Source organism: Lepisosteus platostomus, chromosome 5 (assembly GCF_059453375.1).
Source record: "Lepisosteus platostomus isolate fLepPlt1 chromosome 5, fLepPlt1.hap1, whole genome shotgun sequence".
Lineage (NCBI taxonomy): Eukaryota > Metazoa > Chordata > Actinopteri > Semionotiformes > Lepisosteidae > Lepisosteus > Lepisosteus platostomus.
This window is the reverse complement of record NC_142615.1, coordinates 9,983,374-10,127,552: the sequence shown is the minus strand read 5'-3', so window position 1 is coordinate 10,127,552 and position 144,179 is coordinate 9,983,374. Positions and strand designations below refer to the sequence as shown.

At 43.7% G+C, this 144,179-nt stretch overlaps 1 protein-coding gene, 17 non-coding genes and 1 pseudogene across 18 annotated transcripts; 12 read left to right on the top strand and 7 right to left on the bottom strand.

Moving 5' to 3' along the window:
* Positions 1–3,066: 3,066 nt before the first annotated feature.
* trnal-caa (transfer RNA leucine (anticodon CAA)) lies at positions 3,067–3,179 on the top strand. Its single transcript has 2 exons — positions 3,067–3,104; positions 3,134–3,179. It is a non-coding gene; the product is annotated as a tRNA-Leu (tRNA).
* A 38,309-nt stretch (positions 3,180–41,488) lies between these two features.
* trnae-uuc (transfer RNA glutamic acid (anticodon UUC)) lies at positions 41,489–41,560 on the top strand. Its single transcript has one exon. It is a non-coding gene; the product is annotated as a tRNA-Glu (tRNA).
* A 7,739-nt stretch (positions 41,561–49,299) lies between these two features.
* On the top strand, positions 49,300–49,355 carry LOC148663283 (U7 small nuclear RNA). Its single transcript, XR_015938938.1, has one exon. It is a non-coding gene; the product is annotated as a U7 small nuclear RNA (small nuclear RNA).
* A 279-nt stretch (positions 49,356–49,634) lies between these two features.
* LOC148663282 (histone H4-like) lies at positions 49,635–49,946 on the bottom strand. Its single transcript, XM_088633034.1, has one exon. It carries the CDS (start codon positions 49,944–49,946, stop codon positions 49,635–49,637), a length of 312 nt encoding a protein of 103 aa, XP_088489160.1.
* Positions 49,947–50,699: 753 nt separating this feature from the next.
* trnay-gua (transfer RNA tyrosine (anticodon GUA)) lies at positions 50,700–50,787 on the top strand. The gene is given in 2 exon segments: positions 50,700–50,736; positions 50,752–50,787. It is a non-coding gene; the product is annotated as a tRNA-Tyr (tRNA).
* Positions 50,788–54,446: 3,659 nt separating this feature from the next.
* Positions 54,447–54,528, top strand: trnal-uag (transfer RNA leucine (anticodon UAG)). Its single transcript has one exon. It is a non-coding gene; the product is annotated as a tRNA-Leu (tRNA).
* A 15,312-nt stretch (positions 54,529–69,840) lies between these two features.
* On the top strand, positions 69,841–69,912 carry trnap-agg (transfer RNA proline (anticodon AGG)). The gene has a single exon. It is a non-coding gene; the product is annotated as a tRNA-Pro (tRNA).
* A 2,116-nt stretch (positions 69,913–72,028) lies between these two features.
* On the top strand, positions 72,029–72,100 carry trnap-agg (transfer RNA proline (anticodon AGG)). Its single transcript has one exon. It is a non-coding gene; the product is annotated as a tRNA-Pro (tRNA).
* A 2,116-nt stretch (positions 72,101–74,216) lies between these two features.
* On the top strand, positions 74,217–74,288 carry trnap-agg (transfer RNA proline (anticodon AGG)). Its single transcript has one exon. It is a non-coding gene; the product is annotated as a tRNA-Pro (tRNA).
* Positions 74,289–76,404: 2,116 nt separating this feature from the next.
* Positions 76,405–76,476, top strand: trnap-agg (transfer RNA proline (anticodon AGG)). The gene has a single exon. It is a non-coding gene; the product is annotated as a tRNA-Pro (tRNA).
* A 2,116-nt stretch (positions 76,477–78,592) lies between these two features.
* On the top strand, positions 78,593–78,664 carry trnap-agg (transfer RNA proline (anticodon AGG)). The gene has a single exon. It is a non-coding gene; the product is annotated as a tRNA-Pro (tRNA).
* A 2,116-nt stretch (positions 78,665–80,780) lies between these two features.
* On the top strand, positions 80,781–80,852 carry trnap-agg (transfer RNA proline (anticodon AGG)). Its single transcript has one exon. It is a non-coding gene; the product is annotated as a tRNA-Pro (tRNA).
* A 4,369-nt stretch (positions 80,853–85,221) lies between these two features.
* On the bottom strand, positions 85,222–85,340 carry LOC148663273 (5S ribosomal RNA; annotated as a pseudogene).
* Positions 85,341–86,278: 938 nt separating this feature from the next.
* On the top strand, positions 86,279–86,443 carry LOC148663272 (U1 spliceosomal RNA). Its single transcript, XR_015937845.1, has one exon. It is a non-coding gene; the product is annotated as a U1 spliceosomal RNA (small nuclear RNA).
* Positions 86,444–100,589: 14,146 nt separating this feature from the next.
* trnar-ucu (transfer RNA arginine (anticodon UCU)) lies at positions 100,590–100,682 on the bottom strand. The gene is made up of 2 exons: positions 100,646–100,682; positions 100,590–100,625 (listed from the first exon to the last, which is right to left on the bottom strand). It is a non-coding gene; the product is annotated as a tRNA-Arg (tRNA).
* A 19,570-nt stretch (positions 100,683–120,252) lies between these two features.
* trnai-uau (transfer RNA isoleucine (anticodon UAU)) lies at positions 120,253–120,346 on the bottom strand. The gene is made up of 2 exons: positions 120,309–120,346; positions 120,253–120,288 (listed from the first exon to the last, which is right to left on the bottom strand). It is a non-coding gene; the product is annotated as a tRNA-Ile (tRNA).
* A 4,237-nt stretch (positions 120,347–124,583) lies between these two features.
* trnat-cgu (transfer RNA threonine (anticodon CGU)) lies at positions 124,584–124,655 on the bottom strand. Its single transcript has one exon. It is a non-coding gene; the product is annotated as a tRNA-Thr (tRNA).
* A 3,002-nt stretch (positions 124,656–127,657) lies between these two features.
* trnak-uuu (transfer RNA lysine (anticodon UUU)) lies at positions 127,658–127,730 on the bottom strand. The gene has a single exon. It is a non-coding gene; the product is annotated as a tRNA-Lys (tRNA).
* Positions 127,731–128,819: 1,089 nt separating this feature from the next.
* Positions 128,820–128,891, bottom strand: trnaa-cgc (transfer RNA alanine (anticodon CGC)). The gene has a single exon. It is a non-coding gene; the product is annotated as a tRNA-Ala (tRNA).
* Positions 128,892–144,179: the final 15,288 nt, after the last annotated feature.

The following is a 144,179-nucleotide window of genomic DNA, read 5'->3' as shown; positions in this document are numbered from 1 at the left end:
TATCATTTGCTTTGTCTTTTAACGCAAGCGGTCCGGATCCAAGCCCATGTTCGGACGGTTGTGTTTCTCTTGTACTCATCAAATGTCATTGTTTTGTCCGTCAGTTCTTTCTCGAGTTGTACCATGGATATTTTATACCATCAATACTTTTCATGCTCTTTTGCATTTTTCTTCACATACGGAAAAGAACTCAAGGCGTTCTTGTCACTGTGCTACACAGTACAGGACACGCAGTGAGGAATTCGCTAACATAAGAGATACTCACATAAAGTGCTTTTACTGACCATATTACAAATCACAGGAAGTAAGGTCTTAAAACATTGGGCAGTAGTGGGATTTAAACCCACACCCCTGAGAGAGTGGAGCCTAAAATCCAGCATATTAGACCATTCAGCCACACTACCTCTGGCCCCCTCTCCTTTCCTCACGTTGCTGAGTATAGGTGCCTTCATGAAATTGAGCCAGGTTTGAATCCCAGCCAATGCATCTCCAAATCTTTTCAATTGAATCTGTGATCCTGTAGCACATCCTCTGAAACCAGCAATCGAAATTGGAAACATCTTCTTCAACACTGAAAAGCTCAATTAGGACGAAGCAGTTGTACACAGGACAGCAGTACCATATGTGTTCTTGATTGATTCAGACTCGTTCTCAGTGGTTCTTGCACACCAAAAATCTTAAAAGCTAAATGAGGCCCCATCTCACTCTCCCTTTCTGTGGTGCAGCCACTGAGAAAGTATTCATGCAGGCTGATTTAAGATGTTTTCTTTTGATAAGGGACAGCTCTTAAACGGAGATGCACTTAGCTAAGCCTAACTATCATGATCAATGGTCATCCATTGGCGCCTATCTGTCTAGGGAGTGCCGAATGGACATCTGGACTGTATTCCTAAGTGTCAGGAGTAAGTGACTCATATCTCACCTTGATCAACCAATCAGGGATTGGCAGGGCATGGTAACACCACGTGGGTCTCCAATGCCCGCCAAACTCTCAACCAATCAGCACACATCTGTGTCTTGGTCAAAAAGGGAGCGCAAGCTCAGATCGGGGCTCTCCTTGGCCATTTCCGCGCATCCTCAGAGACAATCACGTGACAACTGCTGTTGTCTGCACTGGGACTTGGACTTTGTTCTAAGCGCGAGGCCGAGGATCCCGTACGTACTCAGAATTCTACCAACGTGAATGCTCTGCTTGATCAACGGCAGCCTACAGTTGGACCCTCGTCAACAACCTGAATAGCTTATTCAGAAGCAGCGCTGGTCCGGGAACGAACCAGCTTCTTCCCGGGCAAAAGAGTGACTTGTGAGGACTAGCCGTCACACTGCATAGAGTGCATAGTGCATAGAGACTTTCTACCAGCCAGCCGGACTGCTGGTAGATCCCCTCGGAGCAACGACTGCCCTGCGCGCCCGTCCAACTCCGAGCTGCACCTCGACTGGTTGGCCGGTAGCCAGAGGACGCCGGGACAACGCCCATTGGACAACCGCTGGAACCGAGGCTGCAACAGAGCCTGTCAGCTGGTTTGGTGTTCGTGCCGGGAAATTTCAAATCCATACACAGTGGATAAGTAAACCCCATGTTCTACATTGCGTCTCGAGAATTCAATTGTACCTCAACACAAGTTGTTATCAATTTAATTCATGAGTATTGCATTTACTTCCGAGTTTAGAGTAACAGTGGGGAATAACACTGATTAGCGATTTGGTAACCAAACGATATATATTGACATATATTCTCTGTTGTCTATCTCTTTGTGTTTGCATCTCTTCGAGATTATATACCTTGTATATTGATAACCCTCACAGTAAGGTCTGCCGCTTGTATCCAGGCAGACTGGTATATGTTTGGTGCACAATTTATATTAATCACTGTATCTCGTGTATTGAACCCGTGTGTGTGCGTTGTTAGTTGTTCTGACGATTGATTTTCTAAAAGCCACAACGAACCACCTCGTGATTACTGCTACAATGAATAATTGTCTCAGTAAACCCATCAAACCTCTACACAGCTAAGGAAGAGTAGCTCGGAAATTACCCAACTCAATAAGCGAGAGCGTTGGTTGCTCTTGCTCTTAATGCAAGGAGCTGTTTTTTATTTCGCATTAATCATTATTAACCAGAAACAGCTGCACAACTGGTCGCATTTGTGATTATGTCACTTCTCTGCTTCAGCAAGGTCAATAAAAGACTCTGAAAGTAGTAGAGAAAAACTGAATTAAAATCATATTAGCAATTCTGAGTGATATCTGCATACAGGCAATCCAATAAGAACGTTGAAATCTTTGAATATCATCTCTCTATATATTGCGCTGCTTTTTACTGGGAGTAAAACTATTGGATTGAAGGGTTAAAATGTATTGTTGTTATTTGGAGAAATCAATGAACTCGTGATTTTATATGTTTTAAAAGACGGTCATGCGCACAGAAAAAAGACAGTGCTGATTATTTTTCTGGAGACGGAGCACTGATGACCTATCCGAGCCAATTGATAAAGCCCACCCAGTGGATACTCTAGCAGAACGTGGAAGAACGTTCACCATTGTAACCAAGGCAACCACAGGAACAACATCAAGAAGCACAATCAATTCCCCATTTAAATCTTTCGTGTAAGTTATGCCATGTGAAAGCATGAAGTTAATCCCCTGATCTCTTTTGAACATGGACAAGGTATTTTTGATGGAGCGCTATGAGCAAAGATTTAATAAGCTACTCCTACCGATGATTCAGCTTAAAGATACGTAACGCTACGTAAAGCTGAAAGCGCCAAAGAGCATTTCCATTGAGAAAAAAAATCTTTCTTGATGTTAAACATAGAGAGCCTGCCTTTTAGAAGTTCTCCCTCTAAACACCTTGTGCAGCCTCCCGACAGACTAACAAAAAGCGCCTTTTCACCAACTCAATTTATAATACGCCCCTCAAAACTCACAACCGAATAACAATCCATCCGTATATTTGATTTCCAAGATCCGTTCAAGGCAACTTGGCTCTTCGCAAGCAAATAATTTCAGGGAAGAAACTCAGTTTAGTCAACTACTGGTGCATTCAGCACACCACTTGCTCTCGCTTGTCAGGGTGGCCGAGTGGTCTAAGGCGCCAGACTCAAAGACATGTGTCTTTCCAGCTGGCTTGGGTGTTCTGGTCTCCCAATGGAGGCGTGGGTTCAAATCCCACTCCTGACAGCTTCTGTTTTTACCTCTCTTGAATTGTTCCAGTGCTAGCTGACAGTGAATGACTGAAATATAAAAGCAGCAGAAGAAAGCAAGCAACTCAGTGCATTTTGTGAGTATTCTGCACTGTTAAAATGCACAGGTTTTCATACTTTTTGGAATTCGTAGCTCAAAAATGACTCCTGTTTCATTTTCTATTCACCAACTCAATTTGCATTCCACCCCTCACACCTCACAACAGAATAACAAACGGCTTCATGTGCCACAGCATTCCCCTGTAGATTCGGTTTGCACTATGAATTACACAACCCCGAATGAAATATTTTAGTGTTGGCTCAAATGTGAGGAATTTCATGAACCCTCAAAAAGGAACGCTTGCAGAAAATGCCAGCAATTCAAAGCGTGTAGGCAGCATGAACAGACCAATTCTGCAATTTCTTTAATCGCGGGCGGTGCTTTCCGAGTCGATGGCTCTGCATTAGAAATGAGAAGTGCTGAACTCTAAACACGTTCTTGCCATTACTGCTACTCCTTCGTCCTCGAAAAAAGAAAAGACAGGCATGTTTTGAGTCTCAAAATGATCTTCTGGATCCACAAGAAACATGTAAATTTGATTGATTCCGCAGTATTTTGGATGTACTGTACTTATAACTTCCATCGAAGAGAGATTTCATCAGTTGCATGAAATTGAAACTTTCGACTTTTTGTCTGGTATTGAAAATATGTTTAAAAAAACCATAAACAATTTTCTAACAAACAACTCGTGAATTATTGCCAGGATCTATATTTAGCGTTCGGTAGTGATAACACTGCTGATATTGATTGAGCTGAAATCTATGATGTATTGACAGCCTTATCTGAAGCGAGAAGTCCTAGAAAGCCATCTATGAAGTTTTAGGATTCATACCAAGAAATGCCTTTTGTTTCCCACCCCAACTGCTGCTTTTGCATTACACATTATGTGAACATTACCAGTTTTGGTAGCTTCTGGGCACGATTTTCCTAAACTGAAACTTATTACAAAATTCTTTAAGATGAACCATGTCCAAAAATTGTAAATCAGGACTAATTTTAATATCAAATGAAATTACTACAGAAGAAAAGGTTTAACTGAAATATGAATAAGACTATGCAAGCCTAAAAAGTAGAACAATTCAATTTATATAACTTATTTTTTTATTTTTTGAGAGATGGGCTCACACACCGGAAGACACTAACGTTTCTCTTTGTTAGAGTATGTGAATAACAGTTTAACCCAAAATGTTTGCAATTGTGATTCTGTTAAAATTCAATAAATCGTCTATCAATAGTAAGAAATTATTAAGAAAGTAAGAAATTGTTTTATTTCATAAACTATAAGACAATGAAGAGAGTTTACTTCACTTTTGTTCTTTTGACTTAAGCGTTCAAGATCCAAACCCATCTGTGGACGGTTGTGTTTCTTGAATCTCTTGAAATCATCAAAAGTCGTTGTTTTGTACTTCAGTTTTTTCTCGAGTTGTACCATGGATATTTTATGTGATCAATACTTTACATGCTTTTTTGCATTTTCCTTCACATACAGAAAAAGTTCAAGGTGTTCATGTCACTGTGCTGCACATTTACGCTGGACCACCTGTAACAGTACAGGACACACAGTGAGGAATTCGTGCAGCTTTCAGCTCAATGCCATGTCCAGAGGGAGGACTCGCTCGCTGAATGATCTCTCAGGAAATCCTGGGTGAGATTCAAAAGGTAAACCTGGCTCTCTATGAACATGAGCAAAGAGTTCTCACTCAACAGAAGATTGTGATGTGAGTACAGTAATATAAAACACCTGAAGATGCCAGGGATTGAACCCCGGACCTGTGGAGCAGTAAGTGACTTGTAACACTGACATAAGAGATACTTACATAAAGTGCTTTTACTGACCATATTACAAATCACAGGAAGTAAGGTCTTAAAACATTGGGCAGTAGTGGGATTTAAACCCACGCCCCTGAGAGAGTGGAGCCTAAAATCCAGCATATTAGACAATTCAGCCACACTACCTCTGGCCCCTTCTCCTTTCCTCTCGTTGCTGAGTATAGGTGCCTTCATGCAATTGAGCCAGGTTTGAATCCCAGCCAATGCATCTCCAAATCTTTTCAAATGAATCTGTGATCTTGTAGCACATCCTCTGAAACCAGCAATCAAAATTGGAAAAGTCTTCTTCAACACTGAAAAGCTCAATTAGGATGAAGCAGTTGTACGCAGGACAGCAGTACCGTATGTGTTCTTGATTGATTCAGACTCGTTCTCAGTGGTTCTTGCTCACCAAATATCTTAAAAGCTGAGGAAGAACGCTACGAAAAATACTAATCAAAATACAAAATAATAATCATTATTAACCAGAAACAGCAGAAAAACTGATCACAATTGTGATTATGTCGCTTCTCTGCTTCAGCAAGGTCAATAAAGGACTCTCTGAAAGTAGTAAAGCACTAAAGCACTGCAAAACTGAATTCAAAATCATATTAGGAATTCTGAGTGGTGCCTGCTTACATGCAATCCAATACAGATGTTGTCTTTAAATAAGAATTCCCTATGTTTCCCTGCCTTTTCCCTGGAGTGAAACTATTGGATTGAAGGAATTCTTATGACAGGTTTACAAGGTGCTGTTGATATTTGGATAAATCTATGAACTCGTGATTTTTATATACTTTAAATAACGGCCATACGCACAGAATAAAATTACTGATGATTTTTCCTGAGACGAAGCACAGCTTATCTTTCCAAGACAGCTGATAAAGGCAAGCCAGTGGATACTCTAGCAGAACATGGAAAAACATTCACCTTTGTAACCAATCAGGTATGCTTTGTGATTGCTTGAAGTGAAACCCACAATCTCTTTTGAACTTAGACAAGTTATTTCTGATGGAGCGCTATGCGGAAAGACTTAATCAGCTCTACCCCTGAGGATGACTCGACTTGAAAATGCAGAACATTAACGTTTCACAGATAAAAGGAGCACAACCGACATTAAAATTGAGGGCGCACTGTGATTTGCACTGACTCAAAATTGATCTTGGTAGACAAACTTCCCTGCTGAAGGTGGAACAAGAATTTGTGTTGAGAAGAAGAAACACTTTTTTCTCCCTGCTTTGATGTTAAGCTGATAAAGTAGCTTTTAACACATTGCTCCACTTGGCGGTTGTAACACAAAAACTCTTAGCAGCAGTGGGATATAAACACACACCTCCAACGAGACTGGAGCCTTAATCCAGCACCTTAGACCACTAACCACTGTGTCCTGTCTCTTTGTCTCATTACTTGCCCAGAGGAAGCCGGGTGGCTTTTGCTCTTGTCCGACAGTGGCGTTATGACCGTGGAACCGACTGCACCTGCTTTTTCTGAGATGCTTCCCCTCTCATGGTGAGATCTCGAATTCTTAAACACCTCTGGATAAAGTTCTTCTGTGGAGCAGGCTACAGACCTCTGCGTACAGCACCCTTGATGTCGTTTTATTTCTATAGCAGCACCCATCCGGAATTTTTTTTTGTTTTACTTTTTATTTGAACAACAAAATAGATTCAATATAAACAAGAGCACATATAACGTATTAATAGACTCGTGAGGGGCACATAAATAATACAATTAGACTTTATGGAAAAAAAGATTAAACAAAGTAAATAAAAACAAGGTCCACACAGCTTTCATGTTCCTACATTTCGAAAGAATATCCATTTACGTCTATTTAGAACTATTCAAACGTAGAACTCTTTGCTGATTTAGGTGGTATATTTCCTCAATTACAGGACAGCACAAACAGTTCTTAATGCAGAAATGGAAGCCTGTCTAAATTTTCCTTTCTGTTAAAGACATTTTGGGAAGCACTTTTTTTGGGACACTGATTTTTCTCCTTTGGGGAGCTAATGAAGACTATAGGGTCTGGCACAGTGGTAGTGTAGCTGATTCTAGCTCAGAAAGTTGTGAGTTCAAATTAGGTTGGGGTCAGTTAAGAGTTCTTTACCATCTGCTGGTGCTGAACCCAGACTTCTCACCATGTAGTTGAGTTCTTCTCAGCATCTCCAAAACATAATTTCCAACTTTAGAGACAGCTACAGATGCAGCCATTCAAAATGGGTGAGGTATTTTGCGGCATACCGTGACACGCCCACCGGGGTATCACGCAGTTCACGTGTGTCACGTGACTAACTATCCGGCGTCGCCTTGTAAAACCGCCAGGGGGGGCTTAACCTCTCATGTACAGCATTTGAGCCTTTAATTTTGAACTGTGTATTACAGCATGTTAATCATCAGTCATTAAAATGTTGGTATATTTTATGAAAGCAAGATTGCTCAGTTGGACAAAAGTACACAACCTACCTTTATCAGAAATATTTATGCATCAAAGCCTTTACTGAAGATATTACTAATAGTATTAATAATGGATGACTTTGGACAAGCTGTATACTCAAAGTATAATTTCTTTAGCACATTTGCCATACTTTGTCAGGCATTTTGTTTTACTTCAACGGGCATAAAAACTTCCTTGCTTTTAACAGGGCGTTTCATAATTTCTAACTACGAAAATGATTTAAAATGCGACACCTATCATTCAACTAGAGCTTAAAATATCACAAGGATCCTCAAGAGCACAGCAAAGAGTGTATTAAAAGACACTTGTATTTATCAACGCTTTCCTTTCCGTATACCAGATTTTATGGAACCACTTCAGAGGGGTGTTCCAGGAATCGGCACTTTAAAGAAAAAAATACACACCAGTATTCCATTTCTCCCTAAACATTGTAAGCTTCGAAGTCTTTAACTAACGTGATACCGGAGTCAACAAGCATACTTTTAGAATTTGATTAAAAGGGAATATAATATGGAATCGCGTATCTCATGAATTTAATAACGGTATGATTATATCCGTGTACTGCGGCAGGGCTGTTTCGCCTGCCTGTTCGTGCAAGCTGTCTTGTAGCCTACTGGTCTAGGTGTGTGACTACCCACTGGCAGGTTGTGTGTTCCAATCCAGCTGGTGCTGGACTTTTCATTTTTATTTATTTATTTATTTTTTAATCGCGTAACATAAACATATTACCGTATGCAAACTGTACTGTATACAGTATGTATATGTATATTTAATGTCTTAACTGTGCCCGTTTAATTATTGAATATTCATATCTAATTTTACCACTGAAGGGAAATCTTAGTAGCTGAGCATAAAAAATAGGAGCATACTGTAACGCGTGTGAAGGCCATAAACGATATTAATTTTGGAACATAAACATACAGTATATGGCTGGTCTCGGTACTTTAAAGAAAAAAATACACACCAGTATTCCATTTCTCCCTAAACATTGTAAGCTTCGAAGTCTTTAACTAACGTGATACCAGAGTCAACAAGCATACTTTTAGAATTACTTTTGAGCAACTAATAAGAAGCGAGAAACGGTATGCGTTTTAGTTTCGTTTTGTGCTGGGACCCGTGGATTGATTAGAGATATCAAGTACATACAAGTCATTTTTTAAATGTTGTAGTTCGTCTTGAAAAAATGTTACGAGTACATCATCTATCAACAATTACACAGGTTCTGTTTCCATATTGCGGATTTTGGTTACGTAATATTATTTTCTAGATTTCACGTTGTGAATATGATGGGATGTCTGATGGGATGTTTCTAAAAATCCATCCTCTGTAAAACGTCTTCTCTAGTTGTCCTGCATATGTATTCGCTAATGAAGCTGTGTGTTATGAGCCTGGATCTCTACATTTCTGTATGAACCAGCTTAGAGGGCTAAAGACAGCTTGTGTTTAAATTGAGTGTAAGGCAATTTATGCTTCTAAAGTCATGGTCAGCATTTATTTTTGTACTGTGCTGTAAACTTGTTCTGTACCAAGTCACATTATTTTATAGCGTTTTTATAGCGTTATCAAATCTGGTGGCGCTGTGTGTACTGTAGTTACCTGTAGTTTCCTGACTCCCATGTCACATGGTCTGTGATTGAAACCTGTAAAACTGGTTTAATTCGTCACAGCCAGCACTATTCAGGTGTGAGGGTCTTCTGCTCAGAATGAAACGCTAAAATGTTTGTGTATATTCTAATGGTAGTGGGGGCAGGGTATGTGGGAACAGGTTTGGTTGAAATTGCATTGGAGATCTATGTTCTTCACACCTGAAACATTTTCTCTGAAAGCATTTTCTTCGCAGTTTAACCGATCTTGTTACAGCATGTTACAGTTTACTATTATTAACCATATTAATTTTAAGTTCTGAATGTAAAATCTTGTAAAAATATATTTTCATTGTTCAAATATACATTAAGTCTGACTATCATATAATAAGTTAAATACAAAACTAAAGAAAAAATAGGGTTAAATATAATTCAAAATATTTTGCTAACAATGTTAACTGTTTATGAATAATAAAATGTATTAACTAAGGAGTAGGATGGCACAGTTGTTAGTATGTTTTTTGTTTTGTTTCTTTTTCATAAATACAACAGTAGTACCTGATGTCTCAGTGGCTTTCAAAATTAAATTATGCATGCAAACCTGTGAACTAGAAAGATAACTAAGATATCCATCCATTATATTCCATAATATCCATGAAATATATGGCGCTAAAATATGTGTGACGCAGTGGTGGCCTGACACGGAGAGGTGCCCTGGCAGCTGTATGATGCAGTGGTGGCCTGGCACGGTGAGGTGCGCTTGCAGCTATGACACGCAGTGGTGGCCTGGCACGGTGAGGTGCGCTTGCAGCTATGTGACGCAGTGGTGGCCTGGCACGGTGAGGTGCGCTGGCAGCTGTGTGATGCAGTGGTGGTCGGGTATGTAGAGGTGCGCTGGCAGCTGTGTGGTGTGACGCTGTGGTGGCCTGGCACGGTGAGGTGCGCTGGCAGCTGTGTGATGCAGTGGTGGCCGGGCACGGTGAGTTGCGCTGGCAGCTGTGTGGTTTGATGCAGCTGGTGGCATGGCACGGTGAGGTGCGCTGGCATCTGTGTGATGCAGTGGTGGCCTGGCACGGTGAGGTGCGCTGGCAGCTGTGTGATGCAGTGGTGGTCGGGTATGTAGAGGTGCACTGGCAGCTGTGTGGTGTGAGGCTGTGGTGGCCTGGCACGGTGAGGTGCGCTGGCAGCTGTGTGATGCAGTGGTGGCCTGGCACGGTGAGGTGCGCTGGCAGCTGGGTGATGCAGTGGTGGCCTGGCACGGTGAGGTGCGCTGGCAGCAGTGTGGTGTGACGCAGTGGTGGAAATGTTCACCATGTTTCACCATGCTGAAAATGTTTGTACCAGACTTTTTTGAGGCCTGTTTAATTGTGTCTGAAGTCTGATGTTGTAAATTTTGTTGTTAAAAAGATCCATGAAAATGTCACTACTAAAGTTAGCTGGTACTGTTGGTATTGTAAGTGGCAAGTAGAGCTCATATTTTAGATTTTGTGTAGTTGCTAGCGTTGAACTGTGTGTTGGATGCACATGAATATATTAATTATATGCCAGCGCACCTCACCATGCCAGGCCACCAGTGCGTCACAACACACAGCTGTCAGTGCACCTCTACATACTCGACCACCACTGCATCACACAGCTGCCAGCGCACCTCACCGTGCCAGGCCACCACTGCGTCACACCACACAGCTGCCAGCGCACTTCACCATGCCAGGCCACCACTGCGTCACACCACACAGCTGCCAGCGCACCTCACCGTGCCAGGCCACCACTGCATCACACAGCTGCCAGCGCACCTCACCGTGCCAGGCCACCACTGCGTCACAACACACAGCTGCCAGTGCACCTCTACATACCCGACCACCACTGCATCACACAGCTGCCAGTGCACCTCACCGTGCCAGGCCACCACTGCGTAACACCACATAGCTGCAAGCGCACCTCACCGTGCCAGGCCACCACTGCATCATACAGCTGCCAGGGCACCTCACCGTGTCAGGCCACCACTGCGTAACACCACATAGCTGCCAGCGCACCTCACCATGCCAGGCCATCACTGAGTCAGAGATTAAATAAAACCTCACTCGCACCAAACAAATTTATATTTCTAAATATCACAACATGATCGAATTTAAGTCATTTTAATAACAATGAATAGTCACCTATGTGTTACAATATAAACATTTATATTGATTTAAATCGCGTTTTGATTTAAATCGCAAACGCAGGTTTAAATATATGTGTTTTTTGATTCACAATCAGACAAATGCAACATAAATTGATATCTTTGTCTTCTAAGTATCTTAATAAACTTTCAGCATAGCATTCTCCCCGTTTAGATTTATTTTTCTTGGGATCCTGGGATCAAACATGGAAAGATTAGATTGTAATCGTTTTTTTTAAAAATACATTTTAGAAAAGTGTAATCTATACTAAAAAGCTGTACACCACCTGCTATAAAGATACATATTGTAATACTTTCGGGTTCGGATAGGACAGACACAAGAACTCAGACTTGCAGAGTTAAAGCGAGTTAAAGCCTTGATTTTATATATCACCTTTAAAAGTGGCATCTCAAAGCAAAGTAAATACCCAACACTGATTGTACCCATCTGTCATGCTAATAAAGCAGCTTGAATTGAATTGAGAGGGGGGGGGGGGTATATTTGCTTTGTGTATAAAGTACATTGTGAATGTTTTCACAGCCTTCACTTTGTCGTTTTTATGCCATTTTTTGACCACGCACGAATATTCCTATGTCCGTATCTTCGCAAGGGAATCAGTGTGAATTTTAATACTAATTAAATGACCGCGGGCACTTTCCACCCCCTCTACATTCTCAGAGTAGAACAGACCAACCTTCTAATGAAAGACAGTCCACCCCCCACGGACAGGAAAAGTGCCCACAGGCACTTAAACTTAATATAGTCAGTAACAGTAAACAGTAACATGGTCAGAAGGAGCACGTACAAACGTTTCCGAAATAACCACATGTAAGACTCTGATGCTTAAAATGTTTAGGGAGAAAGTGGAATACTGGTGTGTATTTTTTCTTTAAACTACCAATACCAGCCATATACAGTCTGTAATGTAGGGATTTCTATATGTCTTTATTTAGTGGTTACATTAGTGACAAAGGCTAAGCTTTTAGCTTCAGTAACGTGTACATATCTCCCCTTTTTATAAAACGACTTGGTTGAAAACTGTTCCAGAGCCACTGTTGTTTCATCAGTGAAAAGTACATCATGAAATGCCTCTCCCTGTTCAATCCACTGGAAAAAAGAAAAGGAGCATAAAGCTTCTGATGGTCATAAACGATATTCATTTAGGAGCAGCATCAGAGGTATGTTTTTAACTGCACTGCATTGGAGAGAATACCATAGTGTGTTTTTTTTTTACTCCCTGGCGGAAACTGGCTTCCAGAAGAATCAGTATGGCTCAGAGATTAAATAAAACTTCACAGACATTAACGAAGAGCATAACGCGTGTACTGTATACACTGCAAGTACAACCCCCCTCTCTGCAGGAGTGCTGGCTGTGACGAATTGAACCGGTTTCATGGGTATTTTCAAAGTAGGAGGCGAGATTTCCAGCGAAAGACACCTCCCCCCCCTCAAAAACCCAGTAAGTACAGTACTTACTAGTTAAAGGCTAGGCTCCCGACTACGGCGAAAGGAACCCTTCTTTCATTAGAAGACAATGAACATATTTTAGCCCTGAATTAATTAATAGCAAACAAGGTTTACATAAAAGACATTTTTCCAAGAAAGTTTAGCCTTCGTCACTAATGAAACCACTAAATAAAGACATAAATATAAAAATCTTAAGATTTTTAAAATACATGACTTTGCTAAAATTTATTTGAAAATAAAAACAATTACAACCGCCAGGGGAGAGAGAGAACAGGGGAGGGATGTTGGTTTTGCATAAGGGGCGGGGCTATGGAAATTAGGTCTGTTTGGGAATGTGTAGTTACATGTTCTGGCTGTTTGTGAATTATCGTTGTTGAGTATGGAGTGTTGAGGTATTGATTTTGTGTAATGCTTTATGTTGAAAATTGAGGTGGATTTTGTTTATGATAAACAGGATAAACTGGGATGGGAGGAAGGTTTGGTTTTGCATAAGGGGCGGGATTATGATAATTGGAGGACTTTGCGAGAGTAAAATGGTTTGATTATTTGATTTTGTATTGTGGTTGTTATCTATGTTTTTGGTTGGTATTATGTTTATATGGTTGTTTTTGTTGGTTGGTTGTTATTATGGTTATTAATAATACGATCTATAGTTGAAATCTGAGCCTAAATAAAAAGAAAAAGCAAGTGATTAGGTTTATGAGCAATCTAATTACTTATTCGTTTAAAACGCTATATAAAATAAAGTTTATTATTAATTTGCTGGACAGAGCGGTGAACATTATTATGCATAAGACAAAGATAACGATCCTGATCAGTTTAGAAATCTGTGTACGCTGTAAGGTTTTTACTTCTTAAACTTTTAAAATACACGTTTTGAATAGAAAGAAATCCTCTTCCTGGTACAGTATGTATAGCAAACCAGCACGTCTTTTTTCTCCAATCAGAGGGGTGTCAGCCAATCACCATTCTGAAGCCCTACCATAATCTCTGGTATGGGGAGACCCCAGAATTCTGTCCCATAGTTTAGACAGATGATAGATACTTTTATTGATCCCGTGAGTGAAATAAAGTAAATCATTTTCATTTTAGGAAATTATTAAACGCTCGGTTAAAAGCAAAGGAGATTGTCTGTTATAGTGGACATAAAAACAAGAGTTCGCTGGCATTATATCCTGGAAGACACAGACCGGCGCCAGACCGGTAAATGCTTGATGAACTAGGGATTGGACAGTTTCCAAGTACTTGTACAATCGATGGAAATGTTCAAATAAATGTGCAAAAGAAATAAACAAAATAATCATTTATTTCTTTATCATATTGGGTAGCTAATGTCCTCTCTTTGCTAGTTAGTGGCTGTGTTTCTGCGTTGGGTAGCAACGGGTGACTGTTCTCAGGCGGAAGATGTAAACAGCTTAATGTTCGTGTTAAATATTTTTTTTAAATTCAATTAAACGGGCACAGTTAAGACATTAAATATACATATACATACTATATACAGTACAGTTTGCATACGGTAATATGTTTATGTTACGCGATTAAAAAATAAATAAATAAAAATGAGAAGTCCAGCACCAGCTGGATTCGAACACACAAATTGCCAGTTGGTGGTCACACACCTAGACCAGTAGGCTACAAGACAGCTCACATGAACAGGCAGGCGAAACAGCCCTACACAGCCCTGCCGCAGTACACGGATATAATCATAACATTATTAAATTCTTGAGATACGCGATCCCATATTATATTCCCTTTTAATCAAATTCTAAAAGTATGCTTGTTGACTCCGGTATCACGTTAGTTAAAGACTTCGAAGCTTACAATGTTTAGGGAGAAATGGAATACTGGTGTGTATTTTTTTCTTTAAAGTACCAAGACCAGCTATATACTGTATGTTTATGTTCCAAAATTAATATCGTTTATGGCCTTCACACGCATTACAGTATGCTCCTATTCTTTTTATGCTCAGCTACTAAGATTTCCCTTCAGTGGTAAAATTCAATATCTACAACGGGCACAGTAAAGACGTTTACAGTAAGTCTTTCTACGACAGACCAACGGACCACGAGTGCCCCTGTCGGTCAACCAATCACGTACCGCGGTATTTTGCGTCATCGCGCGTCACGATGCACGACGCCGTAGCCAATTACCTCCGGTACGTGTCTGTACCGCGCACTTTGAATGGCTGCATCTGTACATCAGACAATGAAAGTTTGAGACCACTTTATTATTACAGGTTCTAGCAAACCTGAAAGCTAAGGCGTTTCAGGTCACTTTTTTAATTAAAAAATTAAGCTTTTTTAATTGTGTATGAAATTCACTCCCATGGGCTCTGAAAGGGGAAATATACTGTTGGGATCCTCGCAAGTGGGGTGTCTCTTCTTGTGCTGAAGCACAGTCATACCTGACTTGTCCGGAATTACCCAAGACAGACTTTATCTAGAAGCAACGGCACCACTCCAAGTAGAATGAGAGAGAAACACAGCACGACACGGGGAGTCAAGAGGCTCCCACAATTCACCTTTCCTCACATTACTGATTTCTTCACTAACATTCTGACCGTTTTACAATCACAATGACCGTTTCACATTAAATAAGTTTTTAAACCATCAATATTTAAGAAAAAAAATAGTACTTTTTTTTCCAATTCTTGAAAAAAAAAACATTAAATGCCTTGATTGCATAAAGTTTCACAGACAGAAGCAGCACGCCAGCACAACCAACATTAAAATGGAGGGCACACTACGATTTGCATTGACTCAAAAGTGATCTCGGCAGACGTTATTTCCTGCATAACGCAAAAGGTGGCAAACCGCATTTAGTTTGAGTGGACGCAAGAAAGTTTTTCTTTTCTGCCTTGATGTCAAGCTGACAAAGTATCTTTAAACACTTTGCTTAGTTTCTCGAGAGACTGCCAAAAAGCAGCTCCCTCCCTTTTGAAGTCAGTTGGAAGGGGTCTCAACAGAAGCACCTAACAAGGTGAGATTCAAACCCAAGCCCCTGAAGGGGCTGGAGCCTTAATCCAGCATTTTTCACTATTTAGCCACAGTTACCACTGTACTGTGTCTCTTTGTCACATTACTTGCTTAGAGAAAGCCAGGTGGCTTTCGCTCTTCTGGTCCGACTTAGTAGCATTACGACTGTGTAACGAACTGCACCTGCTTTTTTTGAGATGCTGCCATTCTCGTAGTGAGATCTCGACTTCTTTAACACCTCTGGATATAGTTCTTCTATGAAACAGACTTCACATCTCTGCGTACAGCGCCCTTGATGTCATTTTATTTTTACAGCAGCCGCATCCGGAAAGTTGTGTCTTTTACGTTTTATTTGAACAACAAAACTACATACAATACAAACAAGAGCACATATAACGTATAAAGAAAATCGTCAGTGGCACATGCTATAATACAATTACACTTTATGAAAAACGATTACACAAGGTAAATAAAGATAATATCCGCACAGCTTGTTCTTACATTTCGAATGAGTCCGTAAATACCCCTTTACGTCTATTTTGAACTGTTCAAACGGACTCTTCCCAGACCATTTCACTTTATACCACTTTCCTAAACGAGGATGCATCTCCTGTTTTAGAACTATTTTGGGTGGTATGGCTTATACAACACACCACAGTATTCTAATGGTGGACTGCAGATCTGTGCTATAGTTCAGTCGAATTCGAAGGATCCAGCAATCGTCCTGGATTGGACTGGGATTCTGAAATGTCTCTTGCAAAAGTATTCGGGTTTGCTTGAACCTTTGATAAAAAAAGTGATCTGATCTGAAACTACCCAGCTTACAGTCTCTGAGGTAGTTGTCACTAAAGTCGGACGTGATGTGGCACACATGTGCCGTGTGCCTTTACTTTTGTAAAAAACTGGTATCGGGAAAAGTTTCTTAATATTTCTTTTGATTAGCATGCAAGAAAATGTGATCATTACCTATGGAATTTCCCGCCAGCGTGGAGTTTGAATTCACAACCTTGAGACTCAGTGTTCAAAAGTCACAGAAGAGGTCAGCCTGGTCTTCAGTTTGCCAACCATAAGCTCCGGCAGTGCTCCTCTCTAAAGCAGATTGTTCGGATCGGTTATGTGGGACGGCACTTCGATACTAAGATCGTTTGCAGCACACGCATGGTTTCCCCCTTCACACAAAAAACATAGACGAAGGAAGCTCTCTTGTCTTGGGCTGCTGACTCCCGGATTTAAAGCGCTCTGGGTGCCAGCTAAGTCTCTAACAAGCACACTATAAAGACAGGAATGACACTTTGCTCACCTCACGCATGGAATGGCGAGGCTACTTGTTCCAATATTATCTAGTCTCACCTCATATGGTGCCGATTCCTGGTTTTCATTTAAGAAAGAGCACTGCAAACACCGTAAACAGTGCAAAACGTGTGATGAAAGAAGTCTTTTCCCCCCTTTGTCTAAAGCAGAACACAGCGGAGTCATGCCGATGGTTGTGAGATCAAGATTTCAGTGGAGCACTGTCGTCTACGTCTTTAGCTACATGAGTTGGACATCCTCTTGTACACGGAAAGCAGATTGAGATCCTCTGACATGAAAAGTGCCAGATAAAAGCCATTTCTCATCCTTTCTCTGGTGGAGCTATCGCATGTAAATGAGGCAACTTGCAAGGCGAGCAGGCTCGGTGCACACCGAATGCAGATGTCTCAGAGCAGTTGAGACGTGTCCAAGTGGCTGTCAAAGGACAGCACTTTGCCGGCGCCTTGGCTTAGTTGGCTAAAGCGCCTGTCTAGTAAACAGGAGATCCTGGGTCCGATTCCCAGCGGTGCCTTTCTTCCTGTCTTACTGTACAGAATTTATCCTTACGAGCAAATCCCATGCCTTTTAATTCAGGTGAATGCAAATGTTCGTTTCCGTTCTGAAACAACTTGTTTTGAAAGAAATCTATACAGCTTGCGAAAGATGAAACACAAATCTTGCTTATCAGTGAAGAAGAGGTACTCCCAGCAGGCCAGCTAATACCAGCAAAGGTTTTTTTTCACCCTAACCCAGAGAATGGAGAAAAGTGAGGTGCCTGTGGCTCTGCAGTGTAATCAGTTCGCGAGTTCGGCAGTTAGCGGAAAGAGTGGTAAATGGAGCTCGCCCCAGCCCGTCCTTATTGTTTTAAAGAGGGTAAAAAATTACCTTTGCCGCCATTACTACCAGCTTTAAAAGACTGCCATGGGCACAGAAAAAAACACACTACAGATGACTTTTCTGGAACCGAAGCAGAGATTCCTTTACGAACCAACTGATAAAGCTCAGCCAGTGAATACTGTTAACAGAATGTGAAAGCACGATCAACTTTGTAACTGCAACCACAGGAAAAACAGCAAGAAGCAGACTCCATTCCCCATTTAAATCTGTCGTACGAGGCATGCTTTTTGAACGCATGAAGTAAATCCCATGATCGCTTTTGAACTTGGACAAAGTACTTCCAAAGGAGCGCTATGCGCAAAGATTTAACAAGCTCAGCCCCCGCCAACGATTCGGTGTGAAGAAGCAGAACATTCTAGTTTCACAGACAGAAGCAGCACGCCAGCACAAACAACATTAAAATGGAGGGCACACTACGATTTGCATTGACACAAAGGTGATCTGGGCAGACGTCGTTCCCTGCATAACGCAAAAAGTGGCAAAGCGCTTTTGGGTTGAGAGGACGCAAGAAGGTTTTTGTTTTGTGCCTTGATGTCAAGCTGAGAAAGTATCTTTAAACACTTTGCTTAGTTTCTCGAGAGACTGCCAAAAAGCAGCTCCCTCCCTTTCTTCTGAAGTCAGCCGGAAAGGGTCTCAACAGAAGCACCTGGCAGCGGTGGGATTCGATCCCATGCCCCCGCAGAAACTGGAGCCTTATTCCAGCACCTTAGAACGCTCGGCCACGCTACCCACTGTGCGTTGTCTCTTTGTCTCATTACTTGCCCGGAGGAAGCCGGGTGGGTTTTGCTCGTCGCCCGACTTAGTGGTGTTATGACCGTGGAACCGACTGCACCTGCTTTTTCTGAGATGCTTCCCCTCTCATGGCGAGATCTCGACTTCTTTAACACCTCTGGATAAAGATCTTCTGTGGAGCAGGTTTCAGACCTCTGCGTACAGCACCCTTGATGTCAATTTATTTTTACAGCAGCCGCATCCTGAAAGTTGTGTCTTTTACGTTTTATTTGAACAACAAAACTACATAAAATACAAACAAGAGCACATATAACGTATCAAGAAAATCGTCAGGGGCACATGCTATAATACAATTACACTTTATGAAAAACGATTACACAAGGTAAATAAAGATAAGGTCCGCACAGCTTGTTCTTACATTTCGAAAGAGTCCGTAAATACCCCTTTACGTCTATTTTGAACTGTTCAAACGTAGGACTCTTCCCAGACCATTTCACTTTATACCACATTCCTGAACGAGGATGCATCTCCTGTTTTAGAACTATTTTCGGCGGTATGGCTTATACAACACACCCACAGTATTCTAATGGTGGACTGCAGATCTGTGCTATAGTTCAGTCGAATTCGAAGGATCCAGCAATCGTCCTGGATTGGACTGGTATTCTGAAATGTCTCTTGCAAAAGTATTTGGGTTTGCTTGAACCTTTGATAAAAAAAGGGATCTGATCTGAAACTACCCAGCTTACAATCTCTGAGGTAGTTGTCACTAAACTTGGATGTGATGTGGCACACATGTGCCATGTGCCTTTACTTTTGTAAAAAACTGGTATCGGGAAAAGATTCTTAATATTTCTTTTGATTAGCATGCAAGAAAATGTGATCATTACCTATGGAATTTCCCGCTAGCGTGGAGCTTGAATTCACAATCTTGAGATTCAGTGTTCAAGAGTCACAGAAGAGGTCGGCCTGGTCTTCAGTTTGCCAACCATAAGCTCCGGCAGTGCTCCTCTGTAAAGCAGATTGTTCGGATCGATTATGTGGGACAGCACTTCGAAACTAAGATCGTTTGCAGCACACGCATGGTTTCCCCCTTCACGCAAAAAACATAGACGAAGGAAGCTCTCTTGTCTTGGGCTGCTGACTCCCGGATTTAAAGCGCTCTGGGTGCCAGCTAAGTCTCTAACAAGCACACTATAAAGACAGGAATTACACTTTGCTCACATCACGCATGGAATGGCGAGGCTACTTGTTCCAATTGTAGTGTGCTCTCTGAAGGCACCAGTTCTGTTGGGTTTGGGCATTTACTGGGACAATTATTAATTGTAGCAGTAAATCACAAAATGATTCTTTTGATGGCCTTAGAATCCAACCATGCGATATAACTCAAACAACGCACACACACAGGTACTAATAAAAGAGGATACATTTATTAATACATAGAATATGCGTAAATGAACTTGGTTATAACTTCTACATTAGATACTCAAAACAAGTACATAACTCTTAGGAATTAAATTGATATCAACTGGTTGGGATAACAATTGAATTCTCGAGCAGTTATGCAGTGAAGTTGAATACTCATCCAATCTCTGGGGATTCAGATCTCCTGCGGGCACAAAGAAACAGTTGAAGGCTGTTGCTGTCCAATCCGCGCTCTCTGGCTCAGTGCCAGGCTGTGATGTGCGGCTTGCGACGGTGCGCTGCTGATGCTCACTGACCGGCTAGTTAGTGTTGGCTTTAACTAGCAAAGTTTGCGCACAGGAGAAAAGATGACTGTGGGTCCCAGCAAGTCAGGAAGAGGACCGGTTCGTTCCTGATGAAGAGCTAGTTCTGAATAGTGATTCAGCTGTCCACAGTTCTGACCTGTTCACGAGGCCTGCTGCTATGCTAACCTCGGGTAGATCCTCTGGTTACTTTCTGGCAACCTCCGCTCTAGACTCTTAGAACAAAGGAAAGTTCTGGCACTCGGACACACTGGCCGTTCCGTGGTTGTCCGGGCTGAGTCTCAGGATGGTCAGGAGGCGCGCTGCGAGAATGTCCTGCCTTTGGGAGCTTTCTGCTCCTGGGCTGTCCTGCCCTGGAATTCTCCTTTGAATCCCTTTAGAAAAGTCCACAGAATTCTCCACTACAGGCTCTCTGTGTTGCTTGTTTTTACCTGGAGGAACTTCAGCTCGTTCATTGGCTGAAAGTTCCATGGGCATCAGAGTCCCACGTGGGTTACTCGGCCCTACCAGTCCCTGATTGGTTGATCAAGGTCAGATATGAGTCACTTACTCCTTACACTTAGGAATGCAGTCCAGATGTCCATCTGGCACTCCCTAGACAGATAGGCACCAATGGATGACCATTGATCATGATAGCCAGGCTTAGCTAAGTGTATCCCCCTTTTTGGGAGCTGTCCCTTATCAAAAGAAAACATCTTTAAATCAGCCTGCATGAATAGTTTCTCTGTGGCTGCACCACAGAGATGAACAGAGAGATGAGGCCTCATTTGGGAAAGCACAGAAACACTTAATTCTGTCTTATTAACAAGCATTGCTGCTACATATCCCCCCTTTTTGAAGGTCACGAGGTCCTGAGGCATTGTTGCCTTCAAAACAAAACAGAGTTAAGTGATGTCCCTTGCCATTAGAACATTAACCTTAAATGTCCACATTACTCCTCGAGAATTCATACCGGAACCAGCATTGGATACAAACAGGATGAATAACATCTGGAGTATGTATAAACACGGTAGGAGACATCGTCTCAGTCTAGGCATTACACATCAGGAAGTTCACTGTCAATATCTGATACCTCTGTAGTAGATATTTGGGGAGAAGTCACTTCCTTTCTTTTGATATGCTACCTTTGACTCATTCGTGCTACCCGGAGTACATCTTGATGTGAGTGTACAGCATTCAGAGTACATCCAGTCATGATCCAGCTACCCGGCAGTAGTGTTACAATAACAACAGTTCCTGTTCCCAGCCCCCCGATAAACCACAACACCTGTGTTAGGTATCTGCTAGGGTGGTTTGGAGGTTTGTTCCATTAAAGCAAACTAAATACCTGTACCTCTTCAGGGCATACTGTTTCTTGGATTTCCATCCAATTCAATAGTGTGGCACCTGAAGGCATCCACGACCTCAAGTTTGGTCTTATATTGTCTGGTTCTAGACCGTACAGTGTTAAGTTCAAGCTGTACTATGGCCTTCTCGGGAACTTGCAGGAAAACTGTTTGATTAGGTAGCTGCATTGCGGTAGCTGTATCATGCCTGTCACAAGTCATAGTGACAGTTAAATGTGGTGTGCTGACCAGCAATTTACTTCCCACCTGCTCTTCATGGGGTTCATTAACCTCCCTCTGCCCATTAGTAGCTTTACACCCTTCATTGGTGAATTGATTAGACACAGCCAATGGATAGCCATATCCATCTCAAGATTTGGAACCGACTTCAATCTTGGTTTGCCTTCTGGGTGAGCTATGAACGATGGGGTGAATGTCACATACTCCTCTACTGAGAAGAGTGGAATCAAGTGGGTTTGGGAATTGTGCCATGGTTAGATTGGCTACAGTGGCACTAAGCTCCCTTAACAGGTCTTGTGTCAACATTCTGGCCTGTTGCACACAAGCATAAACCCACTGTATAACACTGGCAATCATGTCCACTGGTTGGGGGATAAGGTTTAACCCTGTTGCATAGGAAGTTGCCTGTAGGATTTTTCCTAAGCTTTCCAACTTTTGCTGCTGTTGATACAGTCTGTCACTACCCTCTGGCATCTCTGACACCTGCTTTCTTGGGGCAGTCAGGGGGAGAGTGCCAGTAGCACACAAATCTACCAGAAAAAGCAAACGTGCAACAGTGGCGGCAGCAATCAGTCCTCCCAAAAGTATTTTCGGGTGGCTGATCCCAGTCATCTCCTTCTGAGTGACTGTTGCCTTTCTAAGCTGGCGCAGTGTGTACATGGTGTCTTTCTCAGTATGCCCTGTGGCATCTTGGGCACCACCATCCTGGAAATCTGGGGAGATCTGACGCAGCGGCTGATGCTGCTCCTCCGTTTCCAGCGCATCTGCTTTTTCGATTTGTTCATGCCTGTGCTCTAGGAACCCTGCAGGGGGCGGTGTAGCGGTGGAGCATGCCTGACCCTCGGCTGAGTGGTCATCTGGAGCACCTGAGTGATCTGGGATTGTTACCCCATTCTCACTGTTCCGGTCCACCCTGCACACCTCCTGATTGAGGAATCCCTCTATCGGCATGTTTACAGTCGTTCGCTGGGGGTAGGTGTAGGACACCTGTTTACTCCCCCCTTCCCTCGCTAGGGGTTCAGGGAGCTGCCCCAGCACTGGGATAGCTAGTTCACAGTCTTTGAACTCACTATCACTCACCAGGCCCATGTCAGTGCGGGCGGGGATTCTGACACCCCTCTTTGCGATGTCCTGCACTGGCAGGCGGGTGGCTTGACCATCCAGCTCCAGTCTGGGTGAACCACTGTTGGTCAGACTCAGACTGACAGACTGAGCTGGTGGCTGTGAGAAAACCGTGTCGGCTTTCATTCCCTGTCCCTTCCTGGGGACTGGGTTTGTTGGCAACCCTGCCGTTGAGGCAGGAACAATCAGGTCAGTCTCACTCACTACCTGGTAGTTGTGAGAAATAATGTTACCTGACTGCAGGTTCCCTGGGTCACAGCAGAGGGAATCGGCATCTGGGATCAGGTGTGTCCACAGCGCAGTAGTCTCAGCGTCCAGCTGGACCTCCTGTCTAACCTGTGAATGTTGCACCAGGGACACCTGGCGGTGGCCCTGCGACAGCTGCTCAAGCAGATCGTTACTAATAGAGGACCTCTTAGGGCTAAGGGTGAGGGCTACATCACCAACCTGCTCTCCTGCCATCTGGATCCCTTCCACCACTGCAGGGTGGTGGTCCTGACCCCTCTTGGGTGCCAGGATGCACAGGGAAAGCTCCTTTTCATCACCAGGTGGGGAGATCAGCTCCTCTTAAGGGATGTAAAAGGGGTGTGCTTTACCTGGTGGATCAGGCGGCTGCTCGGAGCACCGCTCCTGTGGCAGGGAGGCTGCTGGGACCTCGGACAGGACACGACTTCCCTGTATATTCGGGGAACAAGAAAATATTTTTATTTCTTGTCCAGAGGAAACAGAAGGAATCTCCGCATTGGCTTCTGTGTTCGGTGGGCACTGTGTGAGCACAGTCTGCCTCTTGGCCCCCCTTTCCTTCTGTACAGAAGGCTTAGGAGCCTTGACCTGTTTCCACACTTTGCCTTTCTGGTGATCCATCAACAGTTCCTCTCTGAGTCGCATGCCCTTTTCTTTTTCAACCTGTTTGAGCTTGCTGTGTGACATCAAACACCTTTCAACCTCAGTGTCAATCAGTGTCTCACTGGGTAAGACATCTCCCATGGCAGCCTTGAGGTAAAAGCTTCTTGCTTTTCCTCTGTGTTTTACTGCCTGCTCTGTGACTTCAGGGGTGGAGTCAGCACTCGCTTGGGAGTGGCTGACCTCATCCAGGCAGGAACCCTTCCGCTCAATCAGATAGACTGAGGGAGGGAGAGGGGGCGGGTCTCCACCTCCTACAGTGGAGAGTATTAGCTCATTCACGCTTCCGGCAGCCTTGGGGAGCGGTTGTCCCTGTCCTAATAAAGTTTGTTCAAGCCTGGCCAGGCGGGCGGCTACTGATTCCTTTTGTTCAGCCTTTTCTAGCCCTTTCCCTCCCCCGGTGTTCTCATGGCACTTAGAACGCTGGGTGCGGTCCTGTGTGCCTGCATTGGAACTTGTCCCACACTGGAGGAGGACAAACAAACTGCACGGAGGAGCACAAGGCAAGTCTTCACAAGACAAAAACCTCCAGTGTGTTTTCAGAGTGCTGTGTACTGGAGGTTTTTGTCTTGTGAAGACTTGCCTTGTGCTCCTCCAGTGCAGGACAAGCCAACACAAGGGAGCACATTCGCCAACATCCAGGCACGCAATGCGATTTGGAAAGAAGCTCGTTTCCAATGAGTTGCACACGAACAATCCTTCAGTCCCGCTCAGGGGACACGGAGCCCCCGCCACACAGCTTCAAGTAGTGAGTCAGACGCCACTGCTTTCACTTACGGCCACACCACCCTGAACACGCCCGATCTTGTCTGATCCACCACTGGTTTTTCGTATAACTATGCATATATTCATTTCTTACTGATTTCATTCATTGAGCACGGATGCGATAGAGGTACAGCCATTCACTATTTGACATGTCTGCCCTGGTCCAGAACCAAGCAATCAGAAAACAGGTGAATCTGTCTTGAGAATTAGCATACAGTACCGAGGCCCCCATGACCAAATAAAGGCTAACCTCGATAATCAGCCTAAATAATGCAGACTGCAGTGTAGCAGCAATGTTTGTTAATAAGACAGAATTAAGTGTTGCTGTGCTTTCCCAAATGAGGCCCCATCTGAGACTCAACCCGGACCACCACGGAACGGCCAGTGTGTCCGAGTGCCAGAACTTTCATCTGTTCTAAGAGTCTAGAGCGGAGGTTGCCAGAGAGTAACCAGAGGATCCACCTGAGGTTAGCATCAGCAGCAAGCCTCGTGAACAGGTCAGAACTGTGGACAGCTGAATCACTATTCAGAACTAGCGCTTCATCAGGAACGAACCGGTCTTCTTCCTCACCTGCTGGGACCTACACTCATCTTTTCTCCTGTGCACAAACTTTGCTAGTTAAAGCCAACACTAACTAGCCGGTCAGTGAGCATCAGCAGCGCACCGTCGCAAGCCACACAGCACAGCCTGGCACGGAGCCAGAGAGCCCGCAGGAGATCTGCATCCCCAGAGATTGGATGAGCATTCAACTTCACTGCATCACAGCTCGAGAATTCAATTGTTATTCCAACCAGTTGATATCAATTTAATTCCTAAGAGTTATGTACTTGTTTTGAGTATCTAATGTAGAAGTTATAACCAAGTTCATTTACGAAACGGTCTAAATGAATGATATACTGAACATATGTCCTCTTGATATATGTAACTCTTCGTAACTGATTGAATATATACCTTTTGTATTCTGATAACCCTCTCGATAAGATCTGTTAGGTTTACATGCATATTTTATGTATTAATAAATATTTCCTCATGTATTAGTACCTGTGTGTATGCGTTGTTTGAGTTATATCGCATGGTTGGATTCTAAGGCCATTAAAATAATCATTTTATGATTTACTGCTACAATTAATAATTGTCCTAGTAAATGCCCAAACCCTACAGAACTGGTGCCTCGTGAGAGCACACTACAACTGTATTATTATTATTATTATTTTTATTATTGAGAGACAGGCTCACTGTTCCTCAGGGTGGGACAGGAGATGACACACTGTATTATTATTATTGAGAGACAGGCTCACTGTATGTATTTTTATTACTGAGAGAGAGGTTCACTGTCTGTTCCTAATGCTGGGAAAGGAGATCACACACTGCATTATTATTATTGAGAGACAAGCTCACTGTTCCTCAGGCTGGGACAGGAGATGACACACTGTATTATTATTATTATTGAGAGACAGGCTCACTGTTCCTCAGGCTGGGACAGGAGATGACACACTGTATTATTATTATTGAGAGACAGGCTCACTGTTCCTCAGGCTGGGGCAGTAGATCACACTGTATTATTATTATTGAGAGTCTGGCTCACTGTTCCCCAGGCTGGGAGAGGAGGTCACACACTGTATTATTATTATTGAGAGACAGGCTAACTGTCTGTTCCTCAGGCTGGGACAGGAGATCACACACTGTATTTTTATTATTGAGAGACAGGCTCACTGTTCCTCAGGCTGGGACAGGAGATCACACTGTATTATTATTATTGAGAGACAAGCTCACTGTTCCTCTGGCTGGGAGAGGAGGTCACACACTGTATTATTATTATTGAGAGACAGGCTCACTGTCTGTTCCTCAGGCTAGGACAGGAAGTCACACACTGTATTATTATTATTGCGAGAAAGGCTCACTGTCTGTTCCTCAGGCTGGGACAGGAGATCACACACTGTATTATTATTATCGAGAGACCTGCTCTTTCCTGACTGTTCCTTAGGCTGGGACAGGAGATCATAATCTGCTTTATTATTATTGAGAGACTGGCTCACTCCTGTCTGTTCCCTAGGTTGGGACAGGAGATCACACACTGTATTATTATTGAGAGACGGGCTCACTCTTGTCTGTTCCTCAGGCTGGGACAGTGGATCACATACTATATTATTATAACTGAGAGACAGGCTCACTTTCTATTCCCCAGACTGGGACAGAAGATCACACACTGTATTATTATTGAGAGACAAGCTCACTGTCTGTTCCTCATGCTGGGACAGGAGATCACACAGTTTATTAATATTATTGTTGAGAGACATGCTCACTGTCTATTCCTCTGGCGGGGGCAGGAAATGACACACTGTATTATTAGTATTGAGAGACAGGCTCAGTGTTCCCCAGGCTGGGACAGGAGATCACACACTGTATTATTATTATTGAGATACAGGCTCACTGTCTGTTCCTCTGGCTGGGACTTGAGATCACACACTGTTCTATTATTATTGAGAGACAGGATCACTGTCTGTTCCTCAGGCTGGGACAGGAAATGACACACTGTATTATTATTATTGAGAGACAGGCTCGCTGTCTGCTCCTCAGGCTGGGACAGGAGATCACACACTGTATTATTATTATTGAGAGACAGGCTCGCTGTCTGCTCCTCAGGCTGGGACAGGAGATCACACACTGTATTATTATTATTGAGAGACAGGCTCACTGTCTGTTCCTCAGGCTAGGACAGGAAGTCACACACTGTATTATTATTATTGAGAGACTGGCTCACTCCTGTCTGTTCCTCAGGCTGGGACAGGAGATCACACACCGTATATGTTACGGATTCGGTAAGAGAAACCGAAACCAGTGAGAGAACCCACTTGCAGGAGCTGACAAAGCCTAGCCATGATCCAAAGAAAGCCACAGTCCAAGGAACGAACCGAGAGTCCAGGGGAAGCCAGAGATCCAAAAGGGAACGAGTTACCGAAGCCAAAGCGTGATCCGAAATCGAAGACAATAGAGCAATCCGATAGTCCAGGGGTAGCCAGAGATCCAAAACAGAGCGTGAGTAACGAAGCCAAGCCGTGATCCGAAAAGCCGTAGTCAAAAGTGGAAAAACCGTAAACCGAAAGCCAAGAAGAACACTAGGTAGAAGAAGGAGTAGCGCAACCAGGAAGCTCGAAAGGGAAACCAATACTGAGCAAGGAGGTAGGGAAAGACAGGTGTTTAAGTAGGATGAGACGGGGGTGTGGTGGTGAATAGGAAAACTGATAGGAAAACTGATGGAGTAGGGCTACGCCTACTTCTGCCTCTTCCGTTGCCAGGAGGCAGGGATCGTAACAGTACTATTATTATTGAGAGACGGGCTGACTGTCTGTTCCTCTGGTTGGGGCAGAAAATGACACTATTATTATTATTGAGAGACAGGCTCGCTGTCTGCTCCTCAGGCTGGGACAGGAGATCACACACTGTTGTAGTGTGCTCTCACGAGGCACCAGTTCTGTAGGGGTTTGGGCATTTACTGGGACAATTATTAATTGTGGCAGTAAATCACAAAATTGATTCTTTTAATGGTCTTAGTATCCAACCATGCGATATAACTCAAAAAAACGCACACACAGGTACTAATACACGAGGATACATTTATTATTATATGGAATATGCATGTAAACCTAACAGATCTTATCGTAAAGGTTATCAGAATACAAAAGATATATATTCATTCAGTTACAGTTACACATATCTAGAGGACATACGTTCAGTATATCATTCATTTAGACCGTTTCGTAATTGAACTTGTTTACAACTTCTACATTAGATACTCAAAACAAGTACATAACTCTTAGGAGTTAAATTGATATCAACTGGTTGGGATAACAATTGAATTCTCGAGCAGTAATGCAGTGAAGTGGAATACTCATCCGATCTCTGGGGATTTAGGTCTCCTGCGGGCTCAATGGCTCCGTGCATGGCTGTGGTGTGCGGCTTGCGACGTTGCGCTGCTGATGCTCTCTGAAGACCGGCTAGTTAGTTTTGGCTGAAACTAGCGAAGTTTGTGCACAGGAGAAAAGATGACTGTGGGTCCCAGCAGGTCAGGAAGAAGACCAGTTCGTTCCTGATGAAGCGATAGTTATGAATAGTGATTCAGCTGTCCACAGTTCTGACCTGTTCACGAGGCTTGCTGCTGGTGCTAACCTCGGGTGGATCCTTTGGTTACTCTCTGGCAACCTCTGCTCTCGACTCTTAGAACAAAGCAAAGTTCTGGCACTCAGACACACTGGCTGTTCCGTGGTTGTCCAGGCTGAGTCTCAGGATGGTCAGGAGGCGCGCTGCGAGAATGTTCTGCCCTTGGGAGCCTTTCTGCTTCTGGGCCGTCCCGCCCTGGAATTGTCTCACAGCCCTGGAATTCTCCTTTGAATTCCCTTTAGAATAGTCTCGGAGCTCTGTGTTGCCTGTTTTTACCTGTAGGAACTTCAGCTCGTTTATTGGATGAAAGTTTCATGGGCATCAGAGACCCACGTGGGTTACTCGGCCCTACCAGTCCCTGATTGGTTGATCAAGGTGAGATATGAGTCACTTACTCCTGACACTTAGGAATGCAGTCCAGATGTCCATCTGGCACTCCCTAGACAGATAGGCGCCAATGGATGCCCATTGATCATGATAGCCAGGCTTAGCTAAATGCATCCCCATTTGGGAGCTGTCCCTTATCAAAAGAAAACATCTTTAAATCAGCCTGCCTGAATAGCTTCTCTGTGGCTGCACCACAGAGATGAAGAGAGAGATGGGGCCTCATTTGGGAAAGCACAGCAACACTTAATTCTCTTATTAACAAGCATTGCCACTACAATTAGTAGGAAGAAAGATACAATGTTTTGAAAATGTAATATGTTTTAAAGGATTAAAGGGAAAAGAAATACTTTATATACGCAAACTAATTCAACTGAGCTCCTCTAAACAATATCGCCTGAAGAATTGCCAAAGCACAGTGTATCAATTTGGGTGACACTGGGGGAAAAGGATCACAACATTGAAAACCACAAGGCTTATTTTCAACATCAAAATTTGTGCTTGAAAATATTTGACAAAAAAATGAATATTACACGCACGGAAATCAATATTTACCACTAGGATAGAATGCAGCATAGAACAGTTGGATAGAAGGTTAGTGTAACTCTATAGTGCATCACAGAGGTCAGTCTCTTCCCCCTCATTATGCAGGCTGACTTCACTGTCCTCCAGCGATAGTCAGCTGTAATCACTGATGCAGACATGATGTTAATACTCTGACAGCATCTTGGCTGATTTGGTTAAAGTGTTTTCCTATTAAACAGGTGATTCTGCGTTCAAATCCCACCAGTGTCTTTATTCCTGTCTTGTCTTACAAAATGTATCACTATGGATGATTACATGCAGCTTGATTTTGTTTAATGCAAGTTTTCATTCCCTTTCTGATGGCTCTCTACAGAAAATTTTAAAAGTACTAATCGGGATGGATTACTGTACATATCCTCAGTAAAGGGGAATATATAAGTAGTGACTATCCAAATTGCATTTTTGTGTGAAACACATTTCAGAAAATTGAAAACCAATTTTCAAAACTCACAATAACAAGACAAAGGCAAAACATAAGTTCACTTTCACTTTATGCATATTTACCACAACCTTGCCTTCTGATCATAAAAAGTCTTAATTTTAATATAGCAGTTTTAAATGGGACATTCAGAACATGGCATATGAGAATATATGGTTAACCGAGGATGAGCAAAGGATGATTGCGCTTTCTGCTTATTCCTATGAACCTACCCCTGGTTATAAAAATGTCTCAAAATTCTGACACTGAGGTGTGAGACACAATGTAACAGGCTCTCATAATCCCGAAATACAAAAAATTTTACTGTAGCGTTTTATAAATTTGACCCTGTGAACATTGCATGTCCCTCCTTCCTCATTACCAAAACATCTCAATGTCCCGGCATTATGTACATTTGTAATTACAACACTTCACTGTTTCATTAATGAGTTGTGACATTGTGAACATGGCATGTTAAAGTATATAGAAAATCTAGATCAGAACAGGCTAAATGCAATTCCTAGTGATTTATCATTTTCTTACTTTCTAAATGAAAAAAATATTTTTTCAGTGATTATGACACTTCAGTATGACATAAAATATGCTTCAATGACAGAATAAATAATAATAATAATAATAATAATAATAATAATAATAATAATAATAATAATAAATAATAATCATGGAAAAAATACCCAAAGTGGACATTCATAGTTGTGATTATAGGAATGTTAGATATCGGGTGGGTAGATGCGTCAGCATGCGTAGGCTGCAAAGGAACAAGTAAAGGACTATTCCTGCTGAAAAGAGAAGAAAAGAATCACAATGTTTCAGCTGTGGAGCCTTCTTCAGGTGTGAGAAAGACAGGGCAGTAAGCAAAGATAATTTTCTTTTTATCTTTGCTGAGTGCAGTTTATCGCTGATGACAACATCAAAGACATTAAGGAGTTTTTACGGCTAACAGCTCCACATCAACTTCCTTTCATAACTAACCTCATCAGATCCTTCAACTCCCAACTCTTCCAGTTTCTCACTTCAGAGAAGGATAAAAAACTCAAAATCCTCTACAGAGAAAAACCATCAACACCCTTATCACCTCCACCAATCCTAACCTTGGACTACACCCTCTGACCTTTCCCTTTCACCCCTTTGCATCCTCAGCTAACATATTTTAATAGTACAACAAAATTACAATAGATTGTACAGTATTTATGTTTAAAATTAAAGTAAATGTGTCAAAATATCGAAGTCCAAATGCACGGTGCTAATGTAACAATGCTTGCAAGTTCCTTAACAAATCTGCATTGTATTTTTAAAATATTTCAGCAGAGGATGCAACAGGGGTATAAATGACGACTCGACTTTTTCTTGGGTGAATATGGTTTTCTGGGGAGTTGCGACGTTGGGCATACAGTAACATTTGTTGACATTTCCCGGTGATTCTGACACGTGTTAAGCACTCGCATTTCCTGCAAATATTAAAATGGTAAAGGTTTCGCTGAGAAATCCAATCGACCTTTGCGAAGACAATGTTTACATCGCAAAAGAAACCCGTCCCTGGGTGGGCTGGAACCACCAACCTTTCAGTTAACAACCAAACACGCCACACAGAGGGAATGGTGGGTCCGTGTCTTGCATCACAACTTTCCGGTTAAAAAAAAAACTTTTTTTGCCAGCTGGTAATATTTCTTCTGCACTGATAATCAAGAATTGAATTTCATTTCTCGCAAGCTGTGTGAATTTCTTGAAATACAAGTTTCCCAGAAAGGGTATAAATACATGCATTTAACGAAATCAAGCCCTTTGTGACAGTCCGAAATGGTACGTTATGATAGAAGAAGATAGGAAAAAAAACATGACTGGGATTTTAAGCTACGTGACCTACGGTACCAGACTGGGGTAAAGTTAGCTTGAAGTTCAAAAACGATTTTGGCACGCCTGTAGCATTTACACGAAACCTCTAAGAATCGCGAGAATACTTGTGTATAAAACACATTGTGAATGCTTTCTCAGCCTTTACTTTTTCATTTATATGACATTTTTTTGACCAAGCACGAATATTCTTTTGTCCATATCTTCGTAACGGAAGCACAGAACGCCTTCAAACCAAATACATTTTAAAGACCACGACATGTGGATATTTCCACAGCCTCTACATCAAAGTATCAGTGAGCTAATTATCTTTTTTTAAACCTCCGGTTTTTCATCGATGCGTAATTACGCACTAACTGGAACCCGGGGGACCGCTGTATACACAAGTTCACAACACGAGAAATACTGTTCAATATGGCTTCATGCGAAAAACCCGTATATGACTATAGGCAACAGAATAGTGCAGTCTCCAATTACTCAGACTGTAAGCACGCGAATAAAGCTTTGTCTGAATTCTCAAACCCTTCCTTTACGTCCTGTTTTCATTCAGGTAAGAGTCAACTATATGCACAATACTACTGACAGCAGGAAGATTAAAATATTCTTTACTCAGCAGCTTATTAAAAACAGCTCCCATGATATTCAAACCGATTTTTTACACAGAACACTGACACAGCTTTGTGTTCTGAATTTCTTTTTCTCGTGCGCTTATTTAATGTGGCACAATGCACTGGGATAGGGGTATTCTGTTCACAAACCAATAGCATTTAAACCACAGCACCCACAATGCTGCAAGTAAGTGTTTTGCACACTAAGCAGAGAGCGATGTCTTCCTTGTTAGTATAGTGGCAAGTATCCCCACCTGTAACGCAGGAGACCGGGGTACATCAGGACATGCATTGAAGTGAAAGCAGGATGCGCTGCGACATCCACTGTGCCGATCCCGCGACACTAAGAGGTGAGTGGGTCTGTTCGATCACAGCGCTAGGCGAATCCCCAAACAGTGTGTGTGGCAACAAACGAAACGGGCCTGTTTCCGCCCGGTTTCGATCCAGGGAAATCGGGCCCAGTGGTGGCGGGATCTGAACAGTGCATGTCGCAGTGCTTCAATGTGCTTCCTGATGTCCTACCCCGAGAACAGAAAGGACAGCGTACACAGCAACAACAGATCAGGTCTCTGCACTGGAGCTAAGCTGCCCCCATCTCCTCTGCTCTGCTCTGCTCTGCTCTGCTCTGCGGCTCCTGCGGAGTGGAGTCCTGCCTGGAGCCGTGTTTGCAGGCGGCGGCTCCCCGCGCTCTGTCTGTGCGTCGTGTCCAAGAGCTCCTGGGAGGAAGAGAGAGCCCTCCCACTCGGGGGCTTTTCCACGGTCTGTGTGAGGAGGGGCGGGTGTGTCCAGTAGCTTATCGAGCGGAAGCCTGGGGCGGTGGAGAGCTGTGATCGTGCAGACCTTGAGGTGTCACCTCTTTGTCTGCTTTCCCGCCCCCCCTCCGCCCAAGCTCTGCTCCAAAGTAGCCCGGCAACCCCTCACACCTGCACGTGTCACAACCTAAGGTGTGGTCATGAGACACCCATGGGGTGTTGTTCTGTTCTTGCTTATTAAAGAACAGAACAACTGAAGCTAAGCAGGTGTGAGCCTGGTCAGTACCTGGATGGGAGACCTCCTGGGAAAAACTAAGGTTGCTGCTGGAAGAGGTGTTAGTGGGGCCAGCAGGGGGCGCTCACCCTGTGGTCCACGTGGGTCCTAATGCCCCAGTATAGTGATGGGGACACTATACTGTAAACAGGTGCCGTCCTTCGGATGAGACGTAAAACCGAGGTCCTGACTCTCTGTGGTCATTAAAAATCCCAGGGCGTTTCTCGAAAAGAGTAGGGGTGTAACCCCGGCGTCCTGGCCAAATTTCCCGTTGGCCTTAACCAATCATGGCCTCCTAATAATCCCCATCTATGAATTGGCTTCATTACTCTCTGCTCTCCTCCCCACTAATAGCTGATGTGTGGTGAGCGTTCTGGCGCACTATGGCTGCCGCCGCATCATCCAGGTGGATGCTGCACATTGGTGGTGGTGGAGGGGAGACCCCATTACCTGTAAAGCGCTTTGAGTGGAGTGTCCAGAAAAGCGCTATATAAGTGTAAGCAATTATTAATTATTATTATTATTAATTGTTTCCTGCCCGTCGCAGGCAGGAGTCCATGCGAGGAAGATGCGCTGGACAGAGCTCAGAGGGTACAGCTGGGTGGCTTTCCTTCTGAGTGTCGTTCCTGCAACACTCTCCCGTACTCTTGGTGCGCTCATGCCGCAACACAGGAAGGCTGGAGCAGGTGGGTGTTGAGAGTGTTAGACTGAAGATTTAAAGGTCCCTGGTTCAATCCCGGGTTTCAGCGTTTTGTTTCATTGAGCCCTCTGTTCCTCTCTGCAGCACCCCCTTCCTAAAGTGACGCTTCCCTTTCTCAGCCTGAAACGCAAGCGAGACAGCAGCAGCAGTCCCTGCAGGTTTCCGTAGTGTAGCGCCTGTCACGTCAGCCTAACACCTGAAAAGTCCCCGGTTCGAGACTGGGCGGAACAGCCTCGTTTTGCACGCTCCTGTACTTCACAGAGGTCTTGAGCGACCGGTCATTTGTTGACAATGTATTTCCGGTGCCTTCATGCACTCTTGTACCAAACGCACGTTCCTTCTGTACGCGGAGCCGATCATTTGCAATTGGGCTGTGCCGACAGACCAGCACGAGCTCTGTCGGCTCAAAAGCAGCGCAGGACCTGCAAGAACAACAGAAAGATTAGCATCCAGCGGGGGCCTCTTAGTGAGCCCAAGATCTCATCAAGAATCGGCTCCAGCAACAGGGCTGGGCGCATTGTTCCATTCTCCGCCCACTCTCGGTGTAAACAAGTCCCTCCTGGTCTCTGCTTGAAATGCACTTTCCTGCGTTTGCTTTGGTGTAACTGGCTTCCCCTGCATGGTCGAATGTGAAGAAAATCCTTAGTAAGTCATTGAAGAAAACCGAGAAGAGGTCGGAGTGGCCTCTGTCATTCATCAACGATCCAGTCAGGCAGTACTCCTCTGTAAAGCGCCGTTCGTTCACATCGATTGGCTTTTTTTTGCCTTCATTCGTGCAAGTAGTAAAAGCAGACACCCCTTTAGGGAGCCTGTCAGCACCCGGAGTTTTCCCCTTCTGTAAGCTCTCCATAGCCTCTCAGCTCTTCTACTGTCAAATCCCCCTCAAGTACTTCCCTATCTTCTCCACTCAAAACGTTTTCTAGCTTTGAGGTAAAAAAATGAATTTCTTCATCCTTTACCTCTGTAGAGCTGTACAGTCTTGAGTAGAAGTGTCATGCCCTCTGCAGCCAGAGGGCGGTCCTTCTCTGTCCTGTCCCTAGTTTCTGGTCTGCTGTCCTTCCTGTCCCTCTCTTTCCCTTGGCTAAATATTTCAGGGTCTTGCACTCTGTCCTCGCTCAGCACTGACGTTCGAATGTCCTGAGACCCGCCTAGCACCAGGGCGCCCCACGTCCGCTCCCTGAGGGCACAGGTTTCTATACGGCATTCCTGAACTCTTTGCACTAATGAGCCCGTGCCTTTTTTCCGTCTCGCCGCTACGCATATGGGTCTTTTTCAGCCCTCCTGCGCCCCACGGTTAGTCCCCTTGGACGTCTGTAACAAGAAGGCCTCCATACAGGAGAGGATAGCACTCAGCTCTGTACTCACTCTTCCCTCCTCATCAACTACACTTTCCATGACAGACTTGGAGCCTACCACTTTCCTGAAAAAGAAGCGAGTACACTTCTCATTTTCTTCCAAGAACTGCACTCTGATTCTTAACAGCACTCCTCGACTACTTTCTTCCGCTATGCTCCGGACATCCTTTTTTAAAAGGGTGATATCCTCGAGCACATCGAAGCCACTGTCTCGTGTAGAGACGCTGCAGCTGCCTCTGCTTCCTGGCTAGCACTCTTCTCCGTCTGGCAGCAGCCTTCCTTCCCTCAGCCATGAAAAAGGCCTTTGTCCTCACCTTCACCTCCTCCCACCACTCTCCTACTGACCCGTACAGACACTGCAAGGACAGCCACTGTGATAGTTTCTCCTTGTAGCGGGATACTACCCCCTCGTTCTCTAGCAGCTTTGTGTTGAGTTTCCAGAGGCCTGGGCCAAAGACAGTCCCGCCCTGGAGTTCCACTCTACACCCTAAAGCCTGATGATCTGAGAAGAAGACAGGCTGAAGAGTGACCCCAACAACTTTCACTCTCTCTGAGACAAAGCAATAGTCAATTCTGATTCCTCCCTGACCATGCATATCCTGCTGTTGTGGGATATATACATCTATATGTGTCTGAGAGTTTAAAGTCTTGAACTAAGTTTTGCAGGGCCAGTGAGCTGGAATCCAATTTTATCGGAGAGCTAGACTGCCTGTCTGTGTGCTCTAAGATACAATTAAAATCCCCTCCCACTATCACGTCTGTGCTACATAACAATAGGGGAGAGAGTGCTTTGAGTAGCTCCACCCTTCCTCCCACGTCAGTAGGACAATACACATTGATTAGACGCAGGTTAACGGTCCCCCATTCGACATCCACACCCAGCAACCTGCCATCTATGACCCTCTGAATACTTTTCAATTTGAATGCCCATCCTTTGAAAAGAATGGCCACGCCAGAGGTTCTGTTGTTATTGTCCCCTGACCAATCAGAAGGCCTTTTATCCCACCTATCTTCAAAGCTTTTATACCTCTCTTGATAGGCTAAAGCACACTCCTGCAACATCAACACATCTCCCTCTCTCTGCTGGAGGTAATCAAAGACAGACTGGCATTTAACTCTGTCATTGATACCTCTGGTGTTAAGAGAAATTATGTTTAGAGCCATATTACATAAGAAAGTGGAAACAGTCTTTACAAAACACATTTCTCTTCTGTCTCACCTGTTACCTTCTTCTTTTTCTTTTTCTTCTTACCAATTTCCTGCCAGCCATCCTCTGAATGAGCCTTCATTAGGGTGGCAGCAGTAAAAGTGTTCACGGAGTCCATTTCAAGGAAGGGGGTAGAGGGAGGGATGGAGGGGTTCCAGCTGGCCCCATCGCCATGCTCTCCTTCCTCCTCACTTGGGGAGAAAACAGAGTCATTTTTCCTTTTCCTCAAGTCCAGCTCCTGGGAGCACTGAGGGTAATGGGGTGCAGCCGATGCACCAGTCTCCTCTTCCCCCTCACCCACCAGCTGCTGCAGATCCTCCGTGATGGACTGGATGGAGGAGAGGAGGGCATCTGTAGGACTTGCAGAGTCTGAGAAAAGCAGCTCAGCTGAATCCTGGGTATCCTCGTTGGACACTGGCCCTCGTTCTGAGGAGCAGGAGTGGGGGAGGGGTCCTCGCTGTTCTCGGGGGTTTTCAAACCCTCGTGCTTTTCTGGTGCAGTTTGCAGTTGTGGGGGCGTAGTGGATTTCTCTTCCACCAGCCCCAGAGCCACAGCAGGACTGATCTTGGCTGGAGGCTGAGAAAGGGTTCTTTGTTTGACTTGTTGTTTGCTTTGGCTTTTTGGGCCGGTTTGGCTGAAACAAGCACTGCCTCATCCTTTCTCATTTTGAGTTGATTGGCGTAGGCGTGAGGGCAGTTCTTAAAAACGTGTCCTTCCGAGCCACATAAATTGCACTTTGGCAGCATTGAGCAGTCAGAGGCTAAATGTCCCTGTTTGCCACAGGTCTTGCAGCATTTCACAGTGCAGGATGATGCCAGGTGTCCCACAGCACCACAGCGCGGACACACCTTTGGTTGTCCCACATAAAAAACATAGCCATTGCAGGCGCCCAGCTGGATTGTAGAGGGCAGGTGCCTTAAGCCTCCATTTACATTGTCCGGTAGCAAGCGAACCTCGAATTTCCTTGCTCCTGTTTTTATACCGTCAACATCTCTAACCTCAGTTCCATGGTGGACGGTGCAGTACTGGTTAAGCCAGGTGTGAATGTCCTCCGTCTTTGCCAGTTCAGAGAACATAACAACATGCATCGTTTTCCTCTCTCTCTGTGTCAGAGGCTGCAAGTTGATCTTCTCAAGGGCAGGAACTTTCCCTCTGTTTGCCTCAAACACATCCACACATTGTTCAAACAGAGAATAGGTAGAAAAACAACCTCAAATGCTTTCTGACCTGGGAGAGCGAAGATGAAATCCAAGTGCCGAGGTTCAAAGCCAAGTTCCTTCTCAACACTTTTGTGCTGAACTGCATACGATCCATGAAGAGGTCATCCAAAAGCTCAAAACGCACAGCATTCTTGCGGGATCCAAATGTTGCCATTTCGTGAACTGCAACACAAACACCGCTTCCACAAAACAAGAAAACAATGCAACTACTCCCCCTACAGGCTGATCAAGGTATCTCCCCTGCCAGGTAAGTATGAGCTGTACAAGCCCCTGCAAGCGGCCCGCACCCACAGCACAAAGCGCGCAGCCTAGGCCAGCTCCTCGCCCCGCACACCACCGCCTCATGCTGGGCCCACTCTTTCGCACACTCACACGCCACACTAACACTCAAAAGGGTGGGCAAAACGAGAAAACGAGCGCGCCGTTTTCTACACATCTGCAGTCGCCAATGCGCATTCGCAGCATGTCCCGGGACGCAATTCGGCCTCATTTGCATAACACCAGACCGGCAGATCGCTACGCAAGCTTGCGTCGTGTGCCTGCCACACACACTGTATTATTATTACTGAGAGAGAAGCTCACTGTCTGTTCCTCATGCTGGGACAAGAGATCACACACTGTATTATTATTATTGAGAGACAGGCTCTCTGTCTGTTCCTCAGGCTGGGACAAGAGATCACACACTGTATTATTAGTATTGAGAGACAGGCTCACTGTCTGTTCCTCAGGCTGGAACAGTAGATCACACTGTATAATTATTATTATTGAGAGTCTGGCTCACTGTTCCCCATGCTGGGACAGGAGATCCCACACTATATTATTATTATTGAGAGACATGATCACTGTTTGTTCCTCAGACTGGGACAGGACATCCCACACTGGATTATTATTATTGAGAGACAGGATCACTGTCTGTTCCTCAGGCTAAGACAGGAGATCACATACTGTATTATTATTATTGAGAGAGGCTTACTGTCTGTTCCTTAGGCTGGAACAGGAGATCACGCACTGTATTATTATTATTGAGATACTGGCTCACTGTCTGTTCCTCAGGCTGGGACAGTAGATCACACTGTATTATAATTATTGAGAGTCTGACTCACTGTTTCCCAGGCTGGGAGAGGAGATCACACACTGTATTATTATTATTGAGTATCTGGCTCACTGTTCCTCAGGCTGGGACAAGAGATCACACACTGTATTATTATTATTGTGAGACAGGCTCACGGTCTTTTCCCCAGGCTGGGAGAGAAGATCACACTGTATAATTATTATTATTGAGAGTCTGGCTCACTGTTCCTCAGGCTGGGACAGGAGATCCAACACTGTAGTATTATTATTGAGAGACAGGCTCACTGTCTGTTCCTCAGACTGGGACAGGACATCCCACACTGGATTAATATTATTGAGAGACAGGATCACTGTCTGTTCCTAAGGCTAAGACAGGAGATCACATAATTTATTATTATTATTGAGAGAGGCTTACTGTCTGTTCCCCATGCTGGGACAGGAGGTCACACACTGTATTATTATTATTGAGAGACAGGCTCACAGTCTGTTCCTCAGGCTGGGACAGTAGATCACACTGTATTATTATTGAGAGACAGGCTCACTTTCTGTTCCTCTGGCTGGGGCAGGGAATCACACACTGTATTATTAGTATTATTGAGAGACAGGCTAGCTGTCTGCTCCTCAGGCTGGGACATGAGATCACACACTGTTGTAGTGTGCTCTCACGAGGCACCAGTTCTGTAGGGATTTGGGCATTTACTGGTACAATTATTTTTGTGGCAGTAAATCACAAAATTGATTCTTTTAATGGTCTTAGAATCCAACCATGCGATATAACTCAAACAACACTCATACAGGTACTAATACACGAGGATACATTTATTAATATATAGAATATGCATGTAAACCTAACAGATCTTATCGTAAGGGTTATAAGAATACAAAAGATATACATTCATTCAGTTACAAAGAGTTACACATATCAAGAGGACATAAGTTCGGTATATCATTCATTTAGACTGTATCGTAATTGAACTTGTTTACAACTTCTACATTAGATACTCAAAACAAGTACATAACCCTTAGGAATTAAATTGATATCAACTGGTTAGGAGCAGTAATGCAATGAGATTGAATACTCACTGCCACTGGGCCTGTATTCTTACCGTTTCCGTAGTTGGGAGAGCGATAGACTGAAGATCTAAAGATCCCGGGTTTCGGCATTTTGTTTCATCGCGCCCTTTGTTCCTCTCTCCAGCGCCCCCTGCCTAAAGTGACGCTTCCCTTTCTCAGCCCGAAACGCAAGCGAGACACCAGCAGCGATCCCTTCAGGTTTCCGTAGTGTAGCGGCTATTACGTTCGCCTAACCCGCGAAAGGTTCCTGGTTCGAGACCTTGCAGAAACAGCCTCGTTTTGCACGCTCCTGTACTTCACAGAGGTATTGAGCGACCGGTCATTTGTTCCCAATGTATTTCCGGTGCCTTCATGCACTCTTGTACCAAACGCACGTTCCTTCTGTACGCGGAGCCGATCATTTGCAATTGGGCTATGCCGACAGACCAGGACGAGCTCTGTAGGTTCAAGAGCAGCGCAGGACCTGCAAGAACAACAGAAAGATTAGCATCCAGCGGGGGCTTCTTAGTGAGCCCAAGATCTCATCAAGAATTGGCTCCAGCAACAAGGCTGGGCGCATTGTTCCATTCTCCGACCACTCTCGGTGTAAACAAGTCCCTCCTGGTCTCTGTTTGAATTGCACTTTCCTGCGTTTGCTTTGGTGTAACTGGCTTCCCCTGCATGGGCGAATGTGAAGAAGATCCTTATTAAGTCATTGAAGAAAACCGAGAAGAGGTCGGAGTGGCCTCTGTCGTTCATCAATGATCCAGTCAGGCAGTACTCCTCTGTAAAGCGCCGTTCGTTCACATCGATTGGCTTTTTTTTGCCTTCATTTGTGCATGTAGTAAACCCAGACGCCCCTATTCTGCCGTGACCCCGACTCGAACCGGGGTTGTTGCGGCCACAACGCAAAGTACTGAGCACTATACGATCACGGCGAGATACCGATACACACGTGGCAGGGCAGAAAAGGCTGTGCTCTCTTCGTGTGACATAATTCGGAAAAGTCCTGACGTTGCATTTCAACCGAGCCCCAGTATACATCGACCCTTCGACACTCTGAGTGACAACTCTCTTGCGTGTTTTCTCATATTTATGTAGTTTGCTTGCATGATGCCCGGAACAGGGGGGTTGTGCGTTCCCATATGGTCTAGCGGTTAGGATTCCTGGTTTTCACCCAGGCGGCCCGTGTTCGACTCCCGGTATGGGAACGTGTCAGTTTTGCCTCCTGCTTTCCAAAAGATCAGCACCGTGTACGAAGGAGCCGCATTAAAACTACTCGAACGTGCAAAACGTGCGAGAAGAGGGGGCACTTGTTTCCAGCCGAAACTTCTCGCGTGTGAGACGAGCTGATCATTGCTGCAGGAGGTGGGAGGGTTACTCTGGTAGACAGGGCTGACCTTCGGCAATAGGATTTATGCTCTCCAAGATGATATTTGCACTTTCTGGAGAGGCGATTTTCTCCACTTCAGTAGCCCGATTTCATCGATTGCGTGGAGAGGGCTGTAGAATGTGGCGCTGTCTTTCCTGCTCCGTCCATGACAGGCGTGCCGGTCTCTGGAGAGAGAGCACGGTCCATCAGCGCACTCCAATAAAGGCACTGGAAGCACCTGAATTGCATTGGCAAAGCTCAGCACTGGGCCGCTGGGCACGTCTTACCACTGTTTCCGTAGTGTAGTGGTTATCACATTTGCTTCACACGCGAAAGGTCCCCGTTCGAAACCGGGCGGAAAGAGACGTCTTTTGTCGCCACGCACAAAAGGGGATTGGGGATTCGCCGAGCGCTGTGATCGAACAGACCCACTCACCTCTTAGTGTGGCGGGATCTGCACAGTGCATGTCACAGCGCATCCTGCTTTCACTTCAATGCGCGTCCTGATGTACCCCGGTCTCCCGCGTGACAGGTGGGGACAGGTGACAGGTCCGCGTGACAGGTCCTATACTAACGAGGAAGACATCGCTCTCTCCGACCCCCGGCATCGTGTCACGACCCACCGTGCTGCAAGCCGACGCGTGCTGTGATTCCTTTACGGAGCAGAAATGACAACCGAGGAGCTGAGAGATCATTTCAGCATTTCGCGTCTGAACGGAAAACACAAACGACCAACTCGGAATGACTTGCCTTTGACGGTTATCAAAGCGTTCTTTGTGCATCGAACAGACCCACTCACCTGTTAGTGTGACGGGATCTGCACAGTGCATGTCGCAGTGCTCCCTGCTTTCACTTCAATGTGCTTCCTGATGTCGAGTCGTGTGCCGTGCGTAGGCTCTGAAAGCGAGAGCAATGAAAAGGTGCACGACGCTGTGAAAGAAAACAGAGAAGTGAAAGGCAGTCCTTTTTCTAAGGAGGTAAAAGAAAAGCTACACCCCATCGGGTAATCGAACCCCGGTCTCTCGCGTGATAGGCGGGGATACTTGCCACTATACTAACGAGGAACACATCACACTCTCCGACCTCCGGCATCGTGTCCCGACCCAGCGTGCTGGAAGGCGACACGTGCTGTGATTCCTTTACGGAGCAGAAATGACAACCGAGGAGCCGAGAGATCATTTCAGCATTTCGCGTCTGAACGGAAAACACAAACGACCAACTCGGAATGACTTGCTTTGGACGCTTTTCAAAGCGTTCTTTGTGCACGACGACTGCGCCGCTTAGCAGATACAAATGGGTTGTACAACTTTGAACTAGCAAATGGAAGAGGGCTAAGCCCCCTCTCTTTTAGCCCAGGTTCGATCTGTCTCCCAGAATCACCAGGGCGCACACACACACACCCGTGCCGTTGAAGTGCTCTGCTTCATTTCTAAGGACAACTCAACATTCACTCCTACCCCGAGTGCAGAAAAGACAGCATCCGCAGCAACAACAGCTCAGGTCTCTGCACAGGAGCTAAGCTGCCCCCATCTCCTCTGCTCTGCGGCTCCTGCGGAGCAGAGTCCTGCCTGGAGCCGTGTTTGCAGGCGGCGGCTCCCCGCGCTCTGTCTGTGCGTCATGTCCAAGAGCTCCTGGGAGGAAGAGAGAGCCCTCCCACTCGGGGGCTTTTCCACGGTCTGTGTGAGGAGGGGCGGGTGTGTCCAGTAGCTGGAAGCGGAAGCCTGGGGCGGCGGAGAGCTGTGATCGTGCAGACCTTGAGGTGTCACCTCTTTGTCTGCTTTCCCGCCCCCCCTCCGCCCAAGCTCTGCTCCAAAGTAGCCCGGCAACCCCTCACACCTGCACGTGTCAAAACCTAAGGTGTGGTCATGAGACACCCATGGGGTGTTGTTCTGTTCTTGCTAATTGTTTCCTGCCCGTCGCAGGTAGGAGTCCATGCGAGGAAGATGCGCTGGACAGAGCTCAGAGGGCGCAGCTGGGTGGCTTTCCTTCTGAATGTCGTTCCTGCAACACTCCCGCTACTCTTGGTGCGCTCATGCCACAACACAGGAAGGCTGGAGCAGGTGGATGTGTGCTCTCTGCACCGCCGAAATAGCTCAGCTGGGAGAGCGTTAGACTGAAGATCTAAAGATCCTGGGTTTCGGCATTTTGTTTCATCGCGCCCTTTGTTCCTCTCTCCAGCACCCCCTTCCTAAAGTGACGCTTCCCTTTCTCAGCCCGAAACGCAAGTGAGACACCAGCAACAGTCCCTGCAGGTTTCCGTAGTGTAACGGCTATCAGGTTCGCCTAACATGCGAAAAGTCCCCGGTTCGAGACCGAGTGGAAACAGCCTCGTTTTGCACGCTCCTGTACTTCACAGAGGTATTGAGCGACCGGTCATTTGTTCCCACTGTATTTCCGGTGCCTTCATGCAATCTTGTACCAAACGCACGTTCATTCTGTACGCTGCGCCGATCATTTGCAATTGTGCTGTGCCGACAGACCAGGACGAGCTCTGTCGGCTCAAAAGCAGCGCAGGACCTGCAAGAACAACAGAAAGATTAGCATCCAGAGGGGGCTTCTTAGTGAGCCCAAGATCTCATCAAGAATCGGCTCCAGCAACAGGGCTGGGCGCATTGTTCCATTCTCCGACCACTCTTGGTGTAAGCAAGTCCCTCCTGGTCTCTGTTTGAATTGCACTTTCCTGCATTTGCTTTGGTGTAACTGGCTTCCCCTGCATGGGCGAATGTGAAGAAGATCCTTAGTAAGTCATTGAAGAAAACCGAGAAGAGGTCGGAGTGGCCTCTGTCGTTCATCAACGATCCAGTCAGGCAGTACTCCTCTGTAAAGCGCCGTTCGTTCACATCGATTGGCTTTTTTTTGCCTTCATTCGTGCAAGTAGTAAAAGCAGACGCCCCTTTAGGGAGCCTGTCAGCACCCGTTTTCCCCTTCTGTAAGCTCTCCATAGCCTCTCAGCTCTTCTACTGTCAAATCCCCCTCAAGTACTTCCCTATCTTCTTCACTCAAAACTTTTTCTAGCTTTGAGGTAAAAAAATTAATTTCTTCATCCTTTACCTCTGTAGAGCTGTACAGTCTTGAGTAGAAGTGTCACGCCCTCTGCAGCCAGAGGGCGGTCCTTCTCTGTCCTGTCCCTAGTTTCTGGTCTGCTGTCCTTCCTGTCCCTCTCTTTCCCTTGGGCTATATACAGTGCCTTGCGAAAGTATTCGGCCCCCTTGAACTTTTCAACCTTTTGCCACATTTCAGGCTTCAAACATAAAGATATAAATTTTTTATTTTATGTGAAGAATCACCAACAAGTGGGACACAATTGTGAAGTGGAACGAAATCTATTGGATTTTTGAAACTTTTTTAACTAATAAAAAAATGAAAAGTGGGGCGTGCAAAATTATTCGGCCCCTTTACTTTCAGTGCAGCAAACTCACTCCAGAAGTTCAGCGAGGATCTCTGAATGATCCAATGTTGTCCTAAATGACTGATGGTGATAAATAGAATCCACCTGTGTGTAATCAAGTCTCTGTATAAATGCACCTGCTCTGTGATAGTCTCAAGGTTCTGTTGAAAGCGCAGAGAGCATCATGAAGACCAAGGAACACACCAGGCAGGTCCGTAATACTGTTGTGGAGAAGTTTAAAGCCGGATTTGGATACAAAAAGATTTCCCAAGCTTCAAACATCCCAAGGAGCACTGTGCAAGCGATCATCTTGAAATGGAAGGAGTATCAGACCACTGCAAATCTACCAAGACCTGGCCGTCCCTCTAAACTTTCAGCTCAGACAAGGAGAAGACTGATCAGTTATGCAGCCAAGAGGCCCATGATCACTCTGGATGAACTGCAGAGAACTACAGCTGAGGTGGGAGAGTCTGTCCATAGGACAACAATCAGTCTTACACTGCACAAATCTGGCCTTTATGGAAGAGTGGCAAGAAGAAAGCCATTTCTCAAAGATATCCATAACAAGTCTCGTCTAAAGTTTGCCACAAGCCACCTGGGAGACACCCCAAACATGTGGAAGAAGGTGCTCTGGTCAGATGAAACCAAAATCGAACTTTTTGGCCACAATGCAAAACGATATGTTTGGCGTAAAAGCAACACAGCTCATCACCCTCAACACACCATCCCCACTGTCAAACATGGTGGTGGCAGCATCATGGTTTGGGCCTGCTTTTCTTCAGCAGGGACAGGGAAGATGGTTAAAATTGAGGGGAAGATGGATGCAGCCAAATACAGGACCATTCTGGATGAAAACCTGTTGGAGTCTGCAAAAGACCTGAAACTGGGACGGAGATTTATCTTCCAACAAGACAATGATCCCAAACATACAGCAAAATCTACAAAGGAATGGTTCACAAATAAACGTATCCAGGTGTTTGAATGGCCAAGTCAAAGTCCAGACCTGAATCCAATCGAGAATCTGTGGAAAGAGCTGAAAACTGCTGTTCACAAACGCTCTCCATCCAACTTTACTGAGCTGGAGCTGTTTTGCAAGGAAGAATGGGCAAGAATTTCAGTCTCTCGATGTGCAAAACTGATAGAGACATACCCCAAGCGACTTGCAGCTGTAATCGCAGCAAAAGGTGGCTCTACAAAGTATTAACGCAAGGGGGCCGAATAATTTTGCACGCCCCACTTTTCATTTTTTTATTAGTTAAAAAAGTTTCAAAAATCCAATAGATTTCGTTCCACTTCACAATTGTGTCCCACTTGTTGGTGATTCTTCACATAAAATAAAAAATTTTTATCTTTATGTTTGAAGCCTGAAATGTGGCAAAAGGTTGAAAAGTTCAAGGGGGCCGAATACTTTCGCAAGGCACTGTATTTCCGGGTCTTGCACTCTGTCCTCGCTCAGCACTGACGTTCGGATGTCCTGAGACCCGCCTAGCACCAGGGCTCCCCACGTCCGCTCCCTGAGGGCACAGGTTTCTATACGGCATTCCTGAACTCTTTGCACTAATGAGCCCGGGCCTTTTTCCCGTCTTGCCGCTACGCATATGGGTCTTTTTCCACCCTCCTGCTCCCCACGGTTAGTCCCTTTGGACAACCGTGACAAGAAGGCCTCGATGCAGGAGAGGATAGCACTCAGCTCTGTACTCTCTCTTCCCTCCTAATCAACTACACTTTCCATGACAGACTTGGAGCCTACCACTTTCCTGAAAAAGAAGCGACTACACTTCTCATTTTCTTCCAAGAACTGCACTCTGATTCTTAACAGCACTCCTCGACTACTTTCTTCCGCTATGCTCCGGACATCCTTTTTTAAAAGGGTGATATCCTCGAGCACATCGAAGCCACTGTCTCGTGTAGAGACGCTGCAGCTGCCTCTGTTTCCTGGCTAGCACTCTTCTCCGTCTGGCAGCAGCCTTCCTTCCCTCAGCCATGAAAAAGGCCTTTGTCCTCACCTTCACCTCCTCCCACCACTCTCCTACTGACCTGTACAGACACTGCAAGGACAGCCACTGTGATAGTTTCTCCTTGTAGCGGGATACTACCCCCTCGTTCTCTAGCAGCTTTGTGTTGAGTTTCCAGAGGCCTGGGCCAAAGACAGTCCCACCCTGGAGTTCCACTCTACACCCTAAAGCCTGATGATCTGAGAAGAAGACAGGCTGAAGAGTGACCCCAACAACTTTCACGCTCTCTGAGACAAAGCAATAGTCAATTCTGGAGCTGCTATTCCTCCCTGACCGTGTATATCCTGCTATTGTGGGATATAAAAATCTATATGTGTCTGAGAGTTTAAAGTCTTGAACTAAGTTTTGCAGGGCCAGTGAGCTGGAATCCAATTTTATCGGCCTTTTGGCTAAGATCAAGTTCAAGTGGCATGCCCGCAGTTCCAAAGTTCTAGAAGGCGATCGAAGATCCTGAAGAGTGCTTGAGCTGGTATCGCCCTAGGTTGAGCCTAGGGGGTTAAGGCCAAGCAGCAGCTGAGCTGGGTGGGATCCGGCAGCAACGTTCTCTCTCTCTGCTCTCTCCTCTCCCCTCCCCCTTTCTCTTGCTCCACCTCCTTGGCCTCTTGGCTGGGAGTAGCTACTCTTGGCCTGCCCGCGGTGCTTGCTTTCTTCCTCGAGACTCGGAAGCGCTATCCGCTCCCTCTCTCTCTCTGCCTCCTTGGCTTCTTGGCTGGGAGTAGGTACTTGTGGCCTGCCCGCGGTGCTTACTTTCTTCCTCGAGACTCGGAAGCACTATCCGCTCCCTCTCTCTCTCTCCTCCTGCGCCTGCACCCAGCTGGGCTTTGCCCACAAGGACAAAGTCCAGGGCTCACTCGCTGCTCCTTTAGCAGCTAAACCCTCCTCTCCACAGGACCTTGCTCTCTCTCTTTCTCTCCTTTTTTCTTTTTTCTCCTTTCCAGATGGCAGACAAGAAGACACTGATCCGGTTCCACTGGACCAAGAAAACAGAGACGATGCCAACTGCGAAATCCTTTTTCATTACCTTCCTGAGAGGGATCCTGCAGTTGGTGGCCGGAGATCTCTACTGCCTGCAAGACAACAAGGCAGAGAGATACATGGAGGCCTACATGGCCACGGTCACCTCATATGAAAAGGCAACGAAAATGATCAGAGAAAAAGGTAAGCACCCCCGTTTCTCTGATTTCAGGCCGGAGCCTATGAGGAAGACAAACCAGAGGACCATCACAGTCCTCACATACAACCCCTACGTACCAATGGAACTGGTAACAGCGTTCCTAGGGAGGTATGTAACTGTGGTGGGCAAACCGATGGAGATCAGGGACAGTTGCGGCGTCTGGTACGGCAAACGCCAGTACCGAGTCCTCCTGAAAGAGGACCTAGAGGGCGTCGACGGTTTCCAGCACCCCCCGGCCCGCTTCAACATCGGAGCCGACAGGGGGTACCTTTACTACCCCAGGATGCCGGATTTCTGCAAGAAGTGCAGACAGTCCGGCCACAAGGAGAACACGTGTGACATCGTCAGATGTCACAACTGTAACAAAGAGGGGCACCTGGCAAAAACCTGCCGGGCAGCCAAAAAGTGCGACGGATGCGGTGCCGAGGGACACCTCCTTCACCAATGCAATCAATCTCCGTTCCGCCGTTGTTTTTTATTACATGGAGTGTTAATATGTGTGAGATGTTCCTTTTGAGATGTTTTTTTTTGCGGAATAAAGTATATTTTGTAGAACAAAAAAAATCTCATGACAAGGTTTACAAGTTATCTGTTGAACTACATTCTAATAGGTGTGGTCACATTCCAGGTCATTTGTTTACGTTTTTGTTTCTGCAGCAACTGTTAGATGAAATGTGCTAATATGTAACCTAACTCCAGTGTGAATAACTAGAAGAGGGGAGCAGCTCCATTCCAGACCAAGGGAGCTTTGAGATTGGCTGGGCCAGATCTCTCATTTGCATATCTGATTTAGAAATATAACACTAAACCCCCTTCTTGCATGGATTTAACTTGCACCCAAGAGTCCCCTACTGTGTATTGCTACTTATTTTTTATGATAAGTGGTGATTACCAGTTGACAGGTTTTATTTGTTGAATTATAAATGGTTTTGTATTATCATCCTGAATGGCCTGTACTGCCTGTTTGGTAGGGTATTTGTTTTCATTTCATTTACCAAATTGAATTTTTGCTCTTTTAGTATTTGTCTAGAAGGCTTTCTGAAGTCAGGAAGCCCATTTATTTGGTGAAAAAAGATTCTGTATTAATATTAATATTTCTCATACAACATAAATAGGGTCTTTTATGAATAAAAAGATCTTGCACTTGGAAATCTTGAGCAGTTTTGATTCCTAATATTTGACCTTAGGTGTGGGAACGGGTCTTTTTTGCAATTTGATTTCCAATTGATCAGCACAGTATAGAAAATAGACCCATAAAGCAACCTCAGCAGTGACAAATGTCACTGGGTCACTTGGGTTTATACGTCGGGGTCCGGTAGTGAAGCTCCGCTCCTGTTTAGCCTCCGAAGCCGTACAGGGTGCGGCCCTGGCGCTTCAGCGCGTACACCACGTCCATGGCGGTGACGGTCTTCCTCTTGGCATGCTCGGTGTAGGTGACGGCGTCGCGGATGACGTTCTCCAGGAACACCTTCAGCACCCCGTGGGTCTCCTCGTAGATCAGCCCGGAGATCCGCTTCACTCCCCCACAGCGAGCCAGGCGGCGGATTGCAGGTTTGGTGATTCCCTGGATGTTGTCACGGAGAACCTTATGGTGACGCTTAGCGCCTCCTTTCCCGAGTCCCTTTCCGCCTTTGCCTCTTCCAGACATCTTCTAGTTATCAGCTGTGAACACGACACACACTGCTCATCTTTGATGTATAATAGACATCTTTCTTTGATTTCTATTATACATCAAAGAAAGATTTTTATACGTGTGAAAACTAGTAAATAAAGCCAATGATTTGTTTTAGAAATGTATTATTAAAATATACAATTATTCACACCTTAACAATATGTAGTTCAAATTATACATTATATACAATATTGTATTCAAATGTCTAATCATTATAAAAAACACAACTAGTAAACTTCAGTTACAAATTCTAGTAACATGGCAATATATATATATATTAATGACAAACACAAACTAATTACATGAACACGCTAATATTTAACTCAAAACCACATTTCGATTCAAATATAAATTTTTAAAATTTACAACTTCTTTATTTATTTGAAAATATTATTAATGTAGCACAAACGCTACTTTCTAATAAAGACAGAAAGAAACTGTTTGTTTTGTGTCTCATGGTGATCCTCCTCTCGAGACTAATGAAATGTTTAATATGATCCCTCGAGAAAAAAAAGGAATCAATTTCCGCCTGGAATGATTGATGCCCCATCAAACATTTTGTAATATCCCTGGAAGTTTATACAGTAGAATCCTGGTTCGTGGCTTAAATTCAAGTTAATGAGACTAAGGAAACGAGTTGGAAACTTGATGTCGAAGTGGGATTTAAATCACCCATTTCACATTTTACTTCATTGGGCAGTATGTGCCAGAAAGCAATGCCACAGCATCCCTTCGATAGCTCAGTTGGTAGAGCGGAGGACTGTAGTGGAGTTAACAGGGAATCCTTAGGTCGCTGGTTCGATTCCGGCTCGAAGGAAGGTGCTTTTTGTGTAATTTAATCAAAGAGTTAAAAAAGCGAATCAGTTTTATTCAGACATTGATCAAAAGCTCAATAATCGACTAAGCAAAGGCTCCTGTTCCGAATTCAGCCCACGTCTGATTGTCTTGTTTTGGCCAAGATCTGATCTTTGAATTAAGGGACTACACTGTTTGTAATTCAAAAATACATACAAATGTCAAGTTTTTTGTAGATATAAAGGTGTTCTCTGTTTTCAAAGGATAGTTAATTAATTGGCATAATGATTTGGTATTGATTTTGTATCGTTGTATTATAAAGTTTGTGCTTTCTGTGTTTTTATCGTATTGTGAACTTATTTTTTAAACAAATGCTTACAAAGGCAAACACGGCACACATCTGTTTATACCAGCGGTGAATTGTACATTTTTATTAAGTACAAGCTACTGTGCACTTCTGGGAGTATAACAGGTTCGATATAAAGTGGCAAAAATATAAAAGGGGAAAATACCCCAGACTGCATGTAAAGCCCTCGTTGTGACTGTTTTAGATAAAATGGCGTACTATGCACGAAATGTTGCAGAAACACAATCTGATATTTTGATACAGCTAGGCCAGCGCTTCCAAAGCATGCAGGTGTAGAACAGGACTTAATGCATTTTTATACAAAAATTCGTATTCTATATTCTGGTCGCTTGCAAATTAGAATGGCATATGTTTAGCAATAATATTATTTATGGTATCTGAAAGTTTCAGGTTGTTGCACAAAGCTAAGGTATGCGTATACGTGATCTGACAACTGGAATCAATTTCCTGTCGTTAAACTCTGTTTATTTTTAAGTTGAGGCCCAGGATCCAAATCTTCAGTTCTGATTTTTTAAAGTGATATCTTTCCTTCCTGTCGTGGAAGTCACACGATGTGAGCAATTGTATTTTTTACGTTGCGATCCAAAGAGCCTCAGACGCACAGTCTAACAGTAACCAAACCAGAATGGATTCTGCTGGGAGCCGGGCTGAGCTCATTCTCACTCCCTTTGCTGAAAACAGAATTATTTCTTCCCCGAATATCGTCTACAGATCACTTGTGCGCTTTTAACCTTCTCGCAGCTACGGGCGAGACTGACGCTCATGATATGAAGGCACCCGCTGGAAGACATTCTCTAACTCTCAAAATCGCGACAGACTTCGGTTTAAAAAAAAAAAAGTAGATATAGCCCTGAAAAAAGCATTAGCTTTATCAGTTTTTACATTAATCTATTTTGAATCAAAGTTTGATTTTTTTTATTGCATTTTACATTATAATAATAATAATAATCATCATCATCATTATTGCTTACACTTATATAGCGCTGTTCTGGATACTCCACTCAATGCGCTTTACAGGTAATGGGGACTCCCCTCCACCACCACCATTCTCCTGAATGATCACAGGACCTCGGTTTTACGTCTCAGCCGAAGGACGGCACCTGTTTACAGTTTAGTGTCCCCGTCATTGTACTGGGGTATTAGGACCCGCATGGACCGCACTGTGTGCGCCCAGCGACAGAAACCAGATGTGTGTCGGGCTCGGCTGTGAGCAGGACAATGACGTCACGGGGACAAAGTAGAGGAAATCAAAACGGTTCTATAAAAGACCTGTGTCAGCTGTTGGTTTGCAGTCTGGACTCTAAATCCTCCGATCCGATTTTAAATCTCTCTAATACCTGACCGGCTTCTTCCGAGTATTTATTCGTATACTTATTAGTAGTATGAAGGATGTGACAAATTTATGATTTCTTGGAACAAAATGGTTTTTATTTGCATTCGAAATGAAGCAGAATTTTACCGCGACACACAAACCCTTTGTCTTTTTTAGATAGTGATTTTTAAACAGATATAAATGTAGAAAACGTGTTTTATTTTAGCACTACAATAGCAGGGTCAGTGGCGTAATGAATAACGCGTCAGGACTTCCATCAGAAAATTATACTGTAGGTTGGACTGCCGTCTGGCTTGTTTCGTTTATACCACTTACATTCTTTTATATAAATGAACTCCACCTGAAAGCTATAGAACACACTTTAGGTAAGTTGTCTGCAGCCTCATGCGAATTTCGACAACTTACCCAAAACACTGTACTGTCTGGAGTTCAGCTCCAGCTCTGAACTCAATTGCAATGAAAAACCATGCGTAACAAAACTGGAGAACAGCTGAACTTGTGCTCAGTTCGGTGATGAGGGTTCAGAACTGTCCTTGTTGTAATTAGCACGAACTGCACAGGCTCTGAATCAGACCATGTCAATTAGTCTGATCAGTGTAGGACACGTTAATGTAGAATTATTAATAGGCTTATTAGTTAGTTAGTTAGTTCAGGTTTACCCACCTGAACTAATGTAGAATTATTACTTGGTCTGTCTCTTGTTTGTATATAAATGAATGTCTCTGACAACTTAATGTTAGTTTTACGATGTAGGTCAGGCGTTGACATATGCACGAGTATACGAAATGTCTCACTCCTGATTCAACTCATGTTCTATAGGAGATTGGCGAATCCTCCTGTTTCTCGTACAACCATATCAGAACAGAAGACCGTGTCACCCAGCTGTGATTCAAGATCGACTCGCATCTTTATCCCTTTTTTGTTCGTGATCATTATTTTCTTTAGTTATGATCAATATTGAACTTTTTCGAAATGAAATGACAATAATCAAACATGCTGGCAGATTTTTGAAAAGTATTCGGAATTGACAGGGTGCCCCTTTGGAACAGTTGTCAGAAAATGTGAGAAAATGAAAGTTATGTAAGCTCTCACACAAAGCATTGAAGATTGGAATCTGAGTGTAAAAAAGCTACCCGTCTCCCAATGATAGGCAGGGATACACACCATGACTCGAATAGACTCAGCGAACTTTAACACCTATGATATTACGAGTGCTTTGCACGTGTCGAATTTCAAGAAGGAACTACTACAACAGTTGTGGATATAATTCATTACCACCGGTAAAGTCCAATACCGGCAACTTCTGAGAAAATAATGTTCACTCATGGAATTTGGTCTTTGAACGGCTGGCGGGAAAATTCATTTATACTCCTGTTGCACCCTCAGCTGAAACATGTTAAAATAACAACGCAGATTTGTTGGAGAACCTGACAAGAATTATTGGGTTAGTACTGTATGTATTCTTGTATATTTACTTTAATTTTAATATAAATGTAAACATGCATGCTGTATAATCTATTGTAATTTTAAAATATGTTAGCTGAGGATGCGAGGGGGGCTATTATACCTTGTGAAACACGCAAGGAACTGTAAAAAAGGCTGGTATTTGAAAAAAATTGGCGATCACAAGAAAACCACAATTTATGTGGTATTATCATCAATATCCTTCAAAATCTATGTTCAAATGAAGGATTTAAAGAAACTATGAAAAAAGCAACAGTAATAGCAGAGGATTTTGATTTTTGCTCTTCAAGTCAGTAGATCGACGTAGAGTTGCGCCCCTACAAACAGCACAAAGGATGAAACCCACCTCTTTCGCTATTGCTATGTTTGTGCCGGTGAAAGTAGCGTTTGTGCTATTGAAAGCATCTCGGAAGATGAAGTTGCAGTCACTTCCACATGTCATGATATCATTAGATCGGACAAGAGCTGAAGCCCCCCAGTCCAAGCCAGGAATGTGAGGAAGACAAACATGGAGGAAGGTAGTGTGGCCGAGCGGTCTAAGGCGCTGGATTTAGGCTCCAGTCTCTCTGGGGGCGTGGGTTCGAATCCCACCACTGCCAAATGTTAGTGTTTTAAGACCTGCAATACGATCAGTAAAAGTGCTTTTTGTTAGGCTGCAGGAGGTGTTTAGAGATAGACTTTCTAAAAGACAGGCTTAACATCAAGGCAGAAAAAATATTTTGTTTTCTCAACAAAAATTCTCTTTGGCATGTTCAGCTTTATGTAGGGAACAACATCTGCCAAGATCACTTTTGAGGCAGTGCACATGATAGTGTACCGGCAAGTACAGTACATTCAATATTGGCTGTGGTGGTGAGCTGCTTTTGTCTGTGAAACTTTTAATTCTTCACGCCGAATCGTTGGCAGGGGTAATAGCTTATCTTTGAACAGAGCGCTCCATCAGAAATACTTTGTTCGTGCTCAAAAGAGATCAGAGGATTAACTTCATGAATTCACATAGCATACCTTACAGGAAAGATTTAAAAGGGGAATTGATTGTGCTACCTGATGTTGTTCCTGTGGTTTCTTTGGATACAAAGGTGAATGTTCTTTGACGTTCTGCTAGAGTATCCACTGGGTGGGTTTTATCGATTAGCTCAGATAGGTCATCAGTGCTCCGTCTCCGGAAAATAATCAGCACTGTTTTTTCCTGTGCTGTCTTTTAAAACATATAAGATCACGAGTTTACAGATTTCTCCAAATAACAACTATACATTTTAACCCAGCAGTTAGCATTCCTTCAATCCAATAGTTTTACTCTAGGTTAAAAGCAGCGCAATATACAGAGAGATGATATTCAAATATTTCAACGTTCTGTTGGATTACCTGTATGGAGATATCGCTCAGAATTCCTAATATGATTTTGAGTTCAGTTTTGCTTTACTACTTTCAGAGTCTTATATTGACCTTGCTGAAGCAGAGAAGTGACATAATCACAAATAGTCTTATTAATATTTCAGTTAAATCTTTTTTTCTGTAGTAACATCAGTTGATATTAATATTAGTCCTGATTTATAATTTTTTGTCGTGGTTGATCTTAAATAATTTTGTAATTAGTTTCAGTTTTGAAAAATCATGCAGAGAAGCTACCAAAACTGGTATAGTTCATATAATGATTAATGCAATAGCAGCATTTTGGGTTGAAAACAAAAAGTATATCTTGGTATGAATCCTAACACTTCATAGGCAGCGTTCTAGGACTTCTCGCTTCAGATAAAGTTGTCAATACATCATAGATTTCTACTCAATCAATATCAGCAGTGTTATCACTACCGAACGCTAAATATAGATCCTGGCAATACTTCGTGAGATCTTCGTAAGAAAATCCCAAATACTACGGAAGGAATCAAATTTATATGTTTCTTTGGATCGAGAAGATGATCATTATGAGACTCAAAACATGCCTGTCTTTTCTTTTTTCGAGGACAAATGGATTATTGAGGTGTAAAGATGGGTTCAAAACCAAAATCACCTGCTATCGCTGCTGTTTCTTCAAATCCTTCAACTGATCATCTATATCGAGGAATAATATATAGTTTCTTCAAATCCTTCAACTGATCATCGACATAGAGAAATAATATTATACAATTGTGGTTTTCTGTTAATTGCCAATTTGACTGTAATTACATCTTCGTTTACAGATGTCTTGCATGTATCACAAGGTATAATAGTCGTTGTGCGTCCTCAGTTAAAATGTACGACAAAAGTACAACATTTATGGTTACATCCATATTAAAATGAAGGTAAATATACCAAGATATTAAAATACAATTGTACAGTCCTAACTTAATAATGCCTGTGAAGTTTTCCAACAAATCCGAACTGTAATTTTGAAATATTATAGCTGAGAATGAAAAGAGAGTACAAAGATCAAATTCAATGAGTCAAAATGCACCAGTAGTTCTCTAAACTGAGTTTCTTCCCTGAAATGACTTGCTTGCGAAGCACCAAGCAGCCTTGAACGGATCGCGGAAATCAAATATACTGTACAGTACAGATGGATTCAGAGTGTGCTTTCCAACTTTTGTGCAACAATTACCTTTGATAGGGTGGAGTTGTCTTCACAATCTGGGTTAAATAAAAAGGAGTGACGTCAGTGTTAAACAGCTTTCCTTCTTGGAGAACAACGGTTGTGTTCCATATTTCTAATTATTTTGGTTTCAAGATCGCAATTTAGTGTGAAACATAAAAGCTAGCTGGATAAGGTTTATTAATTTCCCTCATGGGATCAATAAAGTATCTACAGCAGTGGTTCTCAAACTTTTTGGACCAAGTACCACCCCTAATCCAACCAAAGCATCCAAGTACCACCTAGAAGTCATCATCTCATAGGAACCCCAGAAATAAATATTATAATAATGAACTTTATTTGATATAGCGCCTTTAAAGGTGGCTTCTCAAAGTATTTTACAGAAAAAAAACATTAACAACAACTAATAAAAAAGCACCATTTCAGTGAGAGGGGTGAGCCTATTTAGTTGAGCAAAGGAGATGTGAATTAATTTTTCGAGCCTTGATACAATTCACAACAGAGTCTAACAGATATTAAATCGTCAGGCATTTTCTTGACGGCAAAGGTCTCGCGGTGGATGTTGTAATGCGTACATTAATTTCTGGAGCAACCTCTCTAATTCGTGCAACTGCACCGTTATGTCGGCTTGTCATTGCTCTAGCACCGTCTGTACAAACTCAGACGCATTTTATCAAGTCGAGGCCATTCTCTTCGAAAAATTCATTCAGAAGCTGAAATATGTGCTCTCCTGTAGTTCCTGTTGGTAGCGGTTTACAGAACAGAAAGTCTTCATGGGACATACCCTCAAACTCTTATCTAACGTAAACGAGCAAATTGGCCAAATCGACTACAGACTCATCTAATTGCAGTGAAAAACATCTGCTCATCTTAACGTGCTCTATCAGTGTACTTTTGATATAATCCTTCATTTCAATAATTCTATGAAAGACTGTGTCTTTCAGGGGGAGGGGGGCAGCAGGTCGAGCTGTTTAGCAGCTTTTTCTCCACACATAATACGTGTCAGCTCTTTTGCCAACGGTAAATAAGGTTCTTCAAAAATAGTGTAGCTTACCTGCTTTAGCAATCCGCAAGCTTGCATTTTTCCGCGTTTCTGTTTTAATTTCCGTATTTATTTAAAGTTTTTATTTCATGCGCATGGGAGCGAAACACAGAGACGCTTGGTGTATTTTTCTCAAATTCGAACAGTTCTTAAATATTTTTCTGTTATCACGCTTTCGTGTGCTCACAAGATTGCCTGCGTTCGTAGCACGCATTTCTATGCATTCCTGTGTTTACAATGTTGGCATTGTTCCAAAATCACGCACATTCTCCTTTCTCCCTATTTGCTGGAGATACAATAGCTTTTTTTAAATACAATTGGTCACTTGCATCCGTAGCACGCATTCCTATAGAGTGGTATAGAATTACAGAGTATCTCTTGTGTCCACTGAAGTATTAGCATGCACTGTATCGTAGTACGTAGGCTGCGTATTCGACACGTATTAAAATACAAAATATGAAAACCCGTCCCGATTTTTCAGTGCACACTACACAGTTCCAGGGTCATTTGGCGTACCACCTGGTGGCACTCCACGTACCACTGCCAGTACGCGTACCACAGTTTGAGAACCACTGATCTACAGTATCTATAAATCTCTTACACGTCATTTACAATGGCTTTTCAACTAATAGCCCGTGCAGGGATCAAACCCTAGCTATTGGTACAGTACGAGTTGCGTAAGGCTCTGTAACGCGCAGATGAGAAACTAACCTCTACTTCTTCATTATATACACAGTGAGCTATATATGCGAGCTTACTGCCTCCTACGGGCTCTGTATTTGATTGCGGTACAAGACCGGCCGTGGAGATAAAGTGAGACGGGTGTGTACATTAAAAGGCTCATAGTGTCCCTGGGAGGGCTCAAACCACCACCCTTTTGGTTAACAACCGAACCACAAAGACTCATGTACAGCTTAACACTTCTCGGTCTCAGTGAAAGTGATACACTCCGTAAAATTTCCAGAGATTCATTTATTTTTAAAGGAAAATCACCAACAGCGGCCGAGATCTACTGGAGTTTTTTCATTCTATACTGCGATTTCTGAAGGGTACTCTGTGAAAATACGAGTTTTGACGAGAAGGGATGGACATATAAGGTCAAAAGGCTTGGGGAATTGAACTTTAAGGTGAAGACTGCGGGTTCAGTAGCAGCAGAACCTGATCAGTATCAGTTGACTCCGATATACTTTGAAAATGAACTTGGGGATTTAGAGTCAGACGTGCTACCGTTGCACCATGGGGTACTTAAGTTAAAAAAATAGGGAAAAAAAATCAGTGTTCCTGGATCTGTAATTGAGAACAACACCTGCACAAGAGCTGCGCAGGAAGAATAAAATGTGGTCTGGGATGAAGAGACTCTCTTCGGAAGAGCGGCGCTCTTCACAGGAGATTTTTTTTTGTGAAGTTGATTTGTCTCCTTTGGGAAATTCAAAGGTGCTGATAGCCGTGGCGCAAAGGTAGCATATCTGACTCCACATCAGAAGGCTGCATGTTCAAATCACATTGAGGTCTGCTTTTCGTTTTTCAGGTTCTGCTCGTCCTAAACACGGAATTCACACCATGTAGTTGAGTTCTATCTGTACACCACATAGATAATCTAAACAAAATAGAGCCCTACTGGACATACAGTTAGGATCTCACACAGCGAATACCCTTGAACACAAGAGAGAAGGCACAGTTCACATCTGCGAAACATCACATCCGTCTTAAGAGAGAACTACATCAGAGAATGGAATCCCGGAAGTTTCAAATAACTTCTTTTAATACAGGTTCAAGCAAACCTGAAAGTTAGGGAGTTTCCGGACACTTTTGTTTTATTAAAAAGTGTCTGAAGCCTGAAAATGTAATTTGAAAAAAAAAAACGCTATTGGACATTAGCAGGTACTTTTTGTAACGATTTGCTATTTCATGCTGGAAAACAAAGGAAACAGACCCAATGTTTGCTTTTAGGTGCGGTTCATTACATAATAGACATCTATTACTGAGGAGCTTGAATAAAATTTACACGAGCCAGGTAGAAGTCGAACCTACAATCTTATGATTCAAAATCAGATGCGTTATTTATTAAACTGCTGGTATTTCACATAACCGGAATTCCCCCATAGTGTGCTCAGCGTCGCTACTAGTAATATACCGCCCCGTCTAAAATTTAAAAGTGAGAAACATGTGTTTTCCGATTTTTTATGATTTTTAAAATATTATTTCTTTAAATCAGACAAAGGGTTTATGTTTCGCACTGGAATTCCGATTGATTGAGAATTCAAAGAAAGACTGTTTTCTTCCACAACACCGTATAATTATTACATCCACCAGACTCTCCAACTTCTCCAGACCTTGGTGGGTGAGCATTTACTCCGATAAATTAGGTCACGTATCATGTTAAATCACCTCTTCTCAACACAACATTTCCTGGTGCACGTTTTCTCTATGAAAAAAAAGACATTTTTCCCTTGCACGATTTCTCGTTTTTTTATCAAAGCGTACAGAAATAAAAAAGAAGAAGAAATAGTGTTGCAAAAGAACTCTGTCGCCCTTGGGAGATGTCAAACGCATTGGACATGAAAAATGCCGGATAAAAGCCAGTTCTCTTCGTTTCTCAGTGTCGGGGCTGCTACTGTATGTAAAAGAGGCAATTTGCTCTGAGAGCAGGTTCAGCGCTTTCTGAACGCAGATGTCTCAGAGCGGTGTGTCCAAGAGGCTGTAAAAGGTGATGGTGGTCCTGTCACCGTAGCTTATTTGGTTAAAGTGCCTCTTTATTAAACAAAAGAACCGAGATTCAAATCCCAGCCGTGTCTTTCTTCCTATCTTGTAGTACACAACGTACCATCTTGGGCACTCACAAAGGGCTTGATTTCGTTAAATGCATGTGTTCATTTCCTTTCTGGAAAACTTGTTTTTGATGAAATTCACACAGATTGTGAAACATGAAATTCAGTTCTTGGTTATCAGTGCAGAAGAAATATTACCGGCTGGCAAAATAAATGGTAAGAGATTATTTTTTTTTGATTCGAGAAGAGACTCCATCAGTCAGTCTCTGTGGCGCAATCAGTTAGCGTGTTTAGCTATTAACCGAAAGGTTGGTGGTTCAAGTCCACCCAGGGATGGGTTTCTTCTGTGATGTAAACATTGTTTTCACATAGGTCGATTGGATTTCTCAGCTAAACCATAGCCATTTTAATATTTGTAGGAAATGTGACTGTTCAACACTTGTCAAAAATGTCCAATAATGCCCAACATCGCAACTCCCCAGAAAACCATATTCACCCAAGAAAAATGATCGTTGAATCGTCATTTATACTCCCGTCACATCCTCTGCTGAAATATTTTAAAAATACAATGCAGATTTGTTTGAGAACTTGACAAGCATTGTTTTGTTAGCACTGTGCAGTTGGATTTTGATATTTGAAAATATTTACCTTAATTTTAAACTGTAAATACTGTACAATCTATTGTAATTGTGTTGTAATATTAAAATATGTTAGCTGAGGATGCAAAGGGGTGAAAGGGAAAGGTCAGAGGGTATAGTAACAACAAGGTTAGGATTGGTGGAGGTGGTAGGGGTGTTGATGGTTTTTCTCTGTAGAGGATGATTGAGTTTTTTATCCTTCTCTGAAGTGAGAAACTGGAAGAGTGCAGTTGAGAGATCTGATGAGGTTAGTTATAAAAGGAAGTTGATGTGGAGCTGTTAGCCGTAAGAATTCCTTAATGTCTTTGATGTTGTCATCAAAGATAAACTGCAGTAAGCAAAGATAAAAAGAAAATTATCTGTGCATACTGCCCTGTCTTTCTAACACCTGAAGAAGGCTCCACGGCCAACACGTCGTGTTTCCTTTCTTCTCTTTTCAGCATGGAATAACCCTTTACTTGTTCCTTTGCAGCCTACGCATGCTGACGCAGCTACTCACCTGATATTTAACATTCCTATAATCACAACTATGAATGTCCACTGTGGGTATTTTTTCCATGATTATTTATTCTATCATTGAAGCATATTTTATGTCATACTGAAGTGTCATAATCACCGATTTTTTTTTTCATTTAGAAAGTCAGAAAATGATAAATCACTATGAATTGCATTAAGCCTGTTCTGATCTAGAGTTTCTATATACTTTAACATGCCATGTTCACAATGTCACAACTCAGAAATGCAACAGTGAAGTGTTGTAATTACCAATGTACATAGTGTTGGAACATTGAGATGTTTTGGTAATGAGGAAGGAGGGACATGCCATGTTCACAGGGTCATATTTGAAAAAATGGCACTGTAAAATTTCCTAAAGTTCAGGATTTTGATAATCTGTTCCATTGTCTCTCACACCTCAGTGTCAGAATTTTTAGATGTTTTTATAACCAGGGGGTAGGTTTATAGCAAGAAGCAGGAAGTGCCATCACCCGTTGCTCATCCTCGGTTAACCATATATTCTCATATGCCATGTTCTAAATGTCCCATTTATATTAAAAAGTTCTTGTAAAATGCAAGATTTTAAGACTTTTTATGATCAGAAGGCAAGGTCGTGGTAAATATGCAGAAAGTGCCTGTGAACTTATGTTTTGCCTTTGTCTTATTTTCTTATTGTGTTTGTGTTATTGTGAGTTTTGAAAATTGGTTTACAATTTTCTGAAATGTATTTCACACAAAAATGTTATTTGGATAGTCACTACTTACATATTCCCATTTACTGAGGATAAATACAGTAATCCATCCTGATTAGTACTTTTAAAAATTACTGTAAAGAGCCATCTACAGGCGAAAGGCGGCATAACAACACAGCAGCAGCATTAAAGGCAGAAGAAGAAGCTGGCGAATAAGAAGCCAGCTTCAGCCTCGTTAATGCAATACCATTGGGTGAGGTGGAAAAATATTTCTTGCTCTGAATCCTAACATTTTTATAGGAGGTGTTCTAGTACTTCTTGCCTCAGATAAAATTGCCAATACACTTAATTTCTACTCCATCAATATCAGCAGCGTTATCGGTACTGAGTCCTAAATGTACGTCCTGTCATCATATAAAATGTCAAAAGTTTCGACTGCATTCAACTGATCAAATTTCTCTTCGATGACAGTTATAATTTTATCCAAAATACATCCGAAACAAATTTGCACTGTTTTTTTTTTTTTTTTTAATCCAGAAGAGCATCATCATGAGACTCAAAACATACCTGTTTTTTCTTCTTTCCAGGAGGAAGGATTGTTCAGATTCAAACATTGGTCCAAAATCAATGTACTCTCCTATCGCTGTTGCTTCTTTAAATCCTTCATTTGAATGTCGATATTGAGGGATGATATCGTACAAATTGTGGTTTTCTTTTAAAGCAAATTATATTAAAATATGAGCCTCTGTTATAGTTGTCTTGGAAGTTTCGGAAGGTATAATAGACCCCCTTGTGCCCTCAGCTAAAATATGATAAAATATAACAAAATGTATTTACATAGAACAGCATTTATGGTTACATGTATATTACAATTAAGATAAATATACAAAAGTATTAAAATACAAATGTACAGTCCTAGCATAATCATGCTGTCCAACTGTCTTTTTTGCTTGTCAAGTTCTCCAACAAATCTGTGTCGTAATTTTAAATATTCTAACTAAGGATGCATCGAGAGCATAAATGAATTCTTCTGCTAGCCGTTCGAAGATCAAAGTCCTTGGCTGAATATGATGTCCTTGAATGTTGGTCATTATTGGCCATTCCCAGTGATATTGACTTACATACTTAATTGTTTAACAAAAACATTCACATTTCTTGCAAATATCAAGTGGGTTAAGGTTTTGCTAAGAAATCCGAATAAGTAGAGATGAGGTTTACATTGCAATATTGAGAAGTGCATTTCTGGGTGGGCTCAAACCACTAACCTTTTAATTAACAGAGACTCACGTGTGTCCCTTTTCTCCATTTGCAAGCTTAAAAAAAAGAAAATAATGCTTTTTTCTTACCAGCCTGCGATATACAAGGCAAGATTTGTATTTCATCTTTAACAAGCTGTATGAATTTCATGAAAAGCAAGTTGTTCCAGAAAGAAAATGAAAACTTGCGTTAAACAAAATCAAGCTGTACGTAATCATCCATAGTGATACATTTTGTAAGACAAGACAGGAAGAAAAGCACTGCTGGGATTTAAGCATCTCCTGTTTAAGAGGAAAGCATGTTAACCAAATCAGCCAAAGTGCCCTCAGTGTATCAACACCATGTCTGAGTCAGTGATTGCAGCTGACTGTCACTGGAGGACAGTTCATCGTGAACAAGTCAGCCTGCATAATGAGGGGGAAGAGACTGACTTCTGTGATGCAGTATCGACAGATACTAACCTTCTGTCCAACTGTTCTCTGCTGCATTCTGGAGTAGCAGGTAAATATTGGTTTCCATGCGTGTGTAGGGGTTTTGTGTATTTACTGGGACAATTATTAATTGTAGCAGTAAGTCACAAAATGATTCTTTGATGGCTATTAGAAAACCGACTTTGCGGGTCAACTCATTAACGCTCACACACAGATACTAATACACTTATTAATACATAAAATGTGCATATAAACATAACATATCTTAAGAGTGTGGGTTAGCAGAATACAAAAGGTATATATTAAATCATGAAGAGTTCCAAACCAAGAGGGACATACATTCAGTATACCATTCATTTAGACTGTTTCGTAAATGAACTGGGATTACAACTTCTACACTAGATACTCAAAAGCAAGTACATCACTCATAGGTATTAGATTGATATCAATTGTGGTTGAGGTAACAATTGAATTCTCGAGCTGTAATGCAGAATGTTGAATACTCATCCGATCTGTGTGGATTCAGATCTCCCGCAGACACAAAGAAGCAATCGGCACTCTCTGGCTCGGTGCCAGGCAGTGGCCGGTGCGGCTGGTGAGAAGGAGAGGAGGGAGAGATTCCTGCTGCGATGCGCTGCTGATGCTCTTTGAAGACCGGCTAGTTAGTGTTGGCTGAAACTAGCAGAGCTTGTGCACATGGAAAGTGACTACGGGTCCAAGCCAGTCACACTCTTTAGATGGGAAGAAGACTAGTTCGTTCCCGATGTAGCGCTAGTCCTGAATCCTGAGATTCAGCTGTCGACAGTTCCAACCGTAGTTCACTCGTTGATCAGGCGAGCTTTGAAGGTGGAGTACCCGTGGTTCACGGGGCTTGCTGCTGGGCTAACCTCGGGCGGATCCTTTGGTTATGCGTGGGCAACCTCCGTTCTCGACTCTTAAAACAAAGTTAAGTCCTGGCACTCGGACACACTGGCCGTCACGTGATTGTCCGAGCTGAGTCTGAGAACGTCCTGGAGGGGCACCTTCTGGGCATCGTGCTGCCTGTTTTATCTGGAGGAACTACGGTAGTTCAGTGGCTTAAAGTTCCGCGGGCATTCGAGACCCACGTGGGGTTACCCTGCCCTACCAGTTCCTGATTGGCTGATTGAGGTGGAGGATGAGTAACAGTGACCTCTGACCTTAGGGTTGTAAACCTTGGGATGAACCTCTCCCATGGAATCTCCCAGACAGTAAGGCGCCAGAGATGACCACTTATTAGGGTGGCTGGTGAATCTCAGCCTTGGGAGCTGTTCCTTATCAGGAAACTCTATCAGCTAGAAAAACACCTTAAATGTGAACCAGATGGAATGGCCTCTCTGTATCCAGCTGCACTGAGATGAGGGAGAGAGGGACTGGCAAGGGAGCAGCAAACTTAATTCCTGTATTTTAAATACGCCTTGCCGCTACAGAAGTGTCCTTAGAAGAAAAACATCTTCTATGATAGTGGTACAGTCCATCACACCCCTCCTATAGCCTTTCAAAGAGAAACAAAACTGACAACAAAGTATGTCTATGTGTGGTAATCAACCAGGTCTTACAAACATTCTTAAACCCTTCCACCTCCTTTCATTGCAAATGATTTGTACATGTTAGAAGGTTAATTTTGGCTTCTGATATTATGGTGGATTAAGAGTCCTGAAATCTTTGTAGAAGTACAAAGATGAAAGAAAGGGCAGTGTAATCATGGCCAAGAGAAGGCAAATGTTGGACTATCTGCTTGGATTGAATGGAGCAAAACGTAGGCAACTCCTTGAGCAGAACCTGCTTCATCCTTCAGACTGGGGTTTCTGAAGATCTGTACATTTGAACTTTCAAAGTGACTAAAGTAAAGGAGTTTTCCCTTTTTACTACATAATTCCCACAGATCAACACTAACAAGCCTAATTCCAGCCAGGATTCAATCACTGTCTCTCAGGCATCCCAGCAGTGGATTTCATGACTTCAGAAAGCCATCTTCACCAGTGGAGAACTCAATGCTCTGAGGTTTACTGGCAGAGTCTCACACTGGGTAATGTTATATGTTGATAAATAATGTCCTATGGAATTCTACTATTGATAAATTCTACTATGGAACTGCGATGTGTCTTGAAAAAAATCTTCTATGATAGTGGTACAGTCCAGCACAGCCTTTAAAAGAGAAAAAAAAAACAAGGTAAGTCTGTGGTGTAATCAACTAGGGCTTGCAAACATACTTAACCTCTTCCAGCTACCAACATTACAAATGCTGTTTACACATTGATGGTTATTTTTGGCTTCTGATATTATGGTGGATAAAGAGCCCTGGAATCTTTGTAGAAGGACAAAAGAAGGAAAGAAAGGGCAGTGTAACCATGGCCAAGAGAAGGGAAATGTTGGGGAGAGCTTTTTTCATTCACTTTTTATCATTGTTTTTCCAGCCCAACAAAGATCAACATATATGAGCAGGCATCCTGTGCCAAATCCAATCTGCCTTCCTTCCAAGCATACAGGAATGTGAGTGAATTAAATATTGACATATGAAAATACACAAAAATATGCAATCACACTGTAGTGTGCTTTCTGAAGGCACCAGTTCTGTAGGGTTTGGGCATTTACTGGGACAATTATTAATTGTAGCAGTAAATCACAAAATTGATTCTTTTGATGGCTTTAGAATCCAACCATGCGACGTAACTCAAACAACGCACACACACAGGTACTAATACACGAGGATACATTTATTAATACATAGAATATGCATATAAACCTAACAGATCTTATCGAGAGGGTTATCAGAATACAAAAGGTATATATTCAATCAGTTACAAAGTGTTACACATATCAAAAGGACATACGTTCAATATATAATTCATTTAGACCGTTTCGTAAATGAACTTGGTTATAACTTCTACATTAGATACTCAAAACAAGTACATAACTCTTAGGAATTAAATTGATATCAACTGGTTGGGATAACAATTGAATTCTCGAGCAGTAATGCAGTGAAGTTGAATACTCATCCAATCTCTGGGGATTCAGATATCCTGCGGACTCAAAGAAACAGTTGCAGGCTGTTGCTGTCCAATCCGCGCTCTCTGGCTTGGTGCCAGGCTGTGCTGTGCGGCTTGCGACGGTGCGCTGCTGATGCTCACTGACCGGCTAGTTAGTGTTGGCTTTAACTAGCAAAGTTTGCGCACAGGTGAAAAGATGACTGTGGGTCCCAGCAAGTCAGGAAGAAGACCAGTTCGTTCCTGATGAAGCGCTAGTTCTGAATAGTGATTCAGCTATCCACAGTTCCAACCTGTTCACGAGGCCTGCTACTGGTGCTAACCTCGGGTGGATCCTCTGGTTACTCTCTGGCAACCTCCGCTCTAGACTCTTAGAACAAAGGAAAGTTCTGGCACTCGGACACACTGGCCGTTCCGTGGTTGTCTGGGAAAAGTCTCAGGATGGTCAGGAGGCGCTCTGCGAGAATGTCCTGCCCTTGGGAGCCTTCTGCTCCTGGGCCGTCCTGCCCTGGAATTCTCCTTTGAATTCCCTTTAGAAAAGTCCACAGAATTCTCCTGAATCTTACTACAGGCTCTCTGTGTTTCTTGTTTTTACCTGGAGGAACTTCAGCTCATTGATTGGTGAAAGTTCCATGGGCATCAGAGTCCCACGTGGGTTACTTGGCCCTACCAGTCCCTGATTGGTTGATCAAGGTGAGATATGAGTCATTTACTCCTGACACCTAGGAATGCAGTCCAGATGTCCATCTGGCACTCCCTAGACAGATAGGCGCCAATGGATGACCATTGATCATGATAGCCAGGCTTAGCTAAGTGCATCCCCCTTTGGGAGCTGTCCCTTATCAAAGGAAACCTTAAATCAGCCTGCATGAATAGTTTCTCTGTGGCTGCACCACAGAGATGAACAGAGATGGGGCCTCATTTGGGAAGGCTCAGAACACTTAATTCTTTCTTATTAATAAGCCTCGCTGCTACAACACATATGCAGTTTGAGCAAACATAAGACAATAACCAAGTACCACAAACTACAAGGCATCTAGTATCATTAGCAGTTCAGGTGGGGAGCTGCATCACCATGTGTAGGCTGCAAAGGAACAAGTAATAGGTCTATTCCATGCTTAAAAGAAAAGAAAGAAAACAACATTTCGGCCGTGGAGCCCTCACACCTGAAGAAGGCTCCACAGCTGAAACGTTGTGTTTTCTTTCTTCTCTTTTCATCTAGTGTCATTAGCCTTTTAACAGTTCCTGTCAAAATAAAATAGAAATGGATAACATTCTAGAGAGAGTTTGAAATACCAAGGTACAATTTAAAACATATCTCTTCCACTACAACCACAATATTTTGGAGAGATCGTTGAACCTCACTGTTCTGACATGTCCATTAGCCTCCGTCCTGCTTCAGCAATGAATGTGGCGGGGCACATTCTGAGGGAGATGAGGTCAATCATGTGTCAGGAAAACCACGCTATGCTTTTTTTTGAGATCCTGAAAAGGACAGAAGGGCCATGTATATGTGTGCAGCTGGATATGTAATTACAGGTGGCGTAGCAGATTCTGCTGAAGCCCCACTGCCTGGTGTGGACGGTAGCTGTGTATATTGCAGCAGAATTGTGCATGTGAGATCAAGGGGGCATGTCATGTGTTTCATCACTTCACTCCCTTCAGTAGCACATGATTCCCTGAGTTCGTTGGATGACTTGTGGACCGATCTTTCACGATGAAGAATTCCTTAAGAAGAATAGATCTCGGCCCACCATCCCAATGCCTCCGTCTCAAAACAGCAACCTCCCACTGCCCTTAGTCTGCAAGGCAGTCCTTTCAAATGCGATGACAACGCCTAGAACTTCGTTGCCTTTTGTACGAGCTGAACTTTTGTGCTCATCAATTCAACGCTCTTTCCATCAACTCATCTTGTCTTTTGACGCTTCGTGTTTTGCGCTCCTTTGACTATCGGCATATCGGGTGACTGCAAACACTGAAGTTCTTGCTTTCGGAGTGTGGAACATTGTTTTCAAGTGATCGCTGTTCTGTCATGTTGACGCCGAGTGAATCTTTCTTTGGCAACATGGGCAGGCTGACAGCAGTGCGAGCGAAAGTAATGGCAAATTTCTTGACTTATTTCTGAATGTGAATGTTCTTTAGAAAAGGGATGCGGCGTTGCTTCTCGCCCGTGTAAAGGTCACGCATTCCAGATGTGGTTATGAGCGAACAGTTGCCGCAAGTGTTTGAAAAGAGCAAGAGAGGAAGCAGCCCTGCCCCGCGTGAGGATCAAACTCAGGCCCTTCAGATGAAGAGACTGACGCACTACCAATTACGCCAACAAACCCAGCTGCAGGACACACACCGGAAAGTTTGCCTCACATGGATTTCAGTCGCCCGTTCCCTAATCTTTAGACGCCCTCTGCTGAATGTTGCATTTGCCTTTTGATCTCACCGATACATTTTTGGTCTGTTTCTGTTGTGAGTCCGTCTTTCAGATCTCACCTAGCACAAGTCTCTCTGGCTGAAGTGGCCTCTCTGCTTCAGCATCGTGCCCTCACTCAGCCATTAAAAATGTCACTCGGACTTCTGACAAGCTGACATGAAATGTCAAGAGAGAGTGGCGGAGACGCTTAAGCCAGAGAGAAGATGAAAAGGGGGCGTGGCTGCGAAACGCTTGACAGCTGCACGATGCTCTCCCTGCAAGGCGTGACCACAGGCTAAAGGACACCTTTTGGCACATCAAGCTCTAAGCACACACCTGGAGGATGCGGGAATTGATCCTGCTACCTCCCACATGCAAAGCAAGCGCTGTACCATACAAACCAACCCCCCTCGCTGGGGCTTATGCCTCGGCGTCACCTAGTGCCGCTTGTTCCCCTCTTACCGGGCACAGTTCACTGCCCTTCGTCTACAAGGCAGTCGTGTAATTGCGGCTTTCTTGACTTATTGATGAAGGTCTGACTGGACGAGCGAATGACGCCTCTCCCCCATCCTCAAGCTCGCTGACAGGTTGAAATGGAAAGTGCTGCTGTGGCTCGTTGGTCTAGTGGTATGATTCTCGCTTAGGGTGCGAGAGGTCCCGGGTTCAACTCCCGGACGAGCCCTTGTGTGCTCTTTTCCTCCTCTTCCACAAGACTGGGAACTGATATCCACATCACTTCGCAGCGTCTGCTTATGGCAAACGATGGAATGTGACTAATGACTGAACGAGCCTGGTGAATTCTCATCACGTGGCACAATGAGAGCGTGCAGTCAGCTGTCCGAGGCGGCAACCTCATTGCTCGTTCAAAAGAACACGTACTGAAAACTCATCACCACTATGTCGTAGATGAGCACCGCGATCGCTTGTTGTCATGCGTCCTTACTTGGGAAATGCAGAAGCAAAAACTGCCCTCTCTCAGCCACCGAAACGTGTGCGGCTCGCCTTGCGCTCTCTGCGCCTCGCATATTTGTGGAGCTGTCTGCTCTTCTTTCTGTTGAAGTAATCAAGCTACGGGGCGTCCTGCAGCCTATGATGTTCTCACTGAGAGCTTTCAAGATTTGAAGGAAAACTACGAGCTTGATTGCTCAAGTCGAACGAATGTGATTGTTAAGCAATCGATGATCAAAAGCACGTCTTCTAACAATTCGTGAGAGTATTATCAGCACTGTTTTCACTCGGATATACTTTTCACTTGCTAAGCTGACAAATTGGACGAGAAAATGCCCGAGACGCACTCAGTGCAGACTGAGGTTGGGAAGGAGGTGTGGCCCTTCAACGCTTGACAATTGAAGGACATTCTCTCCGCAACGGAGGAGCACCTGTCAGAAGTCACAGAGGCTAAATGAGAGCACCAGGCTCCTGGAGCTCTAAACTCAGACCTGGAGGATGCGGGCATCAATCCCGCTACCTCTCGCATGCTAAGCGAGCGCTCTACCATTTGAGCTCATCCCCCTCAATTCATGCTTCTCGGCATCATGTCTTACCGCCTCTGCCCCTCTTACCGGGCACCGCCCACTGCCCTTGGTCTGCAAGGCAGTCCTTTCAAGTGCGATGACGACGCTGGGACCTTCGTTGCCTATTGTACGAGCTGAACTTTTGTGCTCATCAATTCAACGCTCTTTCCATCAACTCATCTTGTCTTTTGACGCTTCGTGTTTTGCGCTCCTTTGACTATCGGCATATCGGGTGACTGCAAACACTGAAGTTCTTGCTTTCGGAGTGTGGAACATTGTTTTCAAGTGATCGCTGTTCTGTCATGTTGACGCCGAGTGAATCTTTCTTTGGCAACATGGGCAGGCTGACAGCAGTGCGAGCGAAAGTAATGGCAAATTTCTTGACTTATTTCTGAATGTGAATGTTCTTTAGAAAAGGGATGCGGCGTTGCTTCTCGCCCGTGTAAAGGTCACGCATTCCAGACGTGGTTATGAGCGAACAGTTGCCGCAAGTGTTTGAAAAGAGCAAGAGAGGAAGCAGCCCTGCCCCGCGTGAGGATCAAACTCAGGCCCTTCAGATGAAGAGACTGACGCACTACCAATTACGCCAACAAACCCAGCTGCAGGACACACACCGGAAAGTTTGCCTCACATGGATTTCAGTCGCCCGTTCCCTAATCTTTAGACGCCCTCTGCTGAATGTTGCATTTGCCTTTTGATCTCACCGATACATTTTTGGTCTGTTTCTGTTGTGAGTCCGTCTTTCAGATCTCACCTAGCACAAGTCTCTCTGGCTGAAGTGGCCTCTCTGCTTCAGCATCGTGCCCTCACTCAGCCATTAAAAATGTCACTCGGACTTCTGACAAGCTGACATGAAATGTCAAGAGAGAGTGGCGGAGACGCTTAAGCCAGAGAGAAGATGAAAAGGGGGCGTGGCTGCGAAACGCTTGACAGCTGCACGATGCTCTCCCTGCAAGGCGTGACCACAGGCTAAAGGACACCTTTTGGCACATCAAGCTCTAAGCACACACCTGGAGGATGCGGGAATTGATCCTGCTACCTCCCACATGCAAAGCAAGCGCTGTACCATACAAACCAACCCCCCTCGCTGGGGCTTATGCCTCGGCGTCACCTAGTGCCGCTTGTTCCCCTCTTACCGGGCACAGTTCACTGCCCTTCGTCTACAAGGCAGTCGTGTAATTGCGGCTTTCTTGACTTATTGATGAAGGTCTGACTGGACGAGCGAATGACGCCTCTCCCCCATCCTCAAGCTCGCTGACAGGTTGAAATGGAAAGTGCTGCTGTGGCTCGTTGGTCTAGTGGTATGATTCTCGCTTAGGGTGCGAGAGGTCCCGGGTTCAACTCCCGGACGAGCCCTTGTGTGCTCTTTTCCTCCTCTTCCACAAGACTGGGAACTGATATCCACATCACTTCGCAGCGTCTGCTTATGGCAAACGATGGAATGTGACTAATGACTGAACGAGCCTGGTGAATTCTCATCACGTGGCACAATGAGAGCGTGCAGTCAGCTGTCCGAGGCGGCAACCTCATTGCTCGTTCAAAAGAACACGTACTGAAAACTCATCACCACTATGTCGTAGATGAGCACCGCGATCGCTTGTTGTCATGCGTCCTTACTTGGGAAATGCAGAAGCAAAAACTGCCCTCTCTCAGCCACCGAAACGTGTGCGGCTCGCCTTGCGCTCTCTGCGCCTCGCATATTTGTGGAGCTGTCTGCTCTTCTTTCTGTTGAAGTAATCAAGCTACGGGGCGTCCTGCAGCCTATGATGTTCTCACTGAGAGCTTTCAAGATTTGAAGGAAAACTACGAGCTTGATTGCTCAAGTCGAACGAATGTGATTGTTAAGCAATCGATGATCAAAAGCACGTCTTCTAACAATTCGTGAGAGTATTATCAGCACTGTTTTCACTCGGATATACTTTTCACTTGCTAAGCTGACAAATTGGACGAGAAAATGCCGGAGACACACTCAGTGCAGACTGAGGTTGGGAAGGAGGTGTGGCCCTTCAACGCTTGACAATTGAAGGACATTCTCTCCGCAACGGAGGAGCACCTGTCAGAAGTCACAGAGGCTAAATGAGAGCACCAGGCTCCTGGAGCTCTAAACTCAGACCTGGAGGATGCGGGCATCAATCCCGCTACCTCTCGCATGCTAAGCGAGCGCTCTACCATTTGAGCTCATCCCCCTCAATTCATGCTTCTCGGCATCATGTCTTACCGCCTCTGCCCCTCTTACCGGGCACCGCCCACTGCCCTTGGTCTGCAAGGCAGTCCTTTCAAGTGCGATGACGACGCTGGGACCTTCGTTGCCTATTGTACGAGCTGAACTTTTGTGCTCATCAATTCAACGCTCTTTCCATCAACTCATCTTGTCTTTTGACGCTTCGTGTTTTGCGCTCCTTTGACTATCGGCATATCGGGTGACTGCAAACACTGAAGTTCTTGCTTTCGGAGTGTGGAACATTGTTTTCAAGTGATCGCTGTTCTGTCATGTTGACGCCGAGTGAATCTTTCTTTGGCAACATGGGCAGGCTGACAGCAGTGCGAGCGAAAGTAATGGCAAATTTCTTGACTTATTTCTGAATGTGAATGTTCTTTAGAAAAGGGATGCGGCGTTGCTTCTCGCCCGTGTAAAGGTCACGCATTCCAGACGTGGTTATGAGCGAACAGTTGCCGCAAGTGTTTGAAAAGAGCAAGAGAGGAAGCAGCCCTGCCCCGCGTGAGGATCAAACTCAGGCCCTTCAGATGAAGAGACTGACGCACTACCAATTACGCCAACAAACCCAGCTGCAGGACACACACCGGAAAGTTTGCCTCACATGGATTTCAGTCGCCCGTTCCCTAATCTTTAGACGCCCTCTGCTGAATGTTGCATTTGCCTTTTGATCTCACCGATACATTTTTGGTCTGTTTCTGTTGTGAGTCCGTCTTTCAGATCTCACCTAGCACAAGTCTCTCTGGCTGAAGTGGCCTCTCTGCTTCAGCATCGTGCCCTCACTCAGCCATTAAAAATGTCACTCGGACTTCTGACAAGCTGACATGAAATGTCAAGAGAGAGTGGCGGAGACGCTTAAGCCAGAGAGAAGATGAAAAGGGGGCGTGGCTGCGAAACGCTTGACAGCTGCACGATGCTCTCCCTGCAAGGCGTGACCACAGGCTAAAGGACACCTTTTGGCACATCAAGCTCTAAGCACACACCTGGAGGATGCGGGAATTGATCCTGCTACCTCCCACATGCAAAGCAAGCGCTGTACCATACAAACCAACCCCCCTCGCTGGGGCTTATGCCTCGGCGTCACCTAGTGCCGCTTGTTCCCCTCTTACCGGGCACAGTTCACTGCCCTTCGTCTACAAGGCAGTCGTGTAATTGCGGCTTTCTTGACTTATTGATGAAGGTCTGACTGGACGAGCGAATGACGCCTCTCCCCCATCCTCAAGCTCGCTGACAGGTTGAAATGGAAAGTGCTGCTGTGGCTCGTTGGTCTAGTGGTATGATTCTCGCTTAGGGTGCGAGAGGTCCCGGGTTCAACTCCCGGACGAGCCCTTGTGTGCTCTTTTCCTCCTCTTCCACAAGACTGGGAACTGATATCCACATCACTTCGCAGCGTCTGCTTATGGCAAACGATGGAATGTGACTAATGACTGAACGAGCCTGGTGAATTCTCATCACGTGGCACAATGAGAGCGTGCAGTCAGCTGTCCGAGGCGGCAACCTCATTGCTCGTTCAAAAGAACACGTACTGAAAACTCATCACCACTATGTCGTAGATGAGCACCGCGATCGCTTGTTGTCATGCGTCCTTACTTGGGAAATGCAGAAGCAAAAACTGCCCTCTCTCAGCCACCGAAACGTGTGCGGCTCGCCTTGCGCTCTCTGCGCCTCGCATATTTGTGGAGCTGTCTGCTCTTCTTTCTGTTGAAGTAATCAAGCTACGGGGCGTCCTGCAGCCTATGATGTTCTCACTGAGAGCTTTCAAGATTTGAAGGAAAACTACGAGCTTGATTGCTCAAGTCGAACGAATGTGATTGTTAAGCAATCGATGATCAAAAGCACGTCTTCTAACAATTCGTGAGAGTATTATCAGCACTGTTTTCACTCGGATATACTTTTCACTTGCTAAGCTGACAAATTGGACGAGAAAATGCCGGAGACACACTCAGTGCAGACTGAGGTTGGGAAGGAGGTGTGGCCCTTCAACGCTTGACAATTGAAGGACATTCTCTCCGCAACGGAGGAGCACCTGTCAGAAGTCACAGAGGCTAAATGAGAGCACCAGGCTCCTGGAGCTCTAAACTCAGACCTGGAGGATGCGGGCATCAATCCCGCTACCTCTCGCATGCTAAGCGAGCGCTCTACCATTTGAGCTCATCCCCCTCAATTCATGCTTCTCGGCATCATGTCTTACCGCCTCTGCCCCTCTTACCGGGCACCGCCCACTGCCCTTGGTCTGCAAGGCAGTCCTTTCAAGTGCGATGACGACGCTGGGACCTTCGTTGCCTATTGTACGAGCTGAACTTTTGTGCTCATCAATTCAACGCTCTTTCCATCAACTCATCTTGTCTTTTGACGCTTCGTGTTTTGCGCTCCTTTGACTATCGGCATATCGGGTGACTGCAAACACTGAAGTTCTTGCTTTCGGAGTGTGGAACATTGTTTTCAAGTGATCGCTGTTCTGTCATGTTGACGCCGAGTGAATCTTTCTTTGGCAACATGGGCAGGCTGACAGCAGTGCGAGCGAAAGTAATGGCAAATTTCTTGACTTATTTCTGAATGTGAATGTTCTTTAGAAAAGGGATGCGGCGTTGCTTCTCGCCCGTGTAAAGGTCACGCATTCCAGACGTGGTTATGAGCGAACAGTTGCCGCAAGTGTTTGAAAAGAGCAAGAGAGGAAGCAGCCCTGCCCCGCGTGAGGATCAAACTCAGGCCCTTCAGATGAAGAGACTGACGCACTACCAATTACGCCAACAAACCCAGCTGCAGGACACACACCGGAAAGTTTGCCTCACATGGATTTCAGTCGCCCGTTCCCTAATCTTTAGACGCCCTCTGCTGAATGTTGCATTTGCCTTTTGATCTCACCGATACATTTTTGGTCTGTTTCTGTTGTGAGTCCGTCTTTCAGATCTCACCTAGCACAAGTCTCTCTGGCTGAAGTGGCCTCTCTGCTTCAGCATCGTGCCCTCACTCAGCCATTAAAAATGTCACTCGGACTTCTGACAAGCTGACATGAAATGTCAAGAGAGAGTGGCGGAGACGCTTAAGCCAGAGAGAAGATGAAAAGGGGGCGTGGCTGCGAAACGCTTGACAGCTGCACGATGCTCTCCCTGCAAGGCGTGACCACAGGCTAAAGGACACCTTTTGGCACATCAAGCTCTAAGCACACACCTGGAGGATGCGGGAATTGATCCTGCTACCTCCCACATGCAAAGCAAGTGCTGTACCATACAAACCAACCCCCCTCGCTGGGGCTTATGCCTCGGCGTCACCTAGTGCCGCTTGTTCCCCTCTTACCGGGCACAGTTCACTGCCCTTCGTCTACAAGGCAGTCGTGTAATTGCGGCTTTCTTGACTTATTGATGAAGGTCTGACTGGACGAGCGAATGACGCCTCTCCCCCATCCTCAAGCTCGCTGACAGGTTGAAATGGAAAGTGCTGCTGTGGCTCGTTGGTCTAGTGGTATGATTCTCGCTTAGGGTGCGAGAGGTCCCGGGTTCAACTCCCGGACGAGCCCTTGTGTGCTCTTTTCCTCCTCTTCCACAAGACTGGGAACTGATATCCACATCACTTCGCAGCGTCTGCTTATGGCAAACGATGGAATGTGACTAATGACTGAACGAGCCTGGTGAATTCTCATCACGTGGCACAATGAGAGCGTGCAGTCAGCTGTCCGAGGCGGCAACCTCATTGCTCGTTCAAAAGAACACGTACTGAAAACTCATCACCACTATGTCGTAGATGAGCACCGCGATCGCTTGTTGTCATGCGTCCTTACTTGGGAAATGCAGAAGCAAAAACTGCCCTCTCTCAGCCACCGAAACGTGTGCGGCTCGCCTTGCGCTCTCTGCGCCTCGCATATTTGTGGAGCTGTCTGCTCTTCTTTCTGTTGAAGTAATCAAGCTACGGGGCGTCCTGCAGCCTATGATGTTCTCACTGAGAGCTTTCAAGATTTGAAGGAAAACTACGAGCTTGATTGCTCAAGTCGAACGAATGTGATTGTTAAGCAATCGATGATCAAAAGCACGTCTTCTAACAATTCGTGAGAGTATTATCAGCACTGTTTTCACTCGGATATACTTTTCACTTGCTAAGCTGACAAATTGGACGAGAAAATGCCCGAGACACACTCAGTGCAGACTGAGGTTGGGAAGGAGGTGTGGCCCTTCAACGCTTGACAATTGAAGGACATTCTCTCCGCAACGGAGGAGCACCTGTCAGAAGTCACAGAGGCTAAATGAGAGCACCAGGCTCCTGGAGCTCTAAACTCAGACCTGGAGGATGCGGGCATCAATCCCGCTACCTCTCGCATGCTAAGCGAGCGCTCTACCATTTGAGCTCATCCCCCTCAATTCATGCTTCTCGGCATCATGTCTTACCGCCTCTGCCCCTCTTACCGGGCACCGCCCACTGCCCTTGGTCTGCAAGGCAGTCCTTTCAAGTGCGATGACGACGCTGGGACCTTCGTTGCCTATTGTACGAGCTGAACTTTTGTGCTCATCAATTCAACGCTCTTTCCATCAACTCATCTTGTCTTTTGACGCTTCGTGTTTTGCGCTCCTTTGACTATTGGCATATCGGGTGACTGCAAACACTGAAGTTCTTGCTTACGGAGTGTGGAACATTGTTTTCAACTGATCGCTGTTCTGTCATGGTGACGCCGAGTGAATCTTTCTTTGGCAACATGGGCAGGCTGACAGCAGTGCGAGCGAAAGTAATGGCAAATTTCTTGACTTATTTCTGAATGTGAATGTTCTTTAGAAAAGGGATGCGGCGTTGCTTCTCGCCCGTGTAAAGGTCACGCATTCCAGACGTGGTTATGAGCGAACAGTTGCCGCAAGTGTTTGAAAAGAGAAAGAGAGGAAGCAGCCCTGCCCCGTGTGAGGATCAAAGTCAGGCCCTTCAGATGACGAGACTGACGCACTACCAATTACGCCAACAAGCCCAGCTGCAGGACACACACCGGAAAGTTTGCCTCACATGGATTTCAGTCGCCCGTTCCCTAATCTTTAGACGCCCTCTGCTGAATGTTGCATTTGCCTTTTGATCTCACCGATACATTTTTGGTCTGTTTCTGTTGTGAGTCCGTCTTTCAGATCTCACCTAGTACAAGTCTCTCTGGCTGAAGTGGCCTCTCTGCTTCAGCATCGTGCCCTCACTCAGCCATTAAAAATGTCACTCGGACTTCTGACAAGCTGACATGAAATGTCAAGAGAGAGTGGCGGAGACGCTTAAGCCAGAGAGAAGATGAAAAGGGGGCGTGGCTGCGAAACGCTTGACAGCTGCACGATGCTCTCCCTGCAAGGCGTGACCACAGGCTAAAGGACACCTTTTGGCACATCAAGCTCTAAGCACACACCTTGAGGATGCGGGAATTGATCCTGCTACCTCCCACATGCAAAGCAAGCGCTGTACCATACAAACCAACCCCCCTCGCTGGGGCTTATGCCTCGGCGTCACCTAGTGCCGCTTGTTCCCCTCTTACCGGGCACAGTTCACTGCCCTTCGTCTACAAGGCAGTCGTGTAATTGCGGCTTTCTTGACTTATTGATGAAGGTCTGACAGGACGAGCGAATGACGCCTCTCCCCCATCCTCAAGCTCGCTGACAGGTTGAAATGGAAAGTGCTGCTGTGGCTCGTTGGTCTAGTGGTATGATTCTCGCTTAGGGTGCGAGAGGTCCCGGGTTCAACTCCCGGACGAGCCCTTGTGTGCTCTTTTCCTCCTCTTCCACAAGACTGGGAACTGATATCCACATCACTTCGCAGCGTCTGCTTATGGCAAACGATGGAATGTGACTAATGACTGAACGAGCCTGGTGAATTCTCATCACGTGGCACAATGAGAGCGTGCAGTCAGCTGTCCGAGGCGGCAACCTCATTGCTCGTTCAAAAGAACACGTACTGAAAACTCATCACCACTATGTCGTAGATGAGCACCGCGATCGCTTGTTGTCATGCGTCCTTACTTGGGAAATGCAGAAGCAAAAACTGCCCTCTCTCAGCCACCGAAACGTGTGCGGCTCGCCTTGCGCTCTCTGCGCCTCGCATATTTGTGGAGCTGTCTGCTCTTCTTTCTGTTGAAGTAATCAAGCTACGGGGCGTCCTGCAGCCTATGATGTTCTCACTGAGAGCTTTCAAGATTTGAAGGAAAACTACGAGCTTGATTGCTCAAGTCGAACGAATGTGATTGTTAAGCAATCGATGATCAAAAGCACGTCTTCTAACAATTCGTGAGAGTATTATCAGCACTGTTTTCACTCGGATATACTTTTCACTTGCTAAGCTGACAAATTGGACGAGAAAATGCCCGAGACACACTCAGTGCAGACTGAGGTTGGGAAGGAGGTGTGGCCCTTCAACGCTTGACAATTGAAGGACATTCTCTCCGCAACGGAGGAGCACCTGTCAGAAGTCACAGAGGCTAAATGAGAGCACCAGGCTCCTGGAGCTCTAAACTCAGACCTGGAGGATGCGGGCATCAATCCCGCTACCTCTCGCATGCTAAGCGAGCGCTCTACCATTTGAGCTCATCCCCCTCAATTCATGCTTCTCGGCATCATGTCTTACCGCCTCTGCCCCTCTTACCGGGCACCGCCCACTGCCCTTGGTCTGCAAGGCAGTCCTTTCAAGTGCGATGACGACGCTGGGACCTTCGTTGCCTATTGTACGAGCTGAACTTTTGTGCTCATCAATTCAACGCTCTTTCCATCAACTCATCTTGTCTTTTGACGCTTCGTGTTTTGCGCTCCTTTGACTATCGGCATATCGGGTGACTGCAAACACTGAAGTTCTTGCTTTCGGAGTGTGGAACATTGTTTTCAAGTGATCGCTGTTCTGTCATGTTGACGCCGAGTGAATCTTTCTTTGGCAACATGGGCAGGCTGACAGCAGTGCGAGCGAAAGTAATGGCAAATTTCTTGACTTATTTCTGAATGTGAATGTTCTTTAGAAAAGGGATGCGGCGTTGCTTCTCGCCCGTGTAAAGGTCACGCATTCCAGACGTGGTTATGAGCGAACAGTTGCCGCAAGTGTTTGAAAAGAGCAAGAGAGGAAGCAGCCCTGCCCCGCGTGAGGATCAAACTCAGGCCCTTCAGATGAAGAGACTGACGCACTACCAATTACGCCAACAAACCCAGCTGCAGGACACACACCGGAAAGTTTGCCTCACATGGATTTCAGTCGCCCGTTCCCTAATCTTTAGACGCCCTCTGCTGAATGTTGCATTTGCCTTTTGATCTCACCGATACATTTTTGGTCTGTTTCTGTTGTGAGTCCGTCTTTCAGATCTCACCTAGCACAAGTCTCTCTGGCTGAAGTGGCCTCTCTGCTTCAGCATCGTGCCCTCACTCAGCCATTAAAAATGTCACTCGGACTTCTGACAAGCTGACATGAAATGTCAAGAGAGAGTGGCGGAGACGCTTAAGCCAGAGAGAAGATGAAAAGGGGGCGTGGCTGCGAAACGCTTGACAGCTGCACGATGCTCTCCCTGCAAGGCGTGACCACAGGCTAAAGGACACCTTTTGGCACATCAAGCTCTAAGCACACACCTGGAGGATGCGGGAATTGATCCTGCTACCTCCCACATGCAAAGCAAGCGCTGTACCATACAAACCAACCCCCCTCGCTGGGGCTTATGCCTCGGCGTCACCTAGTGCCGCTTGTTCCCCTCTTACCGGGCACAGTTCACTGCCCTTCGTCTACAAGGCAGTCGTGTAATTGCGGCTTTCTTGACTTATTGATGAAGGTCTGACTGGACGAGCGAATGACGCCTCTCCCCCATCCTCAAGCTCGCTGACAGGTTGAAATGGAAAGTGCTGCTGTGGCTCGTTGGTCTAGTGGTATGATTCTCGCTTAGGGTGCGAGAGGTCCCGGGTTCAACTCCCGGACGAGCCCTTGTGTGCTCTTTTCCTCCTCTTCCACAAGACTGGGAACTGATATCCACATCACTTCGCAGCGTCTGCTTATGGCAAACGATGGAATGTGACTAATGACTGAACGAGCCTGGTGAATTCTCATCACGTGGCACAATGAGAGCGTGCAGTCAGCTGTCCGAGGCGGCAACCTCATTGCTCGTTCAAAAGAACACGTACTGAAAACTCATCACCACTATGTCGTAGATGAGCACCGCGATCGCTTGTTGTCATGCGTCCTTACTTGGGAAATGCAGAAGCAAAAACTGCCCTCTCTCAGCCACCGAAACGTGTGCGGCTCGCCTTGCGCTCTCTGCGCCTCGCATATTTGTGGAGCTGTCTGCTCTTCTTTCTGTTGAAGTAATCAAGCTACGGGGCGTCCTGCAGCCTATGATGTTCTCACTGAGAGCTTTCAAGATTTGAAGGAAAACTACGAGCTTGATTGCTCAAGTCGAACGAATGTGATTGTTAAGCAATCGATGATCAAAAGCACGTCTTCTAACAATTCGTGAGAGTATTATCAGCACTGTTTTCACTCGGATATACTTTTCACTTGCTAAGCTGACAAATTGGACGAGAAAATGCCCGAGACACACTCAGTGCAGACTGAGGTTGGGAAGGAGGTGTGGCCCTTCAACGCTTGACAATTGAAGGACATTCTCTCCGCAACGGAGGAGCACCTGTCAGAAGTCACAGAGGCTAAATGAGAGCACCAGGCTCCTGGAGCTCTAAACTCAGACCTGGAGGATGCGGGCATCAATCCCGCTACCTCTCGCATGCTAAGCGAGCGCTCTACCATTTGAGCTCATCCCCCTCAATTCATGCTTCTCGGCATCATGTCTTACCGCCTCTGCCCCTCTTACCGGGCACCGCCCACTGCCCTTGGTCTGCAAGGCAGTCCTTTCAAGTGCGATGACGACGCTGGGACCTTCGTTGCCTATTGTACGAGCTGAACTTTTGTGCTCATCAATTCAACGCTCTTTCCATCAACTCATCTTGTCTTTTGACGCTTCGTGTTTTGCGCTCCTTTGACTATCGGCATATCGGGTGACTGCAAACACTGAAGTTCTTGCTTTCGGAGTGTGGAACATTGTTTTCAAGTGATCGCTGTTCTGTCATGTTGACGCCGAGTGAATCTTTCTTTGGCAACATGGGCAGGCTGACAGCAGTGCGAGCGAAAGTAATGGCAAATTTCTTGACTTATTTCTGAATGTGAATGTTCTTTAGAAAAGGGATGCGGCGTTGCTTCTCGCCCGTGTAAAGGTCACGCATTCCAGATGTGGTTATGAGCGAACAGTTGCCGCAAGTGTTTGAAAAGAGCAAGAGAGGAAGCAGCCCTGCCCCGCGTGAGGATCAAACTCAGGCCCTTCAGATGAAGAGACTGACGCACTACCAATTACGCCAACAAACCCAGCTGCAGGACACACACCGGAAAGTTTGCCTCACATGGATTTCAGTCGCCCGTTCCCTAATCTTTAGACGCCCTCTGCTGAATGTTGCATTTGCCTTTTGATCTCACCGATACATTTTTGGTCTGTTTCTGTTGTGAGTCCGTCTTTCAGATCTCACCTAGCACAAGTCTCTCTGGCTGAAGTGGCCTCTCTGCTTCAGCATCGTGCCCTCACTCAGCCATTAAAAATGTCACTCGGACTTCTGACAAGCTGACATGAAATGTCAAGAGAGAGTGGCGGAGACGCTTAAGCCAGAGAGAAGATGAAAAGGGGGCGTGGCTGCGAAACGCTTGACAGCTGCACGATGCTCTCCATGCAAGGCGTGACCACAGGCTAAAGGACACCTTTTGGCACATCAAGCTCTAAATACACACCTGGAGGATGCGGGAATTGATCCTGCTACCTCCCAAATGCAAAGCAAGCGCTTTACCATACAAACCAACCCCCCTCGCTGGGGCTTATGCCTCGGCGTCACCTAGTGCCGCTTGTTCCCCTCTTACCGGGCACAGTTCACTGCCCTTCGTCTACAAGGCAGTCGTGTAATTGCGGCTTTCTTGACTAATTGATGATGGTCTGATTGGACGAGCGAATGACGCCTCTCCCCCATCCTCAAGCTCGCGACATGGAATACTGGTGTGTATTTTTTTCTTTAAAGTACCGAGACCAGCCATATACTGTATGTTTATGTTAAGATTTCCCTTCAGTGGTAAAATTAGATATGAATATCCAATACTTAAACGGGCACAGTTAAGACATTAAATATACATATACATATTGTATACAGTACAGTTTGCATACGGTAATATGTTTATGTTACGCGATTAAAAAATAAATAAATAAAACTGGAAGGTCCAGCACCAGCTGGATTTGAACACACAAACTGCCAGTTGGTAGTCACGCACCTAGACCAGTAGGCTATAAGACAGCTCACATGAACAGGCAGGCGAAACAGCCCTACACAGCCCTGCCGCAGTACACGGATATAATCATACCGTTATTAAATTCTTGAGATACGCGATTCCATATTATATTCCCTTTTAATCAAATTCTAAAAGTATGCTTGTTGACTCCGGTATCACGTTAGTTAAAGACTTCGAAGCTTACAATGTTTAGGGAGAAATGGAATACTGGTGTGTATTTTTTTCTTTTCATGATAGGTGTCGCATTTTAAATCATTTTCGTAGTTAGAAATTATGAAACGGCCTGTTAAAAGCAAGGAAGTTTTTATGCCCTTTGAAGTAAAACAAAATGCCTGACAAAGTATGGCTTGGACAGATTCCAAGTGCTTGTACAAATGTGCTAAAGAAATTATACTTTGAGTATACAGCTTGTCCAAAGTCATCCATTATTAATACTATTAGTAATATCTTCAGTAAAGGCTTTGATGCATAAATATTTCTGATTAAGGTAGGTTGTGTACTTTTGTCCAACTGAGCAATCTTGCTTTCATAAAATATACCAACATTTTAATGACTGATGATTAACATGCTGTAATACACAGTTCAAAATTAAAGGCTCAAATGCTGTACATGAGAGGTTAAGCTCCCCCTGGCGGTTTTACAAGGCGACGCCGGATAGTTAGTCACGTGACACACGTGAACTGCGTGATACCGCGTGATACCGCAACACGCCCACCGGGGTATGCCGCGAAATACCTCACCCATTTTGAATGGCTGCATCTGTACATGCTCGGGAAAGCGAATCCGAACAAACCTCATGCCATCAGCAATGGTGGTCCCAGGGTAGTGGCGCATCCTGATGTCCGAAATCACTCTCACCTCCCAGCTACTCAGCTTCTCCTTGATAGTCTCGTTTGAGATATATGCCGGGAAATGGAGGAAGGACACCACTACCTCCTTCCGCTCCAGCCAGCGTCAGTAGCAGGGTGTGCCCTGCACATCCAGCCCCACAGCCACCGCGTCTGCATGTTCCTTTGAGTCCAGAGTCAGTTCAAACTCTTTTGGCGTCCGGGGGTGGCAGGCAATAAGAGAGCCCTCCCCACAGACGCCGTGCACAGCTGCGATAATAGCACCCGCAGACGGTTTCTCCACGCCGCTCACATCCACCACAACAGTATGCGCCCTTGCAAAAACCCGCCGGGGGGGTCGGTCCGAATTCCTCATCCTTCTCTTTCCTACACCACTCTCCTCCTCCACTACAATAACATTCTCTGCCTCCATGTTTTTTCCTTCCATTAAAACACAAACAGGACTCAGAAAGCAACAAAAAAGCAACAAAAAAAAAACCAAAATTCTCTCCCCTCCCCAAACAGAGCTAGGCTGAAGGGGAGGGCTTCAAAAATCAACAAAAAACACCAAAAAAAACACAAAAATTCACAAAAAACAAAGTCTTACTAAAGACAAACAAATCATCTGTTCCTCTTCTTCTTCTCCTTCTTATAGAGAGGACAGCTCCGTCACCTCTTTTACAACGCTGCTTTTTTTCCCCTGCGTTTTTCTCTTCTTCCCACGTTCTCTCTCTTCACTGCCTTCGTCCCCGCTCTATTTCACTTCAGCCTTTCACTCTTGCTTCCTTCCAATGAGGACGGAGCTGAAAGGGCGCTATAGAGGATCGCTGTGGAGAGCTGCTGCTGTGCTTTGACATCTGAGCTCTGTGGAAAACGATCTCAATACAATTCTGAAAAACGCGACTCCCCGAACGCCAGCCGAACAAGTCTCCACAGCCGAAGCGCTGTGTCTCTTTTCAGCTGGCGATAAACCTTTCCTCGATCCTTTGCGGACTTGTAAAACTGTTCATGATCAGAATAAAAAACGCTCACGCTAATACACAAGCACCCGTGTCTCGCCAAAGCTGACAAATAAACAGACGGAAAAGCCGCCCTGTACGTGTGTACAGGGGAATGAGCGAGCGAGCGGGGATAGGGCGCCTCCTGCGCTTAAAAGCTTACAGCACCTGGTATTCCCAGGCAGTCTCCCATCCAAGTACTAACCAGGCCCATCCCTGTTTAGCTTCCGAGATCAGACGAGATCAGGCATGCTCAAGGGGGTGTGGCTGTAAGCAAGAGCAAGGCTCGCTGGCACCCTTCTTATAGAGAGGACAGCTCCGTCACCTCTTTTACGACGCTGCTTTTTTTCCCTTGCGTTTTTCTCTTCTTCCCACGTTCTCTCTCTTCACTGCCTTCGTCCCCGCTCTATTTCACTTCAGCCTTTCACTCTTGCTTCCTTCCAATGAGGACGGAGCTGCGGGAGAAAGGGCGCTATAGAGGATCGCTGTGGAGAGCTGCTGCTGTGCTTTGACATCTGAGCTCTGTGGAAAACGATCTCAATACAATTCTGAAAAACGCGACTCCCCGAACGCCAGCCGAACAAGTCTCCACAGCTGAAGCGCTGTGTCTCTTTTCAGCTGGCGATAAACCTTTCCTCGATCCTTTGCGGACTTGTAAAACTGTTCCTGATCAGAATAAAAAACGCTCACGCTAATACACAAGCACCACAGAGATGGAGGGTGAGATGGGGCCTCATTTAGGACAGCATATCACCGCTTAATTCTGTCTTATTAACAAGCATTGCCGCTACAATGGCATCTCTCCTGTCAAACTTCCTCCTGACGTGTTTGACAGGATCTGGGCTGTGGTGAACAGTTGGAAAGACGCCCTGTGGAGAGTGGGGAACATGGGGCTGTTCAAAGGCATTGAGGTCCCAGTCAAGGCAGCAGGTAGCCTGGCCCTGTTCATCACCCGAGAGAACTATTACCTCAGAGATCTGTGGAGAGAAAGGAGGGAAGAAGCAGAAAATCTGTGGGAAATAGAGAGCATAGGTCAATATCTCAAGAAACTGTGAAAAACATTATCATGTTTAAGTAAAGAATGCGATTTACACCAGAAAAAAAGAAATTGTTGCTATGTAACTGGTACCATGTCAAAATGTAATGAGATGTGATCATATATACTGTTTTAAGTATGTATATTAATGTAAAGCTTTCTAATTTGTGATGTCCTGTATTTTTTTGTGAAAAGAAAATAAAGTTCTTAAAAAATCGATTCACCCAGGGCGAGGCTCGGCCATTGCACTCCGGCTGTGCTGACCCCTGCGAATTCCCCAAATGTGGGAATCTCGACTGCATAATTTCTGGTAGTGGGGGACTGCGTTCGTGCTCTCCCCTGATGTGCTTGGTCCAATATCAGATACGGAAGAGTTACGACACCACGTGCTGCGATAGGATCCCAGTTTGAAAGGAGTCGATGCCACTGCTGGTTCCCGGTTTCTTTTAGTTAAAGGTCCGGAGAAGCAATTCAAGCTTGTTACACTACTCCTTCCGGATATTCATTCCCTTTTCAAAGTCAGTCGTTTTGCTGTAGTCTGCATTATTTAGGCTGATTATCGAGGTTAGCCTTTATTTGGTCATGGGGGCCCCACCACACAGCTTCAAGTAGCGAGTCAGACGCCACTGCTTTCACTTACGGCCACACCACCCTGAACACGCCCGATCTTGTCTGATCCACCACTTGTTTTTCGTATAACTATACATATATTCATTTATTACTGATTTCATTCATTGAGCACAGATGCGATAGAGGTACAGCCATTCACTATTTGACATGTCTGCACTGGTAATCATAAAACGGGTGAATCTGTCTTGAGAATTAGCATACAGTACCGAGGCCCCCATGACCAAATAAAGGCTAACCTCAATAATCAGCCTAAATAATGCAGACTACAGTGTAGCAGCAATGCTTGTTAATAAGACAGAATTAAGTGTTGCTGTGCTTTCCCAAATGAGGCCCCATCTGTCTCTTCATCTCTGTGGTGCAGCCACAGAGAAGCTATTCATGCAGGCTGATTTAAAGATGTTTTCTTTTGATAAGGGACAGCTCCCAAATGGGGATGCATTTAGCTAAGCCTGGCTATCATGATCAATGGGCATCCATTGGCGCCTATCTGTCTAGGGAGTGCCAGATGGACATCTGGACTGCATTCCTAAGTGTCAGGAGTAAGTGACTCATATCTCACCTTGATCAACCAATCAGGGACTGGTAGGGCCGAGTAACCCACGTGGGTCTCTGATGCCCATGAAACTTTCATCCAATGAACGAGCTGAAGTTCCTCCAGGTAAAAACAGGCAACAAAGAGCTCCAAGACTATTCTAAAGGGAATTCAAAGGAGAATTCCAGGAGTGTGAGACAATTCCAGGGCGGGACGGCCCGGGAGCAGAAAGGCTCCCAAGGGCAGGACATTCTCGCAGCGCGCCTCCTGACCATCCTGAGACTCAGCCCGGACAACCACAGAACGGCCAGTGTGTCCGAGTGCCAGAACTTTCCTTTGTTCTAAGAGTCTAGAGCGGAGGTTGCCAGAGAGTAACCAGAGGATCCACCCGAGGTTAGCACAAGCAGCAGGCCTCGTGAACAGGTCGAACTGTGGACAGCTGAATCACTATTCAGAACTAGCTCTTCATCAGGAACGAACCGGTCCACTTCCTGACTTGCTGGGACTCACAGTCATCTTTTCTCCTGTGTGCAAACTTTGCTAGTTAAAGCCAACACTAACTAGCCGGTAAGTGAGCATCAGCAGAGCACCGTCGCAAGCCGCACAGCACAGCCTGGCACCAAGCCAGAGAGCGCGGATTGGACAGCAACAGCCTGCAGCTGTTTCTTTGTGCCCGCAGGAGATCTGAATCCCCAGAGATTGGCTGAGTATTCAACTTCAATGCATTACAGCTCGAGAATTCAATTGTTATCCCAACCAGTTGATATCAATTTAATTCCTAAGAGTTAGGTACTTGTTTTGAGTATCTAATGTAGAAGTTGTAACCAAGTTCAATTACGAAATGGTCTAAATGAATGATATACTGAACGTTTGTCCTCTTGATATATGTAACTCTTGGTAACTGACTGAATATATACCCTTTGTATTCTGATAACCCTCTCGATAAGATCTGTTAGGTTTATTCTGTTAGATCTGTTAGGCTTAATATATATTATATATATTAAGAAATGTATCCTCGTGTATTAGTACCTGTGTGTGCGCATTTTTTGAGTTATATCGCATGGTTGGATTCTAAAGCCATTAAAAGAATAATTTTGTGATTTACTGCTACAATTAATAATTGTCCCAGTAAATGCCCAAACCCTACAGAACTGGTGCCTTCAGAGAGCCACTACTTTTAATTTTGCTACGGCTATGATTACATATTTGGCGTCCCTGAGCCGGTTTTCTTACATATTTGGCATCCCTGAGCCCATCAAACCACTACAATAGCATTACTGATAGTTTTAGTTTTAATGCTATTATTTATGTAATATAAGTGATACTTATAGTATTAGTTTCAGAGTATGACATCTTTCTGTATGATCAGGACAGGAGCTGCAGGTCCACTGTGTTGTGGCTGCAGTACAATTTTAGCTTATTATTATAATACTTTTTAACAGCGACAGATTCTTAAGATCACGAGGTGTTTACGATATTATTTCAGTATTAAGCTGTTACTACATTCGGAACTGTCCCATAGGATTCAGTGTTCCATTAGTTTGGCACTAAACTGCTTAGTCTATTGCAGGAATTGTACTTAGTCCTGTCCTGTAGTGTCCTCTAGAGAGCAGCAGCTGTTTCCTTGGGCTCATTGCAATTGGGAACATTGTGATTATTGAGCAGGGGACTAAAATCAGCAGACGAGCGCGTTGCAAATCGGTAGTAATCTGGCGTACAGAGCTGCATGCTAATCTCTGGATCATCTCCAGTTAATGCGATGCTGTTCTTACCTTGCAATTGACCCAATCTGACTACTGGCACCAACCCTGTTATTACAAAGAAACTTCTTGTGTAACTACCGTGATACATAAGTTTGGTGGAGAGGTTTGGCAGCCCATATTCAGTCAAAGGTGTGTGTGCAGATCACTGTGATATATAGGCATCAACAAACTGACAAATACAATATTAAATGTTTAACTGATAAAACCCAAATGAACCAAACCTGTATAAATTAGTGGTGGAAAGGAGTCTTTTTATATAGCAAAAGGTCTCTGATCCTTTGGTAAGAACGATGGGTATATAACCCATTGTCCTCAATATTAGAAATGAATCCTTGAGCATTGCCGTTGTACCAACGATCCTCAAAAGTGCTGCCATTACCACTGTTCCATAAAATCCTAACATTACCCTTTCTTGCATAAATTGTAGAACATGCCGTCACATTTCAGTTGCTTCTCAGTAGCAGTTTGATCTATTATCACCCTACTCCCCACATCATAACCTTCGCTCTTCTAATTCTAGTCTCCTAACTGTCCCCCAAGCCTGTCTACACTGCATGGGTGACGGGGCCTTCTGCTGTTATGCCCCCAAGCTCTGGAACTCTCTCCCCAAGGATACCAGAGTCACCTTCCCTAAACTCCTTCAAATTCAGACACCTTGTTCTGTAGAAGAGCCTTTGCTGAACTGGTTCTATTCTTTACCCCTCTGCTTCTACTTTCCTCTCAATCTATTGGAATTGTTTTATCCTGTGTATTCTAATTGTAATTCTGTCAAGTGCTTTGAGAAGCCACCTTCAGAACCATTATATAAAATAGTTTATTCTAAATCCTTGAAGCTTTAATAGGGCACTGCAGTAGGGCTAAAAATTGACAGCCTTAGTGGGCCATCATGATTTGTGCAAATTATAGGTAGTCACAAAGGACGACTAGGATTCACTTGAAATCCATGACACGGGACACTGAAACAGTGGAGAGTCTTTGTGTAGTAAGCGTTCAGTCTCAATCTACACCGTCTGTGTTGCTGGTAGAGGTAGTTGTGAACACCTGTCTTCCGGATCAAGTACTGGGATCTCCAGTCTCAATCCTAATACTTCTTATGACTGTCCACTACCACTGCTGTGAAACCAACACCCATAAGATAAGACCTCCGAGATTCTAACTGTACCATTATTCACTGATGTTCACACACCAGTATTGTTTCTCTGCAAAGGAAGGAAGGCCTACTTTACACCAAGCCCCTGTTGACAATTCCTTCCTTGTGTTTATTTTAGGAAGTTTGTGCAGCCTAGAATAGGACACCAGATCTCACTCTTATTGGGCACTATAGTAGCAACTCACTCCATAACCACTACCCTTCTCGGAAACGGGAGGATTTCAAGTATATTGAACACCTCTGTCTCTCCCACAGTAAAAGATCACACTGCCCTGCCCAAGGAAAAGTGCAGCCATCTTCCCCCAGTACAATGCTTTATTACTCCAGCCATTTTCAGTCCTCATTGGCAGCAATACAGGAAGCATTCTTGAAAGGGGAACCCCCACAAATACAGTGCTTCCATTTATTAATGGGTCTCACTTCCCTTGAATTCCTCCACCCCATTCAAACCTATAAACCATAAAGAAACAAGGGCAGGCAGAAGGGTCTTTCACAGCTTTATTGAGATGTTGCCATTACAAGGCGAGTGGAGGCAGGAGAGTCACAAGGGCCAGGCTTTTGCCTTCATTCAAGCACCTGGGGAGGAACAAGGAGTACAATCCAGCTGAACTGCAGGACACCCACCCCTACAGGAGCTCCTCCTGCCAGACCCTACCTGTCCACTGGCCAACATCTCCAAAGTCCTCTGCTCCCTCCACATCCTCACTGGTGCTCTCAGCATCTTCACTGGAGCTCTGAGGGTCTCCCTCCTCATCCTCAGTCCAGTCAGCTCCCACATTCAAAGTAGCTTCTACTGGTGCCACAGCCACCCGACTGCTGGTCACCAGGCTCCTGGTACCTGTGGACAAGTAACACCCAGGAGTGAGGGATCTGCTATACCCAGAGTCCCACAGTGATGCTACTCATCTAAACAGTCCCTTTGTCCAGCACGGGATCATTCCTCAGTTGTCCAAGCATGGTTGTCTCTTGGGCAGAGATGCATCCACAAGGGATAGAGAACCAGACCCACCTTCATTCCGACTGCCAGCACACCTGGACTCACAGCAGGCACAGACCTCATGGTCACCATACAGCTCCTCCCACCTGGAGGAGAGGAGGACAGGTGAGACCTCCACCTGGCATGTCCCAGAGCACCCTCAGCAGGCTCCTTGCAGAAGTACCTCTTCGCCTCCCTGTTGTAGGTGCAGGACTTGGTCCCTGGTGTTGCTTTAGCAGGAGCCACAGCCATGACACAGTGCATGTACAGCTCAGTCACTTCATGCTGCAAGAGGGAAGGTCACAGCATTAAGGGATCAAGGCCAATAGAGGGACAGAGAAGGACCTTCTGCCATCAGTGAAGGCAAGCTGGCAGCTCTAGGCACTACAGCTGCCACAGTCTGGTTCACATCTAGATCATGGATGAAAAAGCAGACAATGGATCAGTAGAGCAAGAAGGCTGAGCAGCCTTTGAGAGCAGTACCTTCCTGAACAGCTTCTTCTGGAAGAAGAAGGCATCAATCGTGAAGCGAAGCACATCCTTCTGCTTGGAGGGGACAAACCTGGACAGGCAGCCATCTGCCTTGCTGTCCACCATGCACCTGGGGACAAGGACAAGGATGAGCCCCTGCAGGTTCTCAGGGCTCCTCCCACCTCCCCTCCCAGAAGGGGCCGTGCCCCAAGTTGTCGATCACAGGGAAACGGGGCTGCGAGTGCTGGTCTGGTTTCTCCGTTACGTAACACGAGTGGATGTACAGCCTCTGCGCCGCTGTGGCAAAGTAGGCAGTGGCCTGGAAGTACATGGGCTGACCCAGGAAGTACTCATCCTTGGGAGAGAGCCGGACCCAGTGGGCTGGAGAGAGAGGCAGCATTACACCTGCACACAGCACCCCCTGCAGGCAGGAGGAGCCACTCGCTCAAAGAGCTTACAGTTGGTGGTGAGCAGCACAAAGCTGTGCTTGTTCTTCAGGTCCTTGAAGAAGGTCCTTCTCCTGGCCCACGTGGGGACATAGCCAACCTTGTAGGAGTAGTGGAACCTGCAGGACAGAGGGGATGAGGGGCTTCTGGACACTTTCCCAGCAGCTTCTCAGCAGCAGCAGAGCCCTGCCTACCTGTTGTAGGAGCACTTGACCAGCACAGAGAAGGGAATGAAGCGATGCACAGGTGCACTGGAGGAGGGCGGGGCATAGCGGAGAGTGTTGGAGTACACCAGGCGGCCCTGGACAACCTGCAGGGTCACAGAGGAAGAGATATTCCCAGGAAAGGCAACCCCGACACTAGCCCTACAGCTCACATCGATACACTGCATGTAGATGAAGACCTGCTTACCGATCGCTCGGTGCCGCACTCGTGAAGCCCGTAGATGAAGTAAAAGTAACGGCATGTGGTTCGGCTGACGCTGCAGTTGCCCAAGGTCACCTCCGATGGCCGACAGCTGAAGCCGAACAGGAGCTGACTGACCCTCACGTACATCCTGCTGGAGTCGCACTACACAGCCACTCCTCGAGTGCCCCCGATGGCCGGGCGAGCCGGCTGCCGCCCTCGCTGGGGAGGAAACAGGATGCTTTTGATGTAGGCGGGTAAGGGGCGGCTGCCGGCTTCATCTTCTCCTTGTCGAAGTAGGGCGAGTACATGTCTCTGGACACGGGAAGGCGGCAAAAGTCGGGAGCCAAGGACTGCGAGTCATTCTCGCTTACAGACAGGTCTTCGGAGGGCGCATCTGCCAGGCTCAAGTCCTCCGACTGGGCTGCATCTTCAGGAGCCGGGAGGTCGGCCTGGAGCGTTAATTCCCGAGAGTCCCAGCGGAAATCAGTGCAGGGAGCCCATCTGTCACGGACGTCCAAAGGGACTAACCGTGGGGAGCAGGAGAGCAGAAAAAGACCCATATGCATAGCGGCGAGACGGGAAAAAGGCCCGGGCTCATTAGTGCAAAGAGTTCAGGAATGCCATATAAAAACCTATGCCCTCAGGGAGCGGATGTGGGGCGCCCTGGTGCTAGGCGGGTCTCAGGACATCCGAACATCAATGCTGAGCGAGGACAGAGCGCAAGACCCGGAAATATATAGCCCAAGGGAAAGAGAGGGTCAGGAAGGACAGCAGACCAGAAACGAGGGCCAGGACAGAGAAGGAGCGCCCTCTGGCTGCAGAGGGTGTGACACCGGCCCCTGCGCACAGGCACAGCACAAAGAGAAACGAGCGCATTGCCAAATTGACGTCCCGCTAAACTGCTACAGAAGTAAGACAAGTAAACCACCAAACTGTGTTGAAGCAAGAGAGCATAAAGTGTGAACACGGTGACTAGGTTTTTATACTAGCAGGACTATGCTACCACACACATGGTCACACTACCGCTCAATCAACACAATCAATTACATACAGAGACCCGGATTGTTCTCAGCGTCTAATTAGAACCTGCTTCCAGTCTGAGGCGGGACTCCGTGAAGCCGCCTGAACACTTTCCCGTGTGTATCTGACATCAGCGGAGGAGTTCCACGCAATTTCGACAGAATTAAATCACCCACACGTGTAAAATTTGCTCAGATTAATTTATTATTCAATTAGTTTCTAATTTCCGAGGACAGTGTGTTAAACTCGCTGTCAGACAGAGTACGGAACATGCGACACGTCCGTCCACACTTTCTTTTATCGAGGGGGCTGTTCTATCAACACGTACCGCAAAGAAAATAACTTTACTATTTTTCATGTGTAACTGCATGTCATATTAAAATGTGTAATACAACCATTTCTTTGCTTCCCAGTAAAGAAATACTGATCAGCTTTTGACATTATCTGATAATAATTTGTCTGATTTTCCAGAGATTGCTTTTGCTTCGCAGCACTGAGAACCGATGGACGCCCGTTTCCGCCAGGGAGTAAAAAAACGCACTATGGTATCTCAGAATTGTGACATAGAATCATAGAATTGCGACCTAAAAACTCAGAAATTTGAATTTATCTCTCATATTTGCGACTTCGAAATAACCCATATTTTATTGTCTGTCCTTTTGTTATTGTAACGGATTCGGGTTCTAGGGCTTGTGCCCTCGCCGCTCCCACCCTACTTCGTGCCTAACTGTATTGGCTCGAACCCAGGTCTTGCTAGCTAGAACCCGAATCCGTTACAATAACAAAAGGACAGACAATGAAATATGGGCTATTTCGAAGTTGCAAATGTGAGATATAAAGTCGGAGTTGTGAGTTACTAAGTCGCAATTCTGAGTTACTTAGCCGGAATTCTGCGATACCATAGCGCGTTTTTTTGTAACTCCCTGGCGGAAACGGGCTTTCATACATTTCAATTAGTCTGATCAGTGCAGGACAAGTTAATGTAGAATCATTACTATGTCTGTCTCTTGTTTGTATATAAATGAATGTCTTTGACAACTTAATGTTAGTTTTTAATTTTGTTTTACGATGTAGGTCATGCGTTAACATATGCACGAGCATACGAAATGTCTCACTCCTGATTCAGCTCATGCTCCATAGGAGAGAAGAGATTCCTCCTGCTTCTCGTACAATCATATCAGAACAGAAGCCCGTGTCGCCCAGCTCTGATTCAAGAGCGACTCGCATCTTCAGCCCTTTTTTTATTCGTGATCCTAATTTTCTTTAGTTATGATCAATATTTAACTTTTTCTAAATAAAACGACAATAATCAAACATGCAGGCAGACTTTTAAAAAGTATTAGGAGCTGACAGGGTGCCCCTTTGGAATAGTTGTCAGAAAATGTGAGAAAAGGAAAGGTACGTAAGCTCTCACACACAGCATTAGAGATTGGCATCTGATGAAAAAAAAAAAACTACCTGTCTCCCCAGCATTTAACGGTGCTGTTGTTTTGATTTTACATATTGTTAGCATTTTAATGAATTGTTAAAAGATTGATACACAAATCGCTAAATAAGAAAACGTAAAAACCCTAGCTGTAAGCAATTGGCCATTCATATTCCTGAATTTTAAATCCCTGTGTTTTTCTGTATCCGAATGCCTGGTGCAGCTAATTTGAAAGCAGAGTCTACCATTTACAGAAGCGTTTCGTTGCCACCAAGGAAAAAAAATCCTGAGTTTACAGGAGTAAAGAGGAAACAAATGCAAACACCGTTTAGAAAAAACACACACGTCTCAGGCCTTAACCATGACAAGGATAGGATTTGAACCTAGACGAACAGAGCACAATGAATTAGCAATCCAAAAAGTGACTCCTGTTTAATTTTCTTTTCGCTTGCTCGATTTGTAGTACGCTCCTAAATCCTTACAACCGATAAACAAAACGGCTTCATGTGCCACAGCATTCTGCTGCAGGTACGGTTTGCACCGTGTATTAGGCGAACCCGAATTAAATATTTCAAATATGTGAAGAATTTCATGAAACCTGAAAAAAGATCACAGCCAATGTCAGCAATTCAGAGCCTGTAGGCAGCTTCAACAGAACAAAACGATCTGAAGCCGCAATAATTTCTTAGAGTGTATTGTGACACTCTAACCACGTTGTTGCTATTACTGCTACTTCTGCTGCCGTTGCTTTAAACTCTACTCATCGGGCAAGTAAAGTTGTACAAAGAATAGACTACTTTGAGCCGTCCAAATTCCATTATGTGAATTTAAGCTTTTTTTTTATTAATAACAGCATTAGTAATACAATGCGTGCTCAGAAACCTTACTTATTAGCTTATGAAGCAATAGTGTTTCGACAATTTGCGGTCTTCAAAAAGTAAACGCTGAAGTTTTTATACTTCCTTGTGAGCAGATCACCTTTGATTTAGAAAAGGAAAACTTACTCCACTGTTGCTTTCATTGCAATATCTGAATCGAGACCCAAGCGCTAAGAAAGCTGAAAAACGCAGAAGTCATAAACCCGATTTTAATTTAGACACACATTTTCTAATGCAGCCTTCATTACAAGACAGTCTATTTCTCGAAAGCGTGTTATGTAAAAAAGAGAAAAACGAAAATATATGGATGACAATATTTAAAAGCTTAAGATTTTACTTTTGAGAAACTGTCATTTTATGTATCTAGACGCTTTTCAACCACTGCTTTTAGAACTTTGCTGTGCTTCCTGAATCATTTTCAGCGTTATAAACTTGGTGTGGAAGTAGCGATCACTTTGTAGAGCAGTTGATAGACTGGAGCTGTTCAGACTACTCTTGTTATTCCTCAAATGCTTCCATCATTTTTCTTTCAGGCTAGAACGCGAGTGTGTACATGTGTTTGGTTTTCGTTTCACTGATTCCCATTGAAGATTTGTGAATTAACAAGGAAAGAATCAGTTGCCTCGGAAAGCAGAAGGTTTGGTTCTCAACGATCTTGAAGACACGCCCATGTAGAGCAGCGTGTGATGATTCGTACTATAAAAGACCAAGTGCTCACAGTGACGTCTGTGTTTGCCGTTGAAACTTTTCATCTCGGGCGCACTTTTAGAAAGCAAAGATAGAGCAGTTGTGTTGAATCACACTATCACAGCTGTCAGCAGAGTGGCGCAGCGGAAGCGTGCTGGGCCCATAACCCATAACCCAGAGGTCGATGTATCGGAACCATCCATTGCTATACACACCGTCAGTCTAATGAAGTGAATTTAAACTGATCTTTTTCTCTCGTTCACACTTACTTACAGTAAGCTTCACACTTACTGTATTCGTTAATCTTTACCAATAGCAGATGCCCAAATGTATCTTTGGTTGTTCTGCGATCCTTCATAGTTTCCTCAATTCCTTCAAATGAACATCCATATCAAAGCAATTATATATATATATTACAATTAAGGTACATATTAAAAATATCAACGCACATTTCTATAATGCTCATTTAATAATGATTGTCAAGGATTGTCAAATTCTCCAACAAATCTGTGTTCTAATTTTAAAATATTTTTGCTAAGGATACAACGGGTGTATAAATGAATTCTCCCAACAGCCAGTTAAAGAAAAATTCCACACGTGAGGATGATTTTCCTGGACATTGACTTAGGTACTGAATTGTTAACTTGTTTTAGTTGCACACGAAGATTTCCTGCAACATTCAAGAGGGTTTGCGAAGAAATCCCTTCAATTTTTATCGGAGATTATGTTTACATCATCACAATCTGAAGCACGTCCCTGAGTGCGTTTGACCAACCAGCCCTTTGTTTAACAGCTGCAGAGGGACACATTCCCGTTGCTTTTCACAAATCACTGCCATTTTTTTGCAGCATTTCTTCTGTCCTGAGAAGCAAGTTTTGTATTTTATCTTTCAGAAGTTGTATGAATTTCTTGAAGTTCAAAAACAACTTGTTCCTGAAAAGAAATGAACACTTGCTTCAAAGTAAATCAAGACGTATGTGTCTCTTGCTGTGTGTGCTCTTATCTGTCCATCTCTCTCTCCTCTTCTCTCTGGCAGTCTGTGTAGAGTAGCTGAAGGGGATGTAACACCACTTGGAAAAGAAGAAAAATTCTCAGGAAAAATTCTCAGGAAAATTCTCAGGCAGAATAAAAAATCATTATTCTTTTCTCAGTCAGATTCACAGCTCAGACTCACACTCAGACAGGATCTCAACTCCGTACTGCTCTCTATCCTCACAATCCAGAACCAGAAGATATTCAGACAATCAGTGCTGCTACATGAACAATATCAGACAGAACAGCCTGGACTCATGTCACATTTCCCCCTTTTATCCTTCCTCCCAGCCCTCTTAGAGACATAGAAGAGCCCCTGGTTCTCCTCTCTGTGAACTGGGCTCAGGGGTCACTGATCTGGCAGTTGTGGGCTCTGTTCCAGGTCGAAAGCAAGAAGGTTCTATTAACGCTTTCCAGGACTTTCCAGGTCTTCTAGCCCTTCAGTATTACTTTTCTTTACTTTCTTGCCTCCCAAATATTTATAAATGTTTTATAACACACATGAGTGTGGAATTATCTTATTATTTATATATAGTATTTATGTAATAAACACCAGTAGTGACAATATGATCAGTATATTGATTATTTGTAGCCAATGGTCCGATGGTCGTGTCTACAATAGTGACCATTTGACCAGTCTGTAGCTCTGGGCAGTGGGACTCAGATCACACAGAAGACCTGTCTGTGTGTGATTCCACACCAGCCCTGGGATTCAGCTACTCTCACAAATGTCTCACAGACTGTCTTATAAATTTACAATTAGATGAAGTCATGTAACAGTTTTACAGATAATTTAAATAATCAGACAGCAGTTTTGGCAGTGGATACATCTCCACATGGGGGAAAGAAACTGAAATATATGCGCTCACTGTGAAGTAGGAAGAGGTGGTCAGACAAGCAAAACAGCTTTTCGGATAATGTGAAGTGACACTGTTTTGTGTCAATCAGCTCACGGATTCAGCTTCATGTGCGTTAAGCTGTGCATGCCTTCATGAAGACTCTCTTTAAGATGATTGCACCTTTCATTGTCAAATCGCCTTCTTTGGATACAAAAGTTGCACCAATACTAAGAGAAAGGATGAGGAATGGCTTTTATCAAGCGATTGCAGTGTTTGTTTGACTGAGGATCCTTGTGTGCTGAACTGGCCTCTGGAGAAGTGTAGTGCAGTAAAACAGAAGGTTTGTGTCACTCAAGATTGTTACAGAACAGAACAATACAATTGCAATACTTTTGTGAGAGTAAATATTACTGGTGCATCACAGTTCTTATAATGGTGAAAACAGGAGCACCTTCTCTACATTTTTGACTGAAGTATTTAAACGGAAAGAAATACTATCACTATGCAATTCATAAATGCAATTGAGCTCCTATAAAAGTTCTAGTCTGATGAAACAATGTATAGAATTAGGTGACAATATCGGAATTAATTCAAATGCACAAGATTAATTTTCAGCAACAAAAAAAGTGCTCGGAAATATTTTACAAGAATGAAACCTTACATTCACCTAAATAAACATTCACCCTCTACATTAGCAGAGAACAGTAGGATAGAAGGTTAGTGTCACTGGACACTGCATCAGAGAGGCCGTTCTCTTCTCCCTCATTATGCAGGCTTACCCACTCATGATGAACTGTCCTCCAGCGATACTCAGCTGCCATCATCGACTCAGACATGACGTTCATGTACATATTATACCTTAATATGGCACTGTGTTACAATAATTTGATCAAAACAACTGGTGAATAAATAATAATCAAATATTTTTTTCCTTTCTTTTAGTAGCTAAAGACCAAAAAAGAAGCATTTATTCTTTTCCTCTCCTACCAGCCCTTACAAGTCACCCAGTTTTTAGTTTAGAGCTGGATTAAAGCTCCAGTCTCTTTGAGGGTTGAGTTGGAATCCCACAGCTGCCAAATATCTCCAACTATCTCAGTGTTAAGAAGCAAAAAAACTCACATTTGCTGCAGAAGGAACAGGAGAATTCGTGCCATTCAGCCTTATAGCGTGATGTCATTTTCTCATTCTCGTTTTTAGATGCTTGTGATCGAATCTATGATCCTTATGAGTGTGGTCACCCTCCATAAAGGTAGCACAGATACAACGTGCCACGTTTTCAGAGAATCACATTAATTACAGGTCAGAAGAAGGCGACAAAGTGTCCGCTAGGCAGTTCAGCGATTTCAATGGTGTTCTCTGTTATTTAGGTCCAGAATGACACCCATTACAACCAGGAAACACACAGTGTCAGGCATCAAAAAGACTTCCCAAAACCCTGAACCTCTCCTTGATCCGGTGATGGCATCCAGACATTTCCTGCAACACAGCCAGGATACGGTCTTCAACAACACGAGTGAAAAGCTAATTCCCAACCTTTGCAATCCTTTGCAAAGAAGGACCGCATGTGCTCAGTGTTAAATGCACTGTTCATTATTAATAATAATAATAATCTTTACATTATATATTTTTAAAGGTGGCTTTTCAAAGCACTTTACAGAATGACAACAATACAGTTTAAAAAATACACAAGATAAGCAGGATGAGAATACACAGTTAGAGGAGACAATAGATGGTGGTATTAAATACAGTAGGAACAGAGGGGTAAAGAATAGTGCATTAAAAGCTCTTCTAAAGAAGAGGGTTTTGAATCTGGATTTGAAGGAGTTTAGAGAAGGTGACTGATATCCTTGGGGATAAAGATCCAGAGCTTTGGGGCAAAACAGAAGAAGGCCCTGTCACCCATAGAGTGTAGTCCAGATGGACTGGGGGACAGATAGGAAAACACAATTAGAAGAGCGAAGGTTGTGAGGTGGGGAGTAGGGCGATAACCCAGACAGGTACTGAGGTGCCAAGCCATGGAGAGCCTTATAGCTGAGCTTGAGGATTTTGAAGTTGACAGGAAGCCAGTGCAAGGACTCCAGGACAGGAGTGATGTGATCACAGTCCAGTGCTAATTTCTTTCATGTGGCTGCCGGTTCATTTTCAACTGTGGACTCTTAAGAAGTCCTGTATTTGATTAGATCAACACCAATCCCTAGAGGATTTCGAAAGGTTCAATAAAAATGATACATGACTCTGGTGGGACTCAAACCCACAACCTTTGAATGACTTCATTCTATCAAGGCCTAGAAGTCCAACGTGCTCTCCATTGCGCCACAGAGCCAGCTGTATGAAGAAGTGTTTGCCCCCTTCCTGATTTCTTATTTTTTTGCATGTTTGACACACTGAAAGTTTAAGATCATCAAACAAATTGAAATATTAGACAAAGATAACACAAGTAAACACAAAATGCAGTTTTTAAATGAAGGTTTTTATTATTAAGGGAAAAATTAAACCTACATGGCCCTGTGTGAAAAAGTGATTGAGATTTATCAGTCTGGAAAAGTTTATAAAGCCATTTCTAAAGACCAAAATTACCCCAAGAGCACAGCGAAGACTCATCCAAGAGGTCACAAAAAACCCCACAACAACATCCAAAGAACTGCAGGCTTCACTTGCCTCAGTTAAGGTCAGTGTTCATGACTCCACCATAAGAAAGAGACTGGGCAAAAATGGCCTGCATGGCAGAATTCCAAGACGAAAACCACTGATGAGCCAGAAAACATCTTGATGACCCCCAAGACTTTTGGGAAAATACTCTGTGGACTGACGAGACAAAAGTTGAACTTTTTGGAAGGTGTGTGTCCCATTACATCTGGCGTAAAAGTAACACAGCATTTCAGAAAAGGAACATCATACCAACAGTAAAATATGGTGGTGGTAGTGTGATGGTCTGGGGCTGTTTTGCTGCTTCAGGACCTGGAAGACTTGCCGTGGTAAATGGAACTATGAATTCTGCTGTCTACCAAAAAATCCTGAAGGAGAATGTCCGGCCATCTGTTCGTGACCTCAAGCTGAAGCGCACTTGGGTTCTGCAGCAGGACAATGATCCAAAGCGGGCAAACTTCTATGCCCACTTTGATTCTCTGAACACGGGCAATGCTGAGAAGACCCCAAGTGTGCAGGGCGAGTTTGTTCTGAAACTCTCAGAGCAGGACGTGCAGAAGACTCTGAGCAGGGTGAAAATCCGTAAGGCTGCAGGGCCTGATGGGATACCACCTCACGTCCTGAGGACATGTGCAGCCCAGCTGACCACAGTGTTTACGGACATCTTTAACTCCTCCCTGTCACAGTCCATGGTCCCCACCTGCTTTAAAAAAAACACTATTGTTCCAACCCCCAAAAAGACAAAAGTGACATGCCTGAATGATTACTGCCCAGTAGCATTAACATCTGTGGTGATGAAATGCCTGGAGAAGCTGGTGTTGTCACACATCAACTCCTCCATCACAGAGTCCCTGGACCCCTTGCAGTTCGCCTACCAGAACAACAGAGCAGTGGATGATGCTGTCTCCCTGGCTCTGCATACAACCTTGGAACACCTGGACACTAAGAACTCGTATGTGAGAATGCTGTTTGTGGACTACGGTTCAGCATTCAATTCCATCATACCCAGTCAACTGGTGACAAAGCTCAGGGGATTAGGTCTGTGCAACTCTGTCTGCAACTGGCTGCTGGACTTTCTTATTGAGAGACCACAGGTGGTGCGGATAGGCAATAAAACATCAACACCACTCACCCTGAGCACTGGAACCCCACAAGGCTGCTGTGTGAGTCCAAGGTTGTACTCCCTATTTACTCACGACTGCACAGCAAGACACAGCAACAACCGCATCATTAAGTTTGCCGATGACACCACTATAATAGGACTGATCAGTGATGATGACAAGTCCACTTACAGGGATGAAGTTGTACAGCTGCTTAGGTGGTGTCATAGCAATAACCTGGACTTGAACATAAAGAAAATGAAAGAGCTAATAGTGGACTTTCGGAGACACAGGCCATACACTCACAGCCCACTCAGTATTGATGGAACGGAAGTGGAAACAGTCACCAGCTTTAGGTTTTTGGGAATTCACATCTCTAAAGATCTAACCTGGACTGTGAACACTGACTCTATCATGAAGAAGGCTCAGCAGCGCCTTTATTTCTTGAGGTGCCTCAAGTGATGGGGGATGCCAATACATGTGTTGGTGAACTTCTACTGCTGCACCATCGAGAGCATCCTAACCTACGGGATCACTGTGTGGTATGGTAACACCTCTTCGCGAGAAAGAAAGGCACTACAGAGAATGGTCAATATGGCCCAGAAGATCATCGGCTGCGGTCTCAACGAGATTAAACAGCTCTATGAGGACCGCTGCCGTGGTAGAATTCTGGCCATCACAGAGGACAGTCACCACCCCGGGCATGAGCTCTTCACCCCACTGCCCTCAGGCAAGAGATATAAGAGCATACGGACACTTAACACTAGATTCTTCAATAGCTTCTATCCACAAGCAGTGAGACTGGCGAACAAATTGAGCCATCCCGCTCGGACCACACCTACACCATCACCATCTACCTTTTTATGATTTCTTATCTATTGCACATCTCCAGTCATTGTTTACACGTCTGTATTGTTTACATTCAAACTGTCTACATGTTTACTTGCACATTGTCTATTGTTTGTTTGTACATTGTCTTGATGCACTGTTTGCACTTTGTCTTGTTTTTTACACTTGTTTTACAATCGAGAGACTTTCTGTAAGTAAGAATTCCATTGTACCAGTACCGGTTACATATGGCAATAAAGTTCAAGTTCAAGTTCAAAACACACCAGCAAGTCCACCTCTGAATGGCTTAAGAAAAACAAAATGAAGACTTTGGAGTGGCCTAGTCAAAGTCCTGACCTGAATCCGATTGAGATGTTGTGGCATGACCTTAAAAAAGCGGTTAAGGCTCGAAAACCCTCCAATGTGGCTGAATTACAACAATTCTGCAAAGATGAGTGGGCCAAAATTCCTCCACAGCATTGTAAAAGACTCATTGCCAGTTATCGCAAACGCTTGATTGCAGTTGTTGCTTCTAAGGGTGGCCCAACCAGTTATTAGGTTTAACTAAATGTTATCCACAACTTCAAACACCTGTGAGAAACGGGCAACTGCAGTGTTACGCCTGCTGGCTCCACAGATAATCCTTTTTTGAAGTTTAAGGAGAGGATTTCTTTGTCAATTCAATTAAACGTTTCAGAAATGCTGAACTATTGATGTGTTTCACACGCAGCACGGGCTCTCCTTTGCTTACAAATATGTTTTTTTACACCAATTTACTCAACTATGATTTTTGCTGAGCATTTTGTTTGCTTGCTTCCTATTGTATACTGCGCTGATTTCTGTATTGTTCAATTTCCCTGTTGATTTTAATTTCTTGTTTTCTAAGACAATCAGACCAGCTGTTATGACCTTACCCTGCACTGGAGTCACTCTTTTCTTTCCAAAGGCGTGGAGAGAGATACTACTGCAGGTTTCTGGAAATGCTCTCTACCTGCCCGCTCCCCACACCGACGTGTGTGAGCAGGGATTTAAAGGGACATTCTGAAGTGTAGAAACATTTTATCGTTACATACTTTTTCTGTGCAGTTAGTTCTCCTTCAACTCCGCCCAACAACAGAGGTCGTTTTTAATACAGGAGTAAAGGCACACTGCACATCTGCAAAACATCACGTTAAGGTTTAGGGAGAGCGACATCAGTGATTGGAAGGCACAGATGCAGTCATTCAAAGTGCGCAGTACAGACACATACCAGAGGTAATTGGATACGGTGTCGCGCATTGTGACGCGCGATGACGCAAAATACCGCGGTACGTGATTGGTTGACCGACAGGGGCACTCGTAGTCCGTTGGTCGGTCGTAGAAAGATTTACAGTAAATGTCTTTACTGTGCCCATTTTAGCATTGAATATTCATATGGAATTTTACCACTGAAGGGAAATCTTAGTACCTGATAATAAAAAGAATAGGAGCATACTGTAACGCGTGTGAAGGCCATAAACGATATTAATTTTGGAACATAAACATACAGTATATGGCTGGTCTCTGTACTTTAAATAAAAAATACACACCAGTATTCCATTTCTCCCTAAACATTTTAAGCTTCGAAGTCTTTAACTAATGTGATACTGGAGTCAACAAGCATACTTTTAGAATTTGATTAAAAGGGAATATAATATGGAATCGCGTATCTAAAGAAATTAATAACGATATAATTATATTCATGTACCGCAACACAAGAATAGTACACGCTGTACATTGTCTATTGATAATGTTTCTGTAGTGCTTTTTCAGCACTCTGCATGTGACCTTGCCGGTGGCACTGTGGGTTAGGCTCCTGACTCCTACCTCACATGCTGTGTGTTTAATCCTGCTGGAGTCATGACTTTTTTTTCAACAAACATTTCTTTGAAAAAATAAAACATTTCCCTGGGTCAGAGATTAAATAAAACCTCACTCACACCAAACAAATTTATATTTCTAAATATCACAACATGATCGAATTTAAGTCATTTTAATAACAATGAATGGTCACCTATGTGTTACAATATAAACATTTATATTGATTTAAATCGCGTTTTGATTTAAATCACAAACGCAGGTTTAAATATATGTGTTTTTTGATTCACAATCAGACAAATGCAACATAAATTGATATCTTTGTCTTCTAAGTATCTTAATAAACTTTCAGCATAGCATTCTCCCCGTATAGATTTATTTTTCTTGGGATCCTGGGATCAAACATGGAAAGATTAGATTGTAATCGTTTTTATTTTTTAAATACATTTTAGAAAAGTGTAATCTATACTAAAAAGTTGTACACCACCTGCTATAAAGATACATATTGTAATACTTTCGGGTTCGGATAGGACAGACACAAGAACTCAGACTTGCGGAGTTAAAGCAAGTTAAAGCCTTGATTTTATATATCACCTTTAAAAGTGGCATCTCAAAGCAAAGTAAATACCCAACACTGATTGTACCGATCTGTCATGCTAATAAAGCACCTTGAATTGAATTGAGAGAGAGAGAGAAGGGGAGGGCGAGCAAGCGAGAGAGCACAGCCAGGACAGACAGGCAAATAAGATACACTCCACAGACATTCACAACAGCTACATATCATAAAACATTTGCACATATAGTTAAATTATTATATGTTTTTCAGGAAGTTAAAAAAAACACTTGAATTACTTATCCAGTCTCTCGAAATAAAATTATTTTTCAAGCAATGCAACTAACGTCGGGCAATGTGTTTTTTTTAATCCAACATTGACAGCCACATCTTAAATCTTGTCAGTCAGCTCTTTTTTCTCTATTTGAATTGTGGCAATTCAAACAACCTGGGATAACAAGTGGTCTCAAAGTCACAGAGCTCACAGAGCTTTCACAACAGATGACAATTCCCTTAGTCCTTCCTTAGTCTTCCTGAAATTGTCAGATTATGAGTGAACAAAAGCATTTTATTAAAAATTTAATAAAAATTATTTTTTAATCGCGTATCTAAGGAAATAGCAGTATAACCTTGTTCATGCAGTGGCATGTTACATTATTAATTTGGGTGTCTCCTCTTGCCAGAAAGCTCTAAATTGCATTTTGAGTGCGGTTTTTGACTTTTTTTTAATTGCAACCCATAAATAAAGCTGATACTGTTTAGACTTTTAATTATTTTAAACTGTATTACAGCAGCACAATGCAACGTAAATTGCAAAAATGCACTTGGAATCTGTCCAAGCCCTGCTTTGTCAGGCATTTTCTTTTACTGTAACGGACATAAAAACTCCCTTGCTTTTAACAGAGCGTTTCATAATTTCTAACTAAGAAAATTATTTAAACTGCTACACTTATCATTCAACCAGAGCTCGAAATATCACAAGGATCCTCAAGAGCACAGCAAAGACTGTATTAAAAGTATACTAGTGACAAACTAGTATACTTTAGATCTTTTTTTCTGATACGGGGAAAATCTGATCATGTTTCTCTATAACAATAAAAAAATCATTATTTTACATATCACCTATATGTGATATCACCTTAAGGACAGCACATACAAGTGTTAATTGCACAATGGACCGCGCAAATAAATTTAAAATAGTCTTCTTTAGGTGTGAGGGCAGGAGTGGATCGCAGAAGGCATAATCAGCAAATTAGGAAAACAAAGAACAGGACAGGTGAGACGTGTATCCAGAGAGCGGGTGATCAGAAAAAGGAACAGCTGTTATGCCCAGGTTTTACGCTCTCTCTGCTGAATGAATAAAAACATTTTATTAAAAACGCGTTTGCGCTTGTCTGGGTATTTACTTCGTAATCTGTGGTTTACATCTACTGTATTGCTTTGAGATGCCACTTTTAAAGGTGATATGTAAAATAAAGTTTTTTATAATTGTTATAGAGAAACAAGATAAGATTTTCCCTGGTTCAGAAAAAAGACGATTAAAATCTGTAATCTTCCCACTTGTATGTCATCAGAAAATATAAGAAGTTTCTGCTTTGTTTAAGGATGGTATCAAAAAGTAATCTAACTGGTGAAAAAGCTGTGCTGCTCAAAGCGCTTTACAGGATAAAAACAATAACAACAATAGTGTTAGGCTGGGCAAACGATTTTTTTATAGAAATACAAAATGAGATATAATGATGTGTTCCGGCTAAGACATTAACAAGTACAACCCCCCTCTCTGCGGGAGTGCTGGCTGTGACGAATTAAACCGGTTTCACAGGTATTTTCAAAGTAGAAGGGGGCAAGATTTCCAGCGAAAGACACCTCCCCCCTCCAAAAGTACATTACTTACTAGTTAAGAAAGCTAGGCTCCTCAATGAAATTGCTTTAACATGCTAATGCGTTGGTGTAACAGTCCGGGCGTGGCAAGCTTCTAATGTCAACCCGACTACGGCAAAAGGAACCCTTCTTTCATTGGAAGACAATGAACATATTCTAGCCCTAAATGAATTAATAGCAAACATGGTTTACATAAAAGACATTTTTCCAAGAAAGTTTAGCCTTTGTCACTAATGAAACCACTAAATAAAGACATAAATATAGAAATCTTAAGATTTTAAAAATACATGACTTTGCTAAAATTTATTTAAAAATTAAAACGATTACAAACGCCAGCGGAGAGAGAGAACAGGGGAGGGATGTTGGTTTTGCATTAGGGGATGGGGCTATGGAAATTAGGTCTATTTGGGAATGTGGAGTTACATGTTCTGGTTGTTTGTGAATTATCGTTGTTGAGTATAGAGTGTTGACGTATTGATTTTGTGTAATGCTTTATGTTGAAAATTGAGCTGGATTTAGTTTATGATAAAGAGGATAAACTGGGATGGGAGGAGGGTTTGGTTTTGCATAAGGAGCGGGATTATGATAATTGGAGGAATTTGAGTGAGTTTGCGGGCTATTTTTGGTTTGTATTACAAATAATTCATACTAGATATTGAGATTTGTTGTGGTTTTGTTGAGATTTAACTCCGCAAGTCTGAGTTCTTGTGTCCGTCCTATCTGAGCCCGAAAGTATTACAATATGTATCTTTATAGCAGGTGGTGTACAGCTTTTTAGTATAGATTACACTTTTCTAAAATGTATTTAAAAAATAAAAACGATTACAATCTAATCTTTCCACGTTTGATCCCAAGATCCCAAGAAAAATAAATCTAAACGGGGAGAAAGCTATGCTGAAAGTTTATTAAGATACTTAGAAGATAAATATATCAATTTATGTTGCATTTGTCTGATTGTGAATCAAAAAACACATATATTTAAACCTGCGTTTGCGGTTTAAATCAAAACGCGATTTAAATCAATATAAATGTTTATATTGTAACGCATAGGTGACTGTTCATTGTTATTAAAATGACTTAAATTCAATCATGTTGTGATATTTAGAAATATAAAAGTCAATTAATTGTCCATAATATTGCTATTCTATTTTTTCAAAGAAATGTCGCAGTACACGAATATAATCATATCGTTATTAATTTCTTTAGATACGCGATTCCATATTATATTAGCAGAAAAGCTTAAAACTGCCACTTTTTAACATGCTATTTCACGTTAGTTAAAACTTCGATGCTTAAAATCTTAAGGGAGAAATGGAATATCGGTGTGTATTTTTTCTTTAAAGTACCGATTCCTGGAATCTGGCTGGCTGACATCCTTCTGAAGTGGTTCCATAATATCTGGTATACGGAAAAGAAAGCGTTGATAAAAAAGCCTGGATTATCATGTATCTGATACAAGTATCTTTTAATACAGTCTTTGCTGTGCTCTTGAGGATACTTGTGATATTTTGAGCTCTGGTTGAATGATAAGTGTCGCAGTTTAAATAATTTTCGTAGTTAGAAATTATGAAACGCCCTGTTAAAAGCAAGGGAGTTTTTATGTCTGTTGCAGTAAAAGAGAATGCCTGACAAAGTAGGGCTTGGACAGATTCCAAGTGCTTGTACAAATGTGGTAAAGAAATTATACTTTGAGTTTACAGCTTGTCCAAAGTCATTCATTATTAATACTATTAGTAATATCTTCGGTAAAGGCTTTGATGCATAAATATTTCTGATAAAGGTAGGTTGTGTACTTTTGTCCAACTGAGCAATCTTGCTTTCATAAAATATACCAAATTTTTAATGACTGATGATTAACATGCTGTAATACACAGTTTAAATTTTAAAGCTCAAAATTTATACCGCGAAATACCCCACCCATTTTGAATGGCTGCATCTGTAGGAAGTTTCGGGTCACGTTTTTTGTTATAGATTAAAGCAACCCTAAATACCTTTTCAAGAAACATTTCAGAATCCATGTCACATCCAGTACGATTGCTACACAGTTCTACAGAATACAATCAGAATACTGTTATTTTGAATACAATCAGAATACTATATAAAACACACCGCCCAAAACATTTCTAAAACAGGAATTACACGTTTAGGAATGCGCCCTCCTTTATACATTAAATAAAAGGTCTGAAGCCTGCTCCAAAGAAGAACTATATTCAGAGCTGACAAAGAAGTGATAGGAAACAAAAGTAAGGTGTTGGGAGTGTGGCTGGGTGGTCTAAGGTGCTGGGTTTGTGCTCCAATTTCTTCGCAGAGGTAGGTTTGAATTTCGCTGCTGCTAAGTGTTTGTAGGTTAAGACCATCCTTCTATTGCGAGTTCAATGGGTAAAAACTTTGCTTGACAGTCTGTTGAGAGACTGAATTAGGTGTTTCAAGATAGTCTTTGTTAGCTTAACATCAAGGCAGAAAAAAGCCTCATTTTGTCTTCCCAACAGCAATGCTCTTTGGTCCCTTCAGCGTTATGCAGGGAACAACATCTGCCGTGATCACTTTTCAGAGTCAGTGCGAATCGTAGTGTGCCGTAGTTGTTTTTAAAATTGGTTTTGTCGGCATGCTGCATTTGTCTGTGAAACTTAAATGCTGTGTTTTTTCACGCCGAATCTTATTCAACCTTTGCACTCAGCGCTCAATCAGAAATACAGTATGTATTACTATTAGTGGCACTGAGGTCACTATGGTGCAATTGAGCGATGTAAGACCAATGGCATAATGGATAACGCATCTGACTTCAGATCAGGAAAATGTATGTTTGACTCCTGCCTGGCTTTTGTTGCGTTAAAACGATTTACCTTCCTTTATATAAATTAACTGCACCTTAAAGCTATAGAAAACACTTTGGGTAAATTGTCGAAATTCGCATGAGGCTGCAGACAACTTAACACTACTGTCTGGAGATCAGCTCCTTCTCTGAGCTCCATTGGAATTAAATCCCGTGGGTAGCAAAGATGGAGAGCAGCTCAACTTGTGCTCAGTACGGTGCTGAGGGTTCAGTACTGGTGTCGTTCTACACAAACTGCACAGGCTCTGAATCAGACCATTTCAATTAGTTTGGTCATTTCAATTAGTTAGGACACTTAATGTAGAATTATTACTTTGCCTGTCTCTTGTTTGTATATAATTTAATGTCTCTGATAACTTAATGTTAGTTTTTAATTTAGTTTTAGTTTTACGGTGTAGGTTAATGCGTTGACATATGCACGAACACGCGAAATGTCTCACTCCTGATTCAGCTCATGCTCCATAGGAGAGAAGAGATTCCTCTTGCTTCTCGTACAACCATATCAGAACAGAAGCCCGTGTCACCCAGCTCTAATTCAAGAGTGACTCGCATCTTCAGCCCTTTTTTTGGTTCGTGATCATTAATTTCTTTAGTTATGATCAATATTGAACTTTTTAAAAATAAAAATAATCAAACATGCAGGCATGTTTTTGAAAAGTATTAGGAGTTGACAGGGCGCCCATTTGGAATAGTCGTCAGAAAATGTGAGAAAAGGAAAGTTACGTAAACTCTCACACACAGCATTAGAGATTGGAATCTGATTGTAAAATAGCTACCTGCCTCCCCGTCGGTAATCAAACCCCAGTTTCCTGCATGACAGGCAGGGATACACACCATGACACTAACTAGGAGTGCTTGCTAGCTGTTAGGAGGCATTTACTCTTATGGCTACTACTGTTTTGGGTTTCGACTTTTATTTTCATTCCTTCCAGAGGAGCGCATGAAAACGAGTTTCCATCTGCGCCATCCTCACTCCTGCTCTGCTATTGTCACAGCTCCTCCTTGTTCATGACCAACACCCATGGAGTCGGTTCTTTCAGCTTTACTAATTAGGTTTTCAAGGGCTGGAAGTAGGGCACAAGACACACGAACACTAAAAGCATCCTTATCTGCTTTCAGCTGCGAAATGTCATTCGTGGACGTTGAAGAATTTGTTTCCAAGGCAGCGGTTTCAAGCAATTTTGCGCTTTAAAAGTAGAGCAGTGCATTTCCATTTTTATGCAGGCACACGATGACATAAGGAGATTGTCGTAGTCGGCAGGACTTGAACCTGCGCGGGGAGACCCCGATGGACTTCAAGTCCATCGCCTTAACCACAAAAACACAGCAGAACTCTTCAAACCAATTGAAGTCCGATTGAACCGGTCCACCAACCTGTCGTTCTGGGGATCCAGCGGGGTGGTCCGCGTCTTAGAGATCCCCAGGCGCTGGCACACTCTGGCGAAGACCTGGGATTCGAAGTTACGCCCCTGGTCACTGTGTAATTCCTCTGGCACCCCTAGCCTGGCAAACATCCCCTCCAGTAGTGCATCGGCCACTGTGGGGGCACTATGGTCCGGGAGGGCATAGGCCCCCGACCACTTTGTAAAATAGTCCACCACCACCAGGACATAGCAGTTTCCAGCCTCAGTGCGCGGAAACTGGCCCAAAACGTCAACCCCCACCTGCTCCATAGGAGTCCCCACCTGGTGTTGTTGGAGGGGGGCTCCTTCTGGGCCACGCGCACCGCACACGTTCGGCAATACCGCTCCATGTCCCGGTGGCAAAGACCCCAATAAGAAGTTTTTTTTACAGCCGAAATGCCCCACGCCCTGCTGACCGTGCACCACTCGTGCAGGACCTCCATCTATCACACCATCTGCCCCTCTGGCTCCTTAAAGTGGAGCAGCCAGGTGAGGGACACACGGTTGGTCCTCAACCGGAATCGGGTCCTGAACAGGCACGGCCTGAAGTGTCGGACCGCCACCATCACCGCCAGCAGCTCATGATGGGTCACGCAGTAGTTCCGTTCAGCCTTATTCAAAACCCGACTGTAGTAGGCAACTACCCGCTCCCCATCTGGCCCCTCCTGCGCCAACACCACGTCCAACTCGCATCGGTATCCAGGATATACGGTAACCACGGATCGGGGTAGGCCAGCACGGGGACCCCCACCAGAGCTTCACGTAACCGGCTGAAAGCCATCTCGCAGCCCGAGTTCAAGTCGAAACGGCGGCCCTTATCGGTGAGGCGGTGCAGCGGGGGAGGGATGCTGGCAAAGTCCCGGACAAACCTCCGGTAATACAAAGCCAACCCCAGAAAGCTGCGCAGCTCCGCGACAGTGCGGGGGGTCGGCCAACCCCTCATTTAGGCGACCTTACCTGGGTCTGTAGCCACCCCTCACAGTCCAACAACATGTCCCAGGAAGGTCATCTCCTGCCTCAGGAGCTCACACTCGCGGGGATTGAGCCTCAGGCCAGCACGGCGGATGCAGGCCAGCACCGCCTGGAGGTTCGTCAAGGCCTGGTCGAAACCCTGGGCATGAACCAGCAGATCGTCCAGATACAGCACACACTGGTTCCACGGGACCGATGCCAGCACCCTCTCCATCAGCCTCTTGAAATTCGCCGGGGCATTGCACAGGCCAAAGGCAGTAAACTGCCAGAGGCTTCGAGCGAGTGGTACCTGCCAGTAGCCACAGCGGAGGTCAAGGGAGCTGAACCAGGTCGACCAGGTGATGTAGTCCTTGGCATCGTCTATCCTCGTCAGGGGGTAGGAATCCTTCCAGGTGACCTCGTTCAGCTTGCGGTAGTTTACGCAGAACCTCCACGAGCCTTCTTTTTTTTGGACCAGTACAGCTGGCGCCGAGGGCTCGCGGAGGGCTTAATCACTCCCGCTGCGGCCATCTCCCGGATCTTTTCCTCGGCGGCGGTCCGCTTGGCGTGAGCCATGCGTCCAGGTGGGATGCGGATGGCAGAGGGTCACCAGTCTCGATGTCGTGTTGGAAGAGGTCCTCAACGCCGCTCCTCGCTTCCACGCAACCGCCGCCGCCTTGTCTGGCCCCCCGGCCGACTCGGGGGCAGGATCCGGCACGCTCGCTCCCCGGCTCACAGGCCCGGTCTGCCACCGCCGCCACTGACTCTTTTTCCCCCGGCTCCGGCAAGCCCGCGTCCCTCAGCCTTCGCCGGGTCTGCCCTCCACCAGGTGAAGTTGCTCCCCCTGCCACACCAACTCCTGCCAGCCCAAGTCCAAACTGGCCCCCACTCGCTGCAGTAGGTCCAGCCCCAGAATGCAGTCCTCCTGGATGGGTGCGAGGAAGCAGGGGTGGCGCACCATCGCTGCACCTAGACGAAAGGCAAGCACCTGTTTCCCCCGCACTGCGGCGAGCTGTCCCATCACAGTCCTTAGCCGCAGGCTGGAGGCCTCTCATCCTGGGGGGTTGGTGCCCTTGGTGTCGGGGAGGATGCCCGGCCGGAGTACGGTTACCGATGAACCCGTGTCGAGCAGGGCCAGGCAGGGTTGTTCCTCGATTCGATTCGGCACTGGAGGTACAGGCTATAGCCGACTCGCCCCACAGTGGTGTGAGGGGTGCCGGTCTTCACAGCGCTCTCCGGAGAGGGGGTTGAGGTGTTCAAGGGCGGCCGTCCCCGCGCTGAGCCGACCCGTTCCCGTTTCCCGACACTGATCGCGGAGTGCGAGGTTTGGGTGCCCAGCAGAACCGGGCTCAGTGTCGCCTCTTCCCGCTGCGGTCGCAAAACAGCGTGCGGGGCTGTTCCGCGGGGGTTGCTGCACGGGCTGGCTTCTCTTCCCCCTTGCTGGACTCCTCCGTCGGTGTGGGAATCGCTGGTCAGCTCCGGCAGGGAGGGTATCTTCTCTTTGGGGCATCCACTGGGCGGGAGTAGCAGGCAGTCGCCCCAATTCTACCGGCAGGACCACTACTGGATAGCCCTGGTAAGGGCTGTGGCCACCTGTCGCACCCAGGAGTTGCTCAGGCTCCCTATGTGCGCTGCCGATGGGTTCTGTCTCTTTTAGAGTCAGACAGCACTTGACAGAATCGGCTAATGTCTGCCAAGATTTGTCCATCCTGCCCGCTTCTGACACCAATGTAGCATTTACAGGTTTTTCTCAGAACAAAGGACCAGTGGAGACGCGATTAACAAACCAAGCAATAGCTTTATTCTTTAACAACCACAAAACCAAACACAGCATATACATGCACATGAGGAGACTGACAGAACACGTACACATCTTTAGGGTGGTAATTACTTAACAACACGCTATACACTTATAAGACTACACAGGGCACTAGAACTACTAGGACATTATTTACACAGGTAGGGTCAGCCGCTGGTCACCGTGCTGACCCTCAGACTCTCCCCGGCTACAACTCCCAGCATGCCCAGCGGTATTATGCACGCCTAGGGGCGCTTCCTCCTCACCACCAGGCGAGGGCGTTACAATATATATATATTTTTTCTCTGGTTCTCAGCAGTATCATTGGGCTGAACTCCAGTTAAATGCTTGGCTTAGAAAGATCAAAAGTGAGCGAGGGAAGATGGGTGGAGATTAATGGAAGTTATAAAGGCAATGGGTTGGCTCTGCTTAAGCTTCATTCAGACCTTATTAGGGCAAACTCTATGGGTCAATTGCATCGAACTGAAAGTAGCATACTAACAGGAGTTCAACCCGTGCTTAGAACGCAGATGCCGTCTAAACTTGTGCTCCACCTTAAGTCCAATTGCAACAAACTTTCCTGCTGTGCTTAGTCCGCAGTGCCGAACTTAACCTGTTCTCAATTGCAATGAACACAAAGTAACAACTGCAGCACTCCAGAGTAACTAAAGTAGCGGACTAATTTAAACTGTCTTCATTTGGCTTAGCACCGTACTCGGTGTAACGCAGGATTGCATTAGAAGGCTCCCAAATATAGTGGAAATAATCCGTTGCTTGGAAATGTATTGGAATATTAATTAAAATTGCTTTACACTCATACCATATTTATTAATAATGAAGTTTATTAATGTGTGTATTTACAGAAGTGTCGTTAACTATTTATGTTTAATGTCAATCATTACTAGTAGCTGTGAGCTTTAAGATATGCTAGGAAGTGAAGAGAACAGAACAGAGCAAATGGTTATATAAATAGAGTGGGAGCTTTTAATATGTTCTATAAAATTTGGGAGTCAACTGAATAGATTTGCTAAGTATTTTATTGTGATGGGTCTCTGTATTTGTGGTTATCAGTGGAAAGCAGGGATAATAAGGAAATGGGTGGCACCCAAGCACATGTTAAAGAAAAAAACTTGGCTTCTTAAAAGTGATTATGATAGCCACAGGACAGAAGAGACAGTGCACTGTGGTCCAATAATGACTGTGTTGAAACAGCCAGAGTGTGCTGCATGCCATGGAGATGGAAAAGGTAGCTCATCCCAGTCAATCGCAAGGTTGTGTAGGACTGCACATGACCTGATGATGATGGTGCTGGCTCTTGATGGACTGGTATACAAACCAAATGACAGCCAAGCAAAGCGTTAGTTGTTTTACAATTCCGAAAGATTGTTCAAAGTGGCTTCTTGCATTTTTATGACTCCTGTTATAGTGCTTCTCTTGTAATGTTGTAGGATTGTGCACAGGTGTCAGAAGATATAGTCATAAAGAATAACCACAGGCAAAACAACATGCCAGCTTGCTCTTCCCTACTTTGAAAGGAAGATATTGGAACTGATTAAAGAACTTAACTTGAAATGTAAGCTCCTACTGACACAGGAGAGAGAGTTCTGAAAAGTAAGCACAAGGCACACTGTGGATAAATAAATGTATTAATTTAAAAAAAGAAATACTGAGAAGGTCAGAGGAACAATAATTGTTGTATTTATTTGCTCAGGTAGTTTTATAAGTTTAACTTTCAGTAAAGTTCTGTTAAAAATAAAACTGGTCATTAGTTGGCGTCTTTTGTAATGATTTAGCAATAGTGACATGTCGGCTTGTTCGACTGGAGTGTTAAACAAAATTAATACAGTAGCGTCCTGTCTCAAGTGTACAGCTGCAGTTCTCGTTTGTTTCGTGACTAATTGCAATTGCATTAGTCTGTGTAAAAAAAGACTTCTGCAGCTCCAGTGGTGCGATCGAACTCATGCTGAGATTGAGTTCAAGCCTCACCTGGAGCAGTGTGGCCTATATTTTCAACTATTTAAACTAACTGACCAGTTTAGGTCCTGTTAAGTATTTGCTGGAGATCAGGTCTAAATTAACATGAATGGAACAAGTAAAGGTTTGTTCCATGTCAGACCTGAAGAAGGCTCCAAAGCTCAAACATTGTTTGCTTCTCTTTTCAGCATGGAATAAAATTTTACTTGTTCCTATGCAGTCCACACATGCTGACACAGCTCCCTACTTAAATTACCATCAGCAATGGACCTCCAGCAGACCTATACACAAATATATGAGAGAGGTCTACTGAAACGAGAGGAGCACGATGGAGTACCGAAGACTTGAAAAAGCACTCACTTTTCTGTGTTTTTGTTGTTACCCAGATTTGTTTTTAATGTTCTTTTTCTCTTTGTTTTGAAGTTGTTCTGTTTTTTTTTTCTTTTTTGTAGGTGTTAGACTACTACAGGGATTTACCTAGGTTCTATTAAGACTTCTTTTATCAAAAAATATTTTATTAATAAAAGCGTGATTTCTTAATAATCAACTTTAATGTTATCTTTATTAGTAGCTGTATTACAGGTAATGCATGCACAGCCTTTATTATGCTATAGTGAATTTTCAGGTATCCCATGGAGGGAAGAGAACTGAAATTAAGGAAATACTTATTTAAAGGGGTCTTAAAGTCTTAAAAGTGTTCTGTCACATCTGGGTGTTAATTGAATAGATTTGTTGTATTATTTCATATGATTTGACTCTACACTTGTGTTTCTCAGGAGACAGCAGTAATATTGGGGATTTGCGGGTACAGATAATAAATTATACTATACAAGTGTAGAGGTTTGATGGGTTTACTGAGACAATTATTAATTGTAGCAGTAATCACGAGGTTGTTCGTTGTGGTTTTTAGAAAATCAATCGTCAGAACAACTAACAACGCACACACACGGGTTCAATACACGAGATACATTTATTCCTATAAATTGTGCACCAAACATATACTAGTCTGCCTGGATACGAGCAGCAGACCTTACTGTGAGGGTTATCAATATACAAAGTATATAATCTCGAAGAGATGCAAACACAAAGAGATACACAACAGAGAATATATGTCAATATATATCGTTCGGTTACCAAATCGCTAACCAGTGTTATTACCCACTGTTACTCTAAACTCGGAAGTAAATACATTACTCATGAATTAAATTGATAACAACTTGTGTTGAGGTACAATTGAATTCTCGAGACGCAATGTAGAACATGGGGTTTACTTATCCACTTTGTATGGATTTGGAATTTCCCGGCACGAACACCAAACCAGCTGACAGGCTCTGTTGCAGCCTCGGTCCCAGCGGTTGTCCAATGGGCGTTGTCCCGGCGTCCTCTGGCTACTGGCCAACCAGTCGAGGTGCAGCTCGGAGTAGGACGGGCGGAGGAATCTGACTGCGGCGCGCAGGGCAGTCGTTGCTCCGAGGGGATCTACCAGCAGTCCGGCTGGCTGGTAGAAAGTCTCTATGCACTATGCACTCTATGCAGTGTGACGGCTAGTCCTCACAAGTCACTCTTTTGCCCAGGAAGAAGCTGGTTCGTTCCCGGTCCAGCGCTGCATCTGAATAAGCTATTCAGGTTGTCGACGAGGGTCCAACTGTGGGCTGCCGTTGATCAAGCGGAGCGTTCACGTTGGTAGAATTCTGAGTACGTACGGGATCCTCGGCCCCGCGCTTAGAACAAAGTCCAAGTCCCTTTGCAGACAACAGCCTTTGTCACGTGATTGTCTCTGAGGATGCGCGAAAATGGCCAAGGAGAGCCCTGATCTGAGCTTGCGCTCCCTTTTTGACCAAGACACAGATGTGTTCTGATTGGTTGAGAGTTTGGCAGGCATTGGAGACCCACATGGTGTTACCACACCCTGCCAGTCTCTAATTGGTTGATCAAGGTGAGATACGAGTCACATACTCCTGACACTTAGGAATGCAGTCCAGATGTCCATTTGGCACTCCCTAGACAGATAGGCGCCAATGGATGACCATTGATCATGATAGCCAGGCTTATCTAAGTGCATCCCCGTTTGGGAGCTGTCCCTTATCAAAAGAAAACATCTTAAATCAGCCTGCATGAATACTTTCTCTGTGGCTGAACCACAGAGATGGAGAGTGAGATGGGGCCTCATTAAGGAAAGCACAGCAATGCTTAATTCTGTCTTATTACCAAGCATTGCTGCTACAACTGCTTAAATTCAAACTAAACAGGACTATGGGAATGACATTTGATTTCGAACTGGGTTTTAAATAAATAGGACCGCTGCACTACATTGTGCTTTATGTAAGACAAAAGGTGGGCTTCCTGTGTTTTCGATAACTCAGTTGTAAGAGCGGAGGAATATAGTGGAAACAGCTGGGAACTCTTTGTTCTCTGGTTTGAATTTGGCTGGAAGAAAGGTGTTTTTTATGTTCTTTAATCAAAAAGTGAAAATTTGTCGTTCACTTAGTTGTCTTATTTTCTAGGCTTGTAGACTCCTCACTCTTCCTAAAAGAAAGTGCTGCAGATAAAGATACAGTAGTTGTCGGAAGTTTGTTCAGTGGTAGAGCACATACAGGCTGTATGTGGTTGTTTTCAATCGCCGGCGTCTCCACTCTGGATTTCTTCCTAAGCGCGATATCTTTCCTTACTTGTGTGTGAATTTCAGCGCGACACATAAACCCTTTGTCTGTTTTATAAAGATTATATTTTAAATCAGTTAAAACAAAAAAGTACCTATTACATACACGTAGAAAACACATGTATCTAATTTGAAAATTTGGGCAATGTATTACTAGTAGTGGAGCTGAGCTCACAGAAGAGCAGTTGATATTGTTAAACCACGTATTATTTTTAAATGACGCTACTAAGCACTGGCACGGTGTTAGTGCAGTCCTACCCAAGCTTTCTATCGACTGGATGAGTCTCCTGTTCCATCTCCAATTCTTTCCGCACATTTCGCCTGTTTCACCACCATTATGATTAGACTATAGCCACTAATACGAGAATACTGTTCTGAAAGACTGTCTTAAATAATAATGTTGAAAAGGGTAATGATAAGAGTTTTTTTTCATTAAGGTAACCATACATTTGCCTGTATAGTACAACTTATTATCTGTATCCGCAAATCCGCAATATTAATGCTGTCTCCTGAGAAACACAAGTGTAGAGTCAAATAATATTACAACAAATCTATTCAATTAACACCCCTATGTGACAGAACACATTTAAGACTTACACCCCTTTTAAATATGTATTTCCTTCATTTCAGTTCTCTCCCCGGGATATCTGAAAATTCATTATAGTATAATAAAGTCTGTGCATGCATTACCTGTAATACAGCTACTAATAAAGATAACATTAAAGTTGATTATTAAGATATTACACTTTTATTAATAAAATAAGTATTGATAAAATTCCTTGTGAATAATTGTAGTGTCTGGAAAGCAATTGTTCATTACTTAATGACGATATTATTTCCACTACATTCAGGACAGTTCCAATGTAATCTATTGTTCCACTTCGTCTGCTTAGTCTCCTACTTTAGTAACATCTAATGGGGAGCAGCTGTTATTTTAGGTTTGTTGCAATTGAGAACAGGTTTGCTACAGAGCTGCTGACAAATTTCAGCAGCCAGTTTGTTGCAACTGACCCGTTGTAGCTACCAATCAGAAAAAAAACCAAACGCAACAACTTCAAAAGAAAAAGAACATTAAAAACAAATCTGGGGAACAACATAAACACAGAATCTAATGCGAGAGCTTTATCAAGTCTTCAGTGCTCCTCTTGTCTCAGTAGACCTCTCTCATATATTTATGTACAGGTCAACTGGAGGTACACAGCTGATAGAAATTTAAGTAGGGAGCTGCATCACAGCATGCGTGGGCTGCAAATGGAAAAGTATAGGTTTATTCCATGCTGAAAATAGAAGTAAACACAACGTTTCAGCTGTGGAGCCTTCTTTGATTGTGACTCGAAATAAATCTTTACTTGTTCGTTTGATGTTAATTTATCTCCATCAAATACCTAACACTATCTAAACTCGAAAGTTGCTCTCAGTAGCTAAAGACACTGCTCCAGGTGAGGCTTGAACTCACAACCTCGGCATGACTCCGCTGTGCACTGCTGTATAAGTACCGCGCGCTGACCGATTGCGCCACTGGAGCTGTGCAAGTCGTGCTCCTCATACAGACTGACGCTGCAGAAACACAGGGTGAAAACGGTTTCGGTTGTGGATCCATCTATACATGGGGAACACTAAAATAGCAAGGAAAATACAAGAAAAGAAACTGAAAGAATTGTGCTAACAGCAAAGGGGAACTGAGGGAGGTGGTCAGACAAGTAAATCAGCCTGGCAGATTATTTGTATCGACATTTTTTGAGTCAATCAGCAAACAGATTTCTCTTCATGTGCCTTAAACTGTGCAGTTTGTATCTTCGCTGTAGATAGGTTTCTTCAGAAGTCCAGTAAACTGACAATAATGGAGAACTAGCTGACGCACCCCGTCGTGAAGACCCTCTGTAAGGTGATTACACGTTTCAATTTCAAGTCGCCTCCTTTACACTCAATTGCAGCCCCGAAACTGAGAGAAAGCATGAGAAATGGCTTCAGTTTCAATGTGAAAGTGCAGTACAGGCTCGATGGCTTCACATCTCCCATCAATCACATAAAATTGCAGTAAAGCGATCTAAATATGACTCTTAAGTACTTGGAAAGATGATTATTTTGAGCGTGCCTCCAAGGGTCTGCTACGAGGTTGAAGTTACAGTAGCTTCTTATTCACCAGCTTCTTATGCGTGTTTTTCGTTCCACCTTAAATGGTGCTGCTGTGATGTTATGTCGCCTTTCGCCTGTAGATGGCTCTCTTCAATCAGTACTAATCCGGCTGGAATACTGTAGACATCTTCACTGAACGGGAATATCCAAATAAATAGCGACTGTCCAATTTATATTTTTGTATGGAATATATTTCAGAAAATCGCAAACCAATTTTAAAAACTCACCACAACACGGACTTACACTGGGAAAAGGTAACTGCACTTTCTGCTTATTGCTACGGCCTTCCCCCCGATTATGAAAATGTCTCACAGTTCTGACACCGCCGTGTGAAAGACAATGTAACAGACTATCAAAATCCTGAAGTACAAGAAATTTTAATGCACCAGTTTTTTAAATATGACCCTCTGATCCTGGCATGTCAGTATACATTTCGAAAAAGTATGGCACCAATCGCACGAATTGCAATGGCACAAATTGTTGAGAATATCACTGACCTTGCCGATATTTGCAGGGGATACGAATGTTTTGCACATGTTGAACTACAACACGTAAAAATTGAGCTTCTTAGTCAATATCATCGGGAATGTCCAATAATGACGAACATCAGTAGCTTCAAGGAAACTTTGACTCGCACATGGAGTTTTATCTTCAAATGGAGGGTGGGAGAATTTATTTGTACTCTCGTTGCTCATTAGCTAAACTTTTTTAAAAATATGACACAGATTTGTTCGAGAAACTTGTAACCGCCTTAAAGAGAGTCTTCTTGAAGATGTGCACCAGTTAGCTCTCCACTGTCAATTGACAGGACTTTAGGAGAAACTGTTCTCATACAACCAACATACAAATTACACATCTTAAGGAACATGAAGAGAAATCCGTGTACTAAATAACATAAAATTGTCACTGCAAATTATCACCAAGCTGTTTCATGTGTCTGACCACCTCTTTCCTACTTTGCAGCGAGCACAAATCTTTATGTTTCTTCATCGCAATTTTACTGTCTCTTTCCCCCATGTGGAGATAGATCCACAGCTGAAACTTTAGGTCAGTTCCTGTTACTCTGTCCGATTGAAAGAGCTGTATTAAAGGCACTCCCATCTCTGCAGGAAAGTTATTGCTGCTCTCAACACAAGATACTGCAGCCAAATATAGCGATACTGTCACTGCCTGTGGGCCACGTGTTCCTGCTGGCAGTCTATTATGTCATGTTCATCCACACCCAGAAACATTACTTCATCGCTATTTTACTGTCCCCCATGTGGAGATGGATCCACAGCTGAAACTTTAGGTCAGTTCCTGTTACTCTGTCCGATTGAAAGAGCTGTATTAAAGGCACTCCCATCTCTGCAGGAAAGTTAATGCTGCTCTCAACACAATATACTGCAGCCAAATATAGCGAAACTGTCACTGCCTGTGGGCCACGTGTTCCTGCTGTCAGTCTATAATGTCATGTTCATCCACACCCAGAAACATTACCGCTGTAGCACAAGAGTTATATAGGCGCAGTCCATAGAGCAAGAATCTCTTAATCTCAGAACTATGGGTTCAGCCCCCACATTGGGTCCCTCTGTGTCAATTTCATCCCCCCAATCCTCCTAGCATGACCTGATGGCGTAACAGTGATACCCAGTACCCAGCGTAATTCAGCTTTCTTTCCACTTGATTCAGATTTTGATCTGAAATCATCAGCCGAACAAGAGTTTGTCTAAATCGAGGGAGATCTGCTCACAAGCAAGTATTAAACACTTCAGCATTTTCTGTTCGAATACCACACTTTGTCAAAACACTGCCGTTTCTTAAGCTAATAAGTAAGGGTTTTTGAGCACGCATTGTATTGTTAATGCTTATATTAAAAAAGCATAAATTCACATAGTGGAATTTGGACTGAACAAAGTAGTCCAGCCCTTTTACAACATTACATACCCACTGATTAAAGCTTTAAACTACAGTAGCAGGAGTAACAATAATGGCAACAACATGTTTGGAGCTCGGCATTTTATTTATTCTGCGGAAACGTATCGGAATGAACTGCCCGAGATAAAAGAGTAATTGCGGCTTCAGATCGTTTTTACAGAGCATTGCGTTGTTCTGTTCATGCTGACTACACGCATTACATTTGTCATTTACTGCAAGCGTTGCTTTTCCAGGTTTTTCTGAAATTCCTCGCATTTGAGCCAGCACTAAAATATTTCATTCCCGTCGCTGAATACATCGTGGAAACGGTATTTGGAACGGAATGCTATCACTCATGAAACCTCTTTGTTCTTCGGCTCTGAAGTTTGAAAATGAAAATAAAACGGGGGTCACTTCATAGGCTTGAAAGAAGTCCAAGCAGCATAAAAACCCGCGAATTCTCACAAAGGCTGCACCTTTCTTCTGCTGCTGTTATAAATCAGCCTTAAACATTTGAATACATACCTTACTGCTGCTAATCACATTCACGTGTTTACGAAGCTTTTTTCTGTCCGTTATGTTTTTGCTAAGCAGTTTCTCTGTTTTCCTCGTACTGTGATTGTCAGCGAGCACAACAAGACTGAAACAGTGTAAAGGCAGGTAAAAAAGTCAGGGTAAAACGCCTGATTGTCGGGAGTGGGATTTGAACCCGTGCCTCTATTTGGAGAGTGAAACACAACGCTTAAAAGACACGAAGCTGTAAATTTGCTGTTTTAAACAGCTCAACTATCCTGAAGAAATGGGTGCGGATTGTATCAGTCACGTCCGATTTTCCGTAAATTTAGGACGATTGATACAACTGGACGAACATTTTGTGGCGTTTAGCATGACATGGAAAACGGTACCGGAGCATTCGGGTCCGGACTACCAGACTCAGAAACAGTTTTTACCCCCGCACTATCAAACTATTAAACTCCCAGCCTCTCTCACTCTCACCTCACCTCTCACCTATGATCTGAACCTCACAGTGCCTTCTTTCTCACCAAAAACCCAAACACACATTGAAAATCTACCTCTACCATACATGTCAAAAGCTCACTCCCCATCATTTCTATCCCTTTATTTCATTCTTTTGATGCATGTTTTTGCACATAACCTGTTACCTTTTTGTTGTTTTGCACACTGCCTGTTGTTGGTTTTTGCACATCGGCTGTTGTCTCTGTCTTTCTTTTGTTATACAATTGTATTGTTGTTGTGTTTTTTTCTTTGTACTACTTATGTCCGAGAGCTAGCTAAATAGCATTTCGTTATACCATAAACCTGTGTATGAGTATAATGACAATAAACTTGAACTTGAACTTGACATAGTCTTGCAGGCAGTATATTATTTTATCGTTTACTCGTATGAAAAAGCACGGTCTTCTCGTTCCTAAGTCAGATTTTTAGTGCTTTCGAACGTTACTTCCAACCTGGACTGACAGCTCACCCGATGTGTTTGTGATCAGACCATGGAGTCGGGGGCTGTACCAAGCGCACGTTCCTTCCCAATGCTGAGGCGATCATTCGGAAGATGGGTGTGAAGAGAAACAAGCTTTGTCGACTAAAAAACAAGGCAGGATATGCAAGAATACTAATCACTGGCGACAGTTATGTTCTCTTACTATTGAGATCCCTACATTGCGAGTTTTTTTAAGACTTTGAAACTAAAGGAAAGCGGTGACAAATGAAACTGGCACGGGTGGGGTTTGAACCCACGCTCTTCGGTTTACGAGACCTACGCCTTACCACTTGGCCACCGCGCCCTTCAAGTAAGCATGGGAATAAGGTTGTTCAAATTATTTTTTTCTGAATCTGGTTTACATCGCCAAATGTAAACCGGAGGCAGCAACAACAATAAAAGGGATACTTGTCCTTAAACTCGGACGTGATGTTCTGCAGACGTGCACAATGTCCTGTTTTCTTGCAGTGTAGACATTTTGCTGTTCACGCTCCGCATTCATCTGCTTTGTGCATTGTTAGTCCGCACCTGTAACATGTAATGTCAGCCGTCCCCCGTTCTTCTATTTCTCTAGCATGACTGTATCCTGCTGCTCGGCTTTTGTTTGTAAAGTTTGAGCGAGCGCCCCGTTCAGCGTCACTTTGTCACTGTGGTCAGAAAGCATTCTTGATTCTGCTTGAGCTGCTTCATGAATTCTAGCGACTGTAAGAGCTCTTTCTATAGTCAGCCCTTCCTCCTGCAGCAATTTATAGTCTCTTATCTGCACATTTTTCCACAAGTTGATCTCTTAACATGTCAGTTTCCAATACTCCAAAGTCACAAGATTTAGCCAGTTCTCTTAGTGCAGTCACAAAAGCATCAACAGATTCGTCCTGAGACTAAGTTCTCTGCCTAAATTTATGCCGTTCCAAAACCACATTTCTCCGCGGTGTAAAGGAAGCGTCTAAGGCAGCTACAGTCTTTTTCTCCAGGGAGGTTGGCGAAAATCCGCTGCACGGGAGCCCTGATACAGTGCAGTAATGTAGCACGTCTCACGGCATCCTGAGCTTCTGTAGATCCACTGGCTATTTAAAAAAAAAATCTGTACGACTCCATCCATATCTTGTATTCCGTATACAAATCCGGGGCTCCGAGGTTCAGTAGAAGCGGTGGAAAAAGCTGGGCATAAGCAAAGCTTCTCGGCGCGGCTACCATATCTTCCATGGCGCAAGCTAAACGAAAAGTCCGAAAATTCAGAAGTTCGTTTCTAACAGCAAGAGAACTAAAATCTGCACTGCACTCGCTTTGAGTCCGTCAAGCACTCATCTCTCGTCGCCTTCAATGTTGTGTATCTTAATAAAGAGACGTTTTTATATTATTTTAACTATTTTATTAACTACACAGATCACGCCCTTACACCATATATTCCTGCCTTCTACTCTCTCGTTCTGTTGTCTGGCGATGTCTACTCACTATACTACATTTAGCATGACTTCTTGTTGCAGTTGAGCTCAAAGCTGGAGATGATCTCCATATTCTACTGCACTATCTAGTCCGAAACGTAGTACACAGTACATACTTTTTTAAGTGAAGTCAGGTTGTTAAAAAATTAAACCAGCGCCCTGTCAGAGAAACGTACCCCAGTCTCCCGCGCAACAAGCGGGGGTACTCAGCACTATGCTAACGAGGAGCGCTTGTCTGTAGCTGAGCGTCAGCTCTGTTTACTGTCAGCAGTCATTGCCTCATTTCCAAAGACTTTTTCACCTGCTCTCAGCTTTTAAAGACAGTCATAAACGCTCAAGAAGTAATTCATGTCAGTTGGAAGTCTGTTTCTGTTGTCTCAGCTCTTGATAAAGAAAAGCCGTGCGTGGGAGACTCCCTCTCTGAAGACGTTTGCCGTCACCCTGCGAGGGAGAAGAGCCATCAATCACCGAGGCAACCACTGAGACAGTTAACATTAAACACGTGAAATGCAAGATGTTGTGATTTTTTCCCCGCTTAAGGCTTCTATTGTTTCTACTCTAACGAGAAAGACCTCTTTATTAGAAGTGAGATTTTAACAAACGTCTCCAGGGTTAACTGCGACCTGAACGCAACGCCTTAGACCACCAGCCATCTTGCCTGTGGTGTGAGCAGCGCTCAATAAAAATGATCAGAAACCGAAAGCGCTTCTTATGCGGATCAGTATATTCCGATTCCACTGGTTCTGCAGAAGAAATAAGAAAAGCCGAACTCAAAGCACTGTGTTGCCATTACGGGTACTCTGCAGCTGCTTTAATTAATAATAATAATAATTGCTTACACTTATATAGCGCTTTTCTGGACACTCCACTCAAAGCGCTTTACAGGTAATGGGGACTCCCCTCCACCACCACCAATGTGCAGCATCCACCTGGATGATGCGACGGCAGCCATAGTGCGCCAGAACGCTCACCACACATCAGCTATCAGTGGGGAGGAGAGCAGAGTAATTTAGCCAATTCATAGAGGGGGATTATTAGGAGGCCATGATTGGTAAGGGCCAATTGGAAATTTGGCCAGGACACCGGGGTTACACCCCTACTCTTTTCGAGAAGCGCCCTGGGATTTTTAATGACCACAGAGAGTCAGGACCTCGGTTTTACGTCTCATCCGAAGGACGGCGCCTGTTTACAGTATAGTGTCCCCATCACTATACTGGGGCATTAGGACCCACATGGACCACAGGGTGAGCACCCCCTGCTGGCCCCACTAACACCTCTTCCAGCAGCAACCTTAGTTTTTCCCAGGAGGTCTCCCATCCAGGTACTGACCAGGCTCACACCTGCTTAGCTTCAGTGGGTTGCCAGTTGTGAGTTGCAGGGTGATATGGCTGCTGGATATTTAAGATCTACTCACACCGTGTTGCCATTAAGGCTACCTAGTTAAAAAAAAAACTTATCGTCATCTTTTTGAACGTGATTATTAGACACCCGTTAAATCTCCACCGAGGTTTCTTGAGAGATCTTCAGCGAGCGAGTATTAAAAAACTACGTCGCTTCCAACCTCTGCTGTCACTGTAAACTCTGCAGAGTTGCAGTGTGCCTTTCCTCTTGTCGTATTCAAGAGTACTCACTGTGTGAGCTCCTCACTGCGTGTTCTGTACTCTACTGTGATTTAATTTAGATGATTACGTGGAGTAGAGTGACAAGATCTACTTGAACATTTTCGGTTTGTGAAATGAAACACTAAATACACTACTGTAAATACAAGTAATGGACATTTAAAATAACCACAGTACAGCTAGAACAGTGAAAGATAAAAGACTATTTAGAATGACATTCACAATAGATTTAAGAACAGCACATCCGCCCGAACAGGGACTTGAACCCTGGGCCCTCAGATTAAAAGTCTGATGCTCTACCGACTGAGCTATCCGGGCTCTGAAAGACAGCTAACACTGTCGGGATCCTCGCAAGTCACGTGTCTCTTGTGCCGAAGAGCAGTCATACCTGACCCGTCTGGAATGACCACTGACAGACTTTATCATGAAGCGACGGCACCACTCCCAGTAGAATGAGTGAGAAATATAGCATGACATGGGTAGTTAAGGGGCTCCCACAATCCATCTTTCCTCACATTACTGATTTTTTTCAATAGCATTTGGACCTTTTTTCACATTCAGATTTTTTTCTCATTCAATAAAATCTTTTAATCAACAACATTAAAAAGAAAACAAATGGAACATTTTTTGGAACAATAATTAAAAAAAATCTTTCAATGCCTTGGTTGTATACGTGTGCACAACCTTTATAAAGGGAGTTGCAACAGTGCTGAAATGTAAAGAGCATTTCTGTAGAGAAAACAGCATTTTTCCTGCCTTGATGTTAAGCTTAGGGAGCCTGTCTTTTAGAAATTCTATTTCTTCACACCCTGCACAGCCTCCCGACAGACTAACGAATATTTTTGGGAGAAATTGGCTCACACACCGGAAGACACTAACGTTTATTTACGTTAGAGTATGTGAATAACAGTTTAACCGAAAAAGTTTGTAATTGTGATTTTGTTAAAATTTAATAAATCGTCTATCATCAGTAAGTAATTATTAAGAAATTGTTTTATTTCATAAACTATAAGACAATTTAGAAAGTTTATAGGTCATAAACGTCGCTTATGTTCTTTTAACTCTAGCGTTCAGGATCCAAACCCAGGTGCGGACGGTTGTGTTTCTTGAATCTCTTGTAATCATCAAAAGTCGATGTGTAGTCCTTCAGTACTTTCTCGAGTTGTGCCATGGATATTTTATACGATCAATACTTGTCATGCTCTTTTGCATTTTCCTTAACTAAATTAGTTCAGATAATTTAGGATTTAACAGAACTAAATGAGGTACATTTAAAACAGCAGCGCAACTCTGCAGCACGTCGAGTGTGCCTGCATTTAATTGTGTAAACCTGGCTCTCTCTGAACACGAGCAAAGAGTTCTCACTCAACAGAAGATTGCGATGTGAGTACTGTAATATAGAGCACCTGGAGATGCCAGGGATTGAACCCGGGACCTCATACATGCGAAGCATGCGCTCTACCACTGAGCTACATCCCCGATGAAAAAGTTTGTGGAACAGACTTAGAGATGTGCAAATGCTCACTGATCACACCACTCACGAAGAATGCCTGCAGTTTCCCACTTTCGCGTTTCTTCTACTACAGAGTAAATTCATAGGAATGAAAAAATAAGGAAGGAAAAATAATCGCATCGAAGCTTCAAGAGGCTGGGCACAAATTAATCTGTTATTTTTGCATCCAGTTACATGGGCGACGGTGGTTGATTCCCAGACGGGGGAGTGCTTTTTTTTTCTACCTCCTTACTCGACTGTCCTTCAATTCTATTTTATTTGAAAGCTATTTGCATCTTTTAAGTGCTCTTGATTAAACTATGCATAGAAAAACAGCAGTACTGATGATTTAACGTAAAATGGTGAAACAACGCCCCAACCACAGGAATGGTAACAGGAAGGATCGTGTTCTTATTTAATATGTCCTTTTGAGATGTCTTGTCAATGCACACAGGCGGTAGAGCTGAATAATTTACTTTTAGTTCTTTCTATACCAGGAAGAAAGGAGCAGACTTTAACTTTAAGAGGCAAAAATGACACCTTGTCAAAGCTAATATTTATTAAAATGACATCACAACAAAAGAGTGGAGCCTTGAGTGAATAAAGCCTTGAGTGGAGCCTTGAGCTTTCATTGGATGTCTGTGTCTCCATAACTTTGTAGGTGAGAGAGAGGATTGTGATAATTTGCAGGTGCTTCTCGGGAGTGCGTTGGTGGTACAGGCGCCTTCCAAATAATTGAGTCAGTTTTTTAATCCCAGCCAGTGCAAACCCAAATCTTTTCAAGATAATCTGTGGTCCTCTAACACATCTTTTGAAACACTACAACAGGTAACACCCCGTGTGAAACATCATGAGCATCTATTAAACCTCTCTACCTACCCGTTCCTCACAGAGACATGACGAGGGTCTAAAGGGACATTTTGAGCCGTAGAAACATTTTAGCATTCCGTACTTTCCTGTGCAGTCAGGCCAGTTCCACTTTAACTGCGCCCGACAACGGAGGTCGTTTTGAAAACTACGAGAGTAAAGGAAGAGTAAAGGATTGGAAGCTAGGGAGTTTCAGGTCTGTGTTTTTATTATAGGTTCTCAAATCTGAATACCTTTTCAAGAAGTATTTCAGAATCCCAGTCAAATCCAGTACGAATGCTGCATAGATCTGCATTGTACAATTAGTATACTGTTTGTCCGTTGAATCAAACACGCCTTATGAAGCATTTCTAAAACAGGAGAGATTGTTAGGGAATGCGTCTTCCTGTAAAAATAAAATGACTTCAAGGGCACTATAAGCAGAGGTGCTCTACAGAAGAACTATAGCCAGAGATGCCAAAGAGGTCGAGATTTCACCACGTGAGAGAAAGCATCTCAGAAAACGAAGTTGCGGTCATTTCCACGCCTCATAAAACCACTAGGTCAAACAACAAGAGCTGAAGAGCCGCTGTTGAGAGTAACACGGCCGAGCGCTCTAAGGAGCTGGCTTAAACCTCCAGCCTCTTCAGGAGCATCTGTTGGAGTCACACTGCTACAGTGTATCGCCTTGTTAAGTATCCCTTTTATTGTTGTTGCTACCTCCAGGCGATGTAAACCAGATTCAGAAAAAAAATAATTTGAACAACATTATTCCCACGTTTTTTCGAAGGTGCGGTGGCCAAGTGGTAAGGCGTCAGTCTCGTAAATCGACCATCGTTTTATCAAACCCCACCCGTGCCTGTTTCGAAGTCTTCAAAAAAACTTGCAATGTAGGAGTCTCAATAGTAAGAGAACATAACTATCGCCAGTGATTAGTATCCGTGCATATCCTGCCTTGTTTTTTAGTCGACAAAGCTTGTCTCTCTTCACACCCATCTTCTGAATGATCGCCTCAGCATTGGGAAGGAACGTGCGCTTGGTACAGCCCCTGACTCCATGGTCTGATCACAAACAGATCTGGTGAGCTGTCAGTCCAGGTTGGAAGTAACGTTCGAAAGCACTAAAAATCTGACTTAGGAACGAGAAGACCGTGTTTTTTTAAACGAGTAAACGATAAAATAATATACTGCCTGCAAGACTATGTCAAGTTCAAGTTCAAGTTTATTGTCATTATACTCATACACAGGTAAAAGGTATAACGAAATGCTATTTAGCTAGCTCTCGGACATAAGTAGTACAAAGAAAAAAAACACAACAACAATACAATTGTATAACAAAAGAAAGACAGAGACAACAGCCGATGTGCAAAACAACAAAAAGGTAACAGGTTATGTGCAAAAACTTGCATCAAAAGAATGAAATAAAGGGATAGAAATGATGGGGAGTGAGCTTTTGACATGTATGGGAGAGGTAGATTTTCAATGTGTGTTTGGGTTTTTGGTAAGAAAGAAGCAATCAGCACACATTTTTTTCAGGATAGTCGAGCAGTTTAAAACAGCAAATTCACAGCTTCGTGTCTTTTAAGCTTTGTGTTTCACTCTCCAAATAGACGCACGGGTTCAAATCCCACTCCCGACAATCAGGCGTTTTACCCTGTCTTTTTTACCTGCCTTTACACTGTTGTGCTCGCTGACAATCACAGTAAGAGGAAAACGGAGAAACTGCTTAGCAAAAACATAACGGACAGAAAAAAACTTCGTAAACACGTGAATGTGATTAGCAGCAGTAAGGTATGCATTCAAATGTTTAAGGCAGATTTATAAAAGCAGCAGAAGAAAGGTGCAGCCTTTGTGAGAATTCGCGGGTTTTTATGCTGCTTGGACTTCTTTCAAGCCTATGAAGTGACCCCCGTTTTATTTTCATTTTCAAACTTCAGAACCGAATAACAAAAAGGTTTCATGTGTGACAGCATTCCGTTGCAAATACCGTTTCCACGATGTATTCAGCGACGGGAATGAAATGTTTTAGTGCTGGCTCAAATGCGAGGAATTTCAGAAAAACCTGGAAAAGCAACGCCTGCAGTAAATGACAAATCTAAAGCGTGTAGTCAGCATGAACAGAACAACGCAATGCTCTGTAAAAACGATCTGAAGCCGCAATTACTCTTTTATCTCGGGCAGTTCATTCCGATACGATGTTTCCGCAGAATAAATGAAATGCCGAACTCCAAACATGTTGTTGTCATTATTGTTACTCTTGCTGCTGTAGTTTTAAGCTTTAATCAGTGGGTATGTAATGTTGTAAAGGGGCTGGACTACTTTGTTCAGTCCAAATTCCACTATGTGAATTTATGCTTTTTTAATATAAGCATTAACAATACAATGCGTGCTCAAAAACCGTTACTTATTAGCTTAAGAAGCGGCAGTGTTTTGACAAACTGTGGTATTCGAACAGTAAATGCTGAAGTGTTTAATACTTGCTTGTGAGCAGATCTCCCTCGATTTAGACAAACTCTTGTTCGGCCGATGATTTCAGATCAAAATCTGAATCAAGTGGAAAGAAAGGTGAATTACGCTGGGTACTGGGTATCACTGTTACGCCATCAGGTCATGCTAGGAGGATTGGGGGGATGAAATTGACACAGAGGGACCCAATGTGGGGGCTGAACCCACAGTTCTGAGATTAAGAGATTCTTGCTCTATGGACTGCGCCTATATAACTCTTGTGCTCCAGCAGTAATGTTTCTGGGTGTGGATGAACATGACATAATAGACTGACAGCAGGAACACGTGGCCCACAGGCAGTGACAGTATCGCTATATTTGGTTGCAGTATATTGTGTTGAGAGCAGCAATAACTTTCCTGCAGAGATGGGAGTGCCTTTAATAAAGCTCTTTCAATCAGACAGAATAACAGGAACTGACCTAAAGTTTCGGCTGTGGATCCATCTCCACATGGGGGAAAGAGACAGTAAAATAGCGATGAAGAAACAGAAAGATTTGTGCTCGCTGCAAAGTAGGAAAGAGGTGGTCAGACACATAAAACAGCTTGGTGATAATTTGCAGCGACAGTTTTATGTTATTTAGTACACGGATTTCTCTTCATGTTCCTTAAGATGTGTAATTTGTATGTTGGTTGTATGAGAACAGTTTCTTCTCAAGTCCTGTCAATTGACAGTGGAGAGCTAGCTGGTGCACATCTTCAAGAAGACTCTCTTTAAGGCAATTACAATTTTCTCGAACAAATCTGTGTCATATATTTTTTAAATAGTTTAGCTAATGAGAAACGAGAGTATAAATGAATTCTCCCAACCTCCATTCGAAGATAAAACTCCATGTGCGAGTCTAAGTTTCCTTGAAGCTACTGATGTTCGTCATTATTGGACATTCCCGGTGATATTGACTAAGGAGCTCAATTTTGACGTGTCGTAGTTCAACATGTGCAAAACACTCGTATCCCCTGCAAATATCGGCAAGGTCAGTGATATTCTCAACAATTTGTGCCATTGCAATTCGTGCAATTCGTTCCATACTTTTTCGAAATGTATTCTGACATGCCAGGATCAGAGGGTCATATTTAAAGAAACTGGTGCATTAAAATTTCTTGTACTTCAGGATTTTGATAGTCTGTTACATTGTCTTTCACACGGCGGTGTCAGAACTGTGAGACATTTTCATAATCGGGGGGAAGGCTGTAGCAATAAGCATAAAGTGCAATCACCTTTTCCCAGTGTAAGTCCGTGTTGTGGTGAGTTTTTAAAATTGGTTTGCGATTTTCTGAAACATATTCCATACAAAAATATAATTTGGACAGTCGCTATTTGGATATTCCCTTTCAGTGTTGATGTCTACAGTATTCCAGCCGGATTAGTACTGATTGAAGAGAGCCATCTACAGGCGAAAGGTGACATAACATCACAGCAGCACCATTTAAGGTGGAACGAAAAACACGCATAAGAAGCTGGTGAATAAGAAGCTACTGTAACTTCAGCCTCGTAGCAGACCCTGGGAGGCACGCTCAAAATAATCATCTTTCCCAGTACTTCAGAGTCATATTTAGATCGCTTTACTGCAATTTTATTTGATTGATGGGAGATGTGAAGCCATCGAGTCTGTACTGCGCTTTCACATTGAAATTGAAGCCATTTCTCCTGCTTTCTCTCAGTGTCCGGGCTGCAATTGCGTGTAAAGGAGGCGACTTGAAAATGAAACGTGTAATCACCTTACAGAGGGTCTTCACGACGGGGTGCGTCAGCTAGTTCTCCATTATTGTCAGTTTACTGGACTTCTGAAGAAACCTATCTACAACGAAGATACAAACTGCACAGTTTAAGGCACATGAAGAGAAATCTGTTTGCTGATTGACTCAAAAAATGTCGATACAAATAATCTGCCAGGCTGATTTACTTGTCCGACCACCTCCCTCCGTCCCCCTTTGCTGTTAGCACAATTCTTTCAGTTTCTTTTCTTGTATTTTCCTTGCTATTTTAGTGTTCCCCATGTATAGATGGATCCACAACCGAAACCGTTTTCACCCTGTGTTTCTACACACCTTGCACAGTTCCAGTGGCGGAATCGGTCAGCGTGCGGTACTTATACAGTAGTGCACAGCGGAGTCATACCGAGGTTGTGAGTTCAAGCCTCACCTAGTGTCTTTAGCTACTGAAAGCAACTGTTAAGTTTAGATACTATCAGGTATCTGATGAAGATAAATTAACATCAAACGAAGAAGTAAAGGTTTACTTCGAGTCACACTCAAATAAGGCTCCGCAGCTGAAACATTGTGTTTCCTTCTCTTTTCAGCATGGAATAAACCTTGACTTTTTCCTTTGAAGCCCATGCATGCTGACGCAGCTCCCTACTTAAATTACCATCAGCTGTGTATCTCCAGCTGACCTGTACGCAAATATATGAGAGAGGTCTACTGAGACGACAGGAGCACTGAAGACTTGAAAAAGCTCTCGCATTAGACTCTGTGTTTTTGTTGTTCCCCAGATTTGTTTTTAATGTTCTTTTTCTTTTGAAATTGTTGCGTAGTTGTTAGACAACGACCGGGATTTACCTAGGTTCCTGGAAGACTTCTTGTTTTGTGTTTGTTGTATTTTCGGGTTACAACAATTGTTTTTTTCTATTGATAGGACCCCACGCATTACTATGGGAGTAGTTAACATTAGTTCTTACATTGTACAGTACCTGAAATTACCACATAAACTACTACTCTGTTTCCTTTTTTTTGACAGGCACAAGTGAAGTTTGTTTTTCCTTGCTGCTGATTGGTAGCTACAATGGGTCAATTGCAATAAACATATATTCAATAAACTCCGCTGAAATTTGTCAGCAACTCTGTACTAAACCTGTTCTCAATTGCAACAAACCTAAAATAACAGCTGCTGCCCGTTAGATGTTACTGCATTAGGAGTCTAGCTTAAACCACCTCTTCATAGGTTTTAAGCAACTCAGTAGCGGACTAAGCAGAACAATTGATCACATTAGAACTGTCTTGAATGTAATGGAAATAATGTACTCATTAAGTAACAAGGTTATGCACCACTTGCTTGAAAATTATTATTATATTTAACTAAAATTGCTTTCCAGACACCACAAATATTCACAATGAATGTTATCATTACACGTATTTATTAATAAAAGTGTTATTTATTAATAATTAACTTCCATGTATATCTTTATTAGTAGCTGTATTACAAGTAATGCATATACAGTCTTTATTATAGTTAGTTTTCAGTTATCCTGGGGAGGGAAGAGAATGGAAATTAAGGAAATAAAAATTTAAAGGGCTTTTAAGTCTTCAATGTGTTCTGTCATAGCTGTGTGTTGTCATATCTGGGTGTTAATTTAGTATATTTGTTGTATTATTTATTGTGATTTGACACTAAACTTGTGTTTCTCAGGAGAAAGCAGTAATATTTTTTTTTTAGTTTTTTGAGGGTACAGAAAATTGTATTGTACGGCCAAATGTAAGGTTACATTAAGAAACCCTTATTGTTACCTTTTGCAACATTATTTATTTAAGACGGTTCTTCAGAATAGTGTCCCTTACGTATCTGTGACTGTGGTCCAACAATAACGGTGCTGAAATAGCCGGAATGTGTGGGAAGAAGATGGAGATGGAACAGGAGGCTTATTCAGTCGATAGAAAGGTTGTGTAGGACTGAACACACTACGGTTATGGTACTGGGTTTAAGAGCATTACGATCCTACAGTCTCCTGATCCGTAATCAGATGCGTTATCCAATGCACCACTGGCCCTTGTACCGCACTCCTCAAGTGCACCACTATGAGCTTGCGCCGCTACAATAATAAATCGCCCCAGTCCAAATTTTCTCAATTAGGTGTACGTTTTCTATGTGTATTTAGTTAAACAGTCTTTCATTTTGTCTGTTTTAAAAATTGCATCTCTTTAAAACAGACAAACGAGTTTATGTGTCGCGCTGAAATTCACACATGAGGGAATTCAAACGAAAGAAATCACAGAAAAGATATCGCGCTTAAAAAGTGGAGTGGAGATGCTGGTGATAGAAAACGATGCATGAGATGCTTTACCTCTGAACTAAACTCGGCTCTTTAATTGTGTTAGGAAGAGTGAATAGCCAACAGTGTACATTTTAAAAATCAAAGCAAGACAATGAGACACGAAGATAATTCGGAACACGAGCCTCTCCTTCATTGTTTAATGAGCTTTTAATGAACGCCTAAATGAAAGACAAATTCACTATTTTCACTTTGTGATTAAAAAACACTTTTATCACGTTAAGCACTCCTGATGGTGTCGAATAGTTCTCTTTTCTACCTTCATCATTTGAGGATCCCCAGCTAAAATATCTTTTTAAACTACAACAAAATTGCAATATTTTGAATACTATTTAAGTTTACATAGTCACATTCCCGTGCTATTGACTTGGGCGCTCAACTATTAACTTCTTGTAGTTTGACTTGTGCCAAAAGTTTGAAATCTCTGCAACTATCAGGATGCTTAAGGACATCCAAAGAAACCCCATCACATTTAGGGGAGACGGTGTTGAGGTCGGATTAATTTGAAATGCGTCTCTGGGGACTTTTGATTTACCAACGTTATGTTTAACTGAAGGATACGCTGACTGACTGTGCCATAGAAACTAACGCACATCACCTTTTTCTACATTCACAGGTTTTTGGCTAAAGACAAAAAAATCTTTTTCGTTTCCTTGCCAGCTGGCAGTAATTCCTCTGCACTGACAAAACAGATGAGTATTTTATCTTTTGCAATTTGTATGGATTTTTTTAAAAACACTTCCATTAAATTTACTGTAGAAGCATGTTGCTGTCCATAATGATAAACTGTGTGGCAAGACAGGCACCACTGGGACTCAACCCCAGGATCTCCTGTTTACTAGGCAGGTGCTTTAACCAACTAAGCCACAGCATTCTCGCATCCTAGTGTTAATCCTGCATCAGCAGGGTCAGCTTGTCAGCACGCCCGTCTCCATTTGGTGGTTTGAGCTGACGTTGCCATGACGTTGCCATTAAATGCGACCGAGAATACTCCAAACAGAGAACTAAGCCATGGCATTGGCATCAGATATCCCTTTTACAGCCACTTGGACACATCTCAATTGCTCTGAGACACCTGCATTCAGTGTGCGCTGAGCCTGCTCGCTGAGCAAGTGACGAGAAATGGCTTATGTCAAAGGAGTTCAATATGCTTTTTATGTTCAATGGGCTGTCCACTACAGCTAACACTGAAGCGCAGCACAGGCTCTGTGGTTTGACATCTCACAAGGTAAATGTTGAAATTGTAGGTGGAAGAGGAAAATTACCCTTGAGTATGGGGAAAGAGGCCAACTCATGTCCGGAGGGGGATAAAGCGTGTATGGAGGTGGCCTAGTGGCTAAAGCACTCTCCTCTTAGTACATGATACTCTGCACAAGTAGGTTCGAACCCCATCCTCCTCGAGGAAGGGCTTTGACACATTTTGACCTTTTTAAACTTGGTGTGCTTTCGTTTCGTTTCTTCGCTCCTGTACTACAGCAATAATATTTCTATAGGTGTATGATCATGGTAGGCTGACAGCAGGAACATGTGGCCCACAAACAGTGACAATATCAGAGGTGTCTGCAGTGTGTTGGTTTGTGAGCAATGATAAAATAACTTGACATGGAAGCAGGTGTGCCTGCATTAATACAGCTCCATTGAGAGGAAAAAGTAACACAAGAACCAACTTAAATTCAACAGCACGTTTCTGCAGCTGAAAACGGAACCTACTCCACGTGATGATTGAGCTCACAACCTTGGTATGACTCCACTACAAAAGCACCACAACCTGACCAATTGCGCTACTGGAGCAGCACAGCACAGTAGCACATTTTCCTCAGTGCACTCAAACAGTGCTTCTTCCCTAGCCTACCAGCTTCAAGACTTTTTTAAATCGATCAAAGATTCATTGGAAAAGGTTTGTAGATGGGTCAGGTGGGAATCACACCCGGATTCACTGCTTGCAAGGCAGCTATGTTCATCATTATACCCAGGACTGGCGCCAGGGGAATGATCTGTAGGGGGGGGGTCTGAAATCCTGAGGGGGGCAGTGATATTTTGGTTTAAACGGAGCCGTTGCAACCATCCAAGTGAATTCTCGTAAGCATGCCACTGATTAGTATTTCATGTTAGAAGATAACGACAAGCAATCTGGTATTTAGTGATAAAGAACAGTTCCATGTTCATCAGAACTCACGTGATTATTTTTGCCTGGAGCATCAACCATATGTGTTCATTTTTTCAACAACATCAACGGTAACGAGGATCTGAATCATTAAGAAATCATTGTAAAACCAACAGAAAGTACAAACTTCTATAACTACAGTCCTAGTTATATAACGATTGTAAGTATAAGGATAAACTACTGCAAGCCATTGGTCCACCTGAGCAAATAAGGTCATAATAATGTTGACACCCCAAAACATAGACACTATGTAACGTGCTGTTCCTGGATGGATAGCCCCCTGCACATCAAACAGTCTGATGTAGTAACTGTGAATTCGGGGTTAGTATAGTTATCTGACCATTGACAAAGTACAACTATTTTTTACGGCTCAAGTTAAGTAAGTGAAAGTGTTCAAAAACTTTTTATCCAAACCTTTTATCCAAAACTGAGGGGGGTGGAACTGTTCAGTTGAGGGGGCCATTTTGACATGCCAGTAATATTTTCACAAAACGTCCAAGAGTTACGAAAACACTTACTTTGTGTATAAAGTACATTGTGTACACACTGTAAGTTCACAACGCGAGAAATACTGCTCAATATGGGATCCTGTCCAGGAATATCAGGGCTGTAAGGGGGTCAGATCTATAGATGTAGTAAACACATTAGTGGAGACAGTGTGTCTGTTCTCTGTATGAGAGCCGGACAGGAAGAATAATCTGTGGTCTGGGAAGAAGAGACCCTCGTTGGAAGAGCGACGCTTCTCACAGGAGAGAATGAAAAAAAATCTTTGGGGGAATTAAAAGCACTTATGGGGAGTGACCTTGTGGTGCAACGGTAGTGCATCTGATACCACATCAGAAGGCTGTGTGTTCAAATCATGTCGAGATTGGCTGATGTATGTTCAGGTTCGGCTGGTGCCGAACCCGGAAATTATACCATGCAGTTTGGTTTTATCTGTACACCACATAGATAATCTAAATGAAATAACAGAGCAGTACAGAACACGCATTCAGGAAATTACACAGCAAGTCATTTTGAACACGACAAGAGAAAGGGCACACTACACATCCGTGAAACATCACGTCCGACTTTAGAGACAGTTACATCACAGAATGGAAGTTTCAGGCCCCTTTTTCATTACAGGTTCAAACTAACCTGAAAGTTACAGAGTTTTAGGTCACTTTTGTATTAAAAAGTGTCTGAAGCCTGTAAATATAATTTGCCCTTTTTTAAATTGTGGATGAAATCCAATCCCATGTACCAAGACCTTACAGTATATTCATGTGAATTAAAATGACTAACGCTATTGGACATTAGCTGGTGCTTTTTGTAACGATTTGCTATTTCATGCTGGAAAGAAGGAAACCCGACCAACGTTTGCTTTCAGGTGCGGTTCATTCACATAATGGACATCTATTTCTGAGTAGCCTGATTTAAAAACACACGAACCCGGTAGAAGTCGAACCTACAATCTCATGATGCAAAATCAGACGCGTTATCCATTAAACCACTGGCCAATCATGTAACTGAATTGCACCATGGTAAGTTCAGCGCTGCAACTAGTAATACACCATCCCATCTAAAATTTCTAAGTGAGAAACGTGTTTTCTACATTTTTATCAGTTTTAAAATATCATCTCTTTAATACAGACAAAGGGTTTGTGTGTCACTTTGAAATTCTGATTGATTTAGAATTCAAAGAAAAAGATGTTTTCTTGAACAACGCAGTGAAATTATGACATCTTTCACTCTACTTCTCTCTTGTAGTAAAGCAGACCTTGCAGTGTGAGCATTTACTCCAGTAAATTAGGTCATGTATCATGTTAAATCACTTCTTCAAAACAAAACATTTCCTGGTGCACGTTTTCTCCATGAAAAAAAATACATTTTTCCCTTACATGATTTCTCGTATTTTTTTTCCATCAGAGTACAGAAAGAAGAAAAAAGGGAAAAGCAGTGTCGCAAAAAAACTCCATCGCCCTTGGGAGATGTCAAGCTCATCGGATATGAAAAGTGCCCAATAAAAGCAATTTCTCTTCATTTATCTTAGCTTCAGGGCTGCTTTTGTGTGTAGAGGAGGCAACTTGCTCAGCCAGCAGACTCAGCGCTTACTGAATACAGGTATGTTTTGAGTGTCATGCTGATCGTCTTATAAATGCAAAAGAAACTTTTAAAGCTGATAAAGTAATTTGCATGTGGCTACAACATCCCTGGAAGAGAGATTTTATCAGTTGCACATAATCGATATTTTTTACTTTTTGTTCAGCACTGGAAATCTATTTTTTTAAGTTTTCTTAAGAAGATCTCATGAAGTATTGCCAGGACCTACCTTTAGCACTCAATAGCGATATTAATGGAGTAGAAATGTAAGATAAATTGATGATCTGAGCTAAAATAGTCCTTACGCGCCTCCTGTAACAGTGTTCGTATTCATAGCAAGTAATATTCTTTTTCAACCCCAAACGTTGCTATTGCATTAAGCTTTGTGCGACCATTGGAGGTTTCGGTAGCTTCTGGAGAGCGCCCTTTTCCAAACTGAAACCTATAAGAACATTATTCAAGGTACACCATGTCCCAGAATCGTTCATCGGGACTAGGATTAATATCAATGGAAAGTACTTCAAGATTTAACTGAAATATTAAAAGAGTAGGAAAGCATTTAAAATAGAAAAAATCAGTTCAGATGATATTTAATTTTTGAGAAATGGGCACATACTGTACATCAGTGAGCAGTGCGAGATGCTCTCCTGGAGATGATGTTAAATTAGTTAAAATCATGTGATAGTTGAAAAAGCTTAATACTTAGTGAAACAGCCAGCACAAATGGTTGCGTTTGTGATTATGTCACTTCTCTACTATAGCAGCGTTGATAAAAGACCCTCTGAAAGCAGTAAAGCACTGCACAACTGAATTCGTTGCTATTTGGAGAAATCCACAAACTCGTGTTTTTCATGTGCTTTAAAAGACAGCCATACTCACCGACAAAATAACGACACTGCAGCTGATTTGTTCCGAAGCACAGTTGACCTTTCTGAGCCAAATGATGAAGCTCACCCAGTGAATACTATAGCAGAAGGTGGAGGAAAGTGCAACTTTGTAACTACTGCAACCACAGGGACAACTGCAATAAGCAGAATCAACTTCCCATCGAATGGTGTTGTTGTCTGAGGTACGCGATGTGAACGTGTGCAGAGAATCCCACAATCTCTTCAAAACTTGGACAAAGTATTTCTGATGGAGTGCTGTGCGCAAAGATTGAATAAGCTTTGCTCCTGCCGATGATTCTGCGTGAAAAAGCACAGCATTCAAGTTTCACAGAAAAATGCACCTTGCCTACAAAACCAATTTAAAAAACAATTGCGGCACACTACGATTCACACTGACTCAAAAGTGATCACGGCAGATGTTGTTCCCTGCATAATGCTGAAGGGACCAAAGAGCATTGCTGTTGGGAATACAAAATGAGGCTTTTTTATGCCTTGATGTTAAGCTGACAAAGACTATCTTGAAACACCTAGTTCAGTCTCTCGACAGACTGTCAAGCAAAGCTTTTACCTATTGAAGTCGCAATAGAAGGAAGGTCTTAACCCACCAACACTTAGCAGCGGCAAGATTCAAACCTAACCCAGCGAAGAAAATGGAGCACAAACCCAGCACTTAGACCACCCAGCCACACTCCCAACACCTTACTCTTTTGGAGAACGTCGGGTGGGTTCAGCTCTTGTTGTGCGATGCTTGGAAATGACTGCACCTTCGTTTTCCGAGATGTTTCCTATCACTTCTTTGTCAGCTCTGAATATAGTGCTTCTTTGGAGCAGGCTTCAGACCTTTTATTTTATTTATAAAGGAGGGCGCATTCAGAAACGTGTAATTCCTGTTTTAGAAATACTTTGGGCGATGTGTTTTATATAACGCACAAACAGTATTCTGATTGTATACTGTAGACCTGTGTAGCAATCATACTGGACGTGACTGGGATTCTGAAATGTTTCTTGAAAAGGTATTCAGGGCTGCTTGAATCTATAATAAAAAAGTGACCCGAAACTTCCTACCTTCCAATCACTGATGTAGCTCTCCCTAAACCTGTACGTGATGTTTTGCAGATGTGCAATGTGCCTTTACTCCTGTATTAAAACTGACCTCTGTTGTTGGGCGGAGTTGAAGGAGAACTAACTGCACAGAAAAAGTACGTAACAATAAAATGTTTCTACACTTCAAAATGTCCTTTTAAATCCCTGCTCACACACGTCGGTGTGGGGAGCGGGCAGGTAGAGAGCTTTTACAGATGCTCATGATGTTTCTCATGAGGTGTTACCTGCAGTAGCATCTCTCTCCACGCCTTTGGAAAGAAAAGAGTGGCTCCAGTGCAAGGTATGGTCAGAACAGCTGGTCTGATTGTCTTAGAAAACAAGAAATTAAAATCAACAGGGAAATTGAACAATACAGAAATCAGTGCAGTATACAATAGGAAGCAATCAAACAAAATGCTCAGCAAAAATCGTAGTTGAGTAAATTGGTGGAAAAAAATATTTGTAAGCAAAGGAGAGCCCGCGCTGCGCGTGAAACACATCAATCGTTCAGCATTTCAGAAACATTTCATTGAATTGACAAAGAAGAGCCTTTAATGAACTATTCTTTACCCCTCTGTTCCTACTGTATTTAATACCACCATCTATTGTCTCCTCTAACTGTGTATTCTCATCCTGCTTATCTTGTGTATTTTTTTAACTTTATTGGTTTCATTCTGTAAAGCGCTTTGGAAAGCCACCTTTAAAGGCACTATATAATGTAAAGATTATTATTATTATGATTAATAATAATGAACAGTGCATTTAACACTGAGCACATGCGGTCCTTCTTTGCAAAGGATTGCAAAGGTTGGGAATTAGCCTTTCACTCGTGTTGTTGAAGACCGTATCCTGGCTTTGTTGCAGGAAATGTCTGGATGCCATCACCGGATCAAGGAGAGGATCAGGGTTTTGGGAAGTCTTTTTGATGCCTGACACTGTGTGTTGTAAAGGGTGTCATTCTAGACCTAAACAACAGAGAACACTGTTGAAATCGCTGAACTGCCTAGCGGACACTTTGTCGCCTTCTTCTGACCTGTATTTAATGCGATTCTCTGAAAACTTGGCACGTTATATCTGCTACCTTTATGGAGGGCACACTCATAAGAATCATAGATTCGATCACAAGCATCTAAAAATGAGCATGAGAAAATGACATCACGCTATAAGCCTGAATGGCACAAATTCTCCTGTTACTTCTGCAGCAAATGTGTGTTTTTTGCTTCTTAACACTGAGATAGTTGGAGATATTTGGCAGCAGTGGGATTCCAACTCACACCCCCAAAGAGACTAGAGCTTTAATCCAGCTCTAAATTAAAAACTGGGTGACTTGTAAGGGCTGGTAGGAGAGGAAAGGTATAAATGCTTCTTTTTTTGGACAAAGTCTTTATCTTTACTAAAAGAAGGAAAGAAATATTTGATTATTATTTTTTCACCAGTTGTTTTGATCAAATTATTGTAACGCAGTGCCATATTAAGGTATAATATGTACATGAACGTCATGTCTGAGTCGATGATGGCAGCTGAGTATCACTGGAGGACAGTTCATCATGAGTGGGTAAGCCTGCATAATGAGGGAGAAGAGATCGGCCTCTCTGACGCAGTGTCCAGTGACACTAACCTTCTGTCCTACTGTTCTCTACTTATGTAGAGGGTGAATGTTTATTTA

Bases quoted from the DNA above. Each gene is read 5' to 3' on its own strand.
- LOC148663282 (XM_088633034.1), bottom strand. From the start codon at position 49,946: ATGTCTGGAAGAGGCAAAGGCGGAAAGGGACTCGGGAAAGGAGGCGCT.